The sequence below is a fragment of the Ylistrum balloti genome, unplaced genomic scaffold, assembly GCF_031769215.1.
Source record: "Ylistrum balloti isolate Yb309-2 unplaced genomic scaffold, AGI_CSIRO_Ybal_v1 Utg369996, whole genome shotgun sequence".
NCBI classification, from domain to species: Eukaryota; Metazoa; Mollusca; class Bivalvia; order Pectinida; family Pectinidae; genus Ylistrum; species Ylistrum balloti.
Genome location: NW_026782076.1, coordinates 1 through 139862, shown reverse-complemented (window position 1 = coordinate 139862; position 139862 = coordinate 1). Strand labels below are relative to the sequence as shown.

The window sequence follows — 139862 nt, the reverse complement described above, 5'->3', positions numbered from 1 at the left end:
TACTACATTACAGTGTGTAACAGTACTACTGCAGTAAAACAGTGTAACAGTATTACTACAGTACAGTGTGTAACAGTACTACTACACTACAGTGTGTGACAGTACTACAACAGTACAGTGTGTGACAGTACTACTACAGTACAGTGTGTGACAGTACTACTACAGTACAGCAGTGCTACAAAAATACTACAGCACAGCAGTGTTACAGTACTACTACAGTACAATGTGTAACAGTACTACTACAGTACAGTGTGTTAAAGTACTACTACAGTACAACAGTGTTACAGTAATACTAAAGTACAGCAGTGTGTAACAGTACTACTACAGTACAGTGTGTAACAGTACTATTACAGTATAACAGAGTTACATTACTACTACAGTACAGTTTGTAGCAGTACTACTACAGTACAGCAGTGTGCAACAGTACTACTATAGAGTACTACTACAGTACAGTGTGTAACAGTAATACTACAGTACAGTGTGTAACACTACTACTACAGAAAAGTGTGTAACAGTAATACTACAGTGTAACAGTACTACTACAGTACAGTGTGTGACAGTACTACTACAGTACAGTGTGTAACAGTAGTACTACAGTACAGCTGTGTGTAACAGTACTACCACAGTACAGCAGTGTGTAACAGTACTACTACAGTACAGTGTGTAACAGTACTACTACAGTACAGTGTGTGACAGTACTACCACAGTACAGTAGTGTGTAACAGTACAGTGTGTAACACTACTACTACAGAAAAGTGTGTAACAGTAATACTACAGTACAGCAGTTTGTGACAGTACTGCTACAGTACAGTGTGTAACAGTACTACTATAGTACAGTGTGAAAAAGTACTACTACAGTACGGCAGTGTTACAGAAATACTACTGTACAGCAGTGTTACAGTACTACTACAGTACAGTGTGTGACAGTACTACTATAGTACAGTGTGTGACAGTACTACTACAGTACTACTACAGTACAGCAGTGTAGCAGTAATACTACAGTACAGTGTGTAACAGTACTTCTACAGTACAGTGTGTAACAGTAATACTAAAGTACAGCAGTGTGTAACAGTACTACTACATTACATCAGTGTTACAATAATACTTAAGTACAGCAGTGTTACAGTACTACTACAGTACAGTGTGTTACAGTACTACTACAGTACAGTGTGTTAAAGTAATACTACAGTAAAGTGTGTACTACAGTACAATGTGTAACAGTACTACTACAGTAGAGTGTGTAACAGTAATACTACAGTACGGTGTGTAACAGTACTACTACAGTACAGTGTGTGACAGTACTGGTACAGTACAGTGTGTTACAGTACTTCTACAGTACAGTGTTTACTACAGTACAGTGTGTAATAGTACTACTACAGTAGAGTGTGTAACAGTAATACTACAGTACAGTGTGTAACAATACTACTACAGTACTACAGTACAGTGTGTAACAGTACTACTACAGTACAGCAGTGTTACAATACTACTACAGTACAGTGTGTAACAGTACTACTGCAGTACAACAGTGTTACAGTAATACTACAGTACATTATGTAACAGTACTACTACAGTACAGTGTGTAACAGTACTACTACAGTACAGTGTGTTACAGTACTACTACAGTACAGTGTGTAACAGTACTACTACAGTACAGTGTGTGACAGTACTACTACAGTACAGTGTGTAACAGTACTACTACAGTACAGTGTGTGACAGTACTACTACAGTACAGTGTGTGACAGTACTACTAAAGTACAGCAGTGTTACAGTACTACTACAGTACAGTGTGTGACAGTACTACTATAGTACAGTGTGTGACAGTACTACTACAGCACAGTGTGCAACAGTACTACTACATACAGTGTGTGACAGTAATACTACAGTACAGTGTGTAACATTACTACTAAAGTACAGTGTGTAACAGTACCAACAGTGTGTAACAGTACTACTACAGTACAGTGTGTGACAGTACTATTACAGTACAGTGTGTAACAGTACCATTACAGTACAGCAGTGCTACAGTACTACTACAGTACAGTGTGTAACAGTACTATTACAGTACAGTATGTAACAGTAATACTACAGTACAGTGTGTAACAATACTACTACAGTACAGCAGTGTGTAACAGTACTACTACAGTACAGTGTGTAACAGTACTATTACAGTATAACAGAGTTACATTACTACTACAGTACAGTTTGTAGCAGTACTACTACAGTACAGCAGTGTGCAACAGTACTACTATAGAGTACTACTACAGTACAGTGTGTAACAGTACTACTACAGTACAGCTGTGTGTGACAGTACTACTACAGTACAGTGTGTGACAGTACTACTACAGTACAGTGTGTAACAGTAATACTACAGTACAGTGTGTAACACTACTACTACAGAAAAGTGTGTAACAGTAATACTACAGTACAGCAGTTTGTGACAGTACTGCTACAGTACAGTGTGTAACAGTACTACGGCAGTACAACAGTGTTAGAGTAATACTACAGTACAGCAGTGTGTGACAGTACTACTACAGTACAGTGTGTGACAGTACTACTACAGCACAGTGTGCAACAGTACTACTACAGTACAGCAGTGTAGCAGTAATACTACAGTACAGTGTGTAACAGTACTTCTACAGTACAGTAGTGTGTAACAATAATACTGCAGTACAACAGTGTAACAGTAATACTACAGTGCAGCAGTGTGTAACAGTACTACTACAGTACAGCAGTGTGTAACAGTACTACTACAGTACAACAGTGTTACAGTACTACTACAGTACAGCAGTGTTACAGTACTACTACAGTACAGTGTGTGACAGTACTACTACAGTACAGCAGTGTGTGACAGTACTACTACAGTACAGCAGTGTACACAGTACTGTTACAGTACAGCAGTGTGTAACAGTACTACTACAGTACAGTGTGTAACAGTACTACTACAGTACAGTGTGTAACAGTACTACTACAGTACAGTGTGTGACAGTACTACTACAGTACAGTGTGTGACAGTACTACTACAGTACAGTGTGTGACAGTACTACTACATTACAGTGTGTTACAGTACTACTACAGTACAGTGTGTGACAGTACTGCTACAGTACAGTGTGTGACAGTACTACTACAGTACAGCTGTGTGTAACAGTACTACTACAGTACAGCAGTGTGTAACAGTACTACTACAGTACAGTGTGTTACAGTACTACTACAGTACAGCGGTGTGTAACAGTACTACTACAGTACAGTGTGTAACAGTACTACTACAGTACAGTGTGTAACAGTACTACTGCAGTACAACAGTGTTACAGTAATACTACAGTACATTGTGTAACAGTACTACTACAGTACAGCAGTGTTACAGTACTACTACAGTACAGTGTGTAACAGTACCATTACAGTACAGCAGTGTGTCACAGTACTACTACAGTACAGTGTGTGACAGTACTACTTTAGTACAGTGTGTAACAGTACTACTACAGTACATCTTGTTAAAGTTACAGTAATACTACAGTACAGCAGTGTGTAACAGTACTACTACAGTACAGTGTGTGACAGTACTACTACAGTACAGTGTGTAACAGTACTACTACAGTACAGTGTGCAACAGTACTACTACAGTACAGCAGTGTAGCAGTAATACTACAGTACAGTGTGTAACAGTACTTCTACAGTACAGTGTGTAACAGTAATACTACAGTACAGCAGTGTTACAGTACTACTACAGTACAGTGGTGTGTAACAGTACTACTACAGTACAGTGTGTAACAGTACTACTGCAGTACAACAGTGTTACAGTAATACTACAGTACATTATGTAACAGTACTACTACAGTACAGTGTGTAACAGTACTACTACTGTACAGCAGTGTTACAGTACTACTACACTACAGTGTGCAACAGTACTACTGCAGTACAGCAGTATTACAGTACTACTACAGTACAGCAGTGCTACAAAAATACTACAGTACAGCAGTGTTACAGTACTACTACAGTACAGTGTGTAACAGTACTACTACAGTTCAGCAGTGTGTAACAGTACTACTACAGTACAACAGTGTTACAGTAATACTACAGTACAGCAGTGTGTAACAGTACTACTACAGTACAGTGTGTAACAGTACTACTACAGTACAGCAGTGTGTAACAGTACTACTACAGTACAGTGTGTGACAGTACTACTACAGTACAGTGTGTGACAGTACAGTGTGTTACAGTACTACTACAGTACAGTGTGTAACAGTACTACTACATTACAGCAGTGTTAGAGTAATACTAAAGTACAGCAGTGTTACAGTACTACTACAGTACAGCAGTGCTGCAAAAATACTACAGTACAGTGTGTAACAGTACTACTATAGAGTACTACTACAGTACAGTGTGTAACAGTACTACTACAGTACAGCAGTGTGTAATAGTACTAGTACAGTACAGCAGTGTGTAACAGTACTACTACAGTACAGTGTGTAACAGTACTACTACAGTACAGTGTGTGACAGTACTACTACAGTAGAGCAGTGCTACCAAAATACTACATTACAGCAGTGTTACAGTACTACTACAGTACAGTGTGTAACAGTACTACTGCAGTACAACAGTGTTGCAGTAATACTACAGTACATCGTGTAACACTACTACTACAGCACAGCAGTGATACAGAAATACTACAGTATAGTACTACAGTGTGTACAGTACTACTACAGTACAGTGTGTACAGTAAATACAGTACAGGAGTGTGTAACAGTACTACAGCAGTGTGTAACAGTACTACTACAGTACAGTGTGTAACAGTAATACTACAGTACATTGTGTAACAGTACTACTACAGTACAGCAGTGATACAGAAATACTACAGTATAGCAGTATTACAGTACTACTACAGTACAACAGTGTTACAGTAATACTACAGTACATTATGTAACAGTACTACTACAGTACAGTGTGTAACAGTACTACTACAGTACAGCAGTGTTACAATACTACTACAGTACAGTGTGCGACAGTACTACTATAATATAGTGTGTAACAGTACTACTACAGTACAGCGTGTAACAGTACTACTACAGTACAGTGTGAAAAAGTACTACTACAGTACGGCAGTGTTACAGAAATACTACTGTACAGCAGTGTTACAGTACTACTACAGTACAGTGTGTTACAGTACCACTACAGTACAGTGTGTTACAATACTACTACAGTACAGTGTGTTACAGTACTACTACAGTACAATGTGTAACAGTACTACTACAGTACAGTGTGTAACAGTACTACTATAGAGTACTACTACAGTACAGTGTGTAACAGTAATACTACAGTACAACAGTTTGTGACAGTACTGCTACAGTACAGTGTGTAACAGTACTACTACAGTTCAGCAGTGTGTAACAGTACTGCGGCAGTACAACAGTGTTACAGTAATACTACAGTACATTGTGTAACAGTACTACTACAGTACAGCAGTGTTACAGAAATACTACTGTACAGCAGTGTTACAGTACTACTACAGTGTTACAGTACTACTACAGAACAGTGTGTAACAGTACTACTACAGTACAGCAGTGTAGCAGTAATACTACAGTACAGTGTGTAACAGTACTACTACAGTAGAGTGTGTAACAGTAATACTACAGTACAGTGTGCAACGGTACTACTACAGTACAGTGTGTAACAGTACTACTACAGTACAGTGTGTTACAGTACTACTACAGTACAGTGTGTAACAGTACTACTACATACAGTGTGTGACAGTAAAGTACTACTACAGTACAGTGTGTACAGTACTACTACAGTGTGTACAGCAGTGTTACAGTACTACTACATTACAGAAGTGTTACAGTAATACTACAGTACAGTGTGTTAATGTACTACTACAGTACAGCAGTGTGTACAAAAATACTACAGTACAGTGTGTGTACAGTACTACTACAGTACAGTGTGTGTAACAGTACTACTACAGTACAACAGTGTGACAGTATACTACAGTACAGTGTGTGACAGTACTGGTACAGTACAGTGTGTTACAGTAATACTACAGTATAGCAGTATTAAAATACAGCAGTGTGTACAGTACACTACAGTACAGTGTGTACAAAAATACTACAGTACAGTGTGTTACAGTACTACTACGGTACCGCAGTGTGTAACAGTACTACTATAGTACAGTGTGTAACAGTTCTACTACAGTACAGTGTTTTACAGTACTACTACAGTACAGCGGTGTGTAACAGTACCATTACAGTACAGCAGTGCTACAAAAATACTACAGTACAGCAGTGTTACAGTACTACTACAGTACAGTGTGTAACAGTACTACTACAGTACAGTGTGTAACAGTACTACTACAGTACAGCAGTGTTACAGAAATACAACAGTACAGCAGTATTACAGTACTACTACAGTACAGCAGTGCTACAAAAATACTACAGTACAGCAGTGTTACAGTACTACTACAGTACAGTGTGTAACAGTAATACTACAGTACATTGTGTAACAGTACTACTACAGTACAGCAGTTTGTAACAGTAATACTACAGTACGGTGTGTAACAGTACTACTACAGTACAGTGTGTACAGAAATACTACAGTATAGCAGTATTACAGTACTACTACAGTACTGTGTGTAACAGTGTGTAACTACTAATACAGTTCAGTGTGTAACAGTACTACTACAGTACAGTGTGTAACAGTACTACTACAGTACAGTGTGTAAGTACTACTACAGTACAGCAGTGTGTACAGTGTGTAACATTACTACTACAGTACAGCAGTGTTATAGTACTACTACAGTACAGTGTGTAACAGCACTACTACAGTACAGTGTGTAAAAGTACTACTACAGTACATTGTGTAACAGTACTACTATAGTACAGCTGTGTTACAGTACTACTACAGTACAGCAGTGTTACAGTACTACTACATTACAGAAGTGTTACAAAAATACTACAGTACAGCTGTGTTACAACACTACTACAGTACATTGTGTAACAGTACTACTACAGTACAGCAGTGCTACAGAAATACTACAGTATAGCAGTATTACAGTACTACTACAGTACAGCAGTGTGTAACAGTACTACTACAGTACAGTGTGTTACAGTACTACTACAGTACAACAGTGTTACAGTAATATTACAGTACATTATGTAACAGTACTACTACAGTACAGTGTGTGACAGTACTACTACAGTACAGCGTGTAACAGTACTACTACAGTACAGTGTGTAACAGTACTACTGCAGTACAACAGTGTTACAGTAATACTACAGTACATTATGTAACAGTACTACTACAGTACAGTGTGTAACAGTACTACTACAGTACAGTGTGTAACAGTACAGTGTGTAACAGTACTACTACAGTACTACAGTACTACTACAGTACAGTGTGTAACAGTACTACTACAGTACAGTGTGTAACAGTACTACTACAGTACAACAGTGTTACAGTAATACTACAGTACATTATGTAACAGTACTACTACAGTACAGTGTGTAACAGTACTACTACAGTACAGCAGTGTTACAGTACTACTACAGTACAGTGTGCGACAGTACTACTACACTACAGTGTGTAACAGTACTACTACAGTACAGTGTGTAACAGTACTACTACAGTACAGTGTGTAACAGTACTACTACAGTACAGCAGTGTGTGACAGTACTACTACAGTACAACAGTGTTACAGTACTACTACAATACAGTGCTACTACAGTACAGTGTGTTACAGTACTACTACAGTACAGTGTGTAACAGTACTACTACAGTACAGAAGTGTGTAACAGTACTACTACAGTACAGTGTGTAACAGTACTACTACAGTACAGTGTGTGACAGTACTACTACAGTACAGTGTGTAACAGTACCACTACAGTACAGTGTGTGACAGTACTACTACAGTACAGCAGTGCTACAAAAATACTACAGTACAGCAGTGTTACAGTACTACTACAGTACAGTGTGTAACAGTACTACTACAGTACAGTGTGTAACAGTACTACTACAGTACAGCGTGTAACAGTACTACTACAGTACAGTGTGTAACAGTACTACTACAGTACAGCAGTGTTACAGTACTACTACAGTACAGTGTGCGACAGTACAACTACACTATAGTGTGTAACAGTACTACTACAGTACAGCGTGTAACAGTACTACTACAGTACAGTGTGTAACAGTACTGGTACAGTACAGTGTGTTACAGTACAGTACAGTGTGTAACAGTACTGTGTACAGTACAGTACAGTGTGTTACAAAAATACTACAGTACAGCTGTGTTACAACACTACTACAGTACATTGTGTAACCGTACTACTACAGTACAGCAGTGCTACAAAAATACTACAGTACAGCAGTGTTACAGTACTACTACAGTACAGTGTGTAACAGTACTACTGCAGTACAACAGTGTTACAGTAATACTACAGTACATTGTGTAACAGTACTACTACAGTACAGCAGTGATACAGAAATACTACAGTATAGCAGTATTACAGTACTACTACAGTACAGCAGTGCTACAAAAATACTACAGTACAGCAGTGTTACAGTACTACTACAGTACAGTGTGTAACAGTACTACTACAGTACAGTGTGTAACAGTACTACTACAGTACAACAGTGTTACAGTAATACTACAGTACAGCAGTGTGTAACAGTACTACTACAGTACAGCAGTGTTACAGTACTACTACAGTACAGTATTCGACAGTACAACTACACTATAGTGTGTAACAGTACTACTACAGTACAGCGTGTAACAGTACTACTACAGTACAGTGTGTAACAGTACTATTACAGTACAGTGTGTAACAGTAATACTACAGTACAGTGTGTAACAATACTACTACAGTACAGTTTGTAACAGTACTTCTACAGTACAGCAGTGAGTAACAGTACTACTACAGTACAGTGTGTAACAGTACTAATACAGTACAGTGTGTAACAGTACTACTACAGTACACAGTACAGTACAGTGTGTACAGTACTACTACAGTATAGTGTGTAACAGTACTACTACAGTACAGTGTGTTACAGTACTACTACAATACAGTGTGTAACAGTACTACTACAGTATAGTGTGTAACAGTACAACTACAGTACAGTGTGTTACAGTACCACTACAGTACAGTGTGTAACAGTACTACTACAGTACAGTGTGTAACAGTACTACTACAGTACAGTGTATTACAGTACTACTACAGTACAGTGTGTAACAGTACTACTACAGTACAGTGTGTAACAGTACTACTACAGTACAGTGTGTAACAGTACTACTACAGTACAGTGTGTTACAGTACTACTACAGTACAGTGTGTAACAGTACTACTACAGTACAGTGTGTTACAGTACTACTACAGTACAGTGTGTTACAGTACTACTACAGTACAGTGTGTGACAGTACTACTACAGTACAGTACAGTGTGTGACAGTACTACTACAGTACAGTGTGTGACAGTACTACTACAGTACAGTGTGTGACAGTACTATTACAGTATAGTGTGTGACAGTACTACTACAGTACAGTGTGTGACAGTACTACTACAGTACAGTGTGTGACAGTACTACTACAGTACAGTGTGTTACAGTACTACTACAGTACAGTGTGTAACAGTACTACTACAGTACAGTGTGTAACAGTACTACTACAGTACAGCAGTGTGTAACAGCATTACTACAATACAGTGCGTGACAGTACTACTACAGTACAGTGTGTAACAGTACTACTACAGTACAGCAGTGTGTAACAGTGTGTTACAGTACTACTACAGTACAGTGTGTAACAGTACTACTACAGTACAGTGTGTTACAGTACTACTACAGTACAGTGTGTAACAGTACTACTACAGTACAGTGTGTGACAGTACTACAACAGTACAGTGTGTCACAGTACTACTACAGTACAGTGAGTGACAGTACTACTACAGTACAGTGTGTGACAGTACTACTACAGTACAGTGTGTGACAGTACTACTACAGTACAGTGTGTTACAGTACTACTACAGTACAGTGTGTTACAGTACAGTGTGTTACAGTACTACTACAGTACAGTGTGTGACAGCACTACTACAGTACACTGTGTGACAGTACTACTACAGTACAGTGTGTAACAGTACTAATACAGTACAGCAGTGTGTAAGAGTACTACTACAGTACAGCAGTGTGTAACAGTACTACTACAGTACAGTGTGTGACAGTACTACTACAGTACAGTGTGTAACAGTACTACTACAGTACAGTGTGTTACAGTACTACTACAGTACCGCAGTGTGTAACAGTACTACTACAGTACAGTGTGTAACAGTTCTACTACAGTACAGTGTTTTACAGTACTACTACAGTACAGTGTGTGATAGTAATATTACAGTACAGTGAGTAACAGTAGTACTACAGTACAGCAGTGTGTAACAGTACTACTACAGTACAGCAGTGTGTAACAGTACTACTACAGTACAGTGTGTGACAGTACTACTACAGTACAGTGTGTAACAGTACTACTACAGTACAGTGTGTAACAGTACTACTACAGTACAGCAGTGTGTAACAGTACTACTACAGTACTACTGCATACAGTACTAGTGTGTACAGTACAGTGTGTGTGTACAGTACTACCGTACAGCAGTGTGTAACAGTACTACTAAAGTACAGCAATGTGTGACATCTCTCACTCATCCATCACTAATAGGGATGATCGATATCTCCCTCCTCTCTGCAACTAATATGAGTGACACATATCCCCCTCCTGCCCACCACTAATAGGAGTGACAGATATTTCCCTCCTATCCGCCATTCACACGAGTGACTCATATCTCCCTCCTATACGCCAATATGAGTCACCCATATTTCCCTCCAACCCGCCATTAATGAGTCACCCATATTTCCCTCCTATCCACCATTAATATGAGTCACCCATATTTCCCTCCTATCCGCCATTAATATGAGTCACCCATATTTCCCTCCTATCTGCCATTGATATGAGTCACCCATATTTCCCTCATATCCGCCATCAACATGAGTCACCCATATTTCGCTCGTATCCGCCATTAACATGAGTCACCCATATTTCCCTCGTATCCGCCATTAACATGAGTCACCCATATTTCCCTCCTATCCGCCATTAACATGAGTCACCCATATTTCCCTCCTATCCGCCATTAACATGAGTCACCCATATTTCCCTCCTATCCGCCATTAACATGAGTCACCCATATTTCCCTCCTATCCGCCATTAACATGAGTCACCCATATTTCCCTCCTATCCGCCATTAACATGAGTCACCCATATTTCCCTCCTATCCGCCATTAACATGAGTCACCCATATTTCCCTCCTATCCGCCATTAACATGAGTCACCCATATTTCCCTCCTATCCGCCATTAACATGAGTCACCCATATTTCCCTCCTATCCGCCATTAACATGAGTCACCCATATTTCTCTCCTATCCGCCATTAACATGAGTCACCCATATTTCCCTCCTATCCGCCATTAACATGAGTCACCCATATTTCTCTCCTATCCGGCATTAATATGAGTCACCCATATTTCCCTCCTATCCGCCATTAACATGAGTCACGCATATTGTGACTCGTAGCCTACATACCAGTATGCACTTATAATCATTACACTTAAATATAATGGGGCAGTTACTGTGATGATAAAAAAGGAAAACCTCCTCATTAGTTAATTGTTAAAGTATGGAGTAAACCTGTTCCTGAGTTAGTTGTTATGTAAACACATATTGTCTTGGCTCAGTAAAGCTCTGATCAAACTACCACGTCAGTCATAAATAGTATGTATACGTTCGTATATATCGTGTATGTAGCATGTACATCTGTACCTACCTATACCTATTTTACACGTGTTTACTTTACCTACACCAGGCAGCTCTGTGTATTATCCTAAACAAGGAGATTGTCGGTGTGGTGTCGCTCCCTTGTACAATACACTCAGAGTTGGCCCGATAATGTGATGTGGGTTGATAATTGAAGCGTGCTTATTAAGAATTCCAAGGAAGCCAATGAGAAAACAGTATTAAAACCTATCTAAACCGGACAACTTTGTGTTTATTCGTCCGGCACAAGTTTAGTATTTGTACGGAAGACTTAATAACTCTAAATTTCAAGTTATTAAATCAAAATATCGAGTTACTATCTCGGAATCTCGAGTTATTAAGAAGAAATTTCGAGTTACTAACATAAAAAAAATCTCCACGTGGCCAAAGTGCTTTTCCGTATAACAAGAAATGAAGGTAAATTCGGTCAGTTTTGTTTATACCTTCATGTCTGTTCGTCCGGGGAAATTGTCAGCTATTAAAAAAGAACGTAAATACTAAACTTTTAAAAAAAACATGCTCCACTTTGTCTTTTCGTCCGTGGTAATATCAGTAATAGCTATAGAAAATATCGAATGTGAGAGTTATGTACTGGTTGGTAGTGGATTGCTACATCAGTACATCTTACTGGGAAATACATCTTATCCTTATCTGTTTCCTACAGGGAATCAAGGAAAGATGATTTTACATCTAATAATGGTATGGGTATACAGTATAGGTATACAGTATAGGTATACAGTACAGGTATACAGTACAGGTATACAGTATAGGTATACATGTATACAGTACAGGTATACATTAAAGGTATAAAGTACAGGTATACAGCACAGGTATACAGGTATACAGTATAGGTATACATTTATACAGTACAGGTATACAGTATAGGTATACAGTATAGGTAAACAGTACAGGTATACAGTATAGGTAAACAGTACAGGTATACAGTATAGGTAAACAGTACAGGTATACAGTATATGTATACATTTATACAGTACAGGTATACAATATAGGTATACAGTACAGGAATACAGTATAGGTAAACAGTACAGGTATACAGTATAGGTATACAGTACAGGTATACAGTATAGGTATACAGGTATACAGTATAGGTATACAGTACAAGTATACAGTAAAGGTATACAGTACAGGTATACAGTATAAGTATGCAGTACAGGTATACAGTACAGGTATACAGTTCAGGTATACAGTACAGGTGTACAGTACAGTTATACAGTATAAGTATGCAGTACAGGTATACATGTATACAGTACAGGTATACAGTATAGGTATACAGTACAAGTATACAGTATAGGTATACATTATAGGTATAATGTACAGGAAAACAGTATAGGTATACTGTACAGGTATACAGTATAGGTATACACATAGGTATACATTTATACAGTACAGGTATACAATATAGGTATACAGTATAGGTATACAGTATAGGTATACAGTACATGTATACAGTATAGGTATACAGTACAGGTATACAGTATAGGTATACAGTACAGATATACAGTACAGGTATATAGTATAGGTATACATTTATACAGTACAGGTATACAGTATAGGTATAAAGTACAGGTATACAGTATAGGTATACAGTATAGGTATACAGTATAGGTATACAGTACAGGTATACAGTATAGGTATACAGTACAGGTATACAGTATAGGTATACAGTACAGGTATACAGTATATGTATACAGTACAGGTATACATTATAGGTATACAGTACAGGTATACAGTATAGGTATACAGTACAGGTATACAGTATATGTATACAGTACAGGTATACAGTATAGGTATACAGTACAGGTATACAGTATAGGTATACAGGTATACAGTATAGGTATACAGTACAGGCATACAGTATAAGTATGCAGTACAGGTATACATGTATACAGTACAGGTGTACAGTACAGGTATACATGTATACAGTACAGGTATACATTAAAGGTATAAAGTACCGGTATACAGTATAGGTATACATTTATACAGTACAGGTATACAGCACAGGTATACATGTATACAGTACAGGTATACATTAAAGGTATAAAGTACAGGTATACAGTATAGGTATACATTTATACAGTACAGGTATACAGTACAGGTGTACAGTATAAGTATGCAGTACAGGTATACATGTATACAGTACAGGTATACAATATAGGTATACAGTACGGGTATACAGTATATGTATACAGTACAGGTATACAATATAGGTATACAGTACGGGTATACAGTATACAGTACAGGTATACATTAAAGGTATAAAGTACAGGTATACAGTACAGGTATACAGTACAGGTATACATGTATACAGTACAGGTATACAGTACAGGTATACATGTATACAGTACAGGTATACATTAAAGGTATAAAGTACAGGTATACATATAGGTATACAGTACAGGTATACAGTATAGGTATACATATAGGTATAAAGTACAGGTATACAGTACAGGTATATAGTATAGATATACATTTATACAGTACAGGTATACAGTACAGGTATACAGTATAGGTATACAGTACAGGTATACAGTATAGGTATACATATAGGTATAAAGTACAGGTATACAGTACAGGTATATAGTATAGGTATACATTTATACAGTACAGGTATACAGTACAGGTATACAGTATAGGTATACAGTACAGGTATACATATAGGTATACAGTACAGGTATACAGTATAGGTATACAGTATAGGTATACAGGTATACAGTCTAGGTATACAGTATAGGTATACAGAATCAGTCCATTATTTATGTGCAAAATTAATACAAAATTTCCCACTTCATACTAGGTCTGATGTAGCATTGGGAATGTTAGGTTTATCTTCTATACATCTTTACGTAGAGCAATGTAAGCTTAGTTTTTTCGGGGCTTTGTGTAATATCAAAACAACTTGTACTTCAAAGCAGCTCTTTTTGTTGCGTTTACATCGAAAACATCTTGGGGTAAATAACGCTAAGAAAGGTTTCATCAATGAAGTTTGGGATACTTTACACAAATACAACTTCCGAGGCATCTTACTTGATTTTCTTTATTCTAGGAAATTTCCATCCAAACTTGGCTGGAAATATCTTGTAAAGAATGTCCTTCTGTGTAAAGAATCTGATGACTGACGTTTACGTATAAACAGTTCGTTAAAATTTCATAGATTCAAAATTCTTCATCTTGATATGGTTCCTGCAGTAATTTGGTCATTTTCTAAACGCCATCCAAATTTTAACAGGACATGTAAAACTGTGGCAAAAATGTGGATTGTCCCTCCTACTTGTGAATTTTTATGTGCTCGTGGTAAAGGCACTTTTGAAGACGCAGTCGCCCATTGTTTACTTGACTGCAAAGAGCCCATATTAACGTCTCTGCGAGATAAACTTTTTACCAGTTTTGTGGACAAATATCCAGTTAATGTGTATGTATCATTTGACCAGGCGGACAGAGATATCCAGCTAGCGGCTCTGTTGGGTGCCCCCAGTGAGGACATTTATGAATCATTTTATGACGATTCATCTTTGTTTACATTTTTTTTATGAAAGATGGTCTTATGTTTTCTGAAAAGGCCTACAATATGACTTTTCAGTAAAGGCCATCTCATATCTAATGTTTGATGTGTTCTGCTAGAAATCTCCATTATTGATGGTTTGGTTATTCGCATTCATTGTTCAATATTTATATACATATATTCTTGCACTTTTTTCTTTAATTTTCACCTAAGTACGGGTATACAGTATACAGTACAGGTATACAGTATAGGTATATAGGTATACAGTACAGGTATACATTATAGGTATAAAGTACAGGTATACAGTATAGGTATACAGTATAGGCATACAGTACAGGTATACTAGGTATAAAGTACAGGTATACAGTATAGGTATAAAGTACAGGTATACTAGGTATAAAGTACAGGTATACAGTATAGGTATACAGTACAGGTATACAGTATAGGTATACAGTACAGGTATACAGTACAGGTATACAGTATAGGTATAAAGTACAGGTATACAGTATAGGTATACAGTACAGGTATACAGTATACAGTACAGGTATACAGTATAGGTATACAGTACAGGTATACAGTACTGGTATACAGTACAGGTATACAGTATAGGTATAAAGTACAGGTATACAGTACAGGTATACAGTATAGGTATAAAGTACAGGTATACAGTACAGGTATACAGTACAGGTATTAAGTACAGGTATACAGTATAGGTATAAAGTACAGGTATACAGTATAGGTATAAAGTACAGGTATACAGTACAGGTATATAGTATAGGTATACAGTACAGGTATTAAGTACAGGTATACAGTATAGGTATTTAGTACAGGTATACAGTACAGGTATACAGTATAGGTATACAGTATACAGTACAGGTATACAGCTGGTCTTATTCTTTTTAATCATTTTTTAGGAATCGTCGTGTAAATATTTCTTTTGTTAATTTTTTTAGTTTGGATTATAATTATAATGACATGGTGGTATTTTCTTGATTCGTTTTTCCAGACAAATCTCAGATTAAACGAGATAGTTAAGAAACTGATTCGCCCGGCCTAATGTTGATTTGGCAACTGACGTCAAAGCTGGAATTAAAACAGATAATACAGCTACGGTTATGTGGTTCAACCGACTCCGAGGCTTGCAATCTCTGTTGTCCAGAATCTGTCACGACGCTGCTGAATAAAGTCTTGATAAAGACCATGTCTGAACCTGAAACTTATTTGCGAAGATAGGGACCAACTCACAGTATCAGACAGTTCCTTAAGGACAGGAATTACAGACAGTGTTACAACACTCCTCACAACCTCCTGGAGAGTAGGGACCAACTCACAGTATCAGACAGTTCCTTGAGGACAATTACAAACAGTGTTACAACACTCCTCTCAATCTCCTGGAGATAAGCGACCAACACACAGTATCAGAAAGTTCCTTCAGGACAGAAATTACAGACAGTGTTACAACACTCCTCACAACCTCCTGGAGAGTAGGGACCAACACACAGTATCAGACAGTTCCTTAAGGACAGGAATTACAGACAGTGTTACAACACTCCTCACAACCTCCTGGAGAGTAGGGACCAACACACAGTATCAGAAAGTTCCTTCAGGACAGGAATTACAGACAGTGTTACAACACTCCTCACAACCTCCTGGAGAGTAGGGACCAACACACAGTATCAGACAGTTCCTTAAGGACAGGAATTACAGACAGTGTTACAACACTCCTCACAATCTCCTGGAGATAAGCGACCAACACACAGTATCAGAAAGTTCCTTCAGGACAGGAATTACAGACAGTGTTACAACACTCCTCACAACCTCCTGGAGAGTAGGGACCAACACACAGTATCAGACAGTTCCTCCAGGACAGGAATTACAGACAGTGTTACAACACTCCTCACAACCTCCTGGAGAGTAGGGACGAACACACAGTATCAGACAGTTCCTCCAGGACAGGAATTACAGACAGTGTTACAACACTCCTCACAATCTCCTGGAGATAAGCGACCAACACACAGTATCAGAAAGTTCCTTCAGGACAGGAATTACAGACAGTGTTACAACACTCCTCACAACCTCCTGGAGAGTAGGGACCAACACACAGTATCAGACAGTTCCTTGAGGACAATTACAGACAGTGTTACAACACTCCTCACAACCTCCTGGAGAGTAGGGACCAACACACAGTATCAGACAGTTCCTTAAGGACAGGAATTACAAACAGTGTTACAACACTCCTCACAATCTCCTGGAGACAAGCGACCAACACACAGTATCAGAAAGTTCCTTCAGGACAGGAATTACAAACAGTGTTACAACACTCCTCACAACCTCCTGGAGAGTAGGGACGAACACACAGTATCAGACAGTTCCTCCAGGACAGGAATTACAGACAGTGTTACAACACTCCTCATAATCTCCTGGAGATAAGCGACCAACTCACAGTATCAGACAGTTCCTTAAGGACAGGAATTAAAGACAGTGTTACAACACTCCTCACAATCTCCTGGAGATAAGCGACCAACTCACAGTATCAGACAGTTCCTTAAGGACAGGAATTACAGACAGTGTTACAACACTCCTCACAACCTCCTGGAGATAAGCGACCAACACACAGTATCAGAAAGTTCCTTCAGGACAGAAATTACAGACAGTGTTACAACACTCCTCACAACCTCCTGGAGAGTAGGGACCAACACACAGTATCAGACAGTTCCTTAAGGACAGGAATTACAGACAGTGTTACAACACTCCTCACAACCTCCTGGAGAGTAGGGACCAACACACAGTATCAGAAAGTTCCTTCAGGACAGGAATTACAGACAGTGTTACAACACTCCTCACAACCTCCTGGAGAGTAGGGACGAACACACAGTATCAGACAGTTCCTTAAGGACAGGAATTACAGACAGTGTTACAACACTCCTCACAATCTCCTGGAGATAAGCGACCAACACACAGTATCAGAAAGTTCCTTCAGGACAGGAATTACAGACAGTGTTACAACACTCCTCACAACCTCCTGGAGAGTAGGGACCAACACACAGTATCAGACAGTTCCTCCAGGACAGGAATTACAGACAGTGTTACAACACTCCTCACAACCTCCTGGAGAGTAGGGACGAACACACAGTATCAGACAGTTCCTCCAGGACAGGAATTACAGACAGTGCTACAACATTCCTCACAATCTCCTGGAGAGTAGGGACCAACACACAGTATCAGACAGTTGCTTCAGGACAGGAATTACAGACAGTGTTACAACACTCCTCACAACCTCCTGGAGAGTAGGGACCAACACACAGTATCAGACAGTTCCTTGAGGACAATTACAGACAGTGTTACAACACTCCTCACAACCTCCTGGAGAGTAGGGACCAACACACAGTATCAGACAGTTCCTTAAGGACAGGAATTACAGACAGTGTTACAACACTCCTCACCAGCTCCTGGAGATTAGCGACCAACACACAGTATCAGAAAGTTCCTTCAGGACAGGAATTACAAACAGTGTTACAACACTCCTCACAACCTCCTGGAGAGTAGGGACGAACACACAGTATCAGACAGTTCCTCCAGGACAGGAATTACAGACAGTGTTACAACACTCCTCATAAACTCCTGGAGATTAGGGACCAACTCACAGTATCAGACAGTTCCTTAAGGACAGGAATTACAGACAGTGTTACAACACTCCTCACAATCTCCTGGAGATAAGCGACCAACACACAGTATCAGACAGTTGCTTCAGGACAATTACAGACAGTGTTACAACACTCCTCACAACCTCCTGGAGAGTAGGGACCAACACACAGTATCAGACAGTTGCTTCAGGACAATAACAGACAGTGTTACAACACATATATATTTTGTTTTATAACGAACTAACAACTCTTGGTTGTGAATTATGAAAATCCTGCTACGGTTTTACCATCAATCAAAAGATGAAAAGAAAAAAACATTTGAATTTATTTTTTGAAACAGTTTGTGGTATAAATAGATATAAATGGCAAAACGCCGTAGTTACTGATGAAAATGATAAGATGTTGATGGTGTTAGCCTACTTATCGATTTTATGACAAGTAAAACTTGCTGACGAAAATATGCACCACCTGAAGGTATAGCAAAATGGAAAATAGGATGCACCCCTTTCCCACCTCCCGAGTGTCCCGAAAAGGTTTGTGATCTAAGTAAAATACGGTATTTATTTCCATACACCCTAGCTGGTACATCTCCCAATCCAAATTATCGTTTCTTCTTCTACGTGGAATAATGAGTACATGAACGTTCATTGACATATTGTGTCCTGTAACCCAAGCGCGTGGTGTTGTGTATACGATGTATACTGAAGGATATTAAGTACCGTCTGAAACTCATGGCTGATTCAGGACATCGTAATATTAGTTTGTTTAATGGAACGCGATATTGCGAGACCATCATACGGCGAAGCGAGACCACGATACGACGAGGCGAGACTACGACACCGCCAAGGGAGACCACCATACGGCGAAGAGAGACCACCATACGGCGAAGCGAGACTACGACACCGCCAAGGGAGACCACCATACGAAGAAGCGAGACCACCATACGGCGAAGCGAGACTACGACACCGACAAGGGAGACCACCATACGGCGAAGCGAGACTACGACACCGCCAAGGGAGACCACCACACGGCGAAGCGAGACTACGACACCGCCAAGGGAGACCACCATACGGCGAAGCGAGACTACGACACCGCCAAGGGAGACCACCATACGGCGAAGCGAGACTACGACACCGCCAAGGGAGACCACCATACGAAGAAGCGAGACCACCATACGGCGAAGCGAGACTACGACACCGCTAAGGGAGACCACCATACGGCGAAGCGAGACCACCATACGACGAGGCGAGACTACGACACCGCTAAGTGAGACCACCATACGGCGAAGCGAAACTACGACACCGCTAAGGGAGACCACCATACGGCGAAGCGAGACCACCATACGACGAAGCGAGACAACCATACGACGAAGCGAAACTACGACACCGCTAAGCGAGACCACCATACGGCGAAGCGAGACTATGACACCGATAAGCGAGACCACCAGACGGCGAAGCGAGACTTCGACACCGCTAAGCGATACCACGATAAGACGAAGCGATACTACCATACCGTGAAGCGAGACCCCGACCTTAACCCTAACCTTACTCGCTTAGCGGTATCGTGGTCTCGCAATATCGCGTTCCATTAAACAAAGCGATATTACGATACGTACTTTATGTAATTCGATAATTACACGAGAGACCGATTTTCCATACACAAGCATGCCGCTTCCTCTTTATTTGTTCCTGGTAAGAATTATTGTTACTGTAGATGTACAAAATCTGCCTATTATGCAATCCATCGTTTTCACTTAGAATGCTTATCTCTACAACTGACCACATACCCAAATATATATATATATTCATCGATGTTGCACATGCGCAAGAATTCACGGTCTTGTCACTACTTTGATTGTGTGTAAATACGCGAGGATTAATATGAAGTAGTTTCTAATTCGGCGGTTCTATTTATCAACCGCGTGCTGCTGTAGTGATTTTTTTTATTTTACTTATACAATGTACATATTCCTCAAGTAATCTATTAACAGAAAAATAATAACAGATACGATATCAATAGAATTCTCTTATGATTTAATTCCCTATGAATCAAGAATTTTCAATGGCATATTTTTTTGTTACATAATCACACCATACCATAAAATTCGACGTCACTATGTTACGTCACGTTTGATTGGCAAAATGTTGCAAAATTTGAAATTAGATCTTGAAAGAGCCGTTATAATTGTCAAACGTTTCTTTTTCTGTGATATAAAGATTGTCTTTATTTATTATCATTTTTGTGATTATTTAGACCACGCCCCGCTGTTTGTGTTATAGCTCAATAAGTTTATCCGTAAATACTGTCTGTTCAAATAAGTGAAATACGTTTAATTTTATGAAAGTATATGTATGTAGACAGAATCCCTATAAGCCAGCACAGCATCAACACATTCCATGGTACAACATAAGCAAAAAACAAGCTCAGACAAACAGAAACCTCCGAACTATCTTTAATTTTCATTTGTTCAATAAATGGACCCAAAAACTAAAAACTGCGAATAAACGGTTACTGGTAGTACCGCCATATTAATGATGTCATCCTGTAAACTTAGAACTTAACCGAATATCGCGTGAAGTAGCTGTCGTTTCATAAATGTGAATCATATTCAGAGAAATCTCTTATTTCATGGACCATGTATTCATTTACATTTTGATTTCAAAAGATATGCTACAATGTGCAAGCTTTGCATGTGCAAGCTGATATCCCAGAAGGCTGTAACCATTGACAACCAGACAGATCTTGTAAGGGGTTTCGTTTTTTATCACATATAAGAAAAGATCATCTTACCGTCTTATTGAAAAAAAATGGGTCAAGTATTAGTTAATGTCAACAACACTACCATTTTAAAAAGTCAAGAGTCCTTCCGAACAGAGTGCTGAATATTGACACTCCTCGCGCAGTGTTCCAACGAAGATGCATCACGTGACAACACGAAGACGACAAGCTTCTATTGGCTAAGATCGTAGATAACTGTCCAATCACACCTTCTTGTATTTTCGGGTACATGTCACGCCATTTCCAGTCATTGTCTGAAACAAGGCGTTGTATAAAAAAAGAGAAAGTACATCATGTTTTTCTTATACAATAAATAATGTAATTATCCAGGATTGTTCCATTGCTGATGAAAAAAGAATGACTCATTTTTGTGTTCCCTCATTAGATTGCCATTTTGTATCTAGTATTTCTAGTATTAAAATGACCCCACTGATTTTCATGTAAATAGGCATGGCAACGCCACCCGTGAATACGGACCAACCCTGGACTGTAACACAGGGACCTGAGAAGTTGTTCCGGTGTCGGGGAATACGGACCAACCCTGGACTGTAACACAGGGACCTGAGAAGTTGTTCCCGTGTCGTTGAATACGGACCAACCCTGGACTGTAACACAGGGACCTAATGTTGCATTACAACCATGTATGACATTAGGCTTAACCGCCTAGAAGAGTGTCCCCTCCCCACCACGCCTCATTGGAAAAAGAAAAGAAAATCCCTATAAACAGACCAGGGAGGCCCATATTTATCTTGTAATCTGTAAAAATCCGCATGCCCCTCTGAGTGAGACAAGTTTCACTTAAAAGGAACAATATGATTTTGATACTTAAAACATTAAGACAATCATACATGTGAAAGTTTTTACCTACCATTGTCATGGCGTCTCCGTTAACTGTCCTGATATTTACTGTTTCAAAGCCATCACCTTTCTGAGACTCTTTCAGATTTCCGTTTTCAAGACAGAAAGTGGTCTGGAAAATAATGAAATATTCTATAATTCTCCAAGAAAATACCTCCATTTTACTGAAATGAATTTCCCACAACACCAACCAAGCAAAAGTCAGTTACCGTTGTATGATAATTTCCCGCAACACCAATCAAGCAAAAGTCAGTTACCGTTGTATGATAATTTCCCGCAACACCAACCAAGCAAAAGTCAGTTACCGTTGTATGATAATTTCCCGCAACACCAACCAAGCAAAAGTCAGTTACCGTTGTATGATAATTTCCCACATCACCAACCAAGCAAAAGTGAGTTACCGTTGTATGATAATTTCCCACAACACCTTACGTTTGTTTTGTTGGATTATATTTATGTTTGACTTGAATTTGAAATAGAATTTTGAAATGTTCGTATGACAATCCCTCGACTTCTTTTTGAAGATGAAATGGTTTTGTCTACTTCTAGCTTCCCCTGGCATATTTCCCATACACAGTATCTGACTCACGCCCACCTTGATTGGTCGGCCGTCCAGCGTAAATGTATCAAACTCCTGCCCGAGGGAGAATTTAATTGTCTTCTCTCCCGCCTGTGTCCCCACACGGAACTCCCAATCGTCACCGTTGTTGCAGATTTCATACGACATCTTGGATCCGTCCCCAAGAAATTTAAGTGCTTCCGCCTTCTTCTCCTCCGCTACGCCTGTCAATCAAACGAGTTTAAAATGACCACACAAATCTCAAGAATTCACGATGTAATCATCCACGTAATTCTGCCTAACACATCCTATTGATTATTCATATATTTTCAATTAAAGTCACATATTTTGCATGTAAATTTGCGCAACACCGATATATGAATTAACCAGAGCGCTGTGTGATTTATGATAATGTAAATGCCATCCAGCGCGTGGCCATCATCACGTTATTATTACAGGTATAGAAACGGCGACAGTTAGCCGTCAAAATGGCCGTTCCACTCGATTACCCATTATAATGAACCATTTATTGAAGTTGAAACAAAATAATGATTGATGTAAGAAATCGTGTGTAGAGAATGTAAAGCTCGCCATCTGATATTTATAGTCGTCATTAAAGGGAAGCATCACCTTTAACAGTAGCGCAATAAACGGTAAGATTGCATGTAAAACTGCCATAAGAAGACCGCTCGATGTTGTAAATTTTACAACTTTTCAATACTGCGACTCAAATTACATTAGTTACTTGTTTTCTTGTTTCTTTCCTAAGGAAATCAGAAATTAAGTGTAAAAGATTTCTAGTGACTGATATATATAATGTTTATTTGGACGAAGTTTTGTTGGACTGTACTGAAACGAATGATGAAAATGTTTCAAAAATTAAACTAGAAATACACTTCATGTCTGAAATTGAATTTATTTGCCTATTTTTTATGCTAATTATGTTACTATTTTGCAAACTGGTGGATATAATTAAAAGAAAATAATCATGACTCAGCCTTCTATAATCTGATGTATGATACTCCATTAACGTGGAATGCCTAACAGCACGAAACCTTTTCTCGGTAGTGGAGCGTCATACAGTGGTGGCTTCAGTTTACTCCACAAACAAACACAATTTATGATGATGGTCTGTGTCTGTTATCAATATGTAACAATAATAATCCCTAGACGATCTCCATTCTGTAGGTCGATAATATATTGGCTTTATCACAATAATGTTTATGTCGCATGTCATCTGTTTTAAGCCGAGATCTTCACTCTCTAGTATCCTACAGCATTAATTCATCTATGTTGTGAGTTTCCTGCACATTATGTTCTACTACACAATATAAAATATTGTTTTGATAATTACCCGATTTTTTTTTCATTTTTTCTAGTTAGTGAATATTGACATTGTCCGGTATCATGAAACATTGACATTATCCAGTGTCATGAAACATTGACATTATCCAGTGTCATGAAACATTGACGTTATTCAGTGTCATGAAACATTGACGTTATCAAGTGTCATGAAACATTGACGTTATCCAGTGTCATGAAACATTGACGTTATCCAGTGTCATGAAACATTGACGTTATCAAGTGTCATGAAACATTGACGTTATCCAGTGTCATGAAACATTGACGTTATCCAGTGTCATGAAACATTGACGTTATCCAGTGTCATGTTGACGTTATCCAGTGTCATGTGTCACATTTTTACTTGACAATATGTCAGATTGTAAATTTGGTATATTATTTGATATAAAGTATAATTCATTTTCATTTTATGAGAGATTATGAAAATTTTTCTAGAAGTTTTAATTTTTGCTCTCCAGTGTTCGCCAGATTAGAATTTCAGATTCGTCACACAAAATAAAACTCATTTTAAGGCCTTACACCACACCTGGTGATTCTTCAGGTGTTGTATCATTTTGTTATCGATGTTTTCACATACCAGAAAAAAAATAATACCACACTTGGCCCAGATTTCGAAAGCTTGATTATTCATGTAGTTAACTAGTGGTTTGTGAAAACTATTGTTACTACTGAAAAAACGAGGACTTTGAAAGCAAAAGTGACACTTAAGGTATCAGACTGTCTGAAGAAATTTACAGCTGTAAAACGACCAATAATGTTTCCACTAGCCAATTTGGTAACTCTCAACAACCTTCGATAAACACTATCACACCTAACCATCCCTAACACACCCTCCCTTCATTAAGACATCTCCGTTCCTCGAAAACTCCCCTCTATTCAACATCGCCAACCTAACATACTTCCTCCTTAGCTACACTATTCCCTATCCAACATCGCCTCCCCATACACCTTCCTAGCATACTCACTTTTCTCTAAATACTTCACACACACCCCCCCTTCCTAAACACCTCCTTACATTTCCTTCCATCATCCCCCTTCCCTTGCCAATACACCTTCTTTCCTTAACACATCCCTAACACACCTCCCTTCCTCAACATCCCCTAACACACCTCCCTTCCTCAACATCCCCTAACATACCTCTCTTCCTCAACATCCTGAAACACATCTCCCTTCCTCAACATCCCCTAACACACCTCTCTTCCTCAACATCCCCTAACATACCTCCCTTCCTCAACATCCCCTAACATACCTCCCTTCCTCAACATCCCCTAACACACCTCCCTTCCTCAATATCCCCTAACATACCTCTCTTCCTCAATATCCCCTAACATACCTCCCTTCCTCAATATCCCCTAACATACCTCTCTTCCTCAACATCCCCTAACATACCTCTCTTCCTCAACATCCTGAAACACATCTTCCTTCCTCAATATATTCCCAAACATACCTCCCTTCCTCAACATCCCCTAACACATCTCCCTTCCTCAACATCCCCTAACAAATCTCCCTTCCTCAACATCCCCTAACACACCTACCTTTCCTCAACATCCCCTAACACACCTCCCTTCCTCAACATCCCCTAACATACCTCCCTTCCTCAACATCCCCTAACATACCTCTCTTCCTCAACATCCCCTAACATACACCCCCCCCCTACAACATACCTTGTCTTTTCCCACTATAAACACCATTCCGTTACAGCAAATGTTATTACAATGTTGAGTGAGTGTTTGTAGTTAGCAGAATACTTACACCTGTAGGTATGTAACCATAACAATCGTGTTTTACACGTGCATTCTATCGGCTACCACTGCTATAGCGAAACCCTGAAGTGTATGTGATTACTTAAGCACGGACACCGTTAACTGGTTTGTGTAAACTTCCCGGTTAGTTATGGGTTAGTGGTATTATTGACGTGAGTGGATCAAAGATAGAAAATTGTTTTCTATTTCATAATTAACCCTCTGACTTTCTTTACAAATGTGATATGGTAATTAAAAAATCTGTCGGGAACCATCGTCAGTTTGTCACGTGACACTTAAGCGTTCATTATATGTAAAGAATGTATCATTACGACGCAAAAAACACGTGCGGTACATTATTCCGTTTTTTTTTTCAATATTAAGCTGTTGATTCAGTAAGAATATATGATAGCCTTTCATAATTCTATACTAACACAGCAGGGCCGTGCGCAGTCCGCCACTAATCACTTTGATACGATACAGACTTACTCGTTTAGATTGACTGACGTTTAACTTCAGCATCTTTGCAGGCGAGCAGTAAACTTCGTTTATGATTATTTTGCTGTCGACTTGGACGGGTAATATAGCAATACAGTGTCCGTCCATTCGTCTGTCTGTCCCTTAGTCTGTAATTAAACTATTCAATCGCTCTGAAGGACTTAATTGGTACACTGTTTTTTTGTTTTGTTATTTTTTTTTTCAAAAATATAAACCGTATGTAGTTGTTTAGAACTTCATTACATTTACGTTTTCTGATCCGAAAGTTAAAAATTAGTCCCCGTGTAATTTCACCCATTTTCTATCTCCATGTGAAATATCACGGCTATTTGTATTTTCCTTGGTTAGTAAATATATAGGCTTTCTCTAAATATCGCGTAAGCAAAGCAACAAGTAAAGGTTTGAAATAAAAAAAAACCTCACACATTAATACTTAGTCATTATACCAACAAATTTCTTTATGTCCGTTTCAGATTTGAGCATCTAAATAGGAAACCTCCCAACTGTGATAATTAGTAAATGACATACAGCTGTACTGAATGAGAACAGCATCATACAGAAGTAGAGGCTATCAGCCAATCAGCAAGTTTATCTATAAACACCGTATCAACAGCATGTTCTTTAAGTTCAGTCAGTTTTTGTAGTCAGTAAGAAAGACACGTCTTGAAGTTTACTAAAACATTATCCCGTGGGGGCATCCCGACAGCGCGATATCACAAAAATAATTCTGGTTTTAAAAACAATGAAGAGATCAAATATCTTGTAGATCCGATTTCCATCACTAATCACCGACAGGATCGTATAGTGTTCTCCGGAGTTATTGCTTCATAAATTTGATGATTACAGACGTGACGATAAGACATTCTACAAACCGTACATAGAGAGGTACTAAGCGATAACTCAGAATAGTATCACGGATGTCGCCGATATTCCCTTTGTGTTGACGGGTACTATTCCGGAAATAAGATTCAGTCGTCCGCGCATTTTATTAATATGCATCAACACACCGCCATTCTACTGGAGACGGTTTATTACCATTCCCCTGTATGTATTACAGGTTTATCTAGAGAGCACACGTCAAGATATAGTATTTAACTGAAAACTCTGAAAACACATGTTTGTAAGATATACCAACAGACTGGGTCTCATGCCAGTATAATCGACAAATTTCGGCCCACATGAAGCGACAAAGGATATATGTATACATAGATATAAAGTAGAACAGCCATAACACAGGTCGATGAACACAATTATTGAGAAATAATATCTTTTACATGCACTTGTATAATCTTTATACTAGTTTGATTCAGTTCTATTGACAAATTTACGCATGACATATATTGGGCGAGAAATTACATCTAAAATAGATTTTGATGAATAGATTTAGAGCGCGAAAATTTTATTTTTATTGTTTATCAACCAGGAAAAATAATATCAGCTCTAAGTTCGTTTTCCCATACGCATTATATGTGTATGTTTAATTGTTGATAACCGAATAAATATCGTGTAAACTAGATATGTATTGTAGAGTGGATTTAGGCCCGAGAAAAGAGGACACTTGATGTACCTGCCGCCGAGCGTACGTCTCGCCCCGAGTGTTTAGTTTGCGATGTTTACAAACCAGCGATATGCCATGATGTATGTGAACCAGTGTCATTTATTCCCCTATAAAGGATATGTATATATGACCCTACGTTATGGGAAGCGATTCTAGTGATTTCTGTTCACTACACATTCGTTATCTACTTTGAACGTTCGTATTTCAGTTGTTGCAATTCCGTTTGATCGCGAAAGCTTGAAACGGGACGAGATATTAAGATTTAATTGAATTGTGTCTTTGTTCCCGAACAGACGAAGATGGAAACCAGACTTTACACTACAGCCAATCCACGGAACACTTTGCCAGATTATCTAGTGTTGGAAAGTCTGGCAAACTTGATCAGTAAATACGTCTAATGTCGTAAAGACGACTTGTCAAAGACACCACCCACCTGATCACCGAAGCGTAACACAACGACCAGCAATGTGACGCGTCATCAGTTATGACGTCAATTTGATCTAGGTCTAACAGGATTGTCAACTTTTGAATTATGCATAGATTCCACAGAAAGCGGGAAGTTGGGGTCTCCATTGAAAGCGGAAAGCTGGGGTCTCCACAGAAAGCGGGATGTTGGGGTCACTATAGAAAGCGGGAAGCTGGGGTATCAACAGAAAAAGGGATGTTGGGAATTAGTATGACTATATATTTACCACTGGATGACATTCCAACAATATAACCTTACCAAAGCTAGTTGTGTATTACCAGCTCATGAACTGACACAGCGTAGGAATATTACAAGTGATGTTAACAGATTCAAGTTTCCTTCCATTTTTATAACAAGACGAAAATTGAAAACGTTAAATATGACCATAGAACTGCTTTCAGTTGGCATTCATGGGCATATGAATAACAACAGGATAAAGACAAATTTAACATGAAGCACGTCAGATCACTACATTTACACCCTAGTTTTAGACTAGTATACGTTGACATCAGATAAACAAGTAGTACACTAGAGGCTAATCAGGTAAGAGCAATCCCTGATACATAAATATAATGAGTAATTTTACTTTTTGTTAGAAAACCTTGATGATGTTTACACTGCCCTCACAAAACATTGATGATGTTTACACTGCCCTCACAAAACATTGATGATGTTTACACTGCCCTCACAAAACCTTGATGATGTTTACACTGCCCTCACAAAACCTTGATGATGTTTACACTGCCCTCACAAAACCTTAATGATGTTTACACTGCCCTCACAAAACATTGATGATGTTTACACTGCCCTCACAAAACCTTAATGATGTTTACACTGCCCTCACAAAACCTTAATGATGTTTACACTGCCCTCACAAAACCTTAATGATGTTTACACTGCCCTCACAAAACATTGATGATGTTTACACTGCCCTCACAAAACCTTAATGATGTTTACACTGCCCTCACAAAACCTTGATGATGTTTACACTGCCCTCACAAAACCTTAATGATGTTTACACTGCCCTCACAAAACCTTAATGATGTTTACACTGCCCTCACAAAACCTTAATGATGTTTACACTGCCCTCACAAAACATTGATGATGTTTACACTGCCCTCACAAAACATTGATGATGTTTACACTGCCCTCACAAAACCTTAATGATGTTTACACTGCCCTCACAAAACCTTAATGATGTTTACACTGCCCTCACAAAACATTGATGATGTTTACACTGCCCTCACAAAACCTTAATGATGTTTACACTGCCCTCACAAAACCTTAATGATGTTTACACTGCCCTCACAAAACATTGATGATGTTTACACTGCCCTCACAAAACCTTAATGATGTTTACACTGCCCTCATAAAACCTTCATGATGTTAACACTGCCCTCACAAAACCTTGATGATGTTTAAACTACCCTCACAAAGCCTTGATGTTTACACTTCCCTCACAAAACCTTGATGTTTACACTTCCCTCACAAAACCTTGTTGATGTTAACACTACCCTCACAAAACCTTGATGTTTACACTATCCTCACAAAACCTTCATGATGTTAACAGTGCCCTCACAAAACCTTCATGATGTTTAAAGTACCCTCACAAAACCTTGTTGATGTTAACACTGCCCTCACAAAACCTTGATGTTTACACTACCCTCACAAAACCTTCATGATGTTAACACTGCCCTCACAAAACCTTGATGATGTTTAAACTACCCTTACAAAGCCTTGATGTTTACACTTCCCTCACAAAGCCTTGATGTTTACACTTCCCTCACAAAACCTTAATGATGTTTACACTGCCCTCACAAAACATTGATGATGTTTACACTAACCTCACAAAACCTTGATGATGTTAACACTGCCCTCACAAAACCTTGATGTTTACACTAACCTCACAAAACCTTGATGATGTTTACACTAACCTCACAAAACCTTGATGATGCCCTCACAAAACCTTGATGTTTACACTAACCTCACAAAACCTTGATGATGTTTACACTAACCTCACAAAACCTTGATGACGTTAACACTGCCCTCACAAAACCTTGATGTTTACACTAACCTCACAAAACCTTGATGATGTTAACACTGCCCTCACAAAACCTTGATGATGTTTAAACTACCTTACAAAGCCTTGATGTTTACACTTCCCTCACAAAACCTTGATGTTTACACTTCCCTCACAAAACCTTCATGATGTTAACACTGCCCTCACAAAACCTTGATGATATTTAAAGTACCCTTACAAAGCCTTGATGTTTACACTGCCCTCACAAAACCTTGATGTTTACACTTCCCTCACAAAACCTTGATGTTTACACTAACCTCACAAAACCTTGATGACGTTAACACTGACCTCACAAAACCTTGATGACGTTAACACTGCCCTCACAAAACCTTGATGTTTACACTAACCTCACAAAACCTTGATGATGTTTACACTAACCTCACAAAACCTTGATGACGTTAACACTGCTCTCACAAAACCTAACTTAGTGCTGTAACTCGAAATACTGAATAATTATATTTATCAGTCGTTACTGATACGACCGTAGACTGTCATCTGCTATATACCAAATGCTTTACATTCTGTGAGAAGTTACTATTAATTTTTTGAAATTGATAATCAATCTGCACTTCTATCAAAATGTATACATACCGATAGCGCTCATATATTCGCTAAAATTCTCACTACTCTGAATTTCCCACTTTCCATTAAAACTCGCCATGGCAAATTGAATGTCCGTGTCTCTCACACAATACAATGTTTCCACTACAGAATAACCTACAGTTGGCAGTGATCTAAATACCTCGGCTACGTGGTCCGGTCCAGCGCCAGCCTCTATTTATACATATCAACAGTCTGTGGCATTCTGGGAAGGTAGGATTGGTGAAACCCTGATTCACGTTCGTCTATCCGGGAGCTGAGGGTGTTACGTAACGATGATAGTAATGTGAATTTACTGCATTCTTCACGTGACTGACGTCACCATCACAATATGTATCATCATTGGTACAAATGTCATTAGGTGTAAGCCGCAGAGTCGGGAAATCATTCGGTACAGAACAGCCACTAGTGACCATTGAAACTTGTTACAGCACATTTCAAATTAAATTTTTCTCGGAAAATGAAATTAAAACAAAATCTTCACAGACAGTCACTGACAAACTATGTAATATTTTTCATTGATTATATAATTGTTTATATGTATCAAGCGAGTCTTCAGACTTTTTAAAGAATCTCCATTGTGTCAATATTATATTAAAAAAACTTGTACGTTGGTAAAGGTCACAGAATGGTCAATTTGTGGTGGACAATGTAACATCAATGAGCCACGAAGTGAACATCTTCATTTTAGTTACGTACGCCTGCTTCTAATGCAGATGTATATTAAACAATTTCGACTTTAAAAAACCCAAAGAAATATGGCTATTTTCCGTATAAAAATTGCAATCAGTTTTAGGTATAGTACCCAAAGCTGTGATTTTAACTGTACTAAGGAATGTGTCAGTATCTCAAGGCAAGTAGAAAATCTCTCTTTATACAATCTTCTCTCCCGGGACAGTGTTTCTTTATAAAGTCTTCTATCCCGGGACAGTGTCTCTTAATAAAATCATCTATCCACGGACAGTGTCCCTTGATAAAGTCTTATCTCCCGGGACAGTGTCTCTTGATAAAGTCTTATCTCCCGGGACAGTGTTTCTTTATAAAGTCTTATCTCCCGGGACAGTGTCTCTTGATAAAGTCTTATCTCCCGGGACAGTGTTTCTTTATAAAGTCTTATCTCCCGGGACAGTGTTTCATAATAAAATCATCTATCCACGGACAGTGTCTCTAGATAAAGTCTTCTATCCCGGGACAGTGTCTCGTGATAAAATCTTCTATCCACGGACAGTGTCTCTAGATAAAGTCTTCTCTCCCGGGACAGTGTCTCGTGATAAAGTCTTCTATCCCGGGACAGTGTCTCCTGATAAAGTCTTCTATCCCGGGACAGTGTTTCTTTATAAAATCTTCTATCCACGGACAGTGTCTCCTGATGAAGTCTTATATCCCGGGACAGTGTCTCTTTATAAAGTCTTATCTCCCGGGACAGTGTTTCTTAATAAAATCATCTATCCACGGACAGTGTCTCTAGATAAAGTCTTCTATCCCGGGACAGTGTCTCGTGATAAAGTCTTCTATCCCGGGACAGTGTCTCCTGATAAAGTCTTCTATCCCGGGACAGTGTTTCTTTATAAAATCTTCTATCCACGGACAGTGTCTCCTGATGAAGTCTTATATCCCGGGACAGTGTCTCTTGATAAAGTCTTCTCTCCCGGGACAGTGTTTCTTTATAAAGTCTTCTATCCCAGGGACAGTGTCTCCTGATAAAGTCTTCTATCCCGGGACAGTGTCTCTAGATAAAATCTTCTATCCCGGGACAGTGTCTCTTGATAAAGTCTTCTCTCCCGGGACAGTGTCCCGTGATAAAGTCTTATCTCCCGGGACAGTGTCTCTTGATACAGTCTTCTTTCCCAGGACATTGTCTCCCGGGACAGTGTCTCGTGATAAAGTCTTATCTCCCGGGACAGTGTCTCTTGATACAGTCTTCTTTCCCAGGACATTGTCTCCTGATTTAGACTTATATCCAGGGACAGTGTCTCCTGATAAAGACTTGTATCCCAGGACATTGTCTCCTGATAAACACTTATATCCAGGGACAGTGTCTCCTGATAAAGACTTGTATCCCGGGACATTGTCTCCTGATAAAGACTTATATTCCGGGAAAGTGTCTCCTGATAAAGACTCGTATCCCGGGACAGTGTCTCCTGATAAAGACTTGTATCCCGGGACAGTGTCTCCTGATAAAGACTCGTATCCCGTGATGGTGTCTCTTCATAAACTTTAATAAAACTTATCTCGGGACAGTGTGTTTTGGAAACGACATCTTGTCCCGAACACCACCAGGACTCCATCAATATTAGTAATATCAGTTCCCGTTAATGACGGAGTTTTATCGATCGGCGAACTTCTCCAAGTGATGCATGCGTGCTCCAATGTCGATGCCCTACTTCAGCAGATTTAATTACAATCACAATATCCATCCCGGGACGGTAGCTGTGGGTTTCTCCGTGCTGCCCGCTCATTTCTCCATCCTCGACAGTGGCAAATATTGATACAATCTAAAGCCCCAGCAGAGGGGTGTCATACATACATGAATTCCGATCGAATTTTCCCGAGTAATTAAAACCCCTTTTTGATCATCAGAGACATGGAAATGAACACTCTGGAAAATAACGTTAACGTATTGCTTGTAATAACTAAGGGTAATATTGACTTTTCGTTTGGCTGACGAATTACAAACATGTCAACATCGAGGTGAACAACTTAATATTACACTTATAAAACCGATATCGATATTTTTATTGTCGTTTTTTTATTATTTAAATCGTATTGAATAGTTCACGAGATAAATATATATTTTTGTATTTAAGATTGTTAAATGGCCATGCTTAATTTTGTTTTCTATTTCCGGATCCGGTAGATATGATATCATGTTTTTTGACATCAACGATTGAAAATAGAAAAGAAGATGAGCTCATACAAGTATTTAACCACCATATATATCGCGTACTCTTATCGTACACACCGCCATTTGTATTTTCGGGATGTAGTGGTACTTTACATTTAAACAGTATCATTGTGATTTACATTCTGTTAACACATTCATATGACCCTTTTTTAGGAGTTTAACAAGAAATCATGAAAATGTTGAACAAAATAATAGTTATGAAAAACGGCGAAGGGTGTGTGGAACTTTCTACAGAAAATTCATCCGTCGATCGCACGTGTCTTCTTCTCCTCACAGTGTCTCATTAGTCTGCATATAACTTAAGGAATAGAGAGGAATACCACATACCTCACAGTGTCTCATTAGTCTGCATATAACTTAAGGAATAGAGGGGAATACCACATACCTCACAGTGTCTCATTAGTCTGCATATAACTTAAGGAATAGAGAGGAATACCACATACCTCACAGTGTCTCATTAGTCTGCATATAACTTAAGGAATAGAGAGGAATACCACATACTTCACTATGGCATTAGTCTGCATATAACTTAAGGAATAGAGAGGAATACCACATACCTCACAGTGTCTCATTAGTCTGCATATAACTTAAGGAATAGAGAGGAATACCACATACCTCTCAGTGTCTCAGTAGTCTGCATATAACTTAAGGAATAGAGAGGAATACCACATACCTCACAGTGTCTCATTAGTCTGCATATAACTTAAGGAATAGAGAGGAATACCACATACTTCACTATGGCATTAGTCTGCATATAACTTAAGGAATAGAGAGGAATACCACATACCTCACTATGGCATTAGTCTGCATATAACTTAAGGAATAGAGAATAATACTACATACCTCATTATGGCATTAGTCTGCATATAACTTAAGGAATAGAGAGGAATACCACATACCTCACTATGGCATTAGTCTGCATATAACTTAAGGAATAGAGAGGAATACCACATACCTCACTATGGCATTAGTCTGCATATAACTTAAGGAATAGAGAATAATACTACATACCTCACTATGGCATTAGTCTGCATATAACTTAAGGAATAGAGAGGAATACCACATACCTCACTATGGCATTAGTCTGCATATAACTTAAGAAATAGAGAGGAATACCACATACCTCTCAGTATCTCATTAGTCTGCATATAACTTAAGGAATAGAGAGGAATACCACATACCTCACTATGGCATCAGTCTGCATATAACTTAAGAAATAGAGAGGAATACCACATACCTCTCAGTGTCTCATTAGTCTGCATATAACTTAAGGAATAGAGAGGAATACCACATACCTCACTATGGCATTAGTCTGCATATAACTTAAGGAATAGAGAGGAATACCACATACCTCACAGTGTCTCATTAGTCTGCATATAACTTAAGGAATAGAGAGGAATACCACATACCTCACTATGGCATTAGTCTGCATATAACTTAAGGAATAGAGAGGAATACCACATACCTCTCAGTGTCTCATTAGTCTGCATATAACTTAAGGAATAGAGAGGAATACCACATACCTCACTATGGCATTAGTCTGCATATAACTTAAGGAATAGAGAGGAATACCACATACCTCACAGTGTCTCATTAGTCTGCATATAACTTAAGGAATAGAGAGGAATACCACATACCTCACTATGGCATTAGTCTGCATATAACTTAAGGAATAGAGAGGAATACCACATACCTCACAGTGTCTCATTAGTCTGCATATAACTTAAGGAATAGAGAGGAATACCACATACCTCACTATGGCATTAGTCTGTATATAACTTAAGGAATAGAGAGGAATACCACATACCTCACTATGGCATTAGTCTTACGGTGTCTTCTTTCATTAACTGTAATTTATCGAATGATTTGCCTCTGGATAAAACTGCACCACTTTGCAACAATGTAAAAATAGCAACAGGAAAGGAGTATTTTAAGGAATTTGGAGAAAGGAAAGTAAACACAATACCTTGTCGTATACACGATAATGATAGCTATTTGTTTTAGGATTCATTCCGTGCCATTGACAGCCCGTCCTGTCGATGTGGTCATAATACGGAGGACACCAAACACTTTTTTATTGTTCAATGTATAATGTTTAAAGAAATACGATGTTTACACACTTAATATGACACACAAATATTACATATGAAAGCCTTTTGTATGATGATAGTTCTTTAGATATAAAATCAAATGAAGGTGTTTGTAAGCATGTTGAGAACTTGATTATTGATAGTAAAAGATTTGCCTAAATACAGATTAATATGTATTGTCATCTGCCTTGTTGTCGACTCCTGAACATTTTTTTAAAATTCTGACTGCCTTTTCTATTTATCTGTTTCCACTTCTGATCTGAAAAGTTCTAAAACCTTGTAAAATATATTATGTACTGATAATTGTAAAGTCATTGCCATGCTTTGCATTTGAGAGGACATTGATAAGTTGTGATAACATGCGTCCGATCTATTTGTATACATGTATTATGGAGAGGACATTGATAAGTTGTGATAACCTGCGTCCGATCTATTTGTATACTTGTGTTATGGAGAGGACATTGATAAGTTGTGATAACCTGCGTCCGATCTATTTGTATACTTGTATTTTGGAGAGGACATTGATAAGTTGTGATAACATGCGTCCGATCTATTTGTATACTTGTATTTTGGAGAGGACATTGATAAGTTGTGATAACCTGCGTCCGATCTATTTGTATACTTGTGTTATGGAGAGGACATTGATAAGTTGTGATAACCTGCGTCCGATCTATTTGTATACTTGTATTTTGGAGAGGACATTGATAAGTTGTGATAACATGCGTCCGATCTATTTGTATACTTGTATTATGGAGAGGACATTGATAAGTTGTGATAACATGCGTCCGATCTATTTGTATACTTGTGTTATGGAGAGGACATTGATAAGTTGTGATAACATGCGTCCGATCTATTTGTATACTTGTATTATGGAGAGGATAACATTGATAACTTGTTTATGAGAGGACATTGATAAGTTGTGATAACCTGCGTCCGATCTATTTGTATACTTGTATTTTGGAGAGGACATTGATAAGTTGTGATAACCTGCGTCCGATCTATTTGTATACTTGTGTTATGGAGAGGACATTGATAAGTTGTGATAACCTGCGTCCGATCTATTTGTATACTTGTATTTTGGAGAGGACATTGATAAGTTGTGATAACATGCGTCCGATCTATTTGTATACTTGTATTATGGAGAGGACATTGATAAGTTGTGATAACATGCGTCCGATCTATTTGTATACTTGTATTATGGAGAGGACATTGATAAGTTGTGATAACATGCGTCCGATCTATTTGTATACTTGTGTTATGGAGAGGACATTGATAAGTTGTGATAACCTGCGTCCGATCTATTTGTATACTTGTATTATGGAGAGGACATTGATAAGTTGTGATAACATGCGTCCGATCTATTTGTATACTTGTGTTATGGAGAGGACATTGATAAGTTGTGATAACCTGCGTCCGATCCATTTGTGCATTATTATATTATAGAATTGGTTTTAATTAAAAGGGAAAAAAAAACAAAAACAAAAAACCCGAAACTTTATCAGTGGCATGTACTCCGAGTGATATTAGCTAGTAAAGTTCGATGCTCACTAGATCTCAGTGGCGTTATATCATTCCAAAAGCGTTTTGTGTTGTTCTTCCTGACTTTAATGTCCTTTGATAAGCCAAGGTCTTACTAGGACGACGCTATCTATGATGGTGTTCATCGAAAGATCGAAAGATCTGGGGCATATTTTTGTGCTGTTTGTTTGTCTGTCAACTTTAACATCTGTACGAGGTAGTGCTTTCATATTTGGCATGCGTGTTCCTTGTGACAAGACCTTCCGACGGTACCAATTTTTTTCTACCGTGTGACCTTGACTATGACCTTTGACCTACATTTGACAAATTGGCGAAAAGCATTTGCCATCACTGTAGAACTAAAACGGTCATCACCACAATGAAGACAAGTGTTTCACAAAGTGTGCTTGCAATCAGGACACGCCTTAAACAGTACAGTTTTAATGTCACACTTAGGAATTTTGCTGCAACAGGGTACAAAGTGTTTTATAAACACATCTGGTCTCGTCCAGAATCTGTCTATTGTGGACACAGTTAAAATAGCAAATATGTCAAAAGCGCTTAGGATTTAGACAAAACGTTACCAACTCAAATTGCCGGAAACAAACCATCAGATATATATATATATATATATATACATGCATATACACTTGTTACTATAAATTTTACGCCTTAGACTGATTCAGCAGAGATATGATAGTAGCAATGCTGAGATGTCAGCCTACACGTACATATCTTTTTTTTAAATCATACTGGTTTTAGATATTGATCGGAGAGGCAATTTATATCCTTTTTACACACGGGTAAAATAAGGCAAAAAGGGTGCTCATCCTTTCCCGTTCTTGGAGCTAGCTCTAAAACTATAGTCTCCATGGTAACGTCGTAATCTAATCTACGAGTGTGTGACGTCATAACATTACCATCTTCTGAAGTATCGCATGGCTGTTGTTTTATTCCAGTTAAAAGTATTTAAACGGAATCTGGACATCGACTACTAACCTCGTTACCGTAAAGTTGTGCTTGTTTGAAGATCGACCGAAACGCCCAAAGTTAGAAGGTATACTGGAACCCGGTTGCTAGTCTGTCTGTACACGAGACCTTGTTTGACCAATTTCTACGGTTTTTTGAAAGCAAATCTTTGAGAAAATCTGTCAACATTAAAGTTCATAACAGTCTCTAATCTCAAGATCACACCCTCTAGATCACACCATCAAAGACACAAGGACATAACAGTTTACATTATCTAAACTCGAGGCCATGTCCTCAAGGACACAAGAGTTCATAGTAGTCTCTCATCTCAAGCTCACACTCTCATAAACACAACAGTTCGTAGTAGCTTCTAATCTCAAGGTCACAACCTCTAGGCCAAAACACTTCATAGTAGTCTCTAATCCCAAGGTCATATCCTCAAGGACACAACAGTTCATAGTAGTCTCTAATATAAAGTTCACACTCTCAAGGACACATCAGTTCATAGTAGTCTCTAATCTCAAGGTCATATCCTCAAGGACACAACAGTTCATAGTAATCTCTAATCTAAAGGTCATGTCCTCAAGGACACAACAGTTCAAAGTTGTCTCTAATCTCAAGGTCACAACAGTTCTTAAGTAGTCTCTAATCTCAAGGTCACAACAGTTCTTAAGTAGTCTCTAATCTCAAGGTCACAACAGTTCTTAAGTAGTCTCTAATCTCAAGGTCACAACAGTTCTTAAGTAGTCTCTAATCTCAAGGTCACAACAGTTCTTAAGTAGTCTCTAATCTCAAGGTCACAACAGTTCTTAAGTAGTCTCTAATCTCAAGGTCACAACAGTTCTTAAGTAGTCTCTAATCTCAAGCTGCCAACCTCAAAAACATATCAGTTCATTACATTATAGAATTGAAACTTACCAAGATAATTTCTGATACAATGTGAACTACATATGTACATGTGTTGATGGAAATATATAAGGTCATCGGGAGATTATTTAACAGGATCAATTTGTGATTGTTGATTCTAAGACAAGCTGAAGAATTCAGGCTTTAAAAACAACTGCCTTATGTGCACACTCGCTCTTTACAAATTTTAATTTGCAATAAGATTTTTATAACAAAAATTTACTCCAAGCAAATTTTTCGTCGTCATCGAAAAAGGCACCTGATATCATTCCCAATGACGGAGGATGTCTCCACTGACGAAAGAAACATTCTATTATCGGTACATTTTTTTACCACCTAACTGAAAGATCAGGGGCATTTTGATTTTGTGCAGTCTGTTAGTATGCTGTCAACAATAACCTTGCCCATAACTATTGCATCATAAGAGATAGGGCTTTCATATCTGGCACGTGTGTCCCTTGTTACAAAACCGTTTTGTTGGTACCAAAGTTTTTGACCACGTGATCTTGACCGTTACCTTTGACTTACATTTAATTTTTTTAAAAATCATCACCACAATGAAGACATAAGTGTTTCACAAAGTCTGTATGTAATTAACACATACCTTACACAGTACAGCTTTAATGTCATACTTCAGATTCTGTTGCAACAGGGGACCAAGTGTTTCATAAACACATCTTGTTGTCCACAAAGTTATTCAAACAAGCAGAAAGTGATGTGCATCTCTAACAGAATATACACATTGACGGTAATTCCTTAGATTGACTTGGAATAAATCATTGTTAAAGTGCCAGATCTCTATTCCTTAATCTGGCATGCATTACAGTATGAACCAATAATTTGTCTCCGTTCTTTGATCAAGAACTTTATGTGCAACATAACAATCTCCAAGGAAATTTTCAACGACTTTGCATGAAAAATGATGTTTATTTCAATGCCTGTAATTTCGATGTATTGAAGGTGTGAGAAAGAGGCGAAGGAAGGGGACAGGGGTTGATAAATTTGATTGTTGTAGTCGCAAATTTGTTATAGACCATAGTGATAATAATGTTTGTTTCTCAGTCTAAATAAGGCAATAAAGTAAAAGGCCTATTGGAATAAATGATTGCTTTGGTTGGTTCAGTCTCAGCACCTTTACTAATCGCTCGACGACGTGAGAAGGAGAGGGGGCACTCCAATCCCATCCCTCCCCAACCCATCCTACATCATGGAGGATGAGGGCGGTTGGTGGTGGAAGGAATCGTCTGTATTGATAAACATAAAGATTCCCTACTAGTGCACTTGTTGTGGTGAATGTGGTCACTTGCTGTGGTGAATGTGGTCACTTGCTGTGGTGAATGTGGTCACTTGTGGTCACTTGCTGTGGTGAATGTGGTCACTTGCTGTGGTGATGTCCTTACCTCCCCGTGGTGACGTCCTTACCTCCCCGTGCTGATGTCCTTTCCTTCCCGTGGTGATGTCCTTACCTCCCCGTGGTGACGTCCTTACCTCCTCGTGGTGATGTCCTTACCTCTCCATGGTGACGTCCTTACCTCCTCGTGGTGATATCCTTACCTTCTCGTGGTGATGTCCTTACCTCTCCATTGTGACGTCCTTACCTCCTCGTGGTGATGTCCTTACCTCCTCGTGGTGATGTGGTCACTTGCTGTGGTGAATGTGGTCACTTGCTGTGGTGAATGTGGTCACTTGTTGTGTTGAATGTGGTCACTTGTTGTGGTGAATGTGGTCACTTGCTGTGATGAATGTGGTCACTTGTTGTGGTGAATGTGGTCACTTGTGGTGAATGTGGTCACTTGCTGTGGTGAATGTGGTCACTTGCTGTGGTGAATGTGGTCACTTGTGGTGGTGAATGTGGTCACTTGCCGTGGTGAATGTGGTCACTTGCTGTGGTGATGTCCTTACCTCCCCGTGGTGACGTCAATACCTCCCCGTGGTGACGTCCATACCTCCCCGTGGTGACATCCATACATCCCCGTGTTGACGTCAATACCTCCCTGTGGTGATGTCCTTACCTCCCCGTGGTGACGTCAATACATCCCCGTGTTGTGGTGTGGTGATGTCCTTACCTTCCTGTGGTGACGTCCTTACCTCCCCGTGGTGACGTCCTTACCTCCCCGTGGTGATGTCCTTACCTCCCCGTGGTGATGTCCTTACCTCCCCGTGATGATGTCCTTACCTCCCCATGATGATGTCCTTACCTCCCTGTGGTGATGTCCTTACCTCCCCGTAGTGATGTCCTAACCTCCCTGTAGTGATGTCCTTACCTCTCCATGGTGACGTCCTTACCTTCCCGTGGTGATGTCCTTACCTCCCTGTGGTGATGTCCTTACCTCCTCGTGGTGATGTCCTTACCTCCCCGTGGTGATGTCCTTACCTCCCCATGGTGATGTCCTTACCTCCCCGTGGTGAATGTGGTCACTTACTGTGTTGAATGTGGTCACTTGTTGTGGTGAATGTGGTCACTTGCTGTGATGAATGTGGTCACTTGTTGTGGTGAATGTGGTCACTTGCTGTGGTGAATGAGGTCACTTGCTGTGGTGAATGTGGTCACTTGCTGTGGTGAATGTGGTCACTTGCTGTGGTGAATGTGGTCACTTGTGGTGATGTGATCACTTGCTGTGGTAAATGTGGTCACTTGCTGTGGTGATGTGGTCACTTGCTGTGGTGAATGTGGTCACTTGCTGTGGTGAATGTGGTCACTTGTTGTGGTGAATGAGGTCACTTGCTGTGGTGAATGTGGTCAATTGTTGTGGTGAATGTGGTCACTTGTTGTGGTGATGTGGTCACTTCGTCATTGTGATGTCCTGAACTCGCTGCCATGTTCTCAATATAATTGATGACGGAACACTAAATCTCATCTGCTACATTTTTATTTCATTAAATACATCTTTGTAAACTTCAACAACAAGTGTAAAATACAAAATGTCACAAGCAAATGTCAACAGGGGAAGGAGATTCACTTTAACGCAACATTTTATTACTATTTTACGATGAAGTCACTGATAGAATCTGTTGACTTGTGGAACACCTTATAAGACAGGCTAACATACAATGCATATCAGTGTTTGGGATTGAGAAAATAACTGGAAAGGTGAGGGTTTATGTAGTGGTTAGGTGGTGTGTGTGTAGTAGTTAGGTGGTGTGTGTGTAGTAGTTAGGTGGTGTGTGTGTAGTGGTTAGGTGGTGTGTGTAGTGGTTAGGTGGTGGTGTGTGTAGTGGTTAGGTGGTGTGTGTGTAGTGGTTAGGTGGTGGTGTGTGTAGTGGTTAGGTGGTGTGTGTGTAGTGTTGAGGTGGTGTGTGTGTAGTGTTGAGGTGGTGTGTGTGTAGTGTTGAGGTGGTGTGTGTGAAGTGGTTAGGTGGTATGTGTGTAGTGGTTAGGTGGTTTGTGTGTAGTGTTGAGGTGGTGTGTGTGTAGTGGTTAGGTGGTATGTGTGTGTAATGTTGAGGTGGTGTGTGTGGTGTTGAGTTGGTGTGTGTGTAATGGTTAGGTGTTGTGTGTAGTGTTGAGGTGGTGTGTGTGTAGTGTTGAGGTGGTGTGTGTGTAGTGTTGAGGTGGTGTGTGTATAGTGTTGAGGTGATGTGTGTAGTGTTGAGGTGGTGGGTGTGTAGTATTGAGGTGGTGTGTGTATAGTGTTGAGGTGGTGTGTGTAGTGGTTAGTGGTGTGTGTAGTGTTGAGGTGGTATGTGTGTAGTGGTTAGGTGGTTTGTGTGTAGTGTTGAGGTGGTGTGTGTGTAGTGGTTAGGTGGTGTGTGTGTGTAGTGTTGAGGTGGTGTGTTTGTAGTGTTGAGGTGGTGTGTGTATAGTGTTGAGGTGATGTGTGTAGTGTTGAGGTGGTGGGTGTGTAGTATTGAGGTGGTGTGTGTATAGTGTTGAGGTGGTGTGTGTATAGTGTTGAGGTGGTGTGTGTATAGTGTTGAGGTGGTGTGTGTGTAGTGGTTAGGTGGTGTGTGTGTGTAATGTTGAGGTGGTGTGTGTGTAGTGTTGAGTTGGTGTGTGTGTAATGGTTAGGTGTTGTGTGTGTAGTGTTGAGGTGGTGTGTGTGTAGTGTTGAGGTGGTGTGTGTGTAGTGTTGAGGTGGTGTGTGTGTAGTGTTGAGGTGGTGTGTGTGTAGTGTTGAGGTGGTGTGTGTGTAGTGTTGAGGTGGTGTGTGTGTAGTGTTGAGGTGGTGTGTGTGTAGTGGTTAGTGGTGTGTGTGTAGTGGTTAGGTGGTATGTGTGTAGTGTTGAGGTGGTGTGTGTGTAGTGTTGAGGTGGTGTGTGTGTAGTGTTGAGGTGGTGTGTGTGTAGTGGTTAGTGGTGTGTGTGTAGTGGTTAGGTGGTATGTGTGTAGTGTTGAGGTGGTGTGTGTGTAGTGTTGAGGTGGTGTGTGTGTAGTGTTGAGGTGGTGTGTGTGTAGTGTTGAGGTGGTGTGTGTATAGTGTTGAGGTGGTGTGTGTATAGTGTTGAGGTGGTGTGTGTATAGTGTTGAGGTGGTGTGTGTGTAGTGGTTAGGTGGTGTGTGTGTGTAATGTTGAGGTGGTGTGTGTGTAGTGTTGAGTTGGTGTGTGTGTAATGGTTAGGTGTTGTGTGTGTAGTGTTGAGGTGGTGTGTGTGTAGTGTTGAGGTGGTGTGTGTGTAGTGTTGAGGTGGTGTGTGTGTAGTGTTGAGGTGGTGTGTGTGTAGTGTTGAGGTGGTGTGTGTGTAGTGTTGAGGTGGTGTGTGTGTAGTGGTTAGTGGTGTGTGTGTAGTGGTTAGGTGATATGTGTGTAGTGGTTAGGTGGTATGTGTGTAGTGTTGAGGTGGTGTGTTTGTAGTGTTGAGGTTGTGTGTGTGTAGTGTTGAGGTGGTGGGTGTGTAGTGTTAAGGCAGTGTGTGGAGTGTTTAGGCAGTGTGTGGAGTGTTAAGGCAGTGCGTGTAGTGTTAGACAGTGTGTGGAGTGTTAAGACATTGAGTGGAATGTTTAGGTAGCGTTTGTAGTATTTAGTGTGTGGAGTGCTTAGGCATTATGTGGTGTTTGCAGGCATTGTGTGGAGTGTTTAGGCAGTGTGTGGATTGTTTTGTCAGTGTGTGGAGTGTTTAGTCACTGTGTATAGTGTTTAGGCAGTGTGTGGAGTGTTTAGGCAGTGTGTGGGGTGTTTATACTGTGTGGAGTATTTAGGCAGTGTGTGGATTGTTTTGGCAGTGTGTGGAGTGTTTAGGTACTGTGTGGAATGTTTAGGCAGTGTGTGAAATGTTTAGACAGTGTATTGAGTGTTTAGGCAGTATGTGGAGTGTTTAGACTGTGTGGAATGTTTAGGCAGTGTGTGGAATGTTTAGGCAGTGTGTGGAGTGTTTAGGCAGTGTGTGGGGTGTTTAGACAGTGTGTGGGGTGTTTATACTGTGTGGGGTGTTTAGGCAGTGTGTGGGGGTGTTTAGGCAGTGTGTGGAGTGTTTAAACAGTGTGTGGAGTGCTTAGACAGTGTGTGGAGTGTTTAGGCAGTGTGTGGAATGTTAAGGCAGTGTGTGGAGTGTTTAGGCAGTGTGTGGGATGTTTAGACAGTGTGTGGGGTGTTTATACTGTGTGGAGTGTTTAGGCAGTGTGTGGATTGTTTTGGCAGTGTGTGGAGTGTTTAGGCACTGTGTGTAGTGTTTAGGCAGTGTGTGGAGTGTTTAAACAGTGTGTGGAGTGTTTAGACAGTATGTGGAGTGTTTAGACAGTGTGTGGAGTGTTTAGACTGTGTGGAGTGTTTAGGCACTGTGTGTAGTGTTAAGGCAGTGTGTGGAGTGTTTAAACAGTGTGTGGAGTGTTTAGACAGTATGTGGAGTGTTTAGACAGTGTGTGGAGCATTTAGACTGTGTGGAGTGTTTAGGCAGTGTGTGGAATGTTTAGACAGTGTGTGGAGTGTTAAGGCAGTGTGTGGAGGGTTTCGGCAGTGTGTGGGGTGTTTAGACTGTGTGTGGGGTGTTTAGACAGTGTGTAGAGTGTTTAGACTGTGTGGAGTGTTTGGGCAGTGTGTGGGGTGTTTAGACATTGTGTGGGGTGTTTAGACAGTGTGTGGGGTGTTTAGACAGTGTGTGGAGTGTTTAGACAGTGTGTGGAGTGTTTAGACTGTGTGGAGTGTGTAGGCAGTGTGTGTGGTGTTTAGACAGTGTGTGGAGTGTTTAGACAGTGTGTGGAGTGTTTAGACTGTGTGGAGTGTTTAGACTGTGTGGAGTGTGTAGGCAGTGTGTGGGGTGTTTAGACAGTGTGTGGGGTGTTTAGACAGTGTGTGGAGTATTTAGACTGTGTGGAGTGTTTAGGTAGTGTGTGGGGTGTTTAGACAGTGTGTGGAGTGTTTAGACAGTGTGTGGAGTGTTTAGACTGTGTGGAGTGTTTAGGTAGTGTGTGGGGTGTTTAGACAGTGTGTGGGGTGTTTAGACAGTGTGTATTTAGTGTGTGGAGTGCTTAGGCATTATGTGGTGTTTGCAGGCATTGTGTGGGGTGTTTAGGCAGTGTGTGGGGGTGTTTAGACAGTGTGTGGAGTGTTTAGGCAGTGTGTGGGGTGTTTAGACAGTGTGTGGAGTGTTTAGACAGTGTGTGGGGTGTTTAGGCAGTGTGTGGGGTGTTTAGGTAGTGTGTGGGGTGTTTAGACAGTGTGTGGAGTGTTTAGACAGTGGGTGAGGTGTTTAGACTGTGTGTGGGGGTGTTTAGACAGTGTGTGGGGGTGTTTAGACAGTGTGTGGAGTGTTTAGACTGTGTGGAGTGTATAGGCAGTGTGTGGGGTGTTTAGACAGTGTGTGGGGTGTTTAGGCAGTGTGTGGGGTGCTTAGACAGTGTGTGGGGTGTTTAGACAGTGTGTGGAGTGTTTAGATTGTGTGGAGTGTTTAGGTAGTGTGTGGGGTGTTTAGACAGTGTGTGGGGTGTTTAGACAGTGTGTATTTAGTGTGTGGAGTGCTTAGGCATTATGTGGTGTTTGCAGGCATTGTGTGGGGTGTTTAGGCAGTGTGTGGGGGTGTTTAGACAGTGTGTGGGGTGTTTAGACAGTGTGTAGAGTGATTAGACAGTGCTTGGGGTTTTTAGACGGTGTGTGGGGTGTTAAAACTGTGTGGAGTGTTTAGGCAGTGTGTGGGGTGTTTAAACAGTGTGTGGGGTGTTTAGACAGTGTGTGGAGTTTTTAGACTGTGTGGAGTGTTTAGTCAGTGTGTGGGGTGTTTAGGCAGTGTGTGGAGTGTTTAGACAGTGTGTGGGGTGTTTAGACTGTGTGGGGTGTTTAGGCAGTGTGTGGGGTGTTAAGACAGTGTGTGGAGTGTTTAGGCAGTGTGTGGGGTGTTTAGGCAGTGTGTGGGGGTGTTTAGACAGTGTGTGGAGTGTTTAGGCAGTGTGTGGAATGTTTAGTCAGTGTGTTCACTGTTTAGACAGTGTGTGGAGTGTTAAGACATTGTGTGGAGTGGTTAGACATTGTGTGGAGTGTTTAGGCAGTGTGTGGAATGTTTAGTCAGTGTGTTCACTGTTTAGACAGTGTGTGGAGTGTTAAGACATTGTGTGGAGTGGTTAGACATTGTGTGGAGTGTTTAGGCAATGTGTGGAATGTTTAGGTAGCGTTTGTAGTATTTAGTGTGTGGAGTGCTTAGGCATTATGTGGTGTTTCCAGGCATTGTGTGGAGTGTTTAGGCAGTGTGTGGAATGTTTAGTCAGTGTGTGTGGTGTTTAGACAGTGTGTTGAGTGTTTAGGCAGTGTGTGGAGTATTTAGACACTGTTGAGTGTTCACTTTATTCCATGACAAATGTTGTTTTTATTATCCAGGTGGAATCTAGAGTATCCAGACAGACATTGGGTATCCAGACAGACATCGATTATCCAGACAGACATCAAATATCCAGACAGACATGGAATATCCAGACAGACATCGAGTATCCAGGCAGACATCCAGTATCCAGACGTATCCAGACAGACATCCAGTATCCAGACAGACATCAAATATTCAGACAGACATTGGGTATCCAGACAGACATCAAATATCCAGACAGACATCAAATATCCAGACAGACATCAAGTATCCAGACATACATTGAGTTTCCAGACAGACATCGAGTATCCAGACAGACATCCAATATCCAGACAGACATCGAGTATCCAGACAGACATCAAATATCCAGACAGACATCCAGTATCCAGACAGAGTATCCAGACAAGACAGACATCGAGTATCTAGACAAGACAGACATCGAGTATCCAGACAGACATCGAGTATCCAGACAAAAATCGAATATCCAGACAGACATTGAGTATCCAAGCAGAGTATGGGGTGTCCATATGGAGTCTGCAGTATCCTGATGGAGATGGGGATGGCATATTCAGACAGGTGTTGGGTTTTTAGGGCAAATCTAATATTCATCTGGCTGTAAAAAAAAAATGAAAACTATTACTGAGATGAAAATTTTAGATCTATGTATCTGTTCCTATCTCCTAACATATTTGGAAATGTGCTGAGATCTAAGTCAGGTTGGCCCCTCTTTTCTATCACTTGTGGCTGCTCATTGACCTTTTTCTCTCTGATTCATCATACAAAACAAGGGACCAAGCTGAGTCTTCACATGATAGATTAAAAAATATCCATAGTGCTTCAAGTAACAGCAATATACTTCAATATCAAAATCAAATATGGCTGCCACTCTGTCATTTCCTTATTTTGAATGTAACATATATTTATCATGCTGAGGACCAAGGGAAGTCTACAGGTGAAATTTGAAAAAAAAAAAAAAACATCAACATGCAGGTTTTCTAGAAATAGCAATTACAATATTCAATTTTCAAAATCCAACATGGCCGCTGCAATTTTTGTTTTTCTGATCAGTCTCAAAGGTGAAATTTCCAGCATTGCTTATTTCCCATAGAGGTCGGCCTACAGATTTTTTCACCCTTTGAGACCACTCATTGATATGTTGTTTTGGGCAAATGTTGGTTTCCTTGACTTTGCATTCAATTCAAATTAACTGATGACACACTTGTCTAACGTAACTAAATCACTAAACTATGAATGCCAATTGTCACAAATCAGATAAAATATATTTAATTAACGAAATGGGAAAGTTTGAACTATACACTGAATACCAAAATACGAAAACAGTAAGTATACCACTGATACTATTGATATTATAAGCATTTTGTGAGAAAAATGCAAAATTTTTGTGAACAAATGACATTTTGAATGTCTTCCATACTCGGTCCATTCAAAACCAGTACAATGACAGTTCAGCAAGGCTCTGCTATGTGGCTGGTAATTCCCCATATTTGATTGACCAAAGCAAATTTATTGCTGGGAAACTGATTTTTCTATTTATAGTAATAATGATCTTGACCTTTGACCTTCAAAACTGTAAAGCAATCCGAAGCAAACACTTTCAGTAAGGAAGTACTGTTTGAAGTTTGGGCTAGATCAAACTCTAGTTTTCACATGGAAACTGATTTTCTTTTATAGTAACAGTGACCTTGACCTTTGACATTCAAAGATGGAAGGCAATCCCATGCAAGCACTTTCAATAAAGAAACGCTGCACATTTGTGTGGGGCCATAATTATTCAGCATATAGACAGCTTTACCCTAATCCTGCCCAAAGATTGAAACTTCACCATTTGTGCAGTGTTGATTTTTGGCTTTGATGTGTATCACCCCAATGACTCGTTGAACAATAGTGGACACAGGAGACCACCCTGTTACACTCCAAACCTTCATGTACACATGTGCCTTTCCTAATATATAACAAGCCCTAACATTACTACCAGTAATGCTGACATGTCCTTGAATGATCTGTCAATTGTAATTATGACGTTAAATACAATATATGATAGGACAGACAGTTACAATACAAATCTTCCAACAAAATATTACATACCCCAAATACCCTGAGACATCATACACGGTTATCTATTGTTCTTTTGACATTACTTTTAACATTTTCTACTAAGATGAAGACTTTAAACACTTTATACATTTTCGTTGTCACAATGAGAGGTAGATGTGTATGTGCAGGTTGTAAAGTTGTCTTTAGGAGACATTAAAACCAAGAAATCTGCCAGAAATATAAGACTTGTGGAACACGAGTGGTTGTTTGATGTTTGAAAGGCAGATGGCAATAACTGATGATCAAGAGATTGGTATGTGTGATAAATGTTTTAAGAATAATCAGAGGAGAAAACAACAACCTGAAGGTCAAAATGTTGGTGTTGAAGATCATATGTGGCAAAACAGCTAGCATCCATAGAGGATGTTTGTTATGGCCGGTCTTCTCATGTAAAATGCATACTATGTATGAAGAGTTTCAATCAGAACTCGACCATATTGCCAAAGTGTGCAAAAGTTCAACTCATCTTCCATCACAAGCTGTTGTGTTCTTGATCCTAGTGTATTTGTTCACATCATCTCATAGAGAAAGATCTTAATCCTAACGTTGAAATCCGCGTTGAAAATGAAATGTTGTCTTCCCAGCTACCTTGAGGATCAAAGGACATCATCAATGATCTTTCGGAGATATCACATACGCTATCAAATCAGGAGTCTTCTTTTACTCTGCGTTACTCCTCTCTGGATGAGGCAGATTGTAATGCCTGGACTGGTTGGACAAGAACAGTTTTATTAAAAAATTTTCTTATTGTTAATCATCTATAGGCAATGGTATTTACACTCCAAACCACAAGAATGCACTGGATGAAATGAAGATGGAAAGTGTTCAAATCTTTTTCAAATGACAATTTCAAGTATATTGAAATCATTTCATTCCAAAGTAAAGGCATTGGAAATAACCATTGTTCCTTTGTTCTTTGGACATGAACATCTTACAAGAGAAAAAATTCTTGAGCACAACACTATGTTCTCAGAAACATTTCTTGGTCAGCCGGCGACTGTTATACTTGACGATACATGTATCTTTATTCCTAAGAGTTCTTATCACAGAGAATCTCTTACTGTGGCTAGAAGAAGGGGTACTTTTTGACGTTCATGAGCATAGCCCTGCCTCATGGTTACATTCTGGACACAATAGGACTGTTTCCTAGAAATGATTACCGACAGGCTAACCTTAATAGATCCATAACTAAATCCAGATGGGTAGTGGAATCATATCATGGAGGATTCAAAGAAAAACAACTTGCCTCCAACTATTTCTTTGATGTAATCCAGGCACTCGATAGAATAGTAACAGCCTGTCTCAGTGGAATCCAAGTACCCATATATGTTAGAACACAAGAGCAGGGTGCTGGCTGTCAAAATGAAAGTGCACCTCAGTGTTCACTACAATGTAGATCAGCCATAAGGCCCAAGTCACTAATTGTCAAACTAGATACTACTGTGGATAATTGTGACTTTCCAAATTTAGACGTGGAATACCTTCTGACAATATCCTGTGACACATACCAAAATATCATTGACAGCTGCCTACATAAGTGAGACACTCGGTGATGATGGTGACATCAAGATCTGGATCAACCAGCACTCACGAGACATTGTATGATGTCAGACCACTTATGGCATAAGAGCAGTGTAAAGTAGAATGTTTGGATCAAGTTTGACATCTCCGACGCCATTAATCCCATAAAGGATGACTATTGCCAGTGTCCTACAGGACAGAGAACCACGGGGTAGGTGCCCAATAAGCCAGTGTCCTACAGGACAGAGAACCACGGGGTAGGTGCCCAATAAGCCAGTGTCCTACAGGACAGAGAACCACGGGGTAGGTGCCCAATAAGCCAGTGTCCTACAGGACAGAAAACCACGGGGTAGGTACCCAATAAGCCAGTGTCCTACAGGACAGAGAACCACGGGGTAGGTGCCCAATATGCCAGTGTCCTACAGGACAGAGAACCACGTGGTAGTGTCCTACAAATCGACTCCGATAACAAGTTGTATTTTGACCTTCAGAAAACATTGCTTAATGAAAAAGAGCATTTTCTTTATCAAAATCTGTCACATCTTTATCTCCTGTTCCCAATGTGTTTAAAACCTGTGGCTTCTTGCTGTGCATATATGATTATTATCAGTATGATATCTGATATCTGTAGACTGTAACAAGAATTAATTATATCTGATATCTGTAGACTGTAACAAGAATTAAGTCTATCTGATATCTGTAGACTGTAACAAGAATTAATTATATCTGATATCTGTACACTGTAACAAGAATTAAGTCTATCTGATATCTGTAGACTGTAACAAGAATTAAGTCTATCTGATATCTGTAGACTGTAACAAGAATTAATTCTATCTGATATCTGTAGACGGTAACAAGAATTAAGTCTATCTGATATCTGTAGACTGTAACAAGAATTAAGTCTATCTGATATCTGTAGACTGTAACAAGAATTAAGTCTATCTGATATCTGTAGACTGTAACAAGAATTAATTATATCTGATATCTGTAGACTGTAACAAGAATTAATTATATCTGATATCTGTAAACTGTAACAAGAATTAAGTCTATCTGATATCTGTATTTGTAATCAGGTTGTTATAGGGTATAATGTTGAAGACACAGATGTTGTGATAAAGAGATTGTATCTAGTATCTGCCTGCTGTTAAATATTCGTCTACAAAATCAATGCATTGATTTCAGTAAGAATATGTAGACAAGAAGTGTACCAGACATGGCATTGAGACCATGCCAAATATACACTTACAGCCACCCAAAGTACATTCGTCTGGGTCAATGTTCGATCAGTCAGGATGATAAAGTGACAACAGTCAGGGTGATAAAGATACATCAGTTAGGGTGATAAAGTGACAACAGTCAGGGTGATAAAGATACATCAGTCAGGGTGATAAAGAGACATCAGTCAGGGTGATAAAGATACATCAGTCAGGGTGATAAAGATACATCAGTCAGGGTGATAAAGAGACATCAGTCAGGGTGATAAAGATACATCAGTCAGGGTGATAAAGAGACATCAGTCAGGGTGATAAAGAGACATCAGTCAGGGTGATAAAGTGACAACAGTCAGGGTGATAAAGAGACATCAGTCAGGGTGATAAAGAGACATCAGTCAGGGTGATAAAGTGACATCTGTCAGGGTGATAAAGTGACATCAGTCAAGGTGATAAAGTGACATCAGTCATGGTGATAAAGTGACATCAGTCAGGGTGATAAAGTGACAACAGTTAGGGTGATAAAGAGACATCAGTCAGGGTGATAAAGTGACATCAGTCAGGGTGATAAAGAGACATCAGTCAGGGTGATAAAGTAACATCAGTCAGGGTGATAAAGTGACAACAGTCAGGGTGATAAAGATACATCAGTTAGGGTGATAAAATGACATCAGTCAGGGTGATAAAGTGATATCAGTCATGGTGATAAAGAGACATCAGTCAGGGTGATATAGAGAATTCAGTCAGGGTGATAAAGTGACATCAGTCAGGGTGATAAAGTGACATCAGTCATGGTGATAAAGAGACATCAGTCAGGGTGATATAGAGACATCAGTCAGGGTGATAAAGAGACATCAGTCAGGGTGATAAAGAGACATAAGTCAGGATGATAGAGACATCAGTCAGCGTGATAAAGAGACATCAGTCAGGGTGATAAAGATACATCAGTTAGGGTGATAAAATGACATCAGTCAGGGTGATAAAGTGACATCAGTCAGGGTGATAAAGAGACATCAGTCAGGGTGATAAAGTGACATCAGTCAGGGTGATAAAGTGACAACAGTCAGGGTGATAAAGATACATCAGTTAGGGTGATAAAATGACATCAGTCAGGGTGATAAAGTGACATCAGTCATGGTGATAAAGAGACATCAGTCAGGGTGATATAGAGACATCAGTCAGGGTGATAAAGTGACATCAGTCAGGGTGATAAAGTGACATCAGTCATGGTGAGATAGTCAGGGTGATATAGAGACATCAGTCAGGGTGATAAAGAGACATCAGTCAGGGTGATAAAGAGACATAAGTCAGGATGATAGAGACATCAGTCAGCGTGATAAAGAGACATCAGTCAGGGTGATACGGTGACATCATTCAGGGTGATAAAGTGACATCAGTTAGGGTGATATAGAGACATCAGTCAGGGTGATAAAGTGACATCAGTCAGGGTGATATAGAGACATCAGTCAGGGTGATGTAGAGACATCAGAGAGGGTGATAAAGAGACATCAGAGAGGGTGATAAAGACACATCAGTCAGGGTGATATAGAGACATCAGTCAGGGTGATAAAGTGACATCAGTTAGGGTGATATAGAGACATCAGAGAGGGTGATAAAGAGACATCAGTCAGGGTGATATAGAGACATCAGTCAGGGTGATAAAGTGACATCAGTTAGGGTGATATAGAGACATCAGTCAGGGTGATAAAGAGACATCAGAGAGGGTGATAAAGAGACATCAGAGAGGGTGATATAGAGACATCAGTCAGGGTGATAAAGTGACATAAGTCAGGATGATACGGTGACATCAGTCAGGGTGATACGGTGACATCAGTCAGGGTGATAAAGAGACATCAGAGAGGGTGATAAAGAGACATCAGTCAGGGTGATACGGTGACATCAGTCAGGGTGATAAAGAGACATCAGAGAGGGTGATAAAGAGACATCAGTCAGGATGATAAAGTGACATCAGTCAGGGTGATAAAGTGACATCAGTTAGGGTGATAAAGAGACATCAGTCAAGGTGATAAAGAGACATCAGTCAGGGTGATAAAGAGACATCAGAGAGGGTGATAAAGAGACATCAGTCAGGGTGATACGGTGACATCAGTCAGGGTGATAAAGAGACATCAGAGAGGGTGATAAAGAGACATCAGTCAGGATGATAAAGTGACATCAGTCAGGGTGATAAAGTGACATCAGTTAGGGTGATATAGAGACATCAGTCAAGGTGATAAAGAGACATCAGTCAGGGTGATAAAGAGACATCAGTCAGGATGATATAGAGACATCAGTCAGGGTGATACGGTGACATCAGTTAGGGTGATATGATGACATCAGTCAGGGTGATATAGAGAAATCAATCAGAGTGATACGGTGACATCAGTCAGGGTGATAAAGTGACATCAGTTAGGGTGATAAAGAGACATCAGTCAGGGTGATACGGTGACATCAGTCAGGGTGATACGGTGACATCAGTCAGGGTGATAAAGTGACATCAGCCAGGATGATAAAGAGACATCAGTCAGAATGATAAAGTGACATCAGTCAAGGTGATAAAGTGACATCAGTCAGGGTGATAAAGTGACATCAGTCAGGATGATAAAGAGACATCAGTCAGGGTGATACGGTGACATCAGTCAGGGTGATACGGTGACATCAGTCAGGGTGATAAAGTGACATCAGTCAGGATGATAAAGAGACATCAGTCAGAATGATAAAGTGACATCAGTCAAGGTGATAAAGTGACATCAGTCAGGGTGATAAAGTGACATTAGTCAGGGTGATACGGTGACATCAGTCAGGGTGATAAAGTGACATCAGTCAGGATGATAAAGTGACATCAGTCAGGGTAATATGGTGACATCAGTCAGGGTGATAAAGAGACATCAGTTAGGGTGATAAAGAGACATCAGTCAGGGTGATAAAGAGACATCAGTCAGGGTGATAAAGAGACATCAGTCAGGATGATAAAGTGACATCAGTCAGGGTAATATGGTGACATCAGTTAGGATGATAAAGAGAAATCAGTCAGGATGATAAAGAGACATCAGTCAGGATGATAAAGTGACATCAGTCAAGGTGATGAAGTGACATCGGTCAGGGTGATAAAGAGACATCAGTCAGGGTGATACGGTGACATCAGTCAGGGTGATAAAGTGACATCAGTTAGGGTGATATAGAGACATCAGTCAGGGTGATAAAGAGACATCAGTCAGGGTGATACGGTGACATCAGTCAGGATGATAAAGTGACATCAGTCAGGGCGATATAGAGATATCAGTCAGGATGATAAAGTGACATCAGTCAAGGTGATAAAGTGACATCAGTCAGGATGATAAAGTGACATCAGTCAGGGTAATATGGTGACATCAGTTAGGATGATGAAGAGAAATCAGTCAGGATGATAAAGAGACATCAGTCAGGATGATAAAGTGACATCAGTCAAGGTGACAAAGAGACATCATTCAGGGTGATAAAGAGACATCAGTCAGGGTGATAAAGAGACATCAGTCAGGGTGATAAAGAGACATCAGTCAGGATGATAAAGTGACATCAGTCAGGGTGATAAAGAGACATCAGTCAGGGTGATAAAGAGACATCAGTCAGGGTGATAAAGAGACATCAGTCAGGGTGATAAAGTGACATCAGTCAGGGTGATAAAGTGACATCAGTCAGGATGATACGGTGACATCAGTCAGGATGATATAGAGACATCAGTCAGGGTGATAAAGTGACATCAGTCAGGGTGATAAAGTGACATCAGTCAGGATGATATAGAGACATCAGTCAGGGTGATAAAGTGACATCAGTCAGGGTGATAAAGAGACATCAGTCAGGGTGATAAAGTGATAAAGACATCAGTCAGCATCAGTCAGGGTGATAAAGGGTGATAAAGAGACATCAGTCAGGGTGATAAATCAGTCAGGATGATATCAGTCAGGGTGATAAAGAGACATCAGTCAGGATAAAGTGACATGATACGGTGACATCAGTCAGGGTGATATAGTCAGGGTGATAAAGTGACATCAGTCAGGGTGATATAGTGACATAAGTCAGGTTGATAAGGTGACATCAGTCAGGGTGATACTGTGACATCAGTCAGGGTGATAAAGAGACATCAGTCAGGGTGATAAAGTGACATCAGTCAGGGTATAGAGACAGTCAGGGTCAGATAAAGAGACATCAGTCAGGGTGATAAAGTGACATCAGTCAGGGTGATAAAGTGACATCAGTCAGGATGATATAGAGACATCAGTCAGGGTGATAAAGTGACATCAGTCAGGGTGATAAAGTGACATCAGTATAATGTTCCATGAATATAATTATTGTAAATGTAGTCGTACAACCTTATCGAGTGAGATAAACTACAAAATATTTACCGTAATACAGAAAAACTACACACATACCACCTTTAATGCAGTAGCTGCTATTTTAATTTTTTAAGGTTATTACCTTGTTATTTACATGATTATCACATGTGTCAGTGTTACATGGATTTTATTGCAGTTTGAGTTAATTTGCATTTTAAACAAAAAATACCAGAGATATGCTTTCCTCCATATCGACATATTTAAAAATATAATTATGTAAAGTAAAATTTTTCTTTTCTACGACAGCACAGTCCATTCCGAAGGTGTATCCACATGAGCAAAGTCCTTTACCGAAAAGAAAATAGCTGTTCTGTGTTGATGATTGCCAAACTATTGATGGCAGTAGCTTAACTGTGGTACACAACCTACCACCTTACTGTTGTACGTACACAACACACTGCTTGCATAAGAATTAATCTATATGTGGTCCACAACATACCGCTTAACTGTGCTCCACAATGTACTGCCTAACTGTGGTCAACAACGCATTGCCTAACTGTGGTCAACAACGCATTGCCTAACTGTGGTCAACAATGTATTGCCTAACTGTGGTCCACAACAAACTGCTAAACTGTGCACCACAATGTACCGCCTAACTGTGGTCCACATCATACTGCCTAACTGTGGTCCACAATGTACTGCCTAACTTTTGTCCACAATGTATTGCCTAACTGTGGTCCACAATGTATTGCCTAACTGTGGTCCACATGTACATGTGGTCCACATGCCTAACTGAGGTCCACAATGTACTGCCTAACTTTTGTCCACAATGTATTGCCTAACTGTGGTCCACAATGTATTGCCTAACTGTGGTCCACAACATACTGCTAAACTGTGGACCACAATGTACCGCCTAACTGTGGTCCACATCATACGGCCTAACTGTGGTCCACAATGTACTGCCTAACTTTTGTCCACAATGTATTGCCTAACTGTGGTCCACAATGTATTGCCTAACTGACAATGTATTGCCTAACTTTGGTCCACAATGTACTGCCTAACTTTTGTCCACAATGTATTGCCTAACTGTGGTCCACAATGTATTGCCTAACTGTGGTCCACAACATACTGCTAAACTGTGGACCACAATGTACCGCCTAACTGTGGTCCACATCATACGGCCTAACTGTGGTCCACAATGTACTGCCTAACTTTTGTCCACAATGTATTGCCTAACTGTGGTCCACAATGTACTGCCTAACCTTTGTCCACAATGTATTGCCTAACTGTGGTCCACAATGTACCGCCTAACTGTGGTCCACATCATACTGCCTAACTGAGGTCCACAATGTACTGCCTAACTTTTGTCCACAATGTATTGCCTAACTGTGGTCCACAATGTACTGCCTAACTGTGGTCCACAATGTACTACCTAACTGTGGTCCATAACATACTGCCTAACTGTGGTCCACAATGTACTACCTAACTGTGGTCCATAACATACTGTAAAACTGTCGTCCACAATGTATTGCCTAACTGTGGTCCACAACGTACCGCTAAACTGTGGTCCACAACGTACCGCTTAACTGTGGTCCACAATGTACTGCCTAACCTTTGTCCACAATGTACTGCCTAACTGTGGTACACCAAAAGGTACATCTGATTTCTTACAGTTTTTCCTTATGAAAGGTCAGAGGTTAAAATATATATGGCAGTGACATATTACTTCTGGTACGTGACACACCACACGGCACATCCTGGTCTTCTCAAGATGGAATACACACTCAGGCATAACAGCCGTCAGGATGGTTCTTGTCAGTTGTCAATGAATGACGCTGAATCCTTAACGTAGTTCATTGCAAAAGACAATCTATAATCACAAAACTGACAACATCGATACATGCAGGATCACAAAGATATCAAGATGTTAATTGAACCTCTGGAATAAGTTCTGCTGACAACATCTGCCATCGTTCAAATTTCTGGTCTGGATTCTTTAGTGTGTCAAACCAGTGTTTGAGCCTTTCCCCTTTTGAGTTGATTCCTAACTGAACACCACCTGAAAAAAAGGAATAAGGAAGAGCAAAGTGAGGAAGGACTCGTATAGATATATATATATGGTTCACCTATTTATCCTTACCTAGATCTGATAGATATATATATATATATATATATATGGTTCACCTATTTATCCTTACCTAGATCTGATCTATTGAGGGGTTAATCCGTATAGATATATATATATATATATGGTTCACCTATTTATCCTTATCTAGATCTAAATCTATTGAGGGGTTAATCCACTTAGGGGATCATGAGATATCTTGTATAAAAGTTCTTTTATGTCTAGAAAATCAATGACCTTTGACCTTTAACAATGACCATCACTATGTAACAAGATGTAGAACTTGATAGTGTGATGCTATGATGTGACTATGAAGTAAAACTGTTCAGGGGCTCATCAGATCTCTTGTACACAACCTTTTTATTTCAAAAGTAGTCAAGGGTGACTTTTCACCTTTATCCTTGATAAATGAAAACTATGATCAAATCAAGAGTAGACAGTTATAGATTGAAGATAAAGTGTAAATATGAAGTAAAAGTGTCAATAGATTCAGAGATATCTTGTACACAAATATTTCAGAAATGGTCCTTTGACCTTTAACCTTTACCGAAAACCACCAGAATCCTAGGAGTATACCTTATTGATGATATGGTGTGAATATTTATATGGGTTCCTGAAGTATCTTGTATACAAGGTTTATCATGGATGAAACCTACAGACAGACATAAGCATGCACAGACGGATGTAGGCATGCACAGACAGACTTAGGCATGCACAGACAGACTTAGGCATGCACAGACAGACGTAGGCATGCACAGACAGACCTAGTCATGCACAGTGACATAGGTATGCAAACAGACGTAGGCATGCACAAACGGATGTAGGCATGCACAGATGGAAAACGGATGTAGGCATGCACAGATGGATGAAGGCATGCACAGACGAACCTAGGCATGTGTGGACAGACGTAGGCATGCACAGACAGACTTAGGCATGCACAGACAGACCTAGGCATGCACAGACAGATGTAGGTATGCACAGATGAACCTAGGCATGCACAGACAGATGTAGGCATGCACAGACGAACCTAGGCATGTACAGACAGACCTAGGCATGTACAGACAGACGTAGGCATGCACAGACAGACCTAGTCATGCACAGTGACATAGGCAGGCAGACAGACCTAGGCATGCACAAACGGATGTAGGCATGCACAGATGGATGAAGGCATGCACAGACGAACCTAGGCATGTGTGGACAGACGTAGGCATGCACAGACAGACTTAGGCATGCACAGACAGACCTAGGCATGCACAGACAGATGTAGGCATGCACAGACAAACCTAGGCATGCACAGACAGATGTAGGCATGCACAGACGAACCTAGGCATGTACAGACAGACCTAGGCATGTACAGACAGACGTAGGCATGCACAGGCATGCACAGACAGACCTAGGCATGTATAGACAGATGTAAGCATGCACAGACGAACCTAGGCATGCACAGACAGACGTAGGCATGCACAGGCATGCACAGACAGACCTAGGCATGTACAGACGTAGGCATGCACAGACAAACCTAGGCATGCACAGACACATGCACAGACAGACGTAGGCATGCACAGGCATGCACAGACAGACCTAGGCATGTACAGACAGACGTAGGCATGCACAGACGAACCTAGGCATGCACAGACACATGTACAGACAGATGTAGGCATGCACAGACGAACCTAGGCATGCACAGACAGACGTAGGCATGCACAGGCATGCACAGACAGACCTAGGCATGTACAGACAGACGTAGGCATGCACAGACGAACCTAGGCATGCACAGACACATGTACAGACAGATGTAGGCATGCACAGACGAACCTAGGCATGCACAGACACATGCACAGACAGACGTAGGCATGCACAGGCATGCACAGACAGACCTAGGCATGTACAGACAGAAGTAGGCATGCATAGACAGACGTAGGCATGCACAGGCATGCACAGACAGACGTAGGCATGTACAGACAGACGTAGGCATGCACAGACGAACCTAGGCATGCACAGACACATGCACAGACAGACGTAGGCATGCACAGACGAACCTAGGCATGCACAGACACATGCACAGACAGACGTAGGCATGCACAGGCATGCACAGACAGACGTAGGCATGTACAGACAGACGTAGGCATGCACAGACGAACCTAGGCATGCACAGACACATGCACAGACAGACGTAGGCATGCACACACATTGATTACTATACATCCCCCTCATTTCCTTATCTACAGGGGAGGGGAGATTATTGAAGGACCTTTTTGGCCAAAACTAAAGCGTTGGTTGAAGGCACAGAGATCACAAAGTGTTACACCAGCCGCGGGATTCTTAAATCACAAGTCATTGGCCTTGCCGATGTTTTTATCCTATTGAGATATCCATACCTATGAAGTCATTGGCCTTGCCGATGTCTTTATCCCACACTGTAATCTCCAGTGTCTTCTTTGCCAGCTCTGGTAGTTTTATCTCGTACAGGAAATCCTGCAATGATCAACCATATATATCAGTCAGTATATCATTATAAAAGATCCAAGATCTGAGTGATCTTTACTTATTCTTTAAAAGTTCATTTTTTTCTTATCTCCTCTTTACTTTCCTCTGTTTTTGGTCTTAACTATATAGAATTTAATTATCCCTTAAAAGGAGTAGCGACAATGAACTTTCAACCCTGATAGTTGTCATTTTTTTAGGTATGTACAGCAAAATCTACATATGAAATTTGAGGAAGATTCATCTAGTAATTTTAACGAAAAAAAAAAACAAGAGATCCCAGAGGGATCTTGGCGCCCACCATTTGAGGATCTATTTTCAGTTCTTGAAGATTTGTTTATTTTTTTGTTTGTTACAGGTGTTGTAAATGTTCATGAACTGGTCTTCATTGAATGTACTCAATGATGGCACAAGATATTTTTATTAAGCACTTATTAGCAAATAACATTTGAAAAAGATCCCAAAGTATTATTAGATAGCAGTCAGTTACAGGTGGATAATGGACAATATGTTTGTGCTGTATTACTGTCGACATCCAAGATGGCGGCCTGTGGGCCACCTTGATTTCAAATCAGTCCAAAAAAGGTACAATGCACAACTAGGGACCAAGGGAAACCAATATCTATGAAATATCAGAAAGATCCATCCAGTACTTTCTCAGATATAGCAGTAACAAATTTTACTCTCAAAATCCAAGATGGCTGCCTGTCAGCCATCTTGATTTTGAATCAGTCCAAAAAGGTACAATGCACAACTTGGAACCAAAGGGAACCTGCATATGAAATTTGAGAAAGATCCATCCAGTACTTTCCAAGAAATAGCAGTAACAAACTTTTACATCCAAAATCCAAGATGGCCACCTGTTGGCAATCTAGAATAAAAATAATTAAAAAAATTGTCCAATGCAAAACTAGGAACCAAGGGGAATATATATGAAATTTGAGAAAGATCCATCCAGTACTTTCCAAGAAATAGCGGTAACAAACTTTTACAAAAATCCAATATGGCCACCTGTCAACCATTTTGTTTTTCTGATCTATCCAAAAATTACAATGCACAACAAGGGACCAAGGGGAAACTGCATATGATATTTGAGAAAGATTCATCTAGTACTTTCCAAGAAATAGAACAAACTTTTACATCCAAAATCCAAATGGCACCTGTAATATCAATGTATCAAAAAAGGTATTTTAATGCACAACTAGTGACAGGGGAAACTGCATATGATATTTGAGAAAGATCCATCTAGTACTTTCCAAGAAATAGCGGTAACAAACTTTTACATCCAAAATTCAAGATGGCCACCTTGACCATCTTGAATCTCGATCAGGTTTCAAAAAAGGTACAATGCACAACTAGGGACCAAAAAACTGCATATGATATTTGAGAAAGATCCATCAAGTACTTTCTCAGAAATAGCAGTAACAAACTTTTACTTCCAAAATCGAAGATGGCCACCTGTCGGCCATCTTGAATTTGAATCAGTCCAAAAAAGGTACAATGCACAACTAGGGACCAGCTAACAAAATCCAACATGGCAACCTATCAGCCATTTCTCTCTGTTATCAATCCCAAAATCCAAATAGCACAAGGAACCAAGGGGAATATATATACGAAATTTGAGAAAGATCCATCCAGTACTTCTCGAGAAAACTGATAATATGAAAATTCAATATGGCTGCCTATCAACCATTTTGTTTTTCTGATCTATCCAAAAATTAAAAGGGCACAACAAGGGAATATGAGGAACCTACAGAGGAAATTTTAGAAAGATTCATCCAGAACAGTCGCCTGTCAAAAGACCACATATTTACTCATAAGTAATAATTACACTGTAATATCAATGTATCAAAGTGTTATTTTAAACTTTACAGCTAGTGACAGGTATGTTTGAATGCTGACCTCGTTGTATTCTGGGTTCAGTGTACGCTTCTTCACTACCGTTTTGAACTTTGACTTCTTGTCTCGATCAGGTTTCAAATATCTGTAACATCAAAAAAGACATTTGATATTTTCACCATTCCAACATTAGTGGTGGGAATCGGGATTCCAAAGTTTGGCCAGTCAATGATAAGAGATCAATTCAAAGACCAATCATTGATTGAGAACTGATTCAAAGATCAATCATTGATTGAGAACTGATTCAAAGATCAATCATTGATTGAGAACTGATTCAAAGATCAATCATTGATTGAGAACTGTTTCAAAGATCAATCATTGATTGAGAACTGATTCAAAGATCAATCATTGATTAAGAACTGTTTCAAAGATCAATCATTGATTGAGAACTGATTCAAAGATCAATCATTGATTGACGATCGATTCAAAGATCAATCATTGATTAAGAACTGATTCAAAGATCAATCATTGATTAAGAACTGTTTCAAAGATCAATCATTGATTGAGAACTGATTCAAAGATCAATCATTGATTGAGAACTGATTCAAAGATCAATCATTGATTGAGAACTGATTCAAAGATCAATCATTGATTGAGAACTGATTCAAAGATCAATCATTGATTGAGAACTGATTCAAAGATCAATCATTGATTAAGAACTGTTTCAAAGATCAATCATTGATTGAGAACTGATCAATCATTGATTGAGAACTGATTCAAAGATCAATCATTGATTGAGAACTGATTCAAAGATCAATCATTGATTGAGAACTGATTCAAAGATCAATCATTGATTAAGAACTGTTTCAAAGATCAATCATTGATTGAGAACTGATTCAAAGATCAATCATTGATTGACGATCGATTCAAAGATCAATCATTGATCGATTCAAAGATCAATCATTGATTGAGAACTGATTCAAAGATCAATCATTGATTGAGAACTGATTCAAAGATCAATCATTGATTGAGAACTGATTCAAAGATCAATCATTGATTGAGAACTGATTCAAAGATCAATCATTGATTGAGAACTGATTCAAAGATCAATCATTGATTAAGAACTGTTTCAAAGATCAATCATTGATTGAGAACTGATTCAAAGATCAATCATTGATTGACGATCGATTCAAAGATCAATCATTGATTGAGAACTGTTTCAAAGATCAATCATTGATTGACGATCGATTCAAAGATCAATAATTGATTGACGATCAATTCAAAGATCAATAATTGATTGACGATCGATTCAAAGATCAATCATTGATTGACGATCGATTCAGAGATCAATCCTTGATTAAGAACTGATTCAAAGATCAATCATTGATTGACGATCGATTCAAAGATCAATCATTGATTGACGATCGATTCAAAGATCAATCATTGATTGACGATCGATTCAAAGATCAATCCTTGATTAAGAACTGATTCAAAGATCAATCATTGATTGACGATCGATTCAAAGATCAATCATTGATTGACGATCGATTCAAAGATCAAGAACTCAAGGCAACATATTTTGATGTAAGGATTGGAGTCAAATCTGTCAACATATTTCTATACTGAATGAAATTGTTCTGATTTTGGGTATGGAATCAACATATCTTGGTACAGAAACTCACAGTTTAACATATGGATCAGAGTAACCATTGCTGTCCATGGCTGCCAGTTCAACACATCGCACTACACCGACGGCAAGAGCCTGTTTGACAGAGATGTAGCGTAGGGACACAAGAATTTTGCCTCGGTCATTAGACATCAGATCATCATCCTTCTCCAGCTACAACAATGATAAGTACAACCCATCAGATTCTCTATCCTCTAGGTAATCATCATTGTACTGGCCGATTAATGTATTGATTTGTATATTAATTGATTTAAAATCATTTAACTGAAAAACATTCATTAATTAATCTTTAATTGACAAATTAACTGCATCATAGATTTACTGAATTGGGAGATAAATTGACTGAGATTGACTGAGGGGGGATAGATTGACTAAGGTGGGGATAGATTGACTGAGGGGGAGATAGATTGACTGAGGTGGGGGATAGATTGACTGAGGTGGGGGATAGATTGACTGAGGTGGGGGATAAATTGACTGAGGGGGGGATAGATTGACTGAGGGGATAGATTGACTGAGGTGGGGATAGATTGACTGAGGTGGGGGATAGATTGACTGAGGTGGGGGATAGATTGACTGAGGTGGGGGATAGATTGACTGACGGGGATAGATTGACTGAGGGGGATAGATTGACTGAGGGGGAGATAGATTGATTGAGGTGGGGGATAGATTGACTGAGGGGGGGATAGATTGACTGAGGTGGGGGATAGATTGACTGAGGGGGAGATAGATTGATTGAGGTGGGGGATAGATTGACTGAGGGGGAGATAGATTGATTGAGGTGGGGGATAGATTGACTGAGGTGGGAGATAGATTGACTGAGGTGGGGGATAGATTGACTGAGGTGGGGATAGATTGACTGAGGGGGACAGATTGACTGAGGGGGGATAGATTGACTGAGGTGGGGGATAGATTGACTGAGGGGGGATAGATTGACTGAGGTGGGGGATAGATTGACTGAGGGGGAGATAGATTGATTGAGGTGGGGGATAGATTGACTGGGGGGGGGGGGATAGATTGACTGAGGTGGGGGATAGATTGACTGAGGTGGGGATAGATACTGAGGGGATTGACTGAGGTGGGGGACAGATTTGACTGAGGTGGGGGATAGATTGACTGAGGGGGAGATAGATTGATTGAGGTGGGGGATAGATTGACTGAGGTGGGGATAGATTGACTGAGGGGGGATAGATTGAATGAGGTGGGGGATAGATTGACTGAGGTGGGGGATAGATTGACTGAGGTGGGGGATAGATTGAATGAGGGGGAGATAGATTGATTGAGGTGGGGGAAAGATTGACTGAGGGGGGGATAGATTGACTGAGGATAGATTGACTGAGGGGGAGATAGATTGATTGAGGTGGGGGAAAGATTGACTGAGGGGGGGATAGATTGACTGAGGTGGGGGATAGATTGACTGAGGGGGGGATAGATTGACTGAGGTGGGGATAGACTGACTGAGGTGGGGGATAGATTGACTGAGGTGGGGGATAGATTGACTAAGGGGGATAGATTGACTGAGGTGGGGGATAGATTGACTGAGGGGGATAGATTGACTGAGGGGGATAGATTGACTGAGGGGGAGATAGATTGATTGAGGTGGGGGACAGATTGACTGAGGGGGGGGGATAGATTGAATGAGGTGGGGGATAGATTGACTGAGGTGGGGATAGATTGACTGAGGTGGGGGATAGATTGACTGAGGTGGGGGATACAAGATAGATTGATTGAGGTGGGGGATCATTGACATAGATTGACTGAGGTGGGGGATCATCATCCTGAGGTCTAGATTGACTGAGGTGGGGGATAGATTGACTGAGGTGATTCTCTATAGATTGATAGGGGGATAGATTGACTGAGGGGGATAGATTGACTGGGGGATAGATTGACTGAGGTGGGGGATAGATTGACTAAGGGGGATAGATTGACTGAGGTGGGGATAGATTGACTGAGGTGGTGGATAGATTGACTGAGGTGGGGGATAGACTGACTGAGGTGGGGGATAGATTGACTGAGGTGGGGGATAGATTGACTGAGGTGGGGGATAGATTGACTGAGGTGGGGGACAGATTGACTGAGGTGGGGGATAGATTGACTGAGGGGGATAGATTGACTGAGGGGGATAGATTGATTAACTGAGGTGGGGGATAGATTGACTAAGGGGGATAGATTGACTGAGGTGGGGGATAGATTGACTGAGGTGGGGGATAGATTGACTGAGGGGGGATAGATTGACTGAGGTGGGGGATAGATTGACTGAGGGGGAGATAGACTGACTATATTACATTTTCTGACCAAAAGATGTACATTATACATAGAAAATCAGAGACACAATAAGACAGATTTACTAACCGGAAGCTGCTTCTCTAAGTACACATTGAAATGTTTGGTCTGGCCAGCTCGTAGTCTCTTCAGAGGTACCCGTGTCTCCCCAATAAAGTCATAACCAAAAGCATCCTCATCCAACACTGCAAGTCTAAACAGTCGAACAGAGAGAGGAACAATAAGAAATGTGGTGAAACAAATAGACCTGAAGTCAGGTTCCTTTTCTCCCTTTCCTAATAGTGACTTTGTCTTTCCCAAAAAGTGATTTTTTCTTTCTTTGTCTTTTCCCAAAATGACTTTCCCATCAGATATTTTACCTCAAAGTTTTTTTCAGCATATCATCTTCAGTGATGCCGTAGTAGGTAAGAGTCTCGTTCCACTCCGGGTTCAGTGTCTTATGGATTGTTTTGGTTCTTAGTTTGTTTGACTGTAACAACATACAAATACAGCAATACTGAACAAAAGGCCTAAAGGACCTTGATGGTCACCAAAGTTCAACAACAAGAGGCCTAATGGGTCTGCATCACTCATGGTATTTGATACTCTTTACTATACAATCTAGGCTAATAATGATTTATCTACAACGAATGTAGAGTACAGGTTTGTTGAAATTGAAAAATTGTTAATTTTCATGAGGGATTAATTTTCATTTATTTTGTGAATACTCTTAATTTACATAATCATGACATGCTAAATTAAGAAAGTAAATTTAAGCATTATATCTATCCACACAGGGCACAGACAAAGTACTATTTAAAGAAAAAACAATGAAATTCAAGTCTAACAAAAGTATTTGAGTGACAGTATACAACACAAAGCAACAAGTGAAAACTTTTCTCTTTACAAATTCTCTAAGCTTCCATGTGATCAGAAGTCAATTGAGTGTTTAAACAATTTAACACCTGTGAACCCCTGTAACTTGGAATTGAGGTCAAGGCCACTTTTTTTTTCTCTCTCTTAAACTTGGTCAGGCTTCATTTTAGGATCCAAAATATATACAAACAAAACATCATTATCATTTGTGAAATATTGTTTATCACCACATGACATTTAAAGGCAAAGCTGACAGACAATGCACCATACACCCTTAAGGCCAAGTGAGCTAACAACAGCTGTTTTCGATTTACCTTACTTGCGCCAGGAAGTGTATGAAGTTTGACATAGGGATCTGACAAACCATTGGAATCCATCGCTTTGAGCCCCTGTAAATATCAAAACCAAATAATCAGTGATGTAATAGAGTTTTCACTTCAACATAAAATCCATGTACCTCTTTGGATTGACATACTGCGACCATTTATATTTCTATCATCGGTATGAGGTTAAACACTACAAGGTACCGTATGCATTGCTTCAAGACATAACCCCCCCCCCCCCAAAAGGAATCATCATCTGTAATGTCAAGTCCCTGTGTATTCACAGTCCTGGTCTGACTTAATCTATTGTAAACAATCATCACACAGTCCTGAACTGACTACATATATTGTAATCAATCATCACAGTCCTGGTCTGACTACATATATTGTAATCAATCATCACAGTCCTGGTCTGACTTAATCTATTGTAATCAATCATCACAGTCCTGGTCTGACTACATATATTGTAATCAATCATCACAGTCCCAGTTTATTGGTATCAAAAGAACACTGTACAGTTTCATTATTTAATTTAATGATTTATGACAATGTGGAATTCAGCTGACAGGATCTACGTTTACATTTTACAACAAGTTAATCGCTAGTACCAAAGCAATAGGACAAATGATATGTAGGAGGGATCATACAGAAGGCCGTGTAGGAGGGATCATAATGAAGGCCGTGTAGGAGGGATCATAATGAAGGCCGTGTAGGAGGGATCATAATGAAGGCCGTGTGGGAGGGATCATAATGAAGGCCGTGTAGGAGGGATCATAATGAAGGCCGTGTAGGAGGGATCATAATGAAGGCCGTGTAGGAGGGATCATACAGAAGGCCGTGTAGGAGGGATCATAATGAAGGCCGTGTAGGAGGGATCATAATGAAGGCCGTGTAGGAGGGATCATAATGAAGGCCGTGTAGGAGGGATCATAATGAAGGCCGTGTAGGAGGGATCATAATGAAGGCCGTGTAGGAGGGATCATAATGAAGGCCGTGTAGGAGGGATCATAATGAAGGCCGTGTAGGAGGGATCATAATGAAGGCCGTGTAGGAGGGATCATAATGAAGGCCGTGTAGGAGGGATCATAATGAAGGCCGTGTAGGAGGGATCATAATGAAGGCCGTGTAGGAGGGATCATAATGAAGGCCGTGTAGGAGGGATCATAATGAAGGCCGTGTAGGAGGGATCATAATGAAGGCCGTGTAGGAGGGATCATAATGAAGGCCGTGTAGGAGGGATCATAATGAAGGCCGTGTAGGAGGGATCATAATGAAGGCCGTGTAGGAGGGATCATAATGAAGGCCGTGTAGGAGGGATCATAATGAAGGCCGTGTAGGAGGGATCATAATGAAGGCCGTGTAGGAGGGATCATAATGAAGGCCGTGTAGGAGGGATCATAATGAAGGCCGTGTAGGAGGGATCATAATGAAGGCCGTGTAGGAGGGATCATAATGAAGGCCGTGTAGGAGGGATCATAATGAAGGCCGTGTAGGAGGGATCATAATGAAGGCCGTGTAGGAGGGATCATAATGAAGGCCGTGTAGGAGGGATCATAATGAAGGCCGTGTAGGAGGGATCATAATGAAGGCCGTGTAGGAGGGATCATAATGAAGGCCGTGTAGGAGGGATCATAATGAAGGCCGTGTAGGAGGGATCATAATGAAGGCCGTGTAGGAGGGATCATAATGAAGGCCGTGTAGGAGGGATCATAATGAAGGCCGTGTAGGAGGGATCATAATGAAGGCCGTGTAGGAGGGATCATAATGAAGGCCGTGCTGTGTAGAAGGGATCATAATGAAGGCCGTGTAGGAGGGATCATAATGAAGGCCGTGTAGGAGGGATCATAATGAAGGCCGTGTAGGAGGGATCATAATGAAGGCCGTGTAGGAGGGATCATAATGAAGGCCGTGTAGGAGGGATCATAATGAAGGCCGTGTAGGAGGGATCATAATGAAGGCCGTGTAGGAGGGATCATAATGAAGGCCGTGTAGGAGGGATCATAATGAAGGCCGTGTAGGAGGGATCATAATGAAGGCCGTGTAGGAGGGATCATAATGAAGGCCGTGTAGGAAGGATCATAATGAAGGCCGTGTAGGAGGGATCATAATGAAGGCCGTGTAGGAGGGATCATAATGAAGGCCGTGTAGGAGGGATCATAATGAAGGCCGTGTAGGAGGGATCATAATGAAGGCCGTGTAGGAGGGATCATAATGAAGGCCGTGTAGGAGGGATCATAATGAAGGCCGTGTAGGAGGGATCATAATGAAGGCCGTGTAGGAGGGATCATAATGAAGGCCGTGTAGGAGGGATCATAATGAAGGCCGTGTAGGAGGGATCATAATGAAGGCCGTGTAGGAGGGATCATAATGAAGGCCGTGTAGGAGGGATCATAATGAAGGCCGTGTAGAAGGCCGTGTAGGAGGGATCATAATGAAGGCCGTGTAGGAGGGATCATAATGAAGGCCGTGTAGGAGGGATCATAATGAAGGCCGTGTAGGAGGGATCATAATGAAGGCCGTGTAGGAGGGATCATAATGAAGGCCGTGTAGGAGGGATCATAATGAAGGCCGTGTAGGAGGGATCATAATGAAGGCCGTGTAGGAGGGATCATAATGAAGGCCGTGTAGGAGGGATCATAATGAAGGCCGTGTAGGAGGGATCATAATGAAGGCCGTGTAGGAGGGATCATAATGAAGGCCGTGTAGGAGGGATCATAATGAAGGCCGTGTAGGAGGGATCATAATGAAGGCCGTGTAGGAGGGATCATAATGAAGGCCGTGTAGGAGGGATCATAATGAAGGCCGTGTAGGAGGGATCATAATGAAGGCCGTGTAGGAGGGATCATAATGAAGGCCGTGTAGGAGGGATCATAATGAAGGCCGTGTAGGAGGGATCATAATGAAGGCCGTGTAGGAGGGATCATAATGAAGGCCGTGTAGGAGGGATCATAATGAAGGCCGTGTAGGAGGGATCATAATGAAGGCCGTGTAGGAGGGATCATAATGAAGGCCGTGTAGGAGGGATCATAATGAAGGCCGTGTAGGAGGGATCATAATGAAGGCCGTGTAGGAGGGATCATAATGAAGGCCGTGTAGGAGGGATCATAATGAAGGCCGTGTAGGAGGGATCATAATGAAGGCCGTGTAGGAGGGATCATAATGAAGGCCGTGTATAATGAAGGCCGTGTAGGAGGGATCATAATGAAGGCCGTGTAGGAGGGATCATAATGAAGGCCGTGTAGGAGGGATCATAATGAAGGCCGTGTAGGAGGGATCATAATGAAGGCCGTGTAGGAGGGATCATAATGAAGGCCGTGTAGGAGGGATCATAATGAAGGCCGTGTAGGAGGGATCATAATGAAGGCCGTGTAGGAGGGATCATCATAATGAAGGCCGTGTAGGAGGGATCATAATGAAGGCCGTGTAGGAGGGATCATAATGAAGGCCGTGTAGGAGGGATCATAATGAAGGCCGTGTAGGAGGGATCATAATGAAGGCCGTGTAGGAGGGATCATAATGAAGGCCGTGTAGGAGGGATCATAATGAAGGCCGTGTAGGAGGGATCATAATGAAGGCCGTGTAGGAGGGATCATAATGAAGGCCGTGTAGGAGGGATCATAATGAAGGCCGTGTAGGAGGGATCATAATGAAGGCCGTGTAGGAGGGATCATAATGAAGGCCGTGTAGGAGGGATCATAATGAAGGCCGTGTAGGAGGGATCATAATGAAGGCCGTGTAGGAGGGATCATAATGAAGGCCGTGTAGGAGGGATCATAATGAAGGCCGTGTAGGAGGGATCATAATGAAGGCCGTGTAGGAGGGATCATAATGAAGGCCGTGTAGGAGGGATCATAATGAAGGCCGTGTAGGAGGGATCATAATCATAATGAAGGCCGTGTAGGAGGGATCATAATGAAGGCCGTGTAGGAGGGATCATAATGAAGGCCGTGTAGGAGGGATCATAATGAAGGCCGTGTAGGAGGGATCATAATGAAGGCCGTGTAGGAGGGATCATAATGAAGGCCGTGTAGGAGGGATCATAATGAAGGCCGTGTAGGAGGGATCATAATGAAGGCCGTGTAGGAGGGATCATAATGAAGGCCGTGTAGGAGGGATCATAATGAAGGCCGTGTAGGAGGGATCATAATGAAGGCCGTGTAGGAGGGATCATAATGAAGGCCGTGTAGGAGGGATCATAATGAAGGCCGTGTAGGAGGGATCATAATGAAGGCCGTGTAGGAGGGATCATAATGAAGGCCGTGTAGGAGGGATCATAATGAAGGCCGTGTAGGAGGGATCATAATGAAGGCCGTGTAGGAGGGATCATAATGAAGGCCGTGTAGGAGGGATCATAATGAAGGCCGTGTAGGAGGGATCATAATGAAGGCCGTGGGAGGGGAAGGCCGTGTCATAATGAAGGCCGTGTAGGAGGGATCATAATGAAGGCCGTGTAGGAGGGATCATAATGAAGGCCGTGTAGGAGGGATCATAATGAAGGCCGTGTAGGAGGGATCATAATGAAGGCCGTGTAGGAGGGATCATAATGAAGGCCGTGTAGGAGGGATCATAATGAAGGCCGTGTAGGAGGGATCATAATGAAGGCCGTGTAGGAGGGATCATAATGAAGGCCGTGTAGGAGGGATCATAATGAAGGCCGTGTAGGAGGGATCATAATGAAGGCCGTGTAGGAGGGATCATAATGAAGGCCGTGTAGGAGGGATCATAATGAAGGCCGTGTAGGAGGGATCATAATGAAGGCCGTGTAGGAGGGATCATAATGAAGGCCGTGTAGGAGGGATCATAATGAAGGCCGTGTAGGAGGGATCATAATGAAGGCCGTGTAGGAGGGATCATAATGAAGGCCGTGTAGGAGGGATCATAATGAAGGCCGTGTAGGATCATAATGAAGGCCGTGTAGGAGGGATCATAATGAAGGCCGTGTAGGAGGGATCATAATGAAGGCCGTGTAGGAGGGATCATAATGAAGGCCGTGTAGGAGGGATCATAATGAAGGCCGTGTAGGAGGGATCATAATGAAGGCCGTGTAGGAGGGATGAAGGCCGTGTAGGAGGGATCATAATGAAGGCCGTGTAGGAGGGATCATAGGCCGTGTAGGAGGGATCATAATGAAGGCCGTGTAGGAGGGATCATAATGAAGATAAGGCCGAGTAGGATTGAAGGCCGTGTAGGAGGGATCATGAAGATATGGGCCGTGTAAATTAATGCACACTAAATTAATCATATAATAGATGTGACAGTTTTGAAACCCATTGATGTTGTTCCAAGCATAGCAGCTAAGTGACGATAATTTACATTTCCGACAGACTTAAATCTGAATTGATGGAGTGGTCCAACAGACTTAAATCTGAATTGATGGAGTGGTCCAACAGACTTAAATCTGAATTGATGGAGTGGTCCAACAGACTTAAATCTGAATTGATGGAGTGGTCCAACAGACTTAAATCTGAATTGATGGAGTGGTCTGCCAGATTACTCAAGATTAATCAAACAAGAAAAGAATAAAAGAACCTACCCTTGCTCGGACAATAGTGCAATGAAGAGCATTGGCTGCAGAGTCATACAACAGTGAGAATTCCAGAGCTCCGAGAGATACTGAAATATAATGACAAATTTAGTCATACAACAGTGAGAATTCCAGAGCTCCGAGAGATACTGAAATATAATGACAAATTTAGTCATACAACAGTGAGAATTCCAGAGCTCCGAGAGATACTGAAATATAATGACAAATTTAGTCATACAACAGTGAGAATTCCAGAGCTCCGAGAGATACTGAAATATAATGACAAATTTAGTCATACAACAGTGAGAATTACAGAGCTCCGACAGATACTGAAATATAATGACAAATTTAGTCATACAACAGTGAGAATTCCAGAGCTCCGACAGATACTGAAATATAATGACAAATTTAGTCATACAACAGTGAGAATTCCAGAGCTCCGAGAGATACTGAAATATAATGACAAATTTAGTCATACAACAGTGAGAATTCCAGAGCTCCGAGAGATACTGAAATATAATGACAAATTTAGTCATACAACAGTGAGAATTCCAGAGCTCCGAGAGATACTGAAATATAATGACAAATTTAGTCATACAACAGTGAGAATTCCAGAGCTCCGAGAGATACTGAAATATAATGACAAATTTAGTCATACAACAGTGAGAATTCCAGACTTCCAGTAATACCGAAACTTGATTAAGTAGTGAATATCTGTAACTTACCTCCATCACTCTCTGGAGAAGAGTGAACGTCACTTACCTCCATCACTCTCTGGAGAGGAGTGAACGTCACTTACCTCCATCACTCTCTGGAGAGGAGAGTGAACGTCACTTACCTCCATCACTCTCTGGAGAGGAGTGAACATCACTTACCTCCATCACTCTCTGGTGAGAAGGTTGAAGGTCACTTACCTCCATCACTTTCTGAAGATGAGGGAGAACGTCACCTACCTCCATCACTCTCTGGAGAGGAGAGTGAACGTCACTTACCTCCATCACTCTCAGGAGAGGAGTGAACGTCACTTACCTCCATCACTCTCTGGAGAGGAGGGTGAACGTCACTTACCTCCATCACTCTCTGGAGAGGAGTGAACGTCACTTACCTCCATCACTGTCTGGAGAGGAGAGTGATCGTCACTTACCTCTATCACTTTCTGAAGAGGAGGGTGAATGTCATTTACCTCCATCACTCTCTGGAGAGGAGGGTGAACATCACTTACCTCCATCACTTTCTGGAGAGGAGGTTGAAGGTCACTTACCTCCATCACTTTCTGAAGAGGAGGGTGAACGTCACTTACCTCCATCACTTTCTGGAGAGGAGGTTGAACGTCACTTACCTCCATAACTGTCCAGAGAGGAGAGTGAACGTCACTTACCTCCATCGCTTTCTGGAGAGGAGGGTGAACGTCACTTACCTCCATCACTTTCTGGAGAGAAGGTTGAAGGTCACTTACCTCCATCACTTTCTGAAGAGGAGGGTGAACGTCACTTACCTCCATCACTCTCTGGAGAGGAGAGTGAACGTCACTTACCTCCATCACTGTCTGGAGAGGAGAGTGAACATCACTTACCTCCATCACTGTCTGGAGAGGAGGGTGAACGTCACTTACCTCCAACACTCTCTGGAGAGGAGGGTGATCGTCACTTACCTCTATCACTCTCTGGAGAGGAGGGTGATCGTCACTTACCTCCATCACTCTCTGGAGAGGAGGGTGAACGTCACTTACCTCAATAACTCTCTGGAGAGGAGGGTGAATGTCACTTACCTCCATCACTCTCTGGAGAGGAGGGTGAACGTCACTTACCTCAATAACTCTCTGGAGAGGAGGGTGAATGTCACTTACCTCCATCACTCTCTGGAGAGGAGGGTGAACGTCACTTACCTCAATAACTCTCTGGAGAGGAGGGTGAAAGTCACTTACCTCCATCACTCTCTGGAGAGGAGGGTGAGCCCGCATAAAAATCCTCCTGGTGCTCATCATGTGCATACTTGGAAAAGGCGTTATCAATGCTGTGATCTTCATCTTGTCGTCCCCTTGTCGCCTGTATCAGGGGGAGGTCATGTGACTGTGTTGATCCCTGTCTACTGAACTCTTGAAAAGATTGATGAAGTGTATGACACAGTTTTCCTTGTCAAATGAGTGGGACCACAAGTCAATTTGATTGTGGAAAATTCAGATTTTTAAAAATTGAATTTAACAGTACTGTTTAAAAAATTCTTAATTTTTCCATGACATGAAAATGGCTCTTAAATGTTTTATCTGATGAAGAAGGACTGTGTGGAGGAATGTTGACTGATGGGGTTTATATTTTATATGATAAATAGATGGCATTTACTATCCGGCTAAGTAGATGGCACTATTTACTATCCGGCTAAGTAGATGGAACTATTTACTATGCTAAGTAGATGGCACTATTTACTATCCGGCTATGAAGATGGCACTATTTACTATCCGGCTAAGTAGATGGTACTATTTACTATCCGGCTAAGTAGATGGTACTATTTACTATCCGGCTAAGTAGACATTTTTATATAAGTATTTAACTTAACAGAAGATACATGTACCATTAAACTCTGCACTAAGCTGACAGTAAATCATCAAATTAAAACAAGTTCCAGTGAAATATTACAGATATTCCAGAAGTAGTTTTTTTAATCAGACAAATCTATGATATAGTCATTCCCGACAAGTAATAGCTTGATATGGGAAACTTCTAACAACAAATCACAGGTTATAAACTTCGTTTACATTTGAAAACAAACACACCAGACTCACAGCAATTTTCTACTCATAACTGTTTATTTCATGCAGTAATGAAATATAAGAGAACTTTTTTATCATTCAACAATTTTCAATTAAATAAGACATTTCAGATATTCCATAATTAAATCTTTGTACTTTTTCAGACAATTCCTTGATACAAATTATTTATCTCGCATGTTTCCAGGAATGTAAAGTTGGTTTAATTTCAATTGATAGTTTAATATTGTATGTTATGATCTTGCTTTTTCTAATTTATCTTATACTTCACACAACAACCATTGAGAGTAGACACTGCACTATTAACTGGTGATAAGATATCAGATGAGCTATTAATCTTCTTTCACTTATAATAAGTAAAATCTAAAGCCATGAAAAAAGGACTGATAGGGCCTGTATGGTTAACCTGGCTTTGCTTGGATGAAATCAGTTCATCAAAATGAAAGGAAAAGAAATTCCAAATATCCAAGCTCATAAAATATCAATTTTCCACTGTGTCTCAACCCTCTGACCCTCGATCAGCCAAACCATTCATGCATCCGATCAAATTGATACAGAATCTTGTCAGAGGAAGACGAATGATTGTAAATAATTTGTTCCAATTTCCCCTATAATTGTTCCTGTCCCCCTCCTAAGGGGGCCAAACCACTCCATCTTTACAAAACTGATTGCCCTTAGCTCAAGAATGCTGCAGACCAAACTGGGCAAAATCAAATCATTCCTAATGGAGGAGTAGGATTTCAAAAATTTGTTCTATTTCCTTATTGGGCTTGCATCCTTCCGTACCAGGGGGCCAAGACAAAACATTTATATATTAAAAAAAAAGATTCCCCTTCAACCAAGAATACTTCAAACCAAATTTTGGGCAAAACAAAATCATTCCTACAGGTGGAGCAGGATTTCAAAGAACTTGCAAAATTTTGACATTAAGGCCTCATCCATTCAGGCTCTTTGGGAAGAAAACCGACCATTTCTGAGAAATTTATTCCCCTTCCTCAAAGGATGCTTCTGACCAAATTTGGTAAAAATTGGTTTAGTTGTGTCTGATTGGAATAAATTGAGATACTGATGACAGACAAACGGGACACCGTGGTATGACATAGACTCAGAGGCCTTTCAGGTCAGGTGAGCTAAAAATGCATTGTATGCTGTGAAGGACAATATAGTGATAACATCAATGTTAGAGAGAATATCATGCATCTTCTGACTAGTTTACCACATCCTTCCTACGATATTACAACCTTCTGATTAGACTTCAATGACTTTCTGTCTAGATTATCACGACCTTCTGTCTAGACTACCATGACCTTCTGTCTGGACTACCATGACCTTCTGTCTGGACTACCATGACCTTTTAACTAGACTACCATGACCTTCTGTCTAGACTACCATGACCTTTTGACTAGACTACCATGACCTTCTGTCTAGACTACCACAACCTTCTGTCTAGACTACCATGACCTTCTGTCTAGACTACTACAACCTTCTGTCCAGACTACCACGATCTGTCTAGACTACCACAACCTTCTGTCTAGACTACCATGACCTTCTGTCTGGACTACCATGACCTTCTGTCTAGACTACCATGACCTTTTGACTAGACTACCATGAACTTTTGACTAGACTACCATGACCTTTTGACTAGACTACACTGACCTGTCTGGACTACCATGACCTTCTGTCTGGACTACCATGACCTTCTGTCTAGACTACCATGACCTTTTGACTAGACTACCATGACCTTCTGTCTGGACTACCATGACCTTCTGTCTAGACTACCACAACCTTCTGTCTAGACTACCATGACCTTCTGTCTACACTTCTACAACCTTCTGTCTAGACTACCACAACCTTCTGTCTAGACTACCATGATCTGTTTAGACTACCACAACCTTCTGTCTAGACTACCATGGCCTTCTGCCTAGACTACTATAACCTTCAGGTCCCTCGGGGTTGGGGACTGTATAATTCACAATTTTGGTTCATCTTAGGCTGGGGAAGGTTTCTGCAAAATTTCATTGAAATCAAATCAGGAGAATTTTGAAGAAGTCAAAAATGTTAAATTGTTTAAAGACACACGACCCCACATAAAGTTGATCGCAAAAGGTCACCATGAGACATTCCTCTAAACCTGATCAGTTTTTGTCACATATACAAGTTATCTGACCTGTCATTCCTCTAAACCTGATCAGTTTTTGTCACATATACAAGTTATCTGACCCGTCATTCCTCAAAACCTGATCAGTTTTTGTCACATATACAAGTTATCTGACCTGTCATTCCTCTAAACACAATCAGTTTTTGTCACATATACAAGTTACAGTTTTTGTCACATATACAAGTTATCTGACCTGTCATTCCTCTAAACACAATCAGTTTTTGTCACATATACAAGTTACAGTTTTTGTCACATATACAAGTTATCTGACCCGTCATTCCTCTAAACACAATCAGTTTTTGTCACATATACAAGTTATCTGACCTGTCATTCCTCTAAACCTGATCAGTTTTTGTCACATATACAAGTTATCTGACCTGTCATTCCTCTAAACACAATCAGTTTTTGTCACATATACAAGTTATCTGACCTGTCATTCCTCTAAACACAATCAGTTTTTGTCACAGATACAAGTTATCTGACCCGTCATTCCTCTAAACACAATCAGTTTTTGTCACATATACAAGTTATCTGACCCGTCATTCCTCTAAACACGATCAGTTTTTGTCACATATACAAGTTATCTGACCTGTCATTCCTCTAAACACGATCAGTTTTTGTCACATATACAAGTTATCTGACCTGTCATTCCTCTAAACACGATCCGTTTTTGTCACATATACAAGTTATCTGACCTGTCATTCCTCTAAACACGATCAGTTTTTGTCACATATACAAGTTATCTGACCTGTCATTCCTCTAAACCTGATCAGTTTTTGTCACATATACAAGTTATCTGACCTGTCATTCCTCTAAACACGATCAGTTTTTGTCACAGATACAAGTTATCTGACCTGTCATTCCTCTAAACACGATCAGTTTTTGTCACATATACAAGTTATCTGACCTGTCATTCCTCTAAACCTGATCAGTTTTTGTCATAGATACAAGTTATCTGACCCGTCATTCCTCTAAACACGATCAGTTTTTGTCACATATACAAGTTATCTGACCCGTCATTCCTCTAAACACGATCAGTTTTTGTCACATATACAAGTTATCTGACCTGTCATTCCTCTAAACACGATCAGTTTTTGTCACAGATACAAGTTATCTGACCTGTCATTCCTCTAAACCTGATCAGTTTTTGTCACAGATACAAGTTATCTGACCCGTCATTCCTCTAAACCTGATCAGTTTTTGTCACATATACAAGTTATCTGACCCGTCATTCCTCTAAACCTGATCAGTTTTTGTCACATATACAAGTTATCTGACCCGTCATTCCTCTAAACCTGATCAGTTTTTGTCACAGATACAAGTTATCTGACCCGTCATTCCTCTAAACCTGATCAGTTTTTGTCACAAGTTATCTGACCCGTCATTCCTCTAAACCTGATCAGTTTTTGTCACATATACAAGTTATCTGACCCGTCATTCCTCTAAACCTGATCAGTTTTTGTCACATATACAAGTTATCTGACCCGTCATTCCTCTAAACCTGATCAGTTTTTGTCACAGATACAAGTTATCTGACCTGTCATTCCTCTAAACCTGATCAGTTTTTGTCACAGATACAAGTTATCTGACCCGTCATTCCTCTAAACCTGATCAGTTTTTGTCACAGATACAAGTTATCTGACCCGTCATTCCTCTAAACCTGATCAGTTTTTGTCACATATACAAGTTATCTGACCCGTCATTCCTCTAAACCTGATCAGTTTTTGTCACAGATACAAGTTATCTGACCCGTCATTCCTCTAAACCTGATCAGTTTTTGTCACAGATACAAGTTATCTGACCCGTCATTCCTCTAAACCTGATCAGTTTTTGTCACAGATACAAGTTATCTGACCCGTCATTCCTCTAAACCTGATCAGTTTTTGTCACAGATACAAGTTATCTGACCCGTCATTCCTCTAAACCTGATCAGTTTTTGTCACAGATACAAGTTATCTGACCTGTCATTCCTCTAAACACGATCAGTTTTTGTCACAGATACAAGTTATCTGACCTGTCATTCCTCTAAACACGATCAGTTTTTGTCACAGATACAAGTTATCTGACCTGTCATTCCTCTAAACACAATCAGTTTTTGTCACAGATACAAGTTATCTGACCTGTCATTCCTCTAAACACGATCAGTTTTTGTCACAGATACAAGTTATCTGACCTGTCATTCCTCTAAACCTGATCAGTTTTTGTCACAGATACAAGTTATCTGACCTGTCATTCCTCTAAACACGATCAGTTTTTGTCACAGATACAAGTTATCTGACCTGTCATTCCTCTAAACACGATCAGTTTTTGTCACAGATACAAGTTATCTGACCTGTCATTCCTCTAAACACAATCAGTTTTTGTCACAGATACAAGTTATCTGACCTGTCATTCCTCTAAACACGATCAGTTTTTGTCACAGATACAAGTTATCTGACCTGTCATTCCTCTAAACACGATCAGTTTTTGTCACATATACAAGCTATCTGACCTGTCATTCCTCTAAACCTGATCAGTTTTTGTCACAGATACAAGTTATCTGACCCGTCATTCCTCTAAACCTGATCAGTTTTTGTCACAGATACAAGTTATCTGACCCGTCATTCCTCTAAACACGATCAGTTTTTGTCACAGATACAAGTTATCTGACCTGTCATTCCTCTAAACACAATCAGTTTTTGTCACATATACAAGTTATCTGAACTGTCATTCCTCTAAATACAATCAGTTTTTGTCACATATACAAGTTATCTGACCTGTCATTCCTCTAAACACGATCAGTTTTTGTCACAGATATGAATGTTTTAGCTAATCAGAAGAATATATTACCCTGATCTTCTCTAAGTTGAGATCTTTTTGAGAACAATGTACATTGAACACTAAACATGTCAGGTTACAAATACGGTTTCAGGATTCTTGGACTCACGACAAGTTTTTGGAACATTTGAACAAATTTTACCTATACGCTCTGAGAACTTTAATATGAGTCAAGGCCATTTCTCTAACACTTTCCTGGTTTTGGTCTTTTGAAAAGAAGATGCTTGAGTGTTTTAATTCATTTGACCTGTATGACAGAGGTCAATTCAATTCTTTTCATAGACTTTGTCAAGCTTATTCAGGGGCCTACTTGATAATATGGTTCTAAACCAAATGGCTCTAAAGAAGAAGTTATCTAACAAGGGATGGACGAAAGATTCTGCACAACAGCATACCATCATAAGCTTAAACAGTAACTCAACACATCTCTTACATTGTAACCATCTACACAAATCCTGGTAACTTGTATTGACCATGAAAAAAGAATTACTCTTAAGTGCAAAAAAACTATAATCAGCACCTATAGATTTTCAAAAATATTGTTTTCATGGAAACAGAATATCTTTAAAAATTATAAACAAGAAACTGGCACCAGCATTAAACAACACATGAGATCAAATTTGTATATAAAAACACAACAAAGTGTAAAAAATATGTCTAGCATTACATAGTAAATATCAACGATTTCTACCAGAACGACAAACACACACATAGAGAACAACATTTCATGTAAATTCTAACATCATTCTTTAATAAATCTAATGTATATTCCATAGCCTAAATACTCTCTGTTTTCAATCCACATCTATTTAAAGACTCGACCACATATTGATAACCTATCTTCGGTAATTGTTTGGCTGATCAGCCGGAGTTATTTTGATACTCAGTAATAACCATCCCTTAGACATGTACATTTCACTTTTAACCAGGAATAAAAAGGAATCAAGAAATATTTAGTTGTAAAGATTTGACATCAGATGCACGATTGTCCACTGAAAGCCTAAAGGCCTGTTATAGTGGACGTAAACTCCATTAAACAAATAAATAGATAAATAAATATATGCATAAATCAAACCTAAGATTTCTCGTTTGAGCTTACATCATGTTTGTAAGTGGTATTACCTATATGTACAGTAAACACTGTTAAATACAACAACACCACAACATCAATTCATTCAATGATTGGTCTCAGCTAATCTGCATAATAGGATCCTTGCATATACAACTAACATTTTAAATATGTGAACATTTTTTTTCTTTAATATAAAGTATAAATTACTGAGCAAATGGCCTAAGTGTATATATATGATATCTACAGCATGGTCACATGACTGGTGTAACCTACAGCATGGTCACATGACTGGTGTAACCTACAGCATGGTCACATGACTGGTGTAACCTTCAGCATGGTCACATGACTGTTGTAACCTTCAGCATGGTCACATGACTGGTGTAACCTTCAGCATGGTCACATGACTGGTGAAACCTAAAGCATGGCCACATGACTGGTGTACCCAACAGCATGGTCACATAACAATTGAAACCTAAAGCGTAGTCACATGAATGGTATATCCTAGTGTGCGGTCACATGATTGATGAAACCTACAGCGCTGTCACATGACTGATAAAACCTACAGCATGGTCACATGACTGGTGTATCCTACTGCATGGTCACCTGACTGGTGTATCCTACTGCATGGTCACATGACTGGTGTAACCTACAGCATGGTCACATGACTGGTGTATCCTACTGCATGGTCACATGACTGGTGTAACTACAGCATGGTCACATGACTGGTGTATCCTACTGCATGGTCACATGACTGGTGTATCCTACAATTTCCACCATATATCATCCTTGGAAAATTAAGCTTTGTTTTTTTGTATTTTTATTGATGTAAATTTACTGCATAGGAATGGTGTAGTACTGTGTAGGGGAGGTGTAGTACTGTGTAGGAGAGGTGTAGTCCTGTGTAGGAGAGGTGTAGTACTGTAGTACTGTGTAGGAATGGTGCAGTACTGTGTAGGAGAGGTGTAGTACTGTGTAGGGGAGGTGTAGTACTGTAGTACTGTGTAGGAATGGTGTAGTACTGTGTAGGAGAGGTTTAGTACTGTGTAAGAGAGGTGTAGTACTGTAGTACTGCATAGGAATGGTGCAGTACTGTGTAGGAGAGGTGTAGTACTGTGTAGGAGAGGTGTAGTACTGTGTAGGGGAGGTGTAGTACTGTGTAGGAGAGGTGTAGTACTGTAGTACTGCATAGGAATGGTGTAGTACTGTGTAGGAGAGGTGTAGTACTGTGTAGGAGAGGTGTAGTACTGTGTAGGGGAGGTGTAGTACTGTGTAGGAGAGGTGTAGTACTGTAGTACTGCATAGGAATGGTGTAGTACTGTGTAGGAGAGGTGCAGTACTGTGTAGGAGAGGTGTAGTACTGTGTAGGGGAGGTGTAGTACTGTGTAGGAGAGGTGTAGTACTGTGTAGGAGAGGTGTAGTACTGTAGTACTGTGTAGGAATGGTGTACTACTGTGTAGGAGAGGTGTAGTACTGTGTAGGAGAGGTGTAGTACTGTGTAGGAGAGGTGTAGTACTGTGGTACTGTGTAGGAGAGATGTAGTACTGTGTAGGAGAGGTGTAGTACTGTGTAGGAGAGGTGTAGTACTGTGAAGGAGAGGTGTAGTACCGTGTAGGAGAGGTGTAGTACTGTGAAGGAGAGGTGTAGTGCCGTGTAGGAGAGGTGTAGTACTGTGTAGGAGAGGTGTAGTACTGTGAAGGAGAGGTGTAGTACTGTGTAGGAGAGGTGTAGTACTGTGTAGGAGAGGTGTAGTACTGTGTAGGAATGGTGTAGTACCGTGTAGGAGAGGTGTAGTACTGTGTAGGAGAGGTGTAGTACTGTTGTACTGTGTAGGAGAGGTGTAGTACAGTGTAGGAGAGGTGCAGTACTGTGTAGGAGAGGTGTAGTACTGTTGTACTGTGTAGGAGAGGTGTAGTACTGTGTAGGAGAGGTGCAGTACTGTGTAGGAGAGGTGTAGTACTGTAGTACTGTGTAGGAGAGGTGTAGGAATGTTTAGGAGAGGTGTAGTGCTGTGAAGGAGAGGTGCAGTACTGTGTAGGAGAGGTGTAGTACTGTGTAGGATAGGTGTAGTACTGTGTAGGAGAGGTGTAGTACTGTGTAGGAGAGGTGCAGTACTGTGTAGGAGAGGTTTAGTACTGTAGTACTGTGTAGGAGAGGTGTAGTACTGTGTAGGAGAGGTGTAGTACTGTGTAGGAGAGGTGCAGTACTGTGTAGGAGAGGTGCAGTACTGTGTAGGAGAGGTGTAGTACTGTGTAGGAGAGGTGCAGTACTGTGTAGGAGAGGTGTAGTACTGTGTAGGAGAGGTGTAGTACTGTGTAGGAGAGGTGTAGTACTGTGAAGGAGAGGTGTAGTACTGTGAAGGAGAGGTGTAGTACTGTGTAAGAATGGTGTAGTACTGGTGTAGTAGGTGTAGTACTGTGTAGGAGAGGTGTAGTACTGTGTAGGAGAGGTGTAGTACTGTGTAGGAATGGTGTAGTACCGTGTAGGAATGGTATAGTACCGTGTAGGAATGGTGTAGTACCGTGTAGGAGAGGTGTAGTACTATGGAATATTGGATGGTACTGTCAAGGACTCCTGAGGCATCTTATGGTATTGTAGTAGAACTTTTTGCAACTGTGGACAAATTGTATGGGACTGTGAAAGAATTTCAAAGTTCTTTGGTGTCATCATGTGGTATGGTGAAGGAATTGTTTGGTATCTTGTGGTACTGCGATGTAAAACTTTTTAAAGGTTGATCAATCTATTTTCAAAATTTAAAAAGACAGCTATTTTGACTACCAAATCGAAATGGCTTGTGCTAGGATATCTGATCACATTCATCATGTTCCGAAGAGGTCCCTTCAGCCAAAATTGAGGTAATAAATTCTAAATGTCAAAGTTTAAAATGGCGCATTGTAGCCATCTTGAATATAAAAAAAGAAGAAAATTCGAATTTACATGAACAGCTAGAACATACAATGAAGATGAAATTTAAAAGAGATCCTTCAAGCTGTTCGTAGCATCTGTGGAAACAACCAATTGTTCATAGAATCTGACAGACCATAGGAACAAATTTATCTGTAAATTAAGGTTAATAATCAGCTACAAATAATGAAATCTTTAAAAATTTGAAACCAGTATGTGATAGTCACAATAATGACAACTATAACCAAGGAAAAAGCAAAATAGTATATGTAAATTTGAGGATATTTTAGTAAAAGTAATTTGTTAGGAAACAAAGCTGTGAAAATGATTATGTTTTACACACTGCAGACATTAACACATTGTTATATAACAGACATAATACAGTGTTATAAAACAGACGTAATAGTGTTATATAACAGACATAATACAGTGTTATATAACAGACATAATACAGTGTTATATAACAGACATAATAGTGTTATGTAACAGACATAATACAGTGTTATATAACAGACATTAACACATTGTTATATAACAGACATAATAGTGTTATATAACAGACATAATACAGTGTTATATAACAGACATTAACACATTGTTATATAACAGACATAATAGTGTTATATAACAGACATAATACAGTGTTATAAAACAGACGTAATAGTGTTATATAACAGACATAAAACAGTGTTATATAACAGACATAATAGTGTTATATAACAGACGTAATAGTGTTATATAACAGACATAAAACAGTGTTATATAACAGACATAATAGTGTTATATAACAGACGTATAGTGTTATATAACAGACATAAAACAGTGTTATATAACAGACATAATAGTGTTATGTAACAGACATAATACAGTGTTATATAACAGACATAATAGTGTTATATAACAGACATAATACAGTGTCATATAACAGACATAAAACAGTGTTATATAACAGACATAATAGTGTTATATAACAGACATAATACAGTGTTATATAACAGACATAATAGTGTTATATAACAGACATAATACAGTGTTATATAACAGACATAATACAGTGTTATATAACAGACATAATAGTGTTATATAACAGACATAATACAGTGTTATATAACAGACATAAAACAGTGTTATATAACAGACATAATAGTGTTATGTAACAGACATAATAGTGTTATATAACAGACATAATACAGTGTTATATAACAGACATAATACAGTGTTATATAACAGACATAATACAGTGTTATATAACAGACATAATACAGTGTTATATAACAGACATAATACAGTGTTATATAACAGACATAAAACAGTGTTATATAACATACATAATAGTGTTATATAACAGACATAATACAGTGTTATATAACAGACATAATAGTGTTATATAACATACATAATACAGTGTTATATAACAGACATAATAGTGTTATATAACAGATGTAATAGTGTTATATAACAGACATAATACAGTGTTATATAACAACAGACATAATACAGTGTTATATAACACCAGACATAATACAGTGTTATATAACAGACAAAATACAGTGTTATAGCACAGACATAATACAGTGTTATATAACAGACATAATAGTGTTATATAACAGACATAATACAGTGTTATATAAAGACATAATAGTGTTATATAACAGACATAATACAGGGTTATATAACAGACATAATAGTGTTATGTAACAGACATAATACAGTGTTATATAACAGACATAATAGTGTTATATAACAGACATAATACAGTGTCATATAACAGACATAAAACAGTGTTATATAACATACATAATAGTGTTATATAACAGACATAATACAGTGTTATATAACAGACATAATAGTGTTATATAACAGACATAATACAGTGTTATATAACAGACATAATAGTGTTATAAAACAGACGTAATAGTGTTATATAACAGACATAATACAGTGTTATATAACAGACATAATACAGTGTTATATAACACCAGACATAATACAGTGTTATATAACAGACAAAATACAGTGTTATAGCACAGACATAATACAGTGTTATATAACAGGCTTAATACAGTGTTATATAACAGACATAATACAGTGTTATATAACAGACATAATAGTGTTATATAACAGACATAATACAGTGTTATATAACACCAGACATAATACAGTGTTATATAACAGACATAATACAGTGTTATAGCACAGACATAATACAGTGTTATATAACAGGCTTAATACAGTGTTATATAACACCAGACATAATACAATGTTATATAACACTAGACATTATAAATGGGTTAAACTTATTAAACAAGAGGCCCATTGGTCTTGTATCACTCACCTGGGTTTGTTTTGTCAAAATTGTTCTATCCAAACAGGAGAAGTAGGATTTTCAAGGTGTATCTGTATTTTAGCCCTATTGGAACCCTAACCTGACCTAGGAACCATACAAAATTAAATCTGTCATATCTTATGATGCCTCAGACGAAATCTGGTAAAAATCCTTTTATCGCTGCGGAAGGATTTAAAGTGTGCCCCCCATCTACACCCTATAAAGTCCCACCCCTCTGTGCCAAGAAGGTCCTACTCATTGTCTATATAACAATGAATCCTCTAAGGATACATCACACACGATCTGGACAAAATCTTACTAAAGAAGGATTAAGAAGAACTGACTAAATTTTCCCTTTTGTGCCTGACCTGTCAGGCATCTTTGGGTCAAACCAATCTTTTGAAAACAAGAGGCCCAAGGGGCCTTAACGGTCACCTGAAGAATATATGTCAATAATCTGGGGATTTTAAAATGTTGCAAAAATGTAACAACACTTGTGCAGGACCGTGTGTAAAACATCTGTACCAAGTTTGAACATGATCTACCCAGAAGATTTTTAAAGATTTACCTAATTTTACCCCTCCTGGGGCCACGCCCTTTTTCTTCGCAAACTTGAAGCGGCTTCCCATGGGGATGCTTTGTGCCTAGTTTGGTCACAATCCACCCACTGGTTCTTCAGAAGAAGTCATTTAAAGAAGGTTTTTACATATGGCCTCTTTTACACCCCTTATGGGCCCCAAAGGGGACATAATCACTTTTTTCAACATAATTTCATATGTCCTTCATTAAGGGATGCTTTCTACCAAATTTGGTTGAAATCGGTCAAAGTTGAATTTTTGACCCATTTGAGCGCCCCCTAGTGGGGCCGTTTTTGACCCGATTTTTTTTTCATTCGCAAACTTTGTAGACCTTGCCATAAGGACCCTAAATATCAAATATGAACTTAATCTGACTGTTGGTTCATGAGAAGAAGATTTTTAAAGATTTACCTAATTTTACCCCCTTTTTCCCCCTCCTGGGGCCCCTATTATGGCCACGCCCTTTTTCTTCGCAAACTTGAAGCAGCTTCCCGTGGGGATGCTTTGTGCCAAGTTTGGTCAAAATCCATTCAGTGGTTCTTGAGAAGAAGTTGAATATGTGAAAAGTTAAAGATGCACGACAGACAAATCATGACGGCAATAGGTCACCATGAGCCTTCGGCTCAGGTGACCTAAAAATTCGGACCACTTCATCCAAAGATACTTCAGACAAAATTTATACAAAATTCCAACTGAAAAAGGTTTTCAATTAATTTGCTAAATTTTCCCTGGAGGACCCCATTCCTCAGGCTCCTGGGGGCCCAGACCTTTCCCCAAGGATGCTTTTAACCAAATTGGATCAAAATCAACCCAGTCCTTTATGCTAGCAACAAATGTAGAAAAAAGTTGATTGGATGACGATGGATGCTGCAGCAGACATGGCATAAGTTCACAGAGCCTTTGGGCCAGGTGAGTTAAATAAACTTGGTAGTAGCTGTAGCTGTAAGTATAATAAAGCCTAAACTAGAAGGACAGTAATGACAGCATTTCATGGTAAATGTGTTACTTTGATTTACTGTATACTGTAGGTAACAAACAAGTCCTGAATACTCTTTCTCCAGGTAAATCAGTTGAGTAGTTTCTATGGTTACATTATACCAATCATGTAAAGCGTCTGGGTTAGGACACACACAGTGTTAGGCAGTCGGACACAGAGCTGGGAGAGGGAGAGACACAAACACACACTAGCCGCAGGCACTGGTGGGACTGGCCATTAATGATATCGGTAGCGACTGTCACGGCTGGGCTGATTGGCTGATGAATGGTGACGAGAAGCATGGACACCTGAAGGAAAGGGCAAGAAAATAAACCACCACCATATACAAAGTTCTGACCTCTTGTGGCCCCTAACCCCACCATGTACAAAGTCCTGTCCTTTTGCGGCCCCAAACACCACCATATACAAAGCTCTGACCTCTTGTGGCCCCTAACCCCACCATGTACAAAGTCCTGTCCTTTGTGGCACCAAACACCACCATATACAAAGTTCTGACCTCTCATGGCCCGAAACCCTACCATTTACAAATCTCTTGCCTCTTGTAGCCCAAACCTATAGGTATTGGCAGGTTAGTATATTTTATCAATGGTTTTCTCTCTATTCCTCTCACTGGTTGGTGCCTTTTTCAGGGATATCTTTTCGCAAAAAAATTACCAATTTTAAGTATTTCAAACTTATATTTTAGTAGAGGAAATTACAAAAGTGTCATAAAGAAGGTCGAAAATTTAAACGCAGAAATTGCATAAACCTGTTCAAAGATTTATCAGTTTTAGGACTACAGAGGCAAGCTTACAAAATCTAGGAGACTTCTGCCAATTACAGAATTTCTTAAAAAAAAAGAAAGAAAAAAATTATAGAATGTAAATGAAGGTAAATGTTTAAAGTAGGTAATTCTGCAGGGCTAATAATTAGCAGCTGACCCAATATCAGTGTTCAGGATTGTTCAATAACACTGATATTTCCTTGTTTCACAGTTGCATGGCTGCACAAATTGGACAGGAGCTTCCTCAGGTGAAGTGGCTGGCAGTTTAAAGAACATATTTCACTTGTCTGACATTCAGTTGTTCAGTTGCTAGAGTTTTCCGAATGAAATACTTTTCATACCTAGGACAATCATCTTCTCCATATTTGGTAGTTTTACATGTTAAACTGGTGCTCTTCCAGGATAACATGCTTCCTATACCAGTGACAGCCAGTTATACTGGTGAATCACATGACAGCCAGTTATACTGGTGAATCACATGACAGCCAGTTATACCGGTGAATCACATGACAGCCAGTTATACTGGTGAATCACATGACAGCCAGTTATACTGGTGAATCACATGACAGCCAGTTATACTGGTGAATCACATGACAGCCAGTTATACTGATGAATCATATGACAGCCAGTTATACTGGTGAATCATATGACAGCCAGTTATACTGGTGAATCACACGACAGCCAGTTATACTGGTGAATAACATGACAGCCAGTTATATTCACATGACAGCCAGTAATACTGGTGAATCACATGACAACCAGTAATACTGGTGAATCACATGACAGCCAGTAATACTGGTGAATCACATGACAGCCAGTTATACTGGTGAATCACATGACAACCAGTAATACTGGTGAATCACATGACAGCCAGTAATACTGGTGAATCACATGACAGTTTATACTGGTGAATCACATGACAACCAGTAATACTGGTGAATCACATGACAGCCAGTAATACTAGGTGAATCATATGGTGAATCACATGACAGCCAGTTATACTGGTGAATCACATGACAGCCAGTTATATTCACAGTGACAGCAGCAGTTATACTGGTGAATCACATGACAGCCAGTATACACATGACAGCCAGTAATACTGGTGAATCATATGACAGCCAGTTATACTGGTGAATCACATGACAGCCAGTTATACCGGTGAATCACATGACAGCCAGTTATACTGGTGAATCATATGACAGCCAGTAATACCGGTGAATCACATGACAGCCAGTTATACTGGTGAATCACATGACAGCCAGTTATACTGGTGAATCACATGACAACCAGTAATACTGGTGAATCATATGACAGCCAGTAATACTGGTGAATCACATGACAGCCAGTTATACTGGTGAATCACATGACAACCAGTAATACTGGTGAATCACATGACAGCCAGTTATACTGGTGAATCACATGACAACCAGTTATACTGGTGAATCACATGACAGCCAGTTATATTCACATCATAGCCAGTAATACTGGTGGATCACATGACAGCCAGTTATATTCACATGACAGCCAGTAATACTGGTGAATCACATGACAACCAGTAATACTGGTGAATCACATGACAGCCAGTAATACTGGTGAATCACATGACAGCCAGTAATACTGGTGAATCACATGACAACCAGTAATACTGGTGAATCACATGACAGCCAGTTATACTGGTGAATCATATGACAGCCAGTAATACTGGTGAATCACATGACAGCCAGTAATACTGGTGAATCACATGACAGCCAGTTATACTGGTGAATCATATGACAGCCAGTTATACTGGTGAATCATATGACAGCCAGTCATACTGGTGAATCATATGACAGCCAGTTATACTGGTGAATCACATGACAGCCAGTTATACTGGTGAATCACATGACAGCCAGTTATACTGGTGAATCACATGACAGCCAGTAATACTGGTGAATCACATGACAGCAAGTTATACTGGTGAATCATATGACAGCCAGTTATACTGGTGAATCATATGACAGCCAGTTATACTGGTGAATCATATGACAGCCAGTTATATTGGTGAATCATATGACAGCCAGTTATACTGGTGGATCACATGACAGCCAGTTATACTGGTGAATAACATGACAGCCAGTTATATTCACATGACAGCCAGTAATACTGGTGAATCACATGACAACCAGTATAACTGGTGAATCACATGACAGCCAGTAATACTGGTGAATCACATGACAGCCAGTTATACTGGTGAATCACATGACAGCCAGTTATACCGGTGAATCACATGACAGCCAGTTATACTGGTTAATCACATGACAGCCAGTAATACCGGTGAATCACATGACAGCCAGTTATACTGGTGAATCACATGACAGCCAGTTATACTGGTGAATCACATGACAACCAGTAATACTGGTGAATCATATGACAGCCAGTAATACTGGTGAATCACATGACAGCCAGTTATACTGGTGAATCATATGACAGCCAGTAATACTGGTGAATCACATGACAACCAGTAATACTGGTGAATCACATGACAGCCAGTTATACTGGTGAATCACATGACAACCAGTTATACTGGTGAATCACATGACAGCCAGTTATATTCACATCATAGCCAGTAATACTGGTGGATCACATGACAGCCAGTTATATTCACATCATAGCCAGTAATACTGGTGGATCACATGACAGCCAGTTATACTGGTGAATCACATGACAGCCAGTTATATTCACATCATAGCCAGTAATACTGGTGAATCACATGACAGCCAGTTATATTCACATCATAGCCAGTAATACTGGTGGATCACATGACAGCAAGTTATACTGGTGAATAACATGACAGCCAGTTATATTCACATCATAGCCAGTAATACTGGTGGATCACATGACAGCCAGTTATACTGGTGAATCACATGACATCCAGTTATACTGGTGAATCACATGACAGCCAGTTATACTGGTGAATCACATGACGCCCAGTTATACTGGTGAATCACATGACAGCCAGTTATACTGGTGAATCACATGACGCCCAGTTATACTGGTGAATCACATGACAGCCAGTTATACTGGTGAATCACATGACAGCCAGTTATACTGGTGAATCACATGACAGCCAGTTATACTGATGAATCACATGACAGCCAGTTATACTGGTGAATCACATGACAGCCAGTTATACTGGTGAATCACATGACAGCCAGTTATACTGATGAATCACATGACAGCCAGTTATACTGGTGGATCACATGACAGCCAGTTATACTGGTGAATCACATGACAGCCAGTTATACTGGTGAATCACATGACAGCCAGTAATACTGGTGAATCACATGACAGCCAGTTATACTGGTGAATCACATGACAGCCAGTTATACTGGTGAATCACATGACAGCCAGTTATACTGGTGAATCACATGACAGCCAGTTATACTGGTGAATCTCATGACAGCCAGTTATACTGGTGAATCACATGACAGCCAGTTATACTGGTGAATCACATGACAGCCAGTTATACTGGTGAATCACATGACAACCAGTCTGGTGAATCACATGACAGCCAGTAATACTGGTGAATCACATGACAGCCAGTTATACTGGTGAATCACATGACAGCCAGTTATACTGGTGAATCACATGACAGCCAGTTATACTGGTGAATCACATGACAGCCAGTTATACTGGTGAATCACATGACAGCCAGTTATACTGGTGAATCACATGACAGCCAGTTATACTGGTGAATCACATGACAGCCAGTTATACTGGTGAATCACATGACAGCCAGTAATACTGGTGAATCACATGACAGCCAGTTACACTGGTGAATCACATGACAGCCAGTAATACTGGTGAATCACATGACAGCCAGTAATACTGGTGAATCACATGACAGCCAGTTATACTGGTGAATCACATGAATCACATGACAGCCAGTTATACTGGTGAATCACATGACAGCCAGTAATACTGGTGAATCACATGACAGCCAGTAATACTGGTGAATCACATGACAGCCAGTTATACTGGTGAATCACATGACAGCCAGTTATATTCACATGACAGCCAGTTATACTGGTGAATCACATGACAGCCAGTTATATTCACATCATAGCCAGTAATACTGGTGGATCACATGACAGCCAGTTATATTCACATGACAGCCAGTAATACTGGTGAATCACATGACAGACATAATGGTGAATCACATGACAGCCAGTTATACTGGTGAATCACATGACAGCCAGTTATACTGGTGAATCACATGACAGCCAGTTATATTCACATCATAGCCAGTAATACTGGTGTATCACATGACAGCCAGTTATACTGGTGAATCACATGACATCCAGTTATACTGGTGAATCACATGACAGCCAGTTATACTGGTGAATCACATGACAGCCAGTTATACTGGTGAATCACATGACAGTCAGTTATACTGGTGAATCACATGACAATCAGTTATACTGGTGAATCACATGACAGCCAGTTATACTGGTGAATCACATGACAGCCAGTTATACTGGTGAATCACATGACAGCCAGTTATACTGGTGAATCACATGACAGCCAGTTATACTGGTGAATCACATGACAGCCAGTTATACTGGTGAATCACATGACAGCCAGTTATACTGATGAATCACATGACAGCCAGTTATACTGGTGGATCACATGACAGCCAGTTATACTGGTGAATAACATGACAGCCAGTTATATTCACATGACAGCCAGTAATACTGGTGAATCACATGACAGCCAGTCTGGTGAATCACATGACAGCCAGTTATACTGGTGAATTACATGACAGCCAGTTATACTGGTGAATCACATGACATCCAGTCTGGTGAATCACATGACAGCCAGTAATACTGGTGAATCACATGACAGCCAGTTATACTGGTGAATCACATGACAGCCAGTTATACTGGTGAATCACATGACAACCAGTCTGGTGAATCACATGACAGCCAGTCTGGTGAATCACATGACAGTCAGTTATACTGGTGAATCACATGACAGTCAGTTATACTGGTGAATCACATGACAGCCAGTTATACTGGTGAATCACATGACAGCCAGTTATACTGGTGAATCACATGACAGCCAGTAATACTGATGAATCACATGACAGCCAGTTATACTGGTGAATCACATGACAGTCAGTTATACTGGTGAATCACATGACAACCAGTATAACTGGTGAATCACATGACAGCCAGTTATACTGGTGAATCACATGACAGCCAGTTATACTGGTGAATCACATGACAGCCAGTTATTCTGGTGAATCACATGACAGCCAGTTATACTGGTGAATCACATGACAGCCAGTAATACTGGTGAATCACATGACAGCCAGTCTGGTGAATCACATGACAGCCAGTAATACTGGTGAATCACATGACAGCCAGTCTGGTGAATCACATGACAGCCGGTTATACTGGTGAATCACATGACAGCCAGTTATACTGGTGAATCACATGACAGCCAGTTATACTGGTGAATCACATGACATCCAGTCTGGTGAATCACATGACAGTCAGTAATACTGGTGAATCACATGACAGCCAGTTATACTGGTGAATCAATTATGCCCACATTACTTGGATATTTCAATCAGGACAATTTGCTTAGAGGGTTGCCATCAAGAGGTCAGTTTGGAAAAATTCTCTGCAAGAAGAACTTACTTCCTCCAAAATACATTTTACAGTGGACTTGTTCATCATTCTTTTTTTTTCCATTTTTTTTATTGTGAAAAGGGATTAATATTACATCAACAGTAAAATTGATTAAAATGTTGACTGTCAATGTAGGAAAATGGATTTTGGAAGATTTGTATGTTTTTCTGTCAGAGGGCATTAGAGTCAGAGAGAGGTTGAATATAGCACAGTTTTACAGATACAGATCATATGAGCAGACACTACAAAGGGAGATCACTCTAGCTATTTCACCAGTAAGCAGGATTACAGCAGGTAATAAACATGAGAGGGATGAGTAGATGATTCAGCACTACTTTCTAGACCAGTTTTTAAGTCTGATAAACGAACGGCTACTCACTATACATTATAAATCATATGCAACATATTCTAAATCCTCTAAATATTGACACAACTCAATATACTGACACAATTTCCCTTTATTTACTGACAACAACACTCTATATACTGACAAAACAGCCTTCTATATGGTTACACATTACCTTCTATATACTGACACCATAACCTATAAACTGACACAATAACCCTAAGTATACTGACACAACAACCCTCAGTATGCTGACACAACAACCCTCAGTATGCTGACACAACAACCCTCTTTATACTGAAACAAAAATCCTATATATACTGACAAAATGACCCACTACATACTGACACAATAACCCACTATATACTGACACAACAACCAACTATACACTGACACAATAACCCACTATACACTGACACAACAACCCACTATACACTTACACAATAACCCACTTTACACTAAAAAAATAACCCACTATATACTAACAAAATAACTCACTATATACTTACAAAATAACCCACTATATACTGACAAAATAACCCACTATATACTAACAAAATTACCCTCTATACACTGACAAAATAACCCACTATACAGTGACACAATAACCCTCTATATACTGACACAATAACCCTCTATATACTGACACAATAACCTTCAATATACTGACACAATAACCCTCTATATACTGACACAATAACCCTCTATATACTGACACAATAACCTTCAATATACTGACACAATAACCCTCTATATACTGACACAATAACTCTATATACTGACACAATAACCCTCTATATACTGACAATAACCCTCTATATACTGACACAATAACCCTCTATATACTGACACAATAACTCTCTATATACTGACACAATAACCTTCAATATAACAACACAACACAGTTTCTGCAAACAAACAGGTTGTGCTAACTACACAGACTATCTTCACAATCAGATGGCTTTGTTTTCATTCATCTGACATGAACCAGGTAGCACTGCTCACAACTGCCATGAACCAGGTGGCACTGTTCACAACTGTCATGAACCAGGTGGCACTGTTTACAACTGCCCTGAACCAGGTGGCACTGTTCACAACTGCCATGAACCGGGTGGCACTGTTCATAACTGCCATGAACCAGGTGGCATTGTTCACAACTGCCATGAACCAGCTGGTGCTGTTCACAACTGCCAGGAACCAGCTGGCCCTGTTCACAACTGCTGTGAACCAGCTGGCGCTGTTCACAATTGCCGTGAACCAGGTGGTGCTGTTCACAACTGCCATGAACCAGCTGGTGCTGTTCACAACTGCCGTGAACCAGGTCGCACTGTTCACGACTGCCGTGAACCAGGTGGCACTGTTCACAACTGCCGTGAACCAGCTGGGGCTGTTCAAAAATGTCTACTTCCCATTACTAGGTGACATTCTTTTCACAAGGCTTGTGTCTAATGCCCTAAAGCAGGTGGCATAAGCTGGAATTTAATATAACTTTTATATATAAGCAATAGATGAGAATTTGTGTATCTGTCATATAGAGGACAACAGACTAGGATAGTGTGATATGTCAGTGGTCAGTACAACATTACAGCAGTGGTCATTGAACCATTCAGGTCAGGTCTACTCAGGTCTCAGATGGCCATTTATATCCCTCCCCATCTCCAACGCCCACAGAACACCTACCTCCAACACTTTCACTGTCTGTATCCTCATGAAGGTCGTCACCACGGCTACTCTCAGTGGCACTAAGCTGGCCACCATGATAATTACTACTGGTCACACTGCCACGCATCTCCTTTGGATTATGTCCACTATAATACTGACCACTGGCTGAACTAGTGATGCTGATATTATCACTTTCTGCTGAAATAAAACAGGATTCCAGTAACATCAAACCTATCCAAGGCTTGTAAACTGTTTTTCATTAGTGAACAAATCTTATCTCTGTTATCTTCAATGAGGGTAAATCTGTGATCATTCAATCTGTGATCATTCAATCTGTGATCATTCAATCTGTGATCAATCTGTGATCATTCAATCTGTGATCATTCTGTGATCATTCAATCTGTGATCAATCTGTGATCATTCAATCTGTGATCATTCAATCTGTGATCATTCAATCTGTGATCAATCAATCTGTGATCAATCTGTGATCATTCAATCTGTGATCATTCAATCTGTGATCATTCAATCTGTGATCATTCAATCTGTGATCATTCTGTGATCATTCAATCTGTGATCATTCTGTGATCATTCAATCTGTGATCATTCAATCTGTGATCAATCTGTGATCATTCAATCTGTGATCAATCTGTGATCATTCAATCTGTGATCAATCTGTGATCATTCAATCTGTGATCAATCTGTGATCATTCAATCTGTGATCATTCAATCTGTGATCATTCAATCTGTGATCATTCAATCTGTGATCATTCAATCTGTGATCATTCAATCTGTGATCATTCAATCTGTGATCAATCTGTGATCAATCTGTGATCATTCAATCTGTGATCATTCAATCTGTGATCAATCTGTGATCATTCAATCTGTGATCATTCAATCTGTGATCATTCAATCTGTGATCATTCAATCTGTGATCATTCAATCTGTGATCATTCAATCTGTGATCATTCAATCTGTGATCAATCTGTGATCAATCTGTGATCATTCAATCTGTGATCAATCTGTGATCATTCAATCTGTGATCAATCTGTGATCATTCAATCTGTGATCATTCAATCTGTGATCATTCAATCTGTGATCATTCAATCTGTGATCATTCAATCTGTGATCAATCTGTGATCATTCAATCTGTGATCATTCAATCTGTGATCAATCTGTGATCATTCAATCTGTGATCAATCTGTGATCAATCTGTGATCATTCAATCTGTGATCATTCAATCTGTGATCATTCAATCTGTGATCATTCAATCTGTGATCAATCTGTGATCATTCAATCTGTGATCAATCTGTGATCATTCAATCTGTGATCATTCAATCTGTGATCAATCTGTGATCATTCAATCTGTGATCATTCAATCTGTGATCATTCAATCTGTGATCATTCAATCTGTGATCAATCTGTGATCATTCAATCTGTGATCATTCAATCTGTGATCATTCAATCTGTGATCAATCTGTGATCAATCTGTGATCATTCAATCTGTGATCATTCAATCTGTGATCAATCTGTGATCAATCTGTGATCATTCAATATAAATGGAAGCAAACTAGTACTACATATTCATGCTCCACACCAAGATACTCTTGATTGTTTTGAACTTTTATTTATAAAATAGACAATCAATTAATTGAATTTCATAATTCCAGCAACAGTGGCAGTCATTGGTAAATCTTAGTGAATTTTTGTAATGACAGTTTTACTCAGGAAATACTTGATCTTTTTTGTAACTGTGACATTCAAAACAAATCCTAGGAAACAGGCACAGAGAACACCCAGTAGATCAATATTGTAAGGTTCTCATGTTTCTGGTATCCACAGAAACCCAAGTCTCGCCTGAAAAATTGCACTCATCAGAATCTCTCCTGAAAATTACACTCACCAGAAGCTCTGCTGAAAATTACACTCACCAAAATCTCTCCTGAAAATTGTATTCACCAAACCTCTGCTGAAAATTACACTCACCAAAATCTCTCCTGAAAATTGTATTCACCACAAGCTCTGCTGAAAATTACACTCACCAGAAGCTCTCCTGAAAATTGTATTCACCAGAAGCTCTGCTGAAAATTACACTCACCAAAATCTCTCCTGAAAATTGAATTCACCAGAAGCTCTGCTGAAAATTACACTCACCAAAATCTCTCCTGAAAATTGTATTCACCAGAAGCTCTGCTGAAAATTACACTCACCAAAATCTCTCCTGAAAATTGTATTCACCAGAAGCTCTGCTGAAAATTACACTCACCAGAAGCTCTGCTGAAAATTGTATTCACCACAAGCTCTGCTGAAAATTGAATTCACCAGAAGCTCCGCTGAAAATTACACTCACAAGAAGCTCTGCTGAAAATTGTATTCACCAGAAGCTCCAATGAAAATACACTCCCCAGAAGCTCCCCTGAAAATATCACTCACCAGAAGTTCCCCTGAAAATTACACTCACCATAATGTCTCCTGAAAATTGTATTCACCAGAAGCTCCGCTCAAAATTACACTCACCAGTAGCTCTGCTGAAAATTGTATTCACCAGAAGCTCTGCTGAAAATTGTTTTCACCAGAAGCTCCGCTCAAAATTACACTCCCCAGAAGCTCTGCTGAAAATTGTATTCACCAGAAGCTCCAATGAAAATACACTCCCCAGAAGCTCCCCTGAAAATTACACTCACCATAATGTCTCCTGAAAATTGTATTCACCAGAAGCTCCGCTGAAAATTACACTCACCAGAAGCTCCGCTGAAAATTACACTCACCAGAAGCTCCGCTGAAAATTACACTCACCAAAATCTCTCCTGAAAATTGTATTCACCAAACCTCTGCTGAAAATTACACTCACCAAAATCTCTCCTGAAAATTGTATTCACCACAAGCTCTGCTGAAAATTACACTCACCAGTAGCTCTGCTGAAAATTGTATTCACCAGAAGCTCTGCTGAAAATTGTTTTCACCAGAAGCTCCGCTCAAAATTACACTCCCCAGAAGCTCTGCTGAAAATTGTATTCACCAGAAGCTCCAATGAAAATACACTCCCCAGAAGCTCCCCTGAAAATTACACTCACCATAATGTCTCCTGAAAATTGTATTCACCAGAAGCTCCGCTGAAAATTACACTCACCAGAAGCTCCGCTGAAAATTACACTCACCAGAAGCTCCGCTCAAAATTGCACTCACCATGAGCTCCCCTGAAAATTACACTCACCAAAATCTCTCCTGAAAATTGTATTCACCAGAAGCTCTGCTGAAAATTACACTCACCAGAAGCTCCCCTCAAAATTGCACTCACCAGAAACTCCCCTGAAAATTACACTCACCAAAATGTCTCCTGAAAATTGTATTCACCAGAAGCTCCGCTGAAAATTACACTCACCAGAAGCTCCCCTCAAAATTACACTCATCAGAATCTCTCCTGAAAATTAATCTCACCAGAATCTCTCCTGAAAATTACTCTCACCAGAATCTCTCCTGAAAATTACTCTCACCAGAATCTCTCCTGAAAATTACTCTCACCAGAATCTCTCCTGAAAATTACTCTCACCAGAATCTCTCCTGAAAATTACTCTCACCAGAATCTCCCCTTAAATTGCACTCAAAAGAATCGCCTCTCAAAATTACACTCACCAGAATCCTGAATTAGCTCTCTCACAAATCTCCTGAAAATTGCACCAATTAGAATCTCTCCTGAAAGTTAATTCACCAGAATCTTTCCTGAATTAGCTCTCACACAAATCTCTCCTGAAATTACTCTCATTAGAATCTCATCTGAAATTAAGCCCACCAGAATCTCTCCTGAAAATTACACTCACCTAAAACTCCCCTGAAAATAACACTCACCATGGTCCCACTCTGGAAACTGTACTCACCTGAATCCCCCCTGTTGCGACCAATCTTGCGCTTGCCAATACTAATCTCATCTTCGGAGCTACTTTCAGAATCCTGTTCACTACTTTCACCATAGGCTGAAAACATTTAACACAATGGAACTTCTCTAAACTCGCAATACATGAAACATGAAAACTGGTCAAGGGAGGGTTTTGTTGGCAGAAGCAACAAAGTTGACCAGTACAGAATCATATTACATCCCATACCTTACATTAATTTGAATTTATTCATGCTTCAAGTTTGTAACGTTCAAACCTTCCACACCTAAGGGCACCTAGGGCAATAGTCAGTGCTGTTCTATTGATCAATACATAGATAGCAGTATACTCAATTAATACTTTCATTTTTCATAAGAAATATCATATTCCATGACGTATGCAACTGCAGCTGCTTGAAGCTCTATATAAGTAGCCTACTTTATATCTGTAGTACTTACTCACTTTGGTGATACAATGACTTCTACGGTATAGTCAGATCATAATCTAATGTCATGCTAATTTATATCCTTCTTATTTGTCTTTTGTATACAAAAAGCTACCAATGGCACTTTAGATCTATAACTAATGTAGATAAATGGGATCTGTAACTTTTATAGATAAATAGGATCTGTCATTGTTGTAAATAAATAGGATCTGTAACTTTTATAGATAAATAGGACCTGTAATTGTTGTAGAATAAATAGGATATGTTACTGTTGTAGATAAATAGGATCTGTAATTGTTGTAGATAAATAGGATCTGTAACTGTTATAAATAAATGGGACCTGTAATTGTTGTAGAAAATAGAATCTGTAATTGTTGTAGATAAATAGGATTTGTAACTTTTGTCAATAAATAGGATCTGTAATTGTTGTAAATAAATAGGATCTGTAACTGTTACAAATAAATGGGACCTGTAATTTTTGTAGATAAATAGGATCTGTAATTGTTGTAGATAAATAGGATTTGTAACTTTTGTCAATAAATAGGGTCTGTAACTAATGTAGATAAATAGGATCTGTAACTGTCGTCAATAAATAGGATCTGTAATTGTTGTATATAAATAGGATTTGTAACTTTTGTCAATAAATAGGATCTGTAACTAATGTAGATAAATAGAATCTGTAACTGTTGTAGATAAATAGGATCTGTAGTTGTTGTAGATAAATAGGATCTGTAACTTTTATAGATAAATAGGATCTGTAATTGTTGTAGATAAATAGGATCTGTAATTGTTGTAGATAAATAGGATCTGTAATTGTTGTAGAATAAATAGGATATGTAACTGTTGTAGATAAATAGGACCTGTAATTGTTGTAGATAAATAGGATATGTTACTGTTGTCGATAAATAGGATCTGTAATTGTTGTAGATAAATAGGATATGTAATTATTGTCAATAAATAGGATATTTAACTGTTGTAGATAAATAGGATATGTAATTGTTGAAGATAAATAGGATCTGTAATTGTTGTAGATAAATAGGATCTGTAATTGTTGAAGATAAATAGGATCTGTAACTGTTATAGATAAATAGCATCTGTATTTGTTGTTGATTAATAGGATCTATTGCAGTTGTGAGGTACAGTTTACCTGTTGTGAGATACAGGTAAACAAAATTTGTAACTAATGTGTGGTACAGATAAACAGAATCTATAACTGATGTCAGACACAGATAAACAGAATCTGTAACTGATGTCAGACACAGATAAATAGAATCTGTAACTGTTGTGGTTAATATTACACCTAAGATACCTACCATGGCTCCCTCGTCCTCTGCTCCATGTGTTATAATTACGTGTAGAACCAGGCTGCCCCCTATGAACACCTCGGGATTCTGAACGACCTTTACTTGTGGTGACCTTTGTAGCCTCCATTGTCTTCTTTTCAGGTATTGTATACTTTGGAAGACCTTTAAAGAACCAGGCTCCAGATCTTTTCCAAACCTGTAACAATGACCCCAATAATATATCTGGTGTCAAACTGATTTACTGGTCAAATGATACTGTAAAACCCTGTATTTTATTGAGATGCAGTTTCCATGGTTTTCAAAAAACAAGAGGTCCAATGCGTCTGCAGGACTCACCTGGTATATATATATAAACCAGCCAAATATCATGCCTCTAGACCTTTTATTTCATAAGAAGTCATTCAAATGTTTAACAAATTTGACCCATGTGACCTTGAACGTAGGTTAAGGTCATTTCTTTTTCCAAACTTTGTTGAGCTTCATCCTACGAACATCACAAATATCAGGCCTTTGGGCTTTTTGGTTCATGAAAAGAAGTCATTTATATGTATTAACAAATTTGACCTTTGTAACCTTGAAAATAGGTAAAGGTCATTTCTTTTTACAAACTTTGTCCGGTTTCATCATATGAACATACCAGTCAAATATCACAACATCTAGTATATTGGTTATTGAAGGAAGTTGTTTAAAGGATAAAGTTGATGTTGGACAACAGACGATGTGCCACAGCATTAGCACATTTCAGCCAGAAATAAGATCAATACTATCAAACTGACAGTTAAAACATACACAATTCGGAAAAATTAGATTTTATCCCCAGAGTGTCTGTATGGGGACTGTTTACAGGAGATGTCAGTATGGGGGACTGTTTACAGTAGATGTCTGTATGGGGGACTGTTTACAGTAGATGTCTGTATGGGGGACTGTTTACAGTAGATGTCTGTATGGGGGACTGTTTACAGTAGATGTCTGTATGGGGGACTGTTTACTGTAGATGTCTGTATGGGGACTGTTTACAGTAGATGTCTGTATGGGGGACTGTTTACAGTAGATGTCTGTATGGGGGACTGTTTACAGTAGATGTCTGTATGGGGGACTGTTTACAGTAGATGTCTGTATGGGGACTGTTTACAGTAGATGTCTGTATGGGGGACTGTTTACAGTAGATGTCTGTATGGGGACTGTTTACAGTAGATGTCTGTATGGAGACTGTTTACAGTAGATGTCTGTACGGGGGACTGTTTACAGTAGATGTCTGTATGGGGGACTGTTTACAGTAGATGTCTGTATGGGGACTGTTTACAGTAGATGTCTGTATGGGATGTCTGTATGGGGGACTGTTTATGTCTGTATGGGGACTGTTTACAGTAGATGTCTGTATGGGGGACTGTTTACAGTAGATGTCTGTATGGGGACTGTTTACAGTAGATGTCTGTATGGGGACTGTTTACAGTAGATGTCTGTATGGGGACTGTTTACAGGAGATGTCTGTATGGGGACTGTTTACAGGAGATGTCTGTATGGAGACTGTTTACAGGAGATGTCTGTATGGGGACTGTTTACAGGAGATGTCTGTATGGGGGACTGTTTACAGTAGATGTCTGTATGGGGACTGTTTACAGTAGATGTCTGTATGGGGACTGTTTACAGTAGATGTCTGTATGGGGACTGTTTACAGTAGATGTCTGTATGGGGGACTGTTTACAGTAGATGTCTGTATGGGGGACTGTTTACAGTAGATGTCTGTATGGGGACTGTTTACAGTAGATGTCTGTATGGGGGACTGTTTACAGTAGATGTCTGTATGGGGGACTGTTTACAGTAGATGTCTGTATGGGGGACTGTTTACAGTATGGGGGACTGTTTACAGTAGATGTCTGTATGGGGGACTGTTTACAGTAGATGTCTGTATGGAGACTGTTTACAGGAGATGTCTGTATGGGGGACTGTTTACAGTAGATGTCTGTATGGGGGACTGTTTACAGGAGATGTCTGTATGGGGACTGTTTACAGTAGATGTCTGTATGGGGGACTGTTTACTGATATGGGGACTGTTTACAGGTGATGTCTGTTTGGGGGACTGTTTACAGTAGATGTCTGTATGGGGACTGTTTACAGTAGATGTCTGTATGGGGGACTGTTTACAGTAGATGTCTGTATGGGGGACTGTTTACAGTAGATGTCTGTATGGAGACTGTATGGAGACTGTTTACAGGAGATGTCTGTATGGGGGACTGTTTACAGTAGATGTCTGTATGGGGGACTGTTTACAGGAGATGTCTGTATGGGGACTGTTTACAGTAGATGTCTGTATGGGGACTGTTTACAGTAGATGTCTGTATGGGGACTGTTTACAGGAGATGTCTGTATGGGGGACTGTTTACAGTAGATGTCTGTATGGGGGACTGTTTACAGTAGATGTCTGTATGGGGGACTGTTTACAGTAGACGTCTGTATGGAGGACTGTTTACAGTAGATGTCTGTATGGGGGACTGTTTACAGTAGGTACTGACCTCTCTGTTTTCACTGCAGATCTTACACAGCCAGAGTGGTAGCTTGTGACAATTATAAGTGTCAATTCCACACTTGGTGCACACAGCCTGTAACACAAATCAAAACTTGAAATATTTACCCTACTTGGACAGATTTCATTGTTCATTGTCTGATGTGACTGTTTTGTTAGATATCAATCTTAAAAGAACTGAAGAACAAGAATAGAGTCAAGATTCCCCCTCCATGTTTATTGGTAAAATAGTTACATTGTGAGGAATAGGAAACTAAAGTATTGAAACCATTTATTAGTAATTTTCAGCTTAAAGTTCTGTTAAACGTGGTTAATATAAAAACAGTTTAGTAGCATAACACTGTGAATATTAAAATCAGCTTATCACACCTTTATATTCCCTTCTTTTACCCAATGGTAACAAAAGAATGTTTGTCAATTAATTTCTGTGATACTGGATCAATTAATGATTCTATTACCACTCAAGTATGACAAATCAGTGTAATGGTTTATACACATTAATAAACTACATTACAACATCTACTAGTCAGAAAATTACCAGCAGTAAAACAAATCAGAACCAGTAATAGCTTCTAACATCAGGGCCCGTATTCACGAAACCATTCTAACGCTCAAGCATACATTTTGTGCTCAAGAAAACCTTTTTATAATTCACCTAAATCATATAAAATAATACAAATGTCAAATATAAACATTGAATATAACTTTGACTTGAAGTCCTTTCAAAATTACTTTTAAATCTTTGGTAAAATCAGCCGGATTTATCAATTTTTAACTTAAAACATAAGGCTTGAGTACAAAATTCATGCTTTAGCATGAGAACGGTTTCATGAATTCGGGCCCAGATTTCTGAAAACATTTTTAGAGATTTACTATCATACGTTTACTAGGTTTTTTCACTAACTGGTGAAAAGATCCAATGTTCTGTTTCTTATCATTCTTGTTCTTGTTCCATGATTTTGTGACGTATAACTTTCTGAATCATTAAGAGATATGTTTATACTGTTTTAAAGGTCTGTTATTATTACTTCAGAAGACATTCTTTGCAAAGCAATCAGCCATTCAGGTCACAGCTGCCTCATTAGATATTTGTGAAATTAGCTGATAATCAAACTTAAGAGAGTGGTTAAGGTACTAAGTCTGCGAAGCAGGTCTCATAAACAAGAGGCCTACGAGCCTTAATGGTTATCTGACTACAATACTGTCAGCAGAGAAAAGGCTTAATCTTTTTTCTACTTTGAATGAAATCTTACTAAGAAGCTGTTTTCCATGATGCAGATGGTAGTTTTGGTAAGGAGTAGGTAACTGTAACAAGTGTTACCTATTTTTTTGACAGTGAAATTGGAGCTCAATCCAACTGGTGAAACTTGAAAAGAAATTTGAAGTAGGTGTTGCACAGGAAAACTATGATTGTGCAATCATGTTACAAAATGGCCTCCCAGACTGCCATGTCAAAATTTTGACAAAGTTGGTTGAAAGATAACAACATTTTGTTAGCTACCTTTCCTTAACATTTCCATCAATGTTTAGCTCAATGGCACCAGTGGAATTGGAGAATAAGTTTAAAATATGTTTTTCAAGATGGCGGCCATCTCAGGTTCATTTTGTGTAAGTTTGAGCTCAATCCCACTGGTAGAACTTTAAAAGGAGTTTAAAATGTCAAAAGTTTATGCACAACAGATAGTGCATTGTAAACAGTGAAAAGCAGAAATCGACAGACGAAGCACAATGGTTACTGGTCATCAAATTTTCATTTTTTTAGACAGTTTTTATAAAAATCTTAAAATCCAGTTTTTACTTCAAAATACAAATCAAATATAACTTACATTTTTGCAGTCATCGCAAAATGTAGGGGAGGCCCCAAGGAGTCCAAACTCATCACCACAAAGAATACACTGTGTAGTGCCATTACCTATGGCATTTTTCTTCATATTATCTAACTTCTCCACCAGGCGCCTGTAACACATTAACACCTGGACCTTAAAGGCCATCTTTCAATTTTGAAACCAAGTATCAACAGAAGAAATTTAAATATTTCTATATGATAATACTCAAATTTTATAACAAATGTTGAAATTTTTTCAGCAATTATGCTTAATATAAAATCCTCATTTGTGAAAATGAAGATAAATTTCTTTATCATAATCATGTAAACATTTTGAGCTCTCAAGTTATAATGATGTGTATACAAACCCAATACGCTCTTGTTCATTACGCTCCAGGAAGTCGGCCTTACATATCACGTTCATGATATGTTCTTGTTCATCAATGCTAAGGTTATCTCCCTTGTTGAACATGCCAAGTCGATTGGTGTGAACAGACCAGCCAGTACCAAGTCTGAAAAAACAATGTGATTCATACAGAAAATGCAATAAAAAACAAGAGCACAGAACAATATATCACATGCCAAAGACAAGGAAATAAGGTGTCGAAATGTCAAGACAGAAAACAGTGCATTATGTTTTAATGACAAATTACACCAAGTCTTAAATAGATGATGAAAAATTTAGACAAACTGATGAAGGAGACATTTAAACTGTCGAAAAAATCAAGGGCAATCACTCCTTCAAATATTACTGAATCACACTGCTCTGAAAGAAAACCAATTTGTATATCATGGTGATTGAGCCAATAACGTTCAAGAGAAATTGGTTGAAAAGTGGAAGAGATGATCTTCCGAGAAGATTGACATTATGAAAACAAGGGGTGAAAAACTCTTACAAATACAGTCAAATTAAACTGACATTAAAGAAAACAACTTCATGTCATGGTGATTAAACCAAGTTTGAAAGGAATTGGTTGAAAACTGAAAGATGAGATTCGGACTAGATAAACATTATGAAAAAAACAAGAGGAGGCAACTCTTATAAATACAGTCGAATTAAACTGTAATCTAGGAAAAGACAACTTCATGTCATTGTGATTTAGTTTACCAAGTTTGAAAATAACAAAAATGAGGGGAAATATCCAGACAAATAATAGTATATAACAGACAACATCCTGCCATAATACTGTATATCTTATCAAAATTTAGTAATGAAGTGCCATTTATATAAACTAATGAAGACACACATATCACTGATGTAGACACACATATCACTGTGCCATTTATATAAACTCATACAAGTAGATGCATATATATCACTGATGTAGACACACATATCACTGATGTAGACACACATATCACTGATGTAGATACACATATATCACTGATGTAAACACACATATATCACTGATGTAGATACACATATATCACTGATGTACACACACATATATCACTATGTAGACACACATATATCGCTGATGTAAACACACATATATCACTGATGTAGACACACATATATCACTGATGTACACACACATATATCACTGATGTAGACACACATATATCACTGATGTAGACACACATATATCACTGATGTAGACACACATATATCACTGATGTAAACACACATATATCACTGATGTAGATACACATATATCACTGATGTACACACACATATATCACTATGTAGACACACATATATCGCTGATGTGGACACACATATATCACTGATGTAGATACACATATATCACTGATGTACACACACATATATCACTGATATAGACACACATATATCACTGATGTAGACACACATATATCAGATGTAGATACACATATATCACTGATGTAGACACACATATATCACTGTTTTAGACACACATATATCACTGATGTAGACACACATATATCACTGATGTAGACACACATATATCACTGATGTAGACACACATATATCACTGATGTACACATATATATCACAGATGTAGACACATATATCACAGATGTGGATACACATATATCACTGATGTAGACACACATATATCACTGATGTAGACACACATATATCACTGATGTAGACACACATATATCACTGATGTAGACACACATATATCACAGATATAGGCACACAAATATCACTGATGTAGACACACATATATCACTGATGAAGACACACATATATCACTGATGTAGACACATACATGTGTTACTGAAGTAGACACACAAGTGTATCAATGATGAGGACACACATAATCACTTACTTGGCACGCAAGGCTAGCTGACGGTCATTTGGACATGTCCAGCGATCCATTCTGTCCAAATAAGTGTAGGAACTTGACCACCTTAATCTGTTTTGGGCAGCACAGCCCCGCTAAAACACAGATTAGCAACACCAAGACACACAGACGACACACAGCCTCGGCTCAGTGCACCAAACTGCTCTAACACAGCCTGTTGCCCTGGTGTGTAGGAGCCTTTAGAACCAGCTCTTCACTGCGCTTCCTGTGAAAGAGAAACAATCAATACCAGTGGTGTGGTACTAAATGATAACCACACACATTCTGACGATCCCCAGACATTATTAAGTAACAATAGCCACTAACAATCCATGTATTTTTGATCAGGGTATTAAAAGCATTGGTCCACTAATATACACGTTACTTTGATTTAATTGTGATATAAAAGTCAATTAGAGGCAATAATTGTTTGTCCTTTACTGTAACAAGAGAAATGTGTTAGCCTAGACAGTCAACTGACAGTGGCGATAATCTTAACAAGCTGCCCACAGGCCTAGACTGTCCACTGACAGTGGCAATAATCTTAACAAGCTGCCCACAGGCCTAGACTGTCCACTGACAGTGGCGATAATCTTAACAAGCTGCCCACAGGCCTAGACTGTCCACTGACAGTGGCAATAATCTTAACAAGCTGCCCACAGGCCTAGACTGTCCACTGACAGTGGCAATAATCTTAACAAGCTGCCCACAGGCCTAGACTGTCCACTGACAGTGGCGATAATCTTAACAAGCTGCCCACAGGCCTAGACTGTCCACTGACAGTGGCAATAATCTTAACAAGCTGCCCACAGGCCTAGACTGTCCACTGACAGTGGCGATAATCTTAACAAGCTGCCCACAGGCCTAGACTGTCCACTGACAGTGGCAATAATCTTAACAAGCTGCCCACAGGCCTAGACTGTCCACTGACAGTGGCGATAATCTTAACAAGCTGCCCACAGGCCTAGACAGTCAACTGACAGTGGCGATAATCTTAACAAGCTGCCCACAGGCCTAGACTGTCCACTGACAGTGGCAATAATCTTAGCAAGCTGCCCACAGGCCTAGACAGTCAACTGACAGTGGCGGTAATCTTAACAAGCTGCCCACAGGCCTAGACTGTCCACTGACAGTGACAATAGTCTAAACAAGCTGCCCACAGGCCTAGACTGTCAACTGACAGTGACAATAGTCTAAACAAGCTGCCCACAGGCCTAGACTGTCCACTGACAGTGGCAATAATCTTAACAAGCTGCCCACAGGCCTAGACTGTCCACTGACAGTGGCAATAATCTTAGCAAGCTGCCCACAGGCCTAGACAGTCAACTGACAGTGGCGGTAATCTTAACAAGCTGCCTACAGGCCTAGACAGTTAACTGACAGTGACAATAGTCTAAACAAGCTGCCCACAGGCCTAGACTGTCCACTGACAGTGGCAATAGTCTAAACAAGCTGCCCACAGGCCTAGACAGTTAACTGACAGTGACAATAGTCTAAACAAGCTGCCCACAGGCCTAGACTGTCCACTGACAGTGACAATAGTCTAAACAAGCTGCCCACAGGCCTAGACTGTCCACTGACAGTGGCAATAATCTTAACAAGCTGTCAACAGGCCTAGACTGTCCACTGACAGTGGCAATAATCTTATCAAGCTGTCAACAGGCCTAGACTGTCCAGTGACAATAATCTTAACAAGCTGCCCACAGGCCTAGACTGTCCACTGACAGTGGCAATAGTCTAAACAAGCTGTCAACAGGCCTAGACTGTCCACTGACAGTGGCAATAGTCTAAACAAGCTGCCCACAGGCCTAGACTGTCCACTGACAGTGGCAATAGTCTAAACAAGCTGTCAACAGGCCTAGACTGTCCACTGACAGTGGCAATAGTCTAAACAAGCTGTCAACAGGCCTAGACTGTCCACTGACAGTGGCAATAATCTTAACAAGCTGTCAACAGGCCTAGACTGTCCACTGACAGTGGCAATAATCTTAACAAGCTGCCCACAGGCCTAGACTGTCCACTGACAGTGGCGATAATCTTAACAAGCTGCCCACAGGCCTAGACTGTCCACTGACAGTGGCAATAATCTTAACAAGCTGCCCACAGGCCTAGACTGTCCACTGACAGTGGCGATAATCTTAACAAGCTGCCCACAGGCCTAGACAGTCAACTGACAGTGGCGATAATCTTAACAAGCTGCCCACAGGCCTAGACTGTCCACTGACAGTGGCAATAATCTTATCAAGCTGCCCACAGGCCTAGACAGTCAACTGACAGTGGCGATAATCTTAACAAGCTGCCCACAGGCCTAGACTGTCCACTGACAGTGACAATAGTCTAAACAAGCTGCCCACAGGCCTAGACTGTCAACTGACAGTGACAATAGTCTAAACAAGCTGCCCACAGGCCTAGACTGTCAACTGACAGTGACAATAGTCTAAACAAGCTGCCCACAGGCCTAGACTGTCCACTGACAGTGGCAATAATCTTAACAAGCTGCCCACAGGCCTAGACTGTCCACTGACAGTGGCAATAATCTTAACAAGCTGCCCACAGGCCTAGACAGTCAACTGACAGTGGCGATAATCTTAACAAGCTGCCCACAGGCCTAGACAGTTAACTGACAGTGACAATAGTCTAAACAAGCTGCCCACAGGCCTAGACTGTCCACTGACAGTGGCAATAGTCTAAACAAGCTGCCCACAGGCCTAGACAGTTAACTGACAGTGACAATAGTCTAAACAAGCTGCCCACAGGCCTAGACTGTCCACTGACAGTGACAATAGTCTAAACAAGCTGCCCACAGGCCTAGACTGTCCACTGACAGTGGCAATAATCTTAACAAGCTGTCAACAGGCCTAGACTGTCCACTGACAGTGGCAATAATCTTATCAAGCTGTCAACAGGCCTAGACTGTCCAGTGACAATAATCTTAACAAGCTGCCCACAGGCCTAGACTGTCCACTGACAGTGGCAATAGTCTAAACAAGCTGTCAACAGGCCTAGACTGTCCACTGACAGTGGCAATAGTCTAAACAAGCTGCCCACAGGCCTAGACTGTCCACTGACAGTGGCAATAATCTTAACAAGCTGTCAACAGGCCTAGACTGTCCACTGACAGTGGCAATAATCTTATCAAGCTGTCAACAGGCCTAGACTGTCCAGTGACAATAATCTTAACAAGCTGCCCACAGGCCTAGACTGTCCACTGACAGTGGCAATAGTCTAAACAAGCTGTCAACAGGCCTAGACTGTCCACTGACAGTGGCAATAGTCTAAACAAGCTGCCCACAGGCCTAGACTGTCCACTGACAGTGGCAATAGTCTAAACAAGCTGTCAACAGGCCTAGACTGTCCACTGACAGTGGCAATAGTCTAAACAAGCTGTCAACAGGCCTAGACTGTCCACTGACAGTGGCAATAATCTTAACAAGCTGTCAACAGGCCTAGACTGTCCACTGACAGTGGCAATAATCTTAACAAGCTGTCAACAGGCCTAGACTGTCCACTGACAGTGGCAATAGTCTAAACAAGCTGCCCACAGGCCTAGACTGTCCACTGACAGTGGCAATAGTCTAAACAAGCTGTCAACAGGCCTAGACTGTCCACTGACAGTGACAATAGTCTAAACAAGCTGTCAACAGGCCTAGACTGTCCACTGACAGTGACAATAGTCTAAACAAGCTATCAACAGGCCTAGACTGTCCACTGACAGTGGCAATAGTCTAAACAAGCTGCCCACAGGCCTAGACTGTCCACTGACAGTGGCAATAGTCTAAACAAGCTGTCAACAGGCCTAGACTGTCCACTGACAGTGACAATAGTCTAAACAATCTGTCAACAGGCCTAGACTGTCCACTGACAGTGACAATAGTCTAAACAAGCTGTCAACAGGCCTAGACTGTCCACTGACAGTGACAATAGTCTAAACAAGCTGCCCACAGGCCTAGACTGTCCACTGACAGTGACAATAGTCTAAACAAGCTGTCAACAGGCCTAGACTGTCCACTGACAGTGACAATAGTCTAAACAAGCTGTCAACAGGCCTAGACTGTCCACTGACAGTGGAGTTTTATTGGAGTTTTACTGCAGTAAATTTGCTTCGAAAAAGGGTGACCTTAAGTAGCGGTCAACGTCATTTCCTACTGTAGACTTAGCTAAGTTTCAACATTCCAAGATCCTATTTATTAGCTTGACAGCTCATTTTCAATTTCATAACAAAAATACCACAAATAAATGAAAACAGCAATCATGAATGTTTTACTCGGCTATGTGAAAATAAGTTTTTTGACCCATTTTGTACAGAAAATCTTTTCTTCATAGTTTAGACTGAAAGTGGTATGAAATACTGAAAGATATTTCAGTTGTATGCTTTATAAATAATATTACATATTTACAGAAATGATAATTACTTACAACAACAGGGTCATGGCCCTGATATCAACAACCATCACAGAATTTGATGGTCTTAAAAAATCTTCGAACATTACTTGAAAGTATCAGAAACTCAAAAATGGTAGGTTCTGTTCATGAAAAACATTTGCATAATTATAATACAAAATGGCTACTGTGATTACCATGTTAAATGTTTTGACCTGGCTGAAAAATAACAACATCTTTGTTTGGGTGTCCCTGTCACTGTAGATATTCATTGAGAATCACTGGGGATGGGTGTCTGTGTCACTGTAGATATTTATTGAGAATCACTGGGGTTGGGTGTCTGTGTCACTGTAGATATTTATTGAGAATCACTGGGGTTGGGTGTCCCTGTCACTGCAGATATTTATTGAGAATCACTGGGGTTGGGTGTCCCTGTCACTGTAGATATCTATTGAGAATCACTGGGGTTGGCTGTCTGTGTCACTGTAGATATTTATTGAGAATCACTGGGGTTGGGTGTCCCTGTCACTGTAGATATTTATTGAGAATCACTGGGGTTGGGTGTCTGTGTCACTGTACTGTAGATATTTATTGAGAATCACTGGGGTTGGGTGTCCCTGTCACTGTAGATATTTATTGAGAATCACTGGGGTTGGGTGTCCCTGTCACTGTAGATATTTATTGAGAATCACTGGGGTTGGGTGTCCCTGTGTCACTGTAGATATTTATTGAGAATCACTGGGGTTGGGTGTCTGTGTCACTGTAGATATTTATTGAGAATCACTGGGGTTGGGTGTCCCTGTCACTGTAGATATTTATTGAGAATCACTGGGGTTGGGTGTCTGTGTCACTGTAGATATTTATTGAGAATCACTGGGGTTGGGTGTCCCTGTCACTGTAGATATTTATTGAGAATCACTGGGGTTGGGTGTCTGTGTCACTGTAGATATTTATTGAGAATCACTGGGGTTGGGTGTCCCTGTCACTGTAGATATTTATTGAGAATCACTGGGGTTGGGTGTCCCTGTCACTGTAGATTTACTGAGAATCATTGAGAATCACTGGGGTTGGGTGTCCCTGTCACTGTAGATATTTATTGAGAATCACTGGGGTTGGGTGTCCCTGTCACTGTAGATATTTATTGAGAATCACTGGGGTTGGGTGTCCCTGTCACTGTAGATATTTATTGAGAATCACTGGGGTTGGGTGTCTGTGTCACTGTAGATATTTATTGAGAATCACTGGGGTTGGGGTGTCTGTGTCACTGTAGATATTTATTGAGAATCACTGGGGTTGGGCGTCTGTGTCACTGTAGATATTTATTGAGAATCACTGGGGTTGGGTGTCCCTGTCACTGTAGATATTTATTGAGAATCACTGGGGTTGGGTGTCCCTGTCACTGTAGATATTTATTGAGAATCACTGGGGTTGGGTGTCTGTGTCACTGTAGATATTTATTGAGAATCACTGGGGTTGGGTGTCCCTGTCACTGTAGATATTTATTGAGAATCACTGGGGTTGGGTGTCTGTGTCACTGTAGATATTTATTGAGAATCACTGGGGTTGGGCGTCTGTGTCACTGTAGATATTTATTGAGAATCACTGGGGTTGGGTGTCTGTGTCACTGTAGATATTTATTGAGAATCACTGGGGTTGGGTGTCCCTGTCACTGTAGATATTTATTGAGAATCACTGGGGTTGGGTGTCTGTGTCACTGTAGATATTTATTGAGAATCACTGGGGTTGGGTGTCCCTGTCACTGTAGATATTTATTGAGAATCACTGGGGTTGGGCGTCTGTGTCACTGTAGATATCTATTGAGAATCACTGGGGTTGGGTGTCCCTGTCACTGTAGATATTTATAAATCACTAAGGTTGGGTGGACAAGTGGTTATTACTGTATGAAGTGGTGCAGCAAGATGGATGAAGAGGTTGCTGAAACATCTTGTGGACAAAACATCAACAATCAGCAGTGTCAGCTGACTAGTCCCTGGCTGGGTCTATGGTCTGACCAAGCTGGTGCACCTCTGAAAGATGTTGAGGAAATATGTCGGCATTGCTGACAGTACGATAGAACTGCCCGTGTGGGCCATGCAGATCCAGATAGGTCATAAGGTCACCGACCTCAAAGCATCAATGGGATGAGCTGATAGTGGACTGGCTGTTGATGTTGACATGGAGGATGATTACGACCTGTCTTACCACGACAACAAAATATCTACAGAGGCAGACTTTGATCCGGCGTTCTTCTTTAACAGTGACAATAAGGAGGAGGAATTCGAAGGATTTCAGTGACTGTGTTTGTTTCGCACATGGTATCAAAAGTGATCAGTGACTGTGTTTAGTGGGAAGTAACTTCAGTGCTATGAACTGCTTCCTACTTAGTGCTCTATGGATTTATCAGTTGTAAGTTGTTTTATATAGATAGAAAAATAATTAATTGCATCAAAACATTCAAAATTTATTTTATTCTTAGTTGTTTTTGTCTTCAATTTATCATATATGACCAACGACTCTTAATATAACTATGTGAAGGAAGGTTATCCGACGGACAGAGAACTCGAGAATGATAACCCCTAGAATGGCATGTTCCTGCTCAGTATGCACCCCCTTTTTGACATGACAGTTTATGTCCAAAACAGTGTGCACTATATGTGCAAATCTATGGTAGTAGAGGTAACAATTTTCACATTTCAATAATTCTTCTTCCTCTGTTTTTATTTTCTGCTACTGTATCTGCTGGGTTAATCACTTTTATCTCTGCTGGGTTAATCCCTTTCATCTCTGCTGGGTTAATCACTTTCATCTCGCTGGGTTAATCTGCTGGGTTAATCACTTTCATTCTATGCTGGTTTAATCACTTTCATTCTATGCTGGGTTAATCTCTTTCATCTCTGCTTGGTTAATCACTTTCATTCTCTGCTGGGCAAATCACTTACATTCTCTGCTGGGCTAATCACTTACATTCTCTGCTGGGTTAATCTCTTTCATCTCTGCTGGGTTAATCACTTTCATTCTCTGCTGGGCTAATCACTTACATTCTCTGCTGGGCTAATCACTTACATTCTCTGCTGGGTTAATCTCTTTCATCTCTGCTGGGTTAATCACTTTCATCTCTGCTGGGCAAATCACTTTTATCTCTGCTGGGCAAATCACTTTCATCTCTGCTGGGTTAATCACTTTTATCTCTGCTGGGTTAATCACTTTCATCTCTGCTGGGTTAATCACTTTCATTCTCTGCTGGGCTAATCACTTACATTCTCTGCTGGGTTAATCACTTTCATCTCTGCTGGGCAAATCACTTTTATCTCTGCTGGGCAAATCACTTTCATCACTGCTGGGTTAATCACTTTTATCTCTGCTGGGCTAATCACTTACATTCTCTGCTGGGTTAATCACTTTCATTCTCTGCTGGGTTAATCACTTACATTCTCTGCTGGACTAATTGCTTTCATCACTACGAGGCTAATCACTTTCATCTCTGCTTGGCTAATTGTTTTCATCTCTGTTGAGTTAATCGTTTTCATCTCTGCTGGGCTAATTACTTTCATCTCTGCTAGGGAAAGGGTTATAATCCACAAGCAGGTATTAGAAAATTGGTCAATTCATGACACCAGAACTTGTGTGTATTATGCGGGTCTGATGACATTCCTTTTGTCGTATACTTGAATTCTTCACCTCGACAATTTTTCACAGTGTCCTTTTTGGTGAACCTGTTATGATTGTCATAATCATCTTTTGTATCTAGTAAGGGATAGATTTTATGTAACTGTCGCTGTGTAGCTGTATGTTTGGTTTCTGTGTACCTGTCGCTGTGTAGCTGTATGTTTGGTTTCTGTGTAACGGTCTCTGTGTAGCTGTATGTTTGGTTTCTGTGTAACTCTCTCTGTGTAGCTGTATGTTTGGTTTCTGTGTAACTGTCGCTGTGTAGCTGTATGTTTGGTTTCTGTGTAACTGTCTCTGTGTAGCTGTATGTTTGGTTTCTGTGTAACTGTCTCTGTGTAGCTGTATGTTTGGTTTCTGTGTAGCTGTATGTTTGGTTCCTGTGTAACTGTCGCTGTGTAGCTGTATGTTTGGTTTCTGTGTAACTGTCTCTGTGTAGCTGTATGTTTGGTTTCTGTGTAACTGTCTCTGTGTAGCTGTATGTTTGGTTTCTGTTTAACTGTCTCTGTGTAGCTGTATGTTTGGTTTCCGTGTAGCTGTATGTTTGTTTTCTGTGTAGCTGTATGTTTGGTTTCTGTGTAACTGTCGCTGTGTAGCTGTATGTTTGGTTTCTGTGTAACTGTCTCTGTGTAGCTGTATGTTTGGTTTCTGTGTAACTGTCTCTGTGTAGCTGTATGTTTGTTTTCTGTGTAGCTGTATGTTTGGTTTCTGTGTAGCTATATGTTTGGTTTCTGTGTAACTGTCTCTGTGTAGCTGTATGTTTGGTTTCTGTGTAACTGTCGCTGTGTAGCTGTATGTTTGGTTTCTGTGTAACTGTCTCTGTGTAGCTGTATGTTTGGTTTCTGTGTAGCTGTGTGTTTGGTTTCTGTGTAGCTGTATGTTTGGTTTCTGTGTAACTGTCTCAGTTTAGCTGTATGTTTGGTTTCTGTGTAACTGTATCAGTGTAGCTGTATGTTTGGTTTGTGTAACTGTCTCTGTGTAGCTGTATGTTTGGTTTCTGTGTAACTCTCTCTGTGTAGCTGGATGTATGTTTGGTTTCTGTGTAACTGTCTCTGTGTAGCTGTATGTTTGGTTTCTGTGTAGCTGTATTTTTTGTTTCTGTGTAACTGTCTCTGTGTAGCTGGATGTTTGGTTTCTGTGTAACAGTATCAGTGTAGCTGTGTATATGTACAATAATAGACACATTATAAACATACAGTGAATGTGTGATCTAACCATCGCATTATTGTGTTAGGCCCACTGCTACTGTCACAGAGTGTGAACTAGAATCAATTACTGACTAGCACAGCTACGTCACACAGCAAAATTTTACATATTCTGCAGAGTAAATAACTTTTGATCATAAATAAATACAGAACCTTAAGTCTCAGATAAATCATAAAATAAGCATCAAAACAGAAGAAGGAAGGCTTCAATTAAAACTGGTATTCAACATCATGTTTGAAAACCTCGGATTATAATAAACCAATACACAAGCCAAGCCGATCGATATCAATCTTGTTTGCGGTCTACCAGATGTCTGTCACAGAACTGATGATGACACAGCTTTCTGTCTGAAATCATCTCGGAATGATAATCATCTCACTAACAGAGAAAAAACATCTGACTGAAGTAGTCAGATTAAACAGAATACGTACCCCGCTTCTGTCGGGTAGTAGTGTCTGTCACTTCTCTTCCGGAAACTGATTATAAACAAAGTCTGTGAACATGCGCAGTGAAATGACAGTGACCACAGGGACTTGCGACAAAGGACTTTTACTTTCGATAGCTATATACAGGTTGATCAAGGCCCAAATGCTAATAATTCAGATACGTTGCGATTTTATATGCAAACTTAGAATGCTAAAGCCAGTTCTGCCAGACGATGAAAGTTTTGATTTAGTACATAAAGATGTTAAATCACGACTTTTATTTGTGTAATGTTACAAGTATCTTCTAGCACTCGTCCTTATCGAGGATGACAAGCCTTATCCAGGAGATTCGGCACTCAAGTTGTTCTCTCTCTCTCTCTCTCTCTCTCTCTCTCTCTCTCTCTCTCTCTCTCTCTCTCTCCCTCTCTCCCTCTCTCTCTCTCTCTCTCTCTCTCTCTCTCTCTCTCTCTCTCTCTCTCCAGCATTGCGGGCCACCAAATTTATACCTAATAATTTCAGTGGATACTGGTCCCTTTTTAACAGTCTGTTTGGCTGAAATCCTACGTGCTCTCTCCAGTATATATATATATATATATACATACTTTCACCACTTCTTACTTGATTTGGTTACTGTGTTACATATGTTGATTACTGTGTTATACATGTTCTGTAATTTTTGTAGTAAGATTATTATGTAATTGTGAAGCGCATTAGAGTATTTTGTCAAAATAGATAGTGCGCTATATAAATGTTGTAAATTATTATTATTATTTTAACCAACGGAGATTTACATGGATTAGGAAAACCAGAAATACCATGCACCCAACTTATCGAATAAAAAACTCCATCTAATAACGACACATATGGATGATTTTTCAAAACATCTGTAAGATGTAAAGCTACGTTGAAATACTTGGCAGGAAGAGGACTCAATCCAAATTTATTACACCAAGCACAAAACTTTTTAAATGCCGATTTGTATTTAGAAGTGGTATTAGGTGCACGAGATTTCAGAACGATTTCCGGTAGTTGTTGAGCCAAAGTCGCCAAACGAGCGTCAGATACGTATTCACTGGAATTATTTCAAATCCCCACAGAAAATACATCTGAAAATCGTAAAAACAAGGAAACTAAGCAAGATGATCTTGTTTATTATTAGCTTAACTGAAAATCATTTTAAACAATAACGTTTTATATCATCTCTCAAATAGATTCCTACTCCTTCAAATGCAGCACCGGTTCCTTCAAATGGAACACACACGTAGTTGTACAAGTGTACTTATGGTCCATCAACCAATATCAAACATGGAGCATGTGTAAACATCCAGCATTGATCAATATCGGCAGTTAGTACAATTCAATCTGATCGCTAGCATATGACCAAAAAATTCACCACTTCCGAAAGCTGAATTTTGATTTGACCTTGAACAAAAATTCGACTTCCATCTTTAAATTCATAAACATGTTCTACATAAGCTTTGCAAACAGTCATTTTATCAAAAATGAAAGTCCAAAAGGGAGCTGAAACCCATTTTGGAACAATAAGGGTAGCTTTAGACCTACAACACATCAAATATTTAATGGTTTTCACAGGGAAACTGGTGGGACTAACCAGTTATTCTCACCCGGCCAGTCCTGAGCAAAGGCATCAACAGACTCAGAATTTCCAAAATCTAGAATTAAATCTCTGAATTTTCTTATTGTGACAATCAGCAAACGGGTCATCAGTGTGGGGGCCCACCAGGAATCAACAAGTTGGAAAAATTTTACACTAACACCCCAATCATCGTAATCGATGATTTTACTAATATAGTCCGCTTGTTCGTTCTCCTCCCTGGGAATCCACTGAACATCTCAAGATATTCCATTAGTAGCACAGACATTATAAAATATTACACGAGATAATATGTAAATCCATTTTCATACTACCACCCGCAATTATTTTTACACAATTTTGGCTGTCCGTAGACCATTTAACACTTTTTCCCTTAAGAATATCACTACACGTGTCTAAAGCCAACTCATTAGCACTAAGCTCTCTCCAAGGCTAAACGTATTGAAAAATGTTCACAAATAACCGCTAAGCTATATTACTTTCCCCATACTCCTACACTTTGGAATGCAAAAATTACTAAAATAAGAGAACCAGAGGCTATTTTTCTTAATTTTACGCGATTTTACATCTAGTGTAATGCTTATGTCAAATTTGACGACAATAATGTGAACAAATCAAAATAGGTAAAAAAAAAAAAACCAACAAAATACACACAACCATATATTTATCGCCAACAAGCCAAATGATAAATAGCTCTAGGTTAAAGTTGACTTAATAAAACCTTTGAAATACCCAAGATGTTGCAATTACTATCCTATCAATTTGAGGATTTAGACAAATCGAAAGGACTTTATACCAACTTCTTTATTTCAAATGTATTGCAAAGTAATAGTCCTTACTTATTATAATTAAATTTGTAGTTGAGGAAAGTAGATAAGGCGCACACAGCATTTCAGATAGATAAAAGTGTGAATAATTACATTAAATGTATTTACATGTCTACCTTCCTTGAATTATCATGGTTAGACTTTTCTATAAAGACATAGTTCTTTGAGATTAAACCAGACTTCCATATATATACAAAATTTACAATATTTTCACTATAGCTACTACGATTTCTGATCTCCAATGCATTAGATAATGTCACTATGACACGCAAAATGAATAAATGTGTTATTGAAATATTTCGTTCTAGTTAATTGATGATTATAAACATTAATATTTTTGTTTTTTTTTTATACCGCTTTGTTTGAAGGAATATTTTCGTTTCAAGGAACTTTGATACACATTAACAAACCTTGAGAAATCAGCACAATCAACCTTCATCAAATAAAACTAAAATACAAAAAATATAAATTATAACAGAGTCAACATCATGATCAGTACAGTATCAAACATATATTATTCATAAATCATGAGCACCAAATGTACCTTGCCTACGAAGCGCAAACTTTTCATCTTCAAAAACTTTTAAAAAAGTGTCATGGCGGTGGGTGTGAAAAACCTGAAAAAGTGTCATATCGGCGGGTGTGCGCTTGGGACGAACAGTCCAGTTTTGTGACGTCTAATGAGGTAAAGTTTTGTTTGTTTATAAGTGCTGTTAATTGATGATTCAAACCAAGCCCCCTGACTAGCTTCTTACCATGGCGCCAACTCTGGTTTTTATAATGAAAACTTGATAAACATATAAGCACCGGCTTTACAAATCCGACTAAAACTATAATATATTGTCATCATCAAGACACCAACACATCATCGTGACAACAACACATCATCGTGACAACAACACATCATCGTGACACCACATCATCATCAACATTCTGACATCAACCACATCATCATCATCATAATGACACCAACACATCATCAACATCATGACACCAACACATCATCGTGACACCACATCATCATCAACATTCTGACATCAACCACATCATCATCAACATTCTGACATCAACCACATCATCATCAACATCATGACACCAACACATCATCGTGACACCAACACATCATCAACATCATGACACCAACACATCATCGTGACACCAACACATCATCATTGTGTCACATAGACATCATTATGTCATCAACAGACGTCATAATCATTATCATACAAACACATCATCATCATGACATCATCATCATCATCATTAGAGCACAAACACATGACACCAATACATGTATCCTTCAGTAGGAATGATAGGATTTTGTCCAAATTTTATCTGAATCATGTTTAGGTGTCTAGATGAAGGGGAATCAATTTAGTATCAATGATCAGTCTTTCCCTTGGGGCCTGATAGGAGAAATAGAACAAATTCTTTAAAATCCTACTCCTCCTGTAGGGTTGATTTGATTTTGCCCAAATGTGGTGTGAAGGATGTTTGGGCAAAGGGAAATAGATTTTATATAAATGGTGTTCATGGTCTACAAGGGCGGGAGGATGGTGCCCAATAGAAATTTTTTTTATATATAAATAGAGGGTCTGGCCCCTCCTAGGGAAAGAGTGGAGGGGCTCAGTAAGGGAAATGTTTTATATAACCATATATAGCAATAATAGGCATCAATAGATAAACATAGTCATGATTAAGAATTGGCCCTGGGGTCTGGCCTCACTCCTAGGGACTCTTGGTACTATCTTTGAAACTGTTGAATATCTCCACCCCATAACTATAGTTATTGAATTGCTTGGCATCAAGAGATAAACACATATGTTATGTAAGAATTGACCCTTGGTATGGCACACTTTTAGGGACATTATTTCTGGGTCATAGTTGAGATGCCAACCTGATAACTATATTAACTCTTACTGGGAATCAAAAGAGAAAGACACTAATGATATAAGAATTGACCTATTGGTCTTGCCCCATCAAAGAGGTTAAGTTACATAGCTCTAATTTGGAAATATTTGAAATACCCAACCTATAGGCATGTATAACATTGCTTGGCTTTTAAGATACATGTGTGTGAAACAGGCCCTATGGGTCTCTTGTTATGAATAGTGAATCTGACTTCTGTTTGACCACAAGGACAGGGACCAATAGGGAAATTAAATTAGAAATTGTCACATTTGAAATTCTTTATTTAATGGCTGAATAGCTAAATTAGCCATGTGAGTAAAGCAGGCCCGTCAGGTCTTTTGTTATATACAGTTCTTCTTAAACCTTAAAAACATCTTTCCAAAAAAAATTGTGGGCATTTTTAGGTCATCTGAGACTTTGTTTCGATGTTACCTATTGCGATCATCTTTTGTCCGCATAATAGTTATAATACGTTGATGGAAAGATAAATATTTTTCTACTTACTTGTGTGTGTGTGTCGAAGCAAGTTGTTGTTAACCAAGTGGTTGTCAATATATCATTCCCATCCATCTCGGGAGAATTTGATATGTGGAACAAAAGAAATCACGGGATAGATAGTCAGAACCCTTTGGACAATTTTTTTTTACTTGTAATTACTTAGTGTTGATTTCTGATTCAGGCACCAAAGGCTCCTCAATCTGTCTATATCAGACTCTGCAGACTTGAGGTCCACTATATACTTCTAGTGATGGCTGGTTTGGCCTTCAGGACTGGTACAAGTAAATCAGCCTGTGAGTGACTGGTATTTTGTTTTACCCTGTTAGAGAACCTACCAATTGAGATTTGGGAACAGAATATGGCCTCTGGGGTTTTGAAAATTTATGGTTTATAATATATGAAAGAAATCTGCATTTATTTGGCTTCCTGAGAATGTATAGTTTTCACACATGTCAATGTATTTGGGGCAGATTTAGACAGGTGTAATATGTTGGGATTTGTCCCTAAGTGGGTAGCAGGTTTCACTTATGGAATGTCTTGTTCACTTCGGAGGGGGATGACGGTTTGAGATGTCATTCAACCTACTTAATTATGCCATGTTATAGCCTTTGGCAGGTATGTCTCGTATTTAGGTACACCATTCATTTGATCCACTGACCAAAACACTACCCACAGCTTTTACTCTCACTATCAGAGAGTCCACAATATCAAAGTTACACAGATGAACAGTAGTGTGGATCCTTACCATAACATGTCATCATCTTCATATTTGTTTTCTGCTGTACATGGTTGAAGGATTATGATTTCAAAGTTCTGGTAAGAAATTTTGTGCTGTCCAGACACTTGGTGCTTGCACTGAATATATTCCTAGAAACTTCCGTCTTCACTGGTTTCTCAAGGTGTGCAGGATCTTTCAAGTGTTTACATGCAGGATGTGATTTCTTCATTCTGGTGTCAGACTTCATGTCTCCATCTGTGGTCAGGTAGTTGATTCTAATAGTGTCAGCAGTCTCTACTCCAACCATGGAGGCCCAGGCTTCCTCATTCCCAATGGTGGCACTTTTAACACGTTAGCGGTACAGGTACCTGTGTGCTTTGGATGGGTGACTTTTCCCCCACACTATCTTAGATACACAGCATGATAACACAGTTTTTTGCCTTTGACAACACTGTATATCTTCTTGTCTGATGTCAGTTGTTCACAAAAGGACCCGATAACTTGGGTGGCTCCTTGGTATGGAGTATGGTCTCTGCTGAAAAGTGGGTTGCTGTATATACCGTCCATCTCAGTGTTGATAACATCCGACTTCTCCTGTCCACATATTTTTCTTTCAGCTAAAAGTTTCTCTTGCACTTGTTGCATACTAATTTGTTCATGCTGACAACTTCTTCAACACAGTTAGCTGTTTTCTGAAATCCAGTATGAGAGGGTAAAATGATGTTGACTGCCAGGTATGTTTCTATGATGGAAGAATTTGATACTGTCATCAGTGCAGTCTGCTTGTCCAAGTTCAGCAGGCTCCATCAATGGCCTCTTTTTAGGGTCTCTTTTTCTATCCTCTTATTCTCATACAGCTTCTGGCTGATGAACACACAATATCTAGATTTTGACTGCAAGGAGCAGGAAGGCATCAGAGGACATAAATGGTGATATCTATATAATTAAGCATGCTATTTCCACAAAACTCATCAGCTTTACTCGGCATTGGATTTTTTTTCAAAATACAACTTAACACCAGCAAGTCTAAAACTAAAAGGTCTTTGTAAGGGGCTCATGTGACCTCACCTTTCACAGGGGCAGGGGAAACAAGTTTACGTAAACATTGGTTCTAGGGCCCCATGTAGCCTGAGGAGCAGGGCTTGATTGGGAAATCTTGATCTTTAAAATCCTTTCCCTAATGTAGGAATGAACAGATAAGACCCAAATTTAGTCTGAAGCATTGTTGGGTGAAAAGGAATCAATCTTGTATAAACGTTAGGTCTCCACACCCTATGTCGGGAGGGGCGGGGCAAAATAATGGAAATAAGAAAAATTCTGTTAAATCCTTCTCTTGAAGTGTAGGAATTAAAGGTTTTTGCCCAAATTTGGTCTGAAGCAATGGGTGAAGGATTATCAATTTTGTAAATGGTGGGTCTCGGCTCCCTTGGGTGGAAGGGTTGGGGCCCTATAGGGGAAATATAGAAAATTGTTTAAAATCCTATTCCTTCTATAGGAGGGATTGGATTTTTCCCAAATTTGTCTGAGGTATCCTTTTGTTAAACGAGAGTCATTTTTGCAGGGATGGTTGATCCCAGCCTCTTGGGGTGGGGCCCAATTTGGGAAATGTGACTTCCTAAAAATACTTGTTTTGTACAAAGATATTGTCCAAGTTTGATCTGAAGCAATATTCATGAATAGTGAACCTGACTTGTGTTTGACCACCAGACCAGGATCCATACTGTTCAAAGTAATTGAAACAAATTCTCAGTTGTGTTTAAGATTGTTTGATACAGGTGTTGACCCCTGTGTCTTTGAATATAGGTCAAGGTCATTTACATCAGACATTGCTGGGTGTAATATCAGTATACTTGTTTTCCATTAACATCACTTCCTCTTATTGACCTGTTGTTTAAGCAATATTTGATCCCTCAGTTATGTACAAGGATTTGACATCTATGCCTGCTGTAGATACGATATAAATATTTCAATGTTTTGAGCTAGAACTTTTTCTGTGTCATTAAATTTTGTTAGTAAGTAATGGTATTTAATTACGGTGGTTTAAAATAGGAAACCACATGGTATATGAAAATGTATTATATATTGGTCAAAATAAAAAAAGGCTATACAAATTATTATTTCAAAAACTCTTACAAAAAAATTGTTAATTTAAATTCAAAATCACAATTTGTCAACTGACCATTTCACACAAATACAAATGTTTTTCCACAGTCACCGAAACCATGGTTACTTTACTAATATGGTGTTAATGCATTTTGTCTGTTTCATTAACTGTACTTTGTGAGTACAACAAAAACACATAATATGTGGTATGACAATTGAAAATGGATAAAGAAATTTAGCATAAACTAAGTTTTGTAAAATGTGTTTACTGTGATTACTCTACAACTTTGGATGTTGGTGTTGCTTGGTCAACAGTTGGTTATTTTCATCAATTATGACAAAAAACTTCTGAGCTTGGGGAATTATAACATTTCTTTATCAGGTAATATCAGGTATATCAATTCTATATTTACATGTCAGAAACATTGAAGAAAAAAAACCTAAAAAGCTCACTCCGTGCATTTCATTCAGACATTAAGTTGGTTGGAGATAAAACAACATATGGTACAACATCAGGACTTCCAATATCAGATGCCAGCACAGCAGAGGTCCCAATATCAGATGCCAGCACAGCAGAGGTCCCAATATCAGATGCCAGCACAGCAGAGGTCCCAATATCAGATGTCAGCACAGCAGAGGTCCCAATATCAGATGCCAGCACAGCAGAGGTCCCAATATCAGATGTCAGCACAGCAGAGGTTCCAATATCAGATACCAGCACAGCAGAGGTCCCAATATCAGATGCCAGCACTACAGAGGTTCCAATATCAGATGTCAGCACAGCAGTAGTCCCAATATCAGATGCCAGCACAGCAGAGGTCCCAATATCAGATGCCAGCACAGCAGAGGTTCCAATATCAGATACCAGCACAGCAGAGGTCCCAATATCAGATGCCAGCACAGCAGTAGTTCCAATATCAGATGCCAGCACAGCAGAGGTTCCAATATCAGATGCCAGCACAACAGAGGTCCCAATATCAGATACCAGCACAGCAGAGAGGTTCCAATATCAGATGCCAGCACAACAGAGGTCCCAATATCAGATGTCAGCACAGCAGAGGTCCCAATATCAGATGCCAGCACAACAGAGGTCCCAATATCAGATACCAGCACAGCAGAGGTCCCAATATCAGATACCAGCACAACAGAGGTCCCAATATCAGATGCCAGAACAGCAGAGGTCCCAATATCAGACGCCAGCACAGCAGAGGTCCCAATATCATTTGCCAGCACAGCAGTAGTCCCAATATCAGATGCAAGCACAGCAGAGGTCCCAATATCAGATGCCAGCACAGCAGTAGTCCCAATATCAGATGTCAGCACAGTAGAGGTCCCAATATCAGATGCCAGCACTACAGAGATTCCAATATCAGATGTCAGCAGAGCAAAGGTCCCAATATCAGATGCCAGCACAGCAGAGGTCCCAATATCAGATACCAGCACAGCAGAGGTCCCAATATCAGATGCCAGCACAGCAGAGGTCCCAATATCAGATACCAGCACAGCAGAGAGGTTCCAATATCAGATGTCAGCACAGCAGAGAGGTTCCAATATCAGATGCCAGCACAGCAGAGGTCCCAATATCAGACGCCAGCACAACAGAGGTCCCAATATCAGATGCCAGCACAGCAGAGGTCCCAATATCATTTGCCAGCACAGCAGTAGTCCCAATATCAGATGCAAGCACAGCAGCGGTCCCAATATCAGATGCCAGCACAACAGAGGTCCCAATATCAGATGTCAGCACAGTAGAGGTCCCAATATCAGATGCCAGCACTACAGAGATTCCAATATCAGATGTCAGCAGAGCAAAGGTCCCAATATCAGATGCCAGCACAGCAGAGGTCCCAATATCAGATGCCAGCACAGCAGAGGTTCCAATATCAGATACCAGCACAGCAGAGGTCCCAATATCAGATGCCAGCACAGCAGTAGTCCCAATATCAGATGCCAGCACAGCAGAGGTTCCAATATCAGATGCCAGCACAACAGAGGTCCCAATATCAGATACCAGCACAGCAGAGAGGTTCCAATATCAGATGCCAGCACAACAGAGGTCCCAATATCAGATGTCAGCACAGCAGAGGTCCCAATATCAGATGCCAGCACAACAGAGGTTCCAATATCAGATGCCAGCACAACAGAGGTCCCAATATCAGACGCCAGCACAGCAGAGGTCCCAATATCAGATACCAGCACAGCAGAGAGGTTCCAATATCAGATACCAGCACAGCAGAGAGGTTCCAATATCAGATGTCAGCACAGCAGAGGTCCCAATATCAGATGTCAGCACAGCAGAGGTCCCAATATCAGATACCAGCACAACAGAGGTCCCAATATCAGATGCCAGCACAGCAGAGGTCCCAATATCAGATACCAGCACAACAGAGGTCCCAATATCAGATGCCAGCACAACAGAGGTCCCAATATCAGATGCCAGCACAGCAGAGGTCCCAATATCATTTGCCAGCACAGCAGTAGTCCCAATATCAGATGCCAGCACAGCAGAGGTCCCAATATCAGATGCCAGCACAGCAGTAGTCCCAATATCAGATGCCAGCACAACAGAGGTCCCAATATCAGACGCCAGCACAGCAGAGGTCCCAATATCATATGCCAGCACAACAGAGGTCCCAATATCAGATGCCAGCAAAGCAAAGGTCCCAATATCAGATGCCAGCACAGCAGATGTCCCAGTATCAGATACCAGCACAGCAGAGGTCCCAATATCAGATGCCAGCACAGCAAAGGTCCCAATATCAGAGGTCCAAACATTATATATCCCAACATCTGAGGTCCAAATATCAGAGGTCTTTAATGTTTGACAACCTTTCATCCGATGTCCCATCATTGAGAGTCCCAACTCCAGGAGTCCCTGTATCAGCAGTTTCTACATTAGAGGACTCCCACAATCAGATGACTCAACATCAGAGGTCCCAACACACACAGTCCCAACATCAGGAATCTCAACACCTGTAGTCCTATCTCCAAGAATCCCAGCATCAGGTGTCTCAACATTGGAGAACTCATTACAAGGAGTTCCAACGTCAGGAAATGAAATGACAGAGGACGAACTGTTGGAATGTTGCAAATGTATATGTGGAACCTGTGACTTTACTGTTTACAGATACACAACTATTGTCATTTACAAAACTTTTGGAAGAAGACTCTGAGGAAATAAATGAGGACCAAAATACTTCAATAGAGAACTATTAGAACAGGATCCTAACTGGGTTTTTTTTTTTTTTTTTATTTGGAGACGTTTTGGATAGTGAAGGTAGTGATCAGAATGTAGTGAAGTGTATCTCTTGCTTTCTAAGTCTATTCACAGTACATCTTCAATTAATGTGTCACAGCAGGATAAATAGGAAACTGACAAGTCCCAACTTGAGGAGGAATCCTCTGATGATATGAGTGATGAAGAGACAGTGTTGAGAGATGTGAAAAATCTGAAGTTGTACATCAAGAAAGTCATGAAATCTGACACCTCCAAAACAGGAAAAAAGAAAAAAAGTGGATAGGGTCTATAACAGCAATCAGTTTTGTGGTGTTTGTAATATCAGAGTTTGCAACTTTGCAAAACATATAGAAAGAAATAAACAAAAACATGAAGGTAACTTGTATGTGAAGAGATACAGAAAGAAAAAGACCCAAAAAGGAAAAACAGACTCTGTACTTTGCTCAGACGCAGGTTTAATCATGAATTTAACATGACATCAATAAAAAGAGGAAACATAATCCTTGAAAGAAGGCCATCTGTTTTTCAGTTGGCAGATTTTGGACCATGTCGAATTTGTTTTCTCTGGGTAGGAAAAAAATGAATGCAGAAGCATCAGAAGACTTGTCCAGCAAGGACAAAGGATGTCGTCACAAAAACCTCATCAGGACTTTTAACAGCATCAGATACAATTTGTAAAAGAACTCAACCAATCGCAAGTAGGAAACTTGTGAAGGCAGTAATTTGGGAAAATGGGATGGACAAAATAGAAAAGACTGCAAGAAATAACGTTATCATCATCCAATTAGGAAACCAGTGGATGGAGGAGTATTAGGGAATAATTTGAAGAGAGGCAGCTATACATCAGAAATTGTTCAACTTGTTGGTAGATTACTGCTTAATTTAAAAACTCTGAAACTGCTACCATTAGGTCCTAATGGTAAAGGGTCAAGCCTCTGGGACTACCTGAAACCTGAACATTTTGATGCAATTGTGGAGGCCACCTTAGTTGTTGCATCTCCTGCAGCAGAAAATGACGACAATCTCAAGCACCCAAGCAATGCATTTAAATTTGGCTTTGACATCAAACATGTGATTTTAGAAAAATTGGTCTAGCAATAATACAGGGAGACCAAAAAGCACATGGTAAAGTGGAAGACCTCCTGCAGGCAACTGCAATCTACTGGGCAACATGGGTAACAAAACTGCCCAAAGTTCTTCTGCAGCAGAGGATGTATAGGAAAAGTCCTAAACTTCCAGAGCCTGATGACATTAACAAGCTCAATGAGTACTTGAAAGTTGCTATCACTGATTTTGATTTGTCCAATAAGGACCTGGAAATTTTTGTAGAGTTGTTTCTGCAAGACTACTCCTGTACAATCGGAGGCCACCTGAAGAGCTCCAGGCTATTGAGTAGGTAAGATTTTATTCAGTTATGGAGTTGAATTTGAAAAGCTGAGGAAAATTAATCACTCAAATGATCCACTGCTTAAAGCATTATCAATCATCACAACAACAAGTTCCTTGTAAATATTCTGTTGTTTCTTTTACATATGAACATGTGCAGGATCAAAATATTCCTTCAAAGGATACAAAAAATCTTGCAAATGTTTTTGACCAAAAATAATGTATCCAAGGGCAGAGGCATCAACTCCGGTTTCTATCCTACTTAAAGTACATATGAAAGAGTTACAAAGTATTAGAAATGGCATCAAGGGTTAAGAGAGCAGTGGCCAATGCATAACTCATTATTCTTTTTAATTAAAGGTATTGCACAAATTACAATGCTTCTTTTCAAAATTACATATGGCATGTATGTATGTTTTAATGGAAATAGTGCCCCTTAATTTCCATATACATGTGACATATAATATTAGAATGAAAGAAATCCCATATAAATCTAACTAGGTAGATTTCTGAATATTCATGTAACCTTGATAGTGTCAGGACAGTTGTATGTAAAGGTGTTTAGATGCAATAGTTTCAATAGTCATTAAATAGAATGCAGCCAGAAAATGTGCAAAATATCCTTTTAAACCATTTACAGATTGACAGACTACAAACAGTGACAAGGGGGGAAGATGTCAAGCATTTGATTGGAGATTGTACAGCATTTCAAACAAAACTGTTAGAGAATCAGGTGGTTATCACAGTGTGAGGAAAGGTATTTATTAAATTTGTTATATCTGAATAAATGGTGCATTGGTTAAACCTTTTATAAGGCACAAAGCATTACACCAAAATGAAACTATAGCACCACACTGATAAGCAGGCCTGTGCCAGACACTGTTCGCAGTAACCAACAAATTTATAGTATGACAATGCAAGTTGTCACATGACCTAGGCATCACATCATATGTCAAGCTCATGCAATAGTTTGTGTTATATTGATAGTTACAGTGGTTACAGACTGGAAGTGGTGTACCTATCATAATTCCAGCAGACGCAAGGAAACGGATGGACTACCCTCACAAAGGAGGGGTTAGAAGCGATGCAGTGGATCCTGGAAAAGAATACTTTCATGTTTGCCTGAAAAGGTATAATCCACGTATTTAAACATTTTCTTGATAATTCCACTTGGCATATGAAAAATAAGTTTAAACCCATAATGATATTTTTCTGATTCTACAATATGTCTATCATTTGTTTAAATGCTGCAGATGTGCTAGATTTCTGTGTGGTCTCTGTTGCAGGGGAAGGGTTTGTCTGTGCATATGAGGCTCTGTCCAAAGCATGTTATGATGCTAATCTCATTGATCGTACAACTGTAACATGTACTAATTTGAGGAAGTACATGGCCACGATAACACAAGTAATTGTTGTATTTAGTTTACTTATTGGTTTGCTTATACTTTAATGTCACTGACATTGCACAGAAAGCCAATTTCTTCACAATCACATGAGCACCAGTGTTATAGGTAAAATGTTCCAGCCTGTGTATTACCTGGGAGTCCATATCTGAAGAAGCTGACAAAGTCATTTATTCCTACCTTTTAGGTCAAAAGAAATTATTTTAGATTTTTAGGTCACCTGAGACTTTGTTGCATGGTGACCTATGCTAACGCCCTTCATCCGGCATTATGTGTCAATAAACAATTTAACACTTTTGACGTCTTCTCCAAAAACCCTGAATCAATTTCAATGAAATTTTGCAGAAACCTTCCCTGGCCTAAGATGAACCGAAATTGTGAATTATGAAGTCCCCAATCCCCCAGGGCCTGAGGGATGGGGTCAGAAGTTGTCAATTTGATTCTGATTTCAAAAATCTTCTTCTCAAGACTCAGATATTGTAGAATCAAATACTCTTCATGAATGAAAGCTTTATCAAAATTGTGAATTTCATGGCCCCAGGGTCTCGCATATCCCCGTGGGGAGGAGTTAAAGTTTATTATAGTTTATATAGGAAAACTAGATTTTTGAGCATAATTTAAATACCATTCGAAATATTTCAAACTTTGTTAGAATTATGAGTGAATGGTGACAGCTTGATGGTTTGCCCATTTTGATCCTGACTGACCCCCAAGGGCTGATCGATGGGGCCAAAAGGGCTTAAATTACAAAAGTCTTCTGCTTAAGACCTAGATATGGTAGAATCAAATGCTTGTTTTGCAGTCGAAAAAAATTGTTTCCCGTAGCCAAAATGCGAGTTTTTGTCCCAAAATGAAGCAAAATTAAATAAGATTTTCCCAGTTTTTCATAAAACATTACAGTACTTTAATTTCCTAACTTATTAAGGGAGAGCTGCTGTTAAATCAAGGTGAAAAAACTACTGATTACCATGTTTTGTATATAAGAATGATGTAAGAATTTATATGGAGAATAGCCAATTATAATTTTAAGGTCAGAGGTTAAAGTTGGCGGCAGAGAAATTTTAAGGTCAAAGGTCAACAAACATGGACAAATTGAAAGACTAGAATACTTTATTTTCAGGATTTAATTCAAAAGTATGGACAGAAAATATCATTTAGGGTGAAAACTCGCATTGGTGACCAGTGTTCACCAGCCTTTCACCTCCTAGGTATGGGTTGGAATCCCATTGGTTGCAGGGATTTTTCTCAGTCAAGTGTTAGAAAATTACTTAAAGAAATTTTGATCGCTGATATATCATCTGGCAGCAGTGTTTACACATAAGTAGGGTTTGTGTAGAGCCTGAAAATCTCTTGAATTGAGAATTTATCCTGAAACTCGTTGAAAATCTTGATATGTTCTAGACATTGATTTAGCTGAGTAATTTTAATACTGTATTTATGTAAGGTAACAATTAAATTGCCCATATAAATAGAAGTCAGAATGAGTCACCTTACTTATTCAAATGCTTGTTGTTTCAGGTCTTGGATCCAAAACCAAATGAAATGGAATGGGTTATCAATCATATGGGCCACTCACTTGACAATCATAAGATATATTACAGGTAACTTAAAATACAGAATAAGATGCTCACACATCCAATATACCAAGACTGTGATCCATTTAAACATTGTCCATTTTGTTTTTGAAATCTCACCATTATGCAGAGTAGTGGAAATATTACACTAAAGGTTTCCAATGGGAAATTTTCGTTCAGTCATACAAAATGTTTTAGTTGGAAATGATCTGGTCAAATTAAGTGACACAGGTTTTCATTCTTTTCTGTTCTACTACTTCTTCATGGGGCTGATTTATACCCTTTTTTCTAGATTTTCTCATAGTGATATTAAATTTCTTGTTAAATGCATAGGATTTACATTATTTCCTGGCTTCAACAATTGTTACTTTTTCTTATGTGATAAAAATTAGGTGTTTTTAATTTATTCGATAAAATGCAATATTTTTGGCCTAGGAAAGTTGGTGGCAATATTTGTCACTTCAACAAAAAAAACTAAGTAAAACTCCACCGATACAAATGTCATTTAAAACCATCGTAAAAAAGTTGGCTAGTTACAAAAACATCAGGTATCGTGTGAGAACAAATGCATTAAATTATTCAGCCATAGATATTTTTCATGAAAACTATTAATTCTTTTTCATGAAAATATTGCTAGATATATAAATATAAAATAAAAAAAAAATAAAAAATATATGAACTTTTGTTTTCTTTGTAAAAAAATTCCTGTAATTCTTCCACTTGTGACACTGTAAAGTGCTGTGCTGCTAATCATAGGGATTATATTTCAAATATAAGATTTTTATAAATATGTGTATCATTGTTATGCTACAGGTGCACTGATGATGTTTTGGAAGAAACAGAAATAGACAAGATACTACTACTACAAGACCATGACCGTGTGGGAGAGTTTTGGGACAAATCCCTACAAGACATAGGTTTGTTTCCTATGAATCAGATTTATGGTGCTTCAATTCAACTTATAAATCACAAATTTTACCAATCCAAAGAATATTTCAAAAACATTTTGTTTTATCTGTACATCAATCTTGAGTCCTAGTATTGTTTGCTGCTCTGACACACCAGAGAATCATTACTACTATACTGAAACTGTCAATTGAAATATTTTAGTAATGAAAAGTGCATCAGTTCTAATGAAGACTGAGTCTCTCTTGGACCACCATCATCTTTTCTGAATAACCTTTAAACACTGTTTTGTTATCACCAGGCTTAGTAATTGCTTCTTACCGTCATGACCTAGCCCCAGTATCTTTTATATATCTTCACATTGCTAAAGATCTGTAAATGACTATCTGAACAATATTGGTTTAAAACAATTAAGTAGAAATAGAATGACTGATGTGGCTGTTATTATATATAGAAATAAGATTTCTTTATTACAGACCTCATCCAGAAGTCATCTGAACTGGATGAATATGAGGATTTACACGATACCACATCACATGAAATTGTAGGTGCCATTTTGAGCCGTGTGATTTTTCTGTGTTTGATGATGAATACATACTGAGGCCCATAAAAAAACAAAAGTCTGCTACTATGACACGAGAAAGATGGACAACAGAAGAAGAAATAAAACAGGAAAAAAAGAGAAAAATACTGCCAACACCACATCGATGTACCCAAGCAGGGTTAATGGTGGAAAAATTTGGAAAAGGAAGAAATTCAAGATGTAATGAAAAAACACTCTTCAGAATTGTGGATAAACTGAATGTGGGTCGGAATCCTAAAACTGTTTCATGTTATTTCTGCTGTTCAAATTTGTAGAAATGCTGAGTGTGAGTCAGAAACCTGCAATAAATAGATGTTCTTTTCATCATTGAGGAACAGTTTGTAGACAAAGGATTAATAAAAATTTTATTGTGAAATCATTTGTTACCAACTTTTTATTAACATTGTCAAACCTGGCACAGGCATTTAACATGACTGTTGAAAAGCATGCCTCTTTATGTTGTTAATACTTAATTTTGACCACTTGTCTATATTATAATTTTTGAATATCTCATGTATCTGTTGTCATTCCTTCATGCAACAGTCTTGAATAAACCAGGATCAAGGTCACTATATATAGTACAGTTTTGTATAGAAATTCTAGAGTAGTGTTTTGTATATATTCATTATGTCCAGCACCATTTGGTGGAGAACTTTTACCCCACCATGAAAAATTTTATACACAAAAAAGACAACATTCAATGGAGTTAATTTTACTTTTCAAGTTGTTGATACCAAAAATATCAATGATTAAAGTATTTTCAAACAGCAAAATGCTGCAAATGCAGATGGTATCTTGCATGAATTCAACCTTGTGATGAAAAATCACTTGCAAGCATTGAAACGGTCATAAGATTTTAATCAAAAGTAAGAAAAATGTGATAAGGCTATTTGTAGATAACCAGTATATTTCCTTTGACTTGACTATGGATGGATGAGTTTCCAAGTTTGCAGCATTTCAATATGCTCAGTATGTAAAATTCCTGTCAAGAATGTGCAAGGTGTTGATGATACATTTTCAACTCTCATTATTAAAATTGTAACACAGAAAAGGAATACCATACTTATCTTGAAATAAATTTCTGCCCACTAATAAACCCCCTTCATTTTTGTAGAATCATCAAATTTAAAATAGCAAGCTAAAAGCAGTTTACAAATAAGTTCTGTCTTACACATGCAAAGGGAGCCTACATGAAAATGGATATGGTATGTAACAAATTCTGCTAAATATTGCTGTTCATTACTCGAAAGTTTTTAAGTCATCTGAACCGAAGGGTCAGGATGACCTATAGCCATCATGTTTCGTCAGTCGTTGTCCACTGTCTACCATGCCTAAACTTTCCAATTAAATAACTTCTCAATAAACAAAAGGCCCAGGGCTCTGATAATAGGCCTGTGGCAGAATGGAATAAAGAGCTACCAAGTTTGTCAATATGAATGACCTTGATCCACTTTCAAGGTCATTGGTGTCAAATATGTCATGATCTTTAAATAACTTTTTCTCAATAACCAAAGGCCCAGGGTGCTGAAATTAGGCCTGTAGCCAAATGGGACAAATTGATACCAAGGTTGTTTATATTATTGACCTTCATTTATTTTCAATGTCAGAAGCGTCAAATATGTCAAAATCTATTAAACAACTTCTTAGTAAACAAAAGGCCTAGAGTGCTGATATTGGACTTGTAGCATGCCTGATAAAATGAATTACCTTGACCAATTTTCAAGGTCACAGGGATAAATGTTTAAAAATATGTAAATAATTTCTTCTCAATATCCAAAAAGCTCAAAGTTCTGATAACCGGCCTGTAGTATGCTGGAATTAAGAGTTACAAATTATGTTCATGTTATTTATATTTTCACTTTTTAAAGGTCACAGGGTCAAATTTGTTTACATCTTTGAATGACTTCCTGTCGCTAAAAAAAGTCCAGGCTGTTGATTTTGGTTTTTCAATGTAAGTGGAAGAAGGACCATCATTTTGTTCAAATAATTGACCTTGACCAATATTCAAGATCTCTTGGGTTAAGCAAGTTGAGATCTTGAATTTTTTTGTAATAAGAAATAGGTTCAGAATAATGGCATTTGTGTAGTAGCATGTATAAAGAATATAAGTTTAAGTTTGCAGAAAATGTTTTTATGACCAAACAGTATCTTCTTTATAAGCTGTAGAGTAGTTGAGTGGTTTATTTCAGACTTATTTGTCCTCTTACATATATAGGTCTATATATTCAGATGACTGTTAAGTCCTGTGGGCCTCCTGTTTATAAAACATTGGCAGGGTTGTTATTACTTTAATCAAACAGCATTTCATACTAGAAAGTAAAAAGGTGTGAAGAATTTCTTGCATTTTGTCCATCTATTGTAAAACAATTTACATTTTTGAAAACCCCTGAGCCAATTTTAAAAAATTTTGTAGATATTTTCATGGCCAATGATTAACCAAATGAATGAATTACAATGTCTCCGACCTAGGGGATAGGGGCAGTGTTGAATTGAATCAAATTATCGAAAATCTCCTCAACACTCAGATATGGAAGAATAAAATACTTTTCATTGATGGAAGAGTTTTTGAGATGTTTTAACCCAAATTATGTATTTCGTGATCCTGGGGAGGGGTATTAAGTTGGAAGCTTATATAGAAATATTTTTTTCTCTCATTCAATCTCTATTAGAATCCATAATATAGGATGACAGTTAACTATGTTAACAAGATGTTTTATGTGATATATATAACACAACACAAACTGTTTATGGAATTCAGATGAGTGTTAAGACCATTGGGCCTTTTCTTTTGTCAAATCATGTAGTGGTGAATTTTTATTGAAGATTTGTAAGATTTGATATATGGGTCAGGTTGCTATCAAATAGTTCTACCTTTTTTGAAATTCTTTTATGGTGTCCAGATCTGGAAAAGTAAGTTTTCAATTTTTGTCATTTTAGATCATCTGACCATGGGAAAGGTTTTGTTGTCAGATGACCGTTAAGGCCCATGGGCCTCTTGTTTGTTTGATTATGTTGAAAATTTGAATTTACAATTATGTACGAATACCTGTGTTCATGTTTTTGTTCATGAGTGTAATTTGATCTTCATGTTCACACTCTGAACCTGTTTTGCATTATTGAAACTTCAACCTAAGTGATCTTTTCTTAGTACCATGTTAAAAAATGGACAATTTACACAAGACTTGTGGGCTGCAAACACTATTGTATTCAGGAGGTTGACGGTCAGGAATATCTGAGGTGATTTGTCCA

The 139862-nt window shown here is 39.5% G+C and overlaps 4 protein-coding genes across 7 annotated transcripts; 2 read left to right on the top strand and 2 right to left on the bottom strand.

The window, feature by feature from the left end:
- Window positions 1-19718: 19718 nt before the first annotated feature.
- LOC132548024 (salivary glue protein Sgs-3-like) lies at window positions 19719-20504 on the top strand. The gene has a single exon (XM_060211841.1). The coding sequence runs from the start codon at window positions 19719-19721 to the stop codon at window positions 20502-20504; it is 786 nt and encodes a 261-aa protein (XP_060067824.1).
- A 919-nt stretch (window positions 20505-21423) lies between these two features.
- On the bottom strand, window positions 21424-31643 carry LOC132548020 (sodium/calcium exchanger regulatory protein 1-like). The gene is made up of 4 exons (XM_060211835.1): window positions 31480-31643; window positions 23219-23406; window positions 22634-22735; window positions 21424-22019 (listed from the first exon to the last, which is right to left on the bottom strand). The coding sequence occupies exons 1-4, from the start codon at window positions 31547-31549 to the stop codon at window positions 21969-21971; spliced, it is 411 nt and encodes a 136-aa protein (XP_060067818.1). The 5' UTR covers window positions 31550-31643; the 3' UTR covers window positions 21424-21968.
- Window positions 31644-48111: 16468 nt separating this feature from the next.
- Window positions 48112-119876, bottom strand: LOC132548021 (rabphilin-3A-like). Of its 4 annotated transcripts, XM_060211838.1 has the most exons (18): window positions 119858-119876; window positions 110163-110403; window positions 108273-108416; window positions 107906-108035; window positions 106069-106155; window positions 103565-103751; window positions 101810-101905; window positions 97956-98135; window positions 75803-75973; window positions 73888-73967; window positions 68346-68420; window positions 67536-67645; window positions 67246-67369; window positions 64892-65049; window positions 63273-63354; window positions 61265-61361; window positions 58699-58820; window positions 48112-48214 (listed from the first exon to the last, which is right to left on the bottom strand). In XM_060211838.1, the coding sequence occupies exons 2-18, from the start codon at window positions 110210-110212 to the stop codon at window positions 48200-48202; spliced, it is 1908 nt and encodes a 635-aa protein (XP_060067821.1). In that variant the 5' UTR covers window positions 110213-110403; window positions 119858-119876; the 3' UTR covers window positions 48112-48199. The 4 variants fall into 4 exon arrangements, with proteins under 4 accessions (XP_060067821.1, XP_060067819.1, XP_060067820.1 ...); XM_060211836.1 differs by lacking the exon at window positions 48112-48214 and having other exon boundaries at window positions 57788-58820; XM_060211837.1 differs by lacking the exon at window positions 48112-48214 and having other exon boundaries at window positions 57788-58820; window positions 97956-98132.
- On the top strand, window positions 116477-128764 carry LOC132548023 (uncharacterized). The gene is made up of 2 exons (XM_060211840.1): window positions 116477-116606; window positions 128205-128764. Exons 1-2 carry the CDS (start codon window positions 116477-116479, stop codon window positions 128762-128764), a joined length of 690 nt encoding a protein of 229 aa, XP_060067823.1.
- Window positions 128765-139862: the final 11098 nt, after the last annotated feature.

Bases quoted from the DNA above. Each gene is read 5' to 3' on its own strand.
- LOC132548021 (XM_060211836.1), bottom strand. From the start codon at position 110,212: ATGGATCGCTGGACATGTCCAAATGACCGTCAGCTAGCCTTGCGTGCC. The intron at 68,421-73,887 runs GTAGGTTCTTTT...TGATATTTACAG, and splicing joins GCACTATTGTCCGAGCAAGG to GGGCTCAAAGCGATGGATTC. The intron at 67,646-68,345 runs GTAAATCGAAAA...ATGTTGTTACAG, and splicing joins CACTTCCTGGCGCAAGTAAG to TCAAACAAACTAAGAACCAA.
- LOC132548023 (XM_060211840.1), top strand. From the start codon at position 116,477: ATGGATGAAGAGGTTGCTGAAACATCTTGTGGACAAAACATCAACAAT. The intron at 116,607-128,204 runs GTCGGCATTGCT...TCCCAATATCAG, and splicing joins GAAAGATGTTGAGGAAATAT to ATGTCAGCACAGCAGAGGTT.
- LOC132548020 (XM_060211835.1), bottom strand. From the start codon at position 31,549: ATGGCGAGTTTTAATGGAAAGTGGGAAATTCAGAGTAGTGAGAATTTT. The intron at 23,407-31,479 runs GTATGTATACAT...TTTGATTGACAG, and splicing joins CGAATATATGAGCGCTATCG to GCGTAGCGGAGGAGAAGAAG. The intron at 22,020-22,633 runs GTAGGTAAAAAC...GCCTTGTTTCAG, and splicing joins ACGGAGACGCCATGACAATG to ACAATGACTGGAAATGGCGT.
- LOC132548024 (XM_060211841.1), top strand. From the start codon at position 19,719: ATGGCTGATTCAGGACATCGTAATATTAGTTTGTTTAATGGAACGCGA.